This window comes from Melanerpes formicivorus, unplaced genomic scaffold (genome assembly GCF_026170545.1).
Source record: "Melanerpes formicivorus ecotype bairdi unplaced genomic scaffold, bMelFor1.0.p_v2 SCAF_9, whole genome shotgun sequence".
NCBI lineage: Eukaryota > Metazoa > Chordata > Aves > Piciformes > Picidae > Melanerpes > Melanerpes formicivorus.
In genome coordinates, this window is record NW_027142361.1 from 27,186,284 (window position 1) to 27,328,826 (window position 142,543).

Consider the following 142,543-nt stretch of genomic DNA (forward strand, 5'->3'; position numbering starts at 1 on the left):
ACAGAGTAACACAGAAATGAGAGTAACCCCCCTCGGCAGAGAGGGGGTTCCCCACCTCCTCTTTCCCCTCTCTCCCATCTTTCCCCAGATTAGGTTAGAAGAGAGAGAGAGCGAAAGAAAGAAGTTAAAAGCAGTTTTGTGTTAATTGGAAAAGCAGTTAATACAGGCCTGTATCTGGACTTCAAGGCCGAGGCCTTGGCAGAAAGCCCAGCACAGAGATAGCTGCAGAGCTGCTGCACCGTGGAAAGGCGGAAGCAAGACTGACAGAGAAGTGCTGGAAATGTCCAGTTCACTCCCAGTTCCGAAGGTGCTTCCTCCCACTCTCCCAATGAAATTAGTTTAGACTATTCCTTCCGTTTACCAACTTCCGTCCACCATATTCCCTTTCTTAAGGGGGCAACGTCAACCGGTCACAGTCCACTCCTTCTAAACAATTTCATTGGCTGTTCACACTGTCCATCCAATCCAAAACGATATTTACAGTTCGTAAGTAAAGTTTATAGTCCATTCCGGCTATGCTCAGATGTAGATGATTCAAAAGTCCAAGAAAATCAGAAAATGAGAAAAATGGAAAACAGTTCATTTCTTCGCCGACGAAGCGAAGAAAAGGGAAACAGGGAAATCTCAGGGTCTCTTAGTTGACTCAGGGCTCTCAGGGATCTCAGGGTTCGTGCACCGTAGATTCTTCATTGATTCTTCCTCTGGACGCGATGTAGTTGTACAACAGTTCGAAATTAACCTCTTTCAGCTAAAGTTAAATTTCTTTGTGGAATACACTGAATTTCACCATTCTCTTGCATTACCCAATAAGTGTGACCCGGACCTTCAGCTGAAACCACCCCTCGGACAGGTTTAGCCTCTCCTGAGGGTGAAAATACCCAAACAGTTTTACCTAACAGATTCTTTTCTCTAACAACAGGAACTCTATCACCTTCTACTTTCCGTAGCAAATCTGAATGTGCAGGTCCAGCTCGGTTCACTGAACCTCTACTATTTACCAGCCAGGCTGCTTGTGCTAAATGTTTTTCCCAGTTTTTCAAAGATCCACCTCCCATGGCTTTGAGAGTGGTCTTCAACAAACCGTTGTAGCGTTCAATCTTCCCTGAAGCTGGTGCATAGTAGGGAATGTGGAATATCCACTCAATACCGTGCTCTTTTGCCCAGTTCTTTACAAGGTTGTTCTTGAAATGAGTTCCGTTGTCTGACTCAATCCTCTCCGGAGTTCCGTGTCTCCACAGGATCTGTCTCTCCAGACCAAGAATGGTGTTGCGTGCAGTTGCATGTGGAACTGGATAAGTTTCCAACCATCCAGTGTTTGCCTCTACCATAGTAAGCACGTACTGCTTACCAGAACGAGAACGTGTTAGAGTGATGTGGTCAATCTGCCAAGCTTCACCATACTTGTACTTGGACCATCTGTCACCATACCACAAGGGCTTAAGTCGTTTTGCCTGCTTAATAGCAGCACAAATGTCACAGTCATGGATGACTTGTGTGATAGCATCCATGGAAATGTCTATGGATCTGTCACGAGCCCATTGGTATGTTGCATCTCTGCCTTGATGTCCTGACGAATCATGAGCCCACCGAGCTAAGAATATCTCACCTCGGTGTTTCCAGTCGAGATCAAGATTAGAGTCCATGTCTACTTGAGAAACTCTTGCAGCTAGATCTGCCTGATGGTTGTGTTGCTGTTCCTCAGTAGCTTTGCTCTTAGGAATGTGAGCATCGATGTGTCTCACTTTCACTGGAATTCTCTCGATTCGATCAGCAATGTCCTGCCACAGGTTGGCTGCCCAAATGGGTTTTCCTTTTCTCTGCCTACCACTCTTCTTCCAGTTCTTTAGCCAACCCCATAGAGCATTGGCTACCATCCATGAGTCGGTGTAGAGATAAAGCTTTGGCCATCTCTCACGTTCAGCCACGTCGAGAGCTAGCTGGACAGCTTTTACCTCTGCAAACTGACTGGATTCTCCTTCTCCATCTTTCGCTTCTGCAACTCGGCGTGTTGGACTCCACACTGCAGACTTCCACCTTCGCTTGTTTCCAACAAGACGACAGGAACCGTCTGTGAACAGAGCATATTTCTTTTCATCATCAGAGAGGTCATTGTAAGGAGGAGCTTCCTCAGCACGAGTTACTTTCTCCTCTGGAGGTTTAGCACAGTTGATGCCTTCAGGCCAACTTGAGATCACCTCCACTAGACCAGGCCTTTCAAGATTTCCCATTCGAGCTCTCAGAGTTATCAGAGCCATCCACTTAGACCAGTTTGAGTCTGTGGCATGATGTGGTGTGGAGCCTTTGCCTTTGAACATCCAATTCAAAACTGGTAATCTGGGAGCTAAGAGAAGTTGTGATTCAGTTCCAGGAGGGCTTTAAACTAGGTCTGAAGGGGGTGGGTGAGGCAATCAGTCCCTCTGCAGAGGTAAGAGTAGGGCGCAAGGTAGGGTCAGTTGAGAAGTCAGGAACCCAGCTGCGATGCATGTACACCAATGCACGCAGCCTGGGCAACAAGCAAGAGGAGTTGGAGGTCCTAATCCATCAGGGCGACTATGATGTAGTCGCCATCTCCGAAACTTGGTGGGACAGCACCCACGATTGGAGTGCTACAATGGGGGGTTACAGGCTCTTTAGGAGGGACAGGCGAGGGAGAAGAGGAGGAGGGGTGGCTCTGTATATTAGAGAGTCAATCTCTGCCACACAACTTGAGGTGGAAGATGAGGTAGTTGAGAGCCTGTGGGTCAAAATCAGAGGACAACCTAACAAGTCTGACATCCTGATTGGAATCTGTTACAGACCACCCAACCAGGATGAGGCGGCTGATGAGTTGTTCTACAAGCAACTGGAGGCTGTCTCAAGATCATCTGATCTTGTCCTTGTTGGTGACTTCAACCTCCCAGATATCTGCTGGGAACTTAATTCAGCAGGGAGGAGGCAGTCCAGAAGATTCCTGGAGCGAATGGAGGACTGCTTCCTGACACAGCTGTTAAGCGAGCCTACCAGGGGACAGGCTCTGCTTGACCTGCTGTTCTGCAATAGGGAAGGGCTGGTGGGAGATGTGATCGTGGGAGGCTGCCTAGGGTGCAGTGACCATGAGATAGTGAAGTTTTCATTATGCAGGGAGATTGGGAGGAGCACCAACAGAACCTCCACCTTGGACTTCCGAAGGGCGAACTTCAGCCTATTTAAAAAACTTGTCTGCAAAGTCCCCTGGGTACCAGCCCTCATGAACCAAGGGGTTCAGGAGGGTTGGACCTACTTCAAACAGGAGCTCTTGAAGGCACAGGAATTGGCGGTTCCCATGTGCCGGAAGGCAAGCCGGCGGGGAAGGCGACCAGCCTGGATGAGCAAGCAGCTCCTGGAGGATTTAAGGGGGAAGAGGAGGCTGTATCACCTTTGGAAGGAGGGGAAGGCTTCTCGAGGTATGTTCAAGGAAGCTGTTAGATTATGTAGGAATAAAATTAGGGAGGCTAAGGCCCAGCTGGAACTGAAGCTGGCCACCTCAGTCAAAGATAATAAAAAGCATTTTTATAAATATATTAACAATAAGAAGAAGGGCAGGAAGAACCTGAACTCCCTAGTGGACCTGGAGGGGAACACAGTTACTGAGGATGAGGATAAAGCTGAGGTCCTGAACACCTTCTTTACCTCAATGTTTAACAGCAAGGCAGGAGTTCAGGACGAGTGGTCTCCGGAGCTGGGCGTTGGGGTCGGGGAGCAGAGTAATACCCTGGAAATCCATGAGGAGTTAATTCGGGACCTGCTGAGCCACTTGGATATCCACAAGTCCATGGGACCAGATGGGATCCATCCTAGGGTGCTGAGAGAGCTGGCGGATGTGCTAGCTAGGCCACTCTCCATCATTTTCCTCCAGTCCTGGCTCACTGGTGAGGTCCCAGATGACTGGAAACTGGCCAACGTGGTCCCCATCCACAAGAAGGGTCGGATGGAGGAACCTGGAAACTACAGGCCAGTCAGCCTGACCTCAGTGCCAGGGAAAGTGATGGAGCAGATTATCCTGGCAGCAATAACTGCGCACCTGAAGGATGGCCAAGGGCTCAGGTCCAGCCAACATGGATTCAGGAAGGGCAGATCCTGCCTCTCCAACCTGATCTCTTTCTATGATCAGGTGACCCGCCTGGTGGATGTGGGGAGGCCTGTGGATGTGGTCTACCTAGACTTCAGCAAGGCCTTTGACACCGTCCCCCACAGCAAACTGCTGACTAAGCTGTCAGCCTGTGGATTGGACCACTACACTCTGTGCTGGGTTAGGAACTGGCTGGAGGGCCGGGCCCAGAGAGTGGTCGTGAACGGTGCCGCATCCAGCTGGAGGCCAGTCACCAGTGGTGTCCCCCAGGGATCAGTGCTGGGTCCTGTCCTCTTCAACATATTCGTTGATGATCTGGATGAAGGGGTAGAGTCAGTCATCAGCAAGTTTGCAGATGACACAAAGTTAGGGGCAGATGTTAGTCAATTAGAGGGTAGAAAGGCTCTGCAGAGGGACCTCGACCGACTGGAAGGATGGGCAGAGTCCAATGGGATGGCTTTCAACAAGTCCAAGTGCCGAGTGCTGCACTTTGGCTATGGCAATCCCATGCAGAGGTATAGGCTGGGGTCGGAGTGGCTGGAGAGCTCCCAGACAGAGAGGGACCTGGGTGTGCTGATCGACAGCCACCTGAATATGAGCCAGCAGTGTGCTCAGGTGGCCAGGAGGGCCAATAGCATTCTGGCCTGCATTAGGAATAGTGTGGCCAGCAGGAGCAGGGAGGTCATAGTGCCCCTGTACTCTGCTCTGGTTAGGCCGCACCTTGAGTACTGTGTCCAGTTCTGGGCTCCTCAGTTTAAGAAGGACATTGAGACACTTGAGCGTGTCCAGAGAAGGGCAACAAGGCTGGTGAGAGGCCTTGAACACAAGCCCTATGAGGAGAGGCTGAGGGAGCTGGGATTGTTTAGCCTGGAGAAGAGGAGGCTCAGGGGTGACCTTATTGCCCTCTACAACTACCTGAAGGGTGGTTGTAGCCAGGAGGGAGTTGGCCTCTTCTCCCAGGCAACCAGCACCAGAACAAGGGGACACAGTCTCAAGCTGCGCCAGGGGAGGTTCAGACTCGAGGTGAGGAGGAAGTTCTTCACCGAGCGAGTCATTCGGCATTGGAATGGGTTGCCCAGGGAGGTGGTTGAGTCATCGACCCTGGAGGCGTTCAAGGGGAGATTGGACGTGGCACTTGGTGCCATGGTCTAGTCATGGGGTCTGCGGTGTCAGGTTGGACTCGATGATCCTCGAGGTCCTTTCCAACCTAAGTGATACTGTGATACTGTGATACTTCTGAAGATGCTTTTACTCCTTCATAGGCAGCTAAAATTTCTTTCTCTGTTGGAGTATAATTAGCCTCTGAACCTCTGTAACCTCGACTCCAGAAACCAAGAGGTCGTCCACGTGTCTCACCTGGAGCTTTTTGCCACAAGCACCAGGTTGGACCATTGTCACTTGCAGCCGTGTACAAAATGTTCTTAATGTCTGGACCATCTCGGACAGGTCCCAGACCCATTGCTTGAACTACCTCTTGCTTTATCTGGTCAAAGGCTGCTTGTTGTTCAGGTCCCCAGTGGAAATGGTTTCTCTTTCGAGTTACATCATACAGAGGTTTCACAATCTGACTGTATCCAGGAATGTGCAGTCTCCAAAATCCCACTATCCCCAAGAAACGTAGGGTCTCTTGCTTGTTGGTGGGATTTGCCATGGTAGAGACTCTATTTACCACATCCACTGGAATGTGTCGGCGTCCATCCTGCCACCGCACTCCCAGAAACTGAATCTCTGTGGTAGGTCCTTTCACCTTGTCTCGCTTGATGGCAAAACCTGCATTCAGAAGAATGTCAATGATTTTGTTACCTTTCTCGAAGACTTCCTCAGCAGTTTTACCCCAGACGATGATATCATCGATGAACTGGATGTGTTCTGGAGCACCACCTTTCTCCAGAGCATCGTGGATCACTGCATGACAGATGCTTGAGCTGTGGATCCAGCCCATTGGCAGTCTGTTGAAAGTGTACTGGATTCCTCTCCAGGTGAAAGCAAACTGAGGCCTGCATTCCTCTGCTATGGGAATAGAGAAAAATGCATTAGCAATGTCTATGGTAGCATACCATTTGGCCTCTTTGGATTCCAGCTCATACTGGAGCTCCATCATGTCTGGCACTGCTGCACTCATAGGTGGTGTCACCTCATTCAGGGCTCGGTAGTCTACCGTCAGACGCCAGTCTCCATTCTGCTTCCGCACAGGCCACACTGGACTGTTGAAAGGTGAATGAGTTTTGCTGACGACTTTCTGACTCTCCAACTGACGAATCAGATTCTGAATGGGCAACAAAGAGTCACGGTTGGTTCTGTATTGTCTGTGATGCACAGTCTGAGAAGCAACCGGCAATTTAATGTCCTGTACCTTATGTTGTCCCACAACTGCAGATTCATCAGAAAGTTCAGGTCTGGCAGACAGCTTCAATTTTTGTCCATCAATTTCTATAGAAGCTACTCCAAAAGCCCATTTGTAACCTCTAGGGTCTTTGAAACGCCCTTCTCTCAGAAAATCAATTCCCAAAATACAAGGTGCATCAGGTCGGGTCACAACTGTATGCTTCCTCCATTGTTTACCAGTTAAACTTATATTAACCTCTACCTTACTTAACTCTTGAGATCCACCAGTGACTCCCAGAATAGTTATAGACTCTGATCCCTGATAATTTGATGGTATTATGGTGCACTGAGCTCCTGTGTCAACCAAGGCCCTGTACTTCCGAAATTGTGAAGTGCTAGGCCACTGGATGTACACATCCCAATAGATTCTATTATCTCTGTTATCCCTCTCCTCCCCCTGGCGGGAGGCAGGGCACCCCTAGTTATGGGGAACATGCGCACATGTGCATTGCACATAGTTTGCAGGGTTATAACTTTGCATGTTATAACTGGAGCCACTCTTGGAGCCATAAGAGTCGTTCTGGGGAACCGTGGAAGTAACAGCTACCCTTCTGGTATTGCTACCTCGGGTTCTGCCACTTTGCAATTCCCTCAGTCTCCTGAAAAGATTAGCAGTTGGTTGGCCATCCCAGCGGTTCATGTTCTCACCAAACTGATCACGCAGAGTTATCCAAATCGTTCTACGTGATTGCCTTGGTGGTCTGTTTTGGAACGACCTGTTTTGGAAAGTCCTGTTTTGGAATGACCTCATTGGAGGACGTGTATTCCCCACAGATGAAACTTGTACCCACTTGGAGGAAGAATTGAAATTATCCCTTTGTGCCAATTGGGATATGGAATTTCTAAATTCATCCTTTAACTCTCTCATGCAATTCTCAATTTTTCCAGACAGAGTTTCAATGGCCGAAACCAAAGAACCACGTGTCATGCTATCCTCCAATTGTCTCATTTGATCACTGAATTGGCCAACCGTAGGAGAACCTCCACCATAACTTCTTGACACAATTCTGCTTGCCAGAATGTTTGCATAATTGGAAGGAGCAAGTTTGATGATCTTCTTAGCAAGACCAATACCCACAGGGATGTCATCAGGATTCAGAGTTTCATGTTCACCATAGAGTAGCTCTCTAACAGCAAATTCTCTCAAGCGCTTAATTCCCTCATCTATGGTAGTCCAGGGTTTAGGATTCCAGGGAAGATCATCTCGGGAAGGGTATCTCTGGGCAACCGCCATTAAAAGGCGTATCCACAGATTAACCTTACTGAGAGCTTCGCCTAGATGTTTATCTATTCCATTGTCCCTTGAGAGAGTTCCTAACTGAGCTGCTGACTTGTCTCCAACTGTTAGAGCTGGAGCACCTGTATCATAACACCTACTAAGCCAAGCTAGAACTGGCTCCTTATCTGCCCTGGTGAAATCTTTACAGACATTTTGCAATTCCTCGCGGGGCGAAGAACAGTCTGTAATATCATCTTCATCTTCATCTCCCTGAATTCTTTGTCCATATAATCCTGCTCTCATTCTCCTAAGGATCTCTTTAAGCTGAGAACCACCTTTGCCAGCTGCCTTCCTAACTTCATCTCTATCCTGCTTTGATCTCACTAGGTTAGCTAGATCTTTAAAACAAACCTTCTCTTCCTCCTCAGCAGGATTTCTTAGAGTAGAGAGCCCCTCACCAGGATCAGTCTTCGGCTCTTCTTCTCCATCTTTGCCCTTTCCACCTCTAGTCTTTAAAACAGCCACCTTAACTGGAGCTGTGTTTGAATTTACAGCCACCTTAATGGAAGCTGACAGGTCCTGAGATAAATCAGCTGCTGGGGCAGTGACTTCCGGTCCCACCAAGGGAGCGGGTGGAAGTGACGTTGCTCCGTTAATGGCCGATGGAGAAGAAGAAGAAGGAGAAGGAGTGGGAGAAGGAGTAGGCGCCATGTTGATACCAGCCGATGCCCTCGGCTGCTTGCTAGAATCAGCAAAGTCATTTAGAGCTGCTTTACCAATTAACTTTTTAGCCTTCTTTTTGACTGACACGGGTTCTCCACAGTCATCGTCACTAGATGACTCTGGGACTGATCGAGAGCCACGGCGTTTTCTTTTTGATCTAGTTTTAATAACAAAACAAGCTCTGGACACCTTTCTCTCTCGCCTTAAAGAAATCAGGAGATACACGATAATTATCACCAGCAGCAGAATTATCGACACCTAATAAATCTCCTTTGGATCCCAGGCATCACCTAAAGTTACTGTCTCCTCAGGCGGAATCTTAAAACCCTTTATCTCAATTGGGAGAGTGGTGGAGGTAACATTCCTGTATCTCACTGGCCATAGGAAATTAATACATTTTCCATACCATAATCTAACTCTATACATAACCCACATATAAATTGTCCGCACCAAATATTTACCCAGGTAATCCAAAATCAAACCTAAACAATATCTGTAAACCAGAGCCCCAAAAATTGAAAAGAATAATCGCTCCACAAACCACAATACCTTCATGTTTGCTAATTCAGCTAGAAAACATTAAATCAATCAAATAATAAATTGAACTAATTATCTGCCGCGCGTTGGGTACGCCAATAAAAAAAATGTGGTGGGTTTGGAAGGGTAAGGCCGAGAAGCCTCCTCCCTTCCCCCTTGTAAGGTAAAAGGGAAAAAAAATTGAAGGGAAAGGAAAAAAAAACTCACAAGCTGAATTAGCAAAGCAGTGGAGCTATATTTACAAAGCAATGTAGGGAATGCAGGGGAATATTTACAAATTTACAATATCTACAATATATACAAAGATATACAACAGAGTAACACAGAAATGAGAGTAACCCCCCTCGGCAGAGAGGGGGTTCCCCACCTCCTCTTTCCCCTCTCTCCCCCCTTTCCCCAGATTAGGTTAGAAGAGAGAGAGAGAGCGAAAGAAAGAAGTTAAAAGCAGTTTTGTGTTAATTGGAAAAGCAGTTAATACAGGCCTGTATCTGGACTTCAAGACCGAGGCCTTGGCAGAAAGCCCAGCACAGAGATAGCTGCAGAGCTGCTGCACCGTGGAAAGGCGGAAGCAAGACTGACAGAGAAGTGCTGGAAATGTCCAGTTCACTCCCAGTTCCGAAGGTGCTTCCTCCCACTCTCCCAATGAAATTAGTTTAGACTATTCCTTCCGTTTACCAACTTCCGTCCACCATATTCCCTTTCTTAAGGGGGCAACGTCAACCGGCCACACATGGGCAGGGAGATCTTCTGTGGTGGGTTGAGAGACAAGGCCTAGCTTTCTCTCCCTCACAAAGGGAAAAAAAAAAACATAGCTAACTCAGCCGGAGAAGCGGAAGGAATGCTATATTTTACAAGCAATGTGGAAAATGCAAGATATGTACACAATATACAGTATTTACAATATATATACAGAAATATACAGCAAAGCAAAAAAAACCAAGAATACAGGAACGAAATTCCCTCCTCCGGAGAGAGGAGGGTTCACCCCCCCCGTACCCCCTTCTCTCTCCCTACCTCCTTTTTTCCCAAAGGGGGTTAGAAAGAGAGAAAAAGGCAGGAAATTAATAAAGAAGAATCTTAGTAGGCCTCATGCGAATTAGTTGCTTATCTGTTCAAGGTCGCTCTGGCTAGGAGCCCAGAAGCAGGCAAGCTGGAAGGGAGAAGGAAAGGAGTGAACTGAGAAAAAATTCCAGCTGCACTAAAACTTAAAACTGCATTCTACCAATCTACCAATGAAATTCATTTAGAATATCGATGTTTTCATTATCTTCACCAAAACATTCAGCCAGAGTGTCCCAGCACTGTCCCTTTCTTAAAGGCACAGCCTCAAACAGTCACAGTCCACCCCTTCTAAACAATTTCATCGGCTGTTCATACTGTCCATCCAATTCAAAACAATATTTACTGTTCGTAAATAAAGTTCATAGTCCATTCCGGCTATGCTCAGATGTAGATGATTCAAAAGCCCAAGAAAATCAGAAAATGAGAAAAAATGGAAAACAGTTCATTTCTTCGCGGAGGAAGCAAAGAAAAGGGAAACAGGGATTCTCAGGTTCTCTTAGTTGACTCAGGGCTCTCAGGGATCTCAGGGTTCGTGCACCATAGATTCCTCGTTGATTCTTCCTCTGGACGCGATACAACTATACAACAGTTTGAAATTAACCTCTTTCAGCTAAAGTTAAATTTCTTTGTGGAATACACTGAATTTCACCATTCTCTTGCATTACCCAGTAAGTGAGACCCGGACCTTCAGCTGAAACCACCCCTCGGACAGGTTTAGCCTCTCCTAAGGGTGAAAATACCCAAACAGTTTTACCTAACAGATTCTTTTCTCTAACAACAGGAACTCTATCACATTCTACTTTCCGTAGCAAATCTGAATGTGCAGGTCCAGCTCGGTTCACTGAACCTCTACTATTTACCAGCCAGGTTGCTTGTGCTAAATGTTTTTCCCAGTTTTTCAAAGATCCACCTCCCATGGCTTTGAGAGTGGTCTTCAACAAACCGTTATAGCATTCAATCTTCCCTGCAGCTGGTGCATAGTAGGGAATATGGAATATCCACTCAATATCGTGCTCTTTTGCCCAGTTCTTTACAAGGTTGTTCTTGAAATGAGTTCCGTTGTCTGACTCAATCCTCTCTGGAGTTCCCTGTCTCCACAGGATCTGTCTCTCAAGTCCGAGAATGGTGTTGAGTGCAGTTGCATGTGGAACTGGATAAGTTTCCAACCATCCAGTGTTTGCCTCTACCATAGTAAGCACGTACTGCTTACCAGAACGAGAACGTGGTAGAGTGATGTAGTCAATCTGCCAAGCTTCACCATACTTGTACTTGGACCATCTGACACCATACCACAAGGGCTTGAGTCGTTTTGCCTGCTTAATAGCAGCACAAATGTCACAGTCATGGATGACTTGTGTGATAGCATCCATGGAAATGTCTATGGATCTGTCACGAGCCCATTGGTATGTTGCATCTCTGCCTTGATGTCCTGACGAATCATGAGCCCACCGAGCTAAGAATATCTCACCTCGGTGTTTCCAGTCGAGATCAAGATTAGAGTCCATGTCTACTTGAGAAACTCTTGCAGCTAGATCTGCCTGATGGTTGTGTTGCTGTTCCTCAGTAGCTTTGCTCTTAGGAATGTGAGCATCGATGTGTCTCACTTTCACTGGAATTCTCTCGATTCGATCAGCAATGTCCTGCCACAGGTTGGCTGCCCAAATGGGTTTTCCTTTTCTCTGCCAACCACTTTTTTTCCAGTTCTTTAGCCAACCCCGTAGAGCATTGGCTACCATCCATGAGTCGGTGTAGAGATAAAGCTTTGGCCATCTCTCACGTTCAGCTACGTCGAGAGCTAGCTGGACAGCTTTTACCTCTGCAAACTGACTGGATTCTCCTTCGTCATGTTTTGCCTCTGCAACTCGGCGTGTTGGACTCCACACTGCAGACTTCCAACTTCTCTTGTTTCCAACAAGATGACAGGAACCGTCTGTAAACAGAGCATATTTCTTTTCATCATCAGAAAGGTCATTGTAAAGAGGAGCTTCCTCAGCACGAGTTACTTTCTCCTCTGGAGGTTTAGCACAGTTGATGCCTTCAGGCCAACTTGAGATCACCTCCACTAGACCAGGCCTTTCAAGATTTCCCATTCGAGCTCTCTGTGTTATCAGAGCCATCCACTTAGACCATGTTAAGTCTGTGGCATGATGTGGTGTGGAGCTTTTGCCTTTCAACATCCAATTCAAAACTGGAAATCTGGGAGCTAAGAGAAGTTGTGATTCAGTTCCAATTACTTCTGAAGATGCTTTTACTCCTTCATAGGCAGCTAGAATTTCTTTCTCTGTTGGAGTATAATTAGCCTCTGAACCTCTGTAACCTCGACTCCAGAAACCAAGAGGTCGTCCACGTGTCTCACCTGGAGCTTTTTGCCATAAGCACCAGGTTGGACCATTGTCACTTGCAGCCGTGTACAAAATGTTCTTAATGTCTGGACCATCTCGGACAGGTCCCAGACCCATTGCTTGAACTACCTCTTGCTTTATCTGATCAAAGGCTGCTTGTTGTTCAGGTCCCCAGTGGAAATGGTTTCTCTTTCGAGTCACATCATACAGAGGTTTCACAATCTGACTGTATCCAGGAATGTGCAGTCTCCAAAATCCCACTATCCCCAAGAAACGTAGGGTCTCTTGCTTGTTTGTGGGATTTGCCATGGTAGAGACTCTATTTATCACATCCACAGGAATGTGTCGGCGTCCATCCTGCCACCGCACTCCCAGAAACTGAATCTCTGTGGTAGGTCCTTTCACCTTGTCTCGCTTGATGGCAAAACCTGCATTCAGAAGAATGTCAATGATTTTGTTACCTTTCTCGAAGACTTCCTCAGCAGTTTTACCCCAGACGATGATATCATCGATGAACTGGATGTGTTCTGGAGCACCACCTTTCTCCAGAGCATCGTGGATCACTGCAAGACAGATGCTTGAGCTGTGGATCCAGCCCATTGGCAGCCTGTTGAAAGTGTACTGGATTCCTCTCCAGGTGAAAGCAAACTGAGGCCTGCATTCCTCTGCTATGGGAATACAGAAAAATGCATTAGCAATGTCTATGGTAGCATACCATTTGGCCTCTTTGGATTCCAGCTCATACTGGAGCTCCATCATGTCTGGCACTGCTGCACTCATAGGTGGTGTCACCTCATTCAGGGCTCGGTAGTCTACCGTCAGACGCCAGTCTCCATTCTGCTTCCGCACAGGCCACACTGGACTGTTGAAAGGTGAATGAGTTTTGCTGACGACTTTCTGACTCTCCAACTGACGAATCAGATTCTGAATGGGCAACAAAGAGTCACGGTTGGTTCTGTATTGTCTGTGATGCACAGTCTGAGAAGCAATCGGCAATTTAATGTCCTGTATCTTATGTTGTCCCACAACTGCAGATTCATCAGAAAGTTCAGGTCTAGCAGACAGCTTTAATTTTTGTCCATCAATTTCTATAGAAGCTACTCCAAAAGCCCATTTGTAACCTCTAGGGTCTTTGAAACGCCCTTCTCTCAGAAAATCAATTCCCAAAATACAAGGTGCATCAGGTCCGGTCACAACTGTATGCTTCCTCCATTGTTTACCAGTTAAACTTATATTAACCTCTACCTTACTTAACTCTTGAGATCCACCAGTGACTCCCAGAATAGTTATAGACTCTGATCCCTGATAATTTGATGGCATTATGGTGCACTGAGCTCCTGTGTCAACCAAGGCCCTGTACTTCCGAAATTGTGAAGTGCTAGGCCACTGGATGTACACATCCCAATAGATTCTATTATCTCTGTTATCCCTCTCCTCCCCCTGGCGGGAGGCAGGGCACCCCTAGTTATGGGGAACATGCGCACATGTGCATTGCACATAGTTTGCAGGGTTATAACTTTGCATGTTATAACTGGAGCTACCGTTGGAGCCACAAGAGTCGTTCTGGGGAACTGCGGAAGTAACAGCTACCCTTCTGGCATTGCTACCTTGGGTTCTGCCACTTTGCAATTCCCTCAGTCTCCTGAAAAGATTAGAAGTTGGTTGGCCATCCCAGCGGCTCATGTTCTCACCAAACTGATCACGCAGAGTTATCCAAATCGTTCTACGTGATTGCCTTGGTGGTCTGTTTTGGAATTACCTGTTTTGGAATGACCTGTTTTGGAATGACCTCCTTGGAGGACGTGTATTCCTCACAGATGAAACTTGTATCCACCTGGAGGGAGAATTGAAATTATCCCTTTGTGCCAATTGGGATATGGAATTTCTAAATTCATCCTTTAACTCTCTTATGCAATTCTGTATATCACCAGACATAGTTTTAATGGCCGAAACCAAAGAACCACGTGTCATGCTATCCTCCAATTGTCTCATTTGATCACTGAATTGGCCAACTGTAGGAGAACCTCCACCATAACTACTTGACACAATTCTGCTTGCCAGAATGTTTGCATAATTAGAAGGAGCAAGTTTGATGATCTTCTTAGCAAGACCAATACCCACAGGAATGTCATCAGGATTCAGAGTTTCATGTTCACCATAGAGTAGCTCTCTAACAGCAAATTCTCTCAAGCGCTTAATTCCCTCATCTATGGTAGTCCAGGGTTTAGGATTCCATGGAAGATCATCTCGGGAAGGGTATCTCAGGGCAACCGCCATTAAAAGGCGTATCCACAGATTAACCTTACCGAGAGCCCTGCCTAGATGTCTATCTATTCCATTGTCCCTCGAGAGAGTTCCTAACTGAGCTGCTGACTTGTCTCCAACTGTTAGAGCTGGAGCACCTGTATCATAACACCTACTAAGCCAAGCTAGAACTGGCTCCTTATCTGCCCTGGTGTAATCTTTACGGACATTTTGCAATTCCTCGTGGGGTGACAAACACTCTGAAATATCATCTTCCTCCTCGTCTCCCTGAACTTTTTGTCCATATAATCCTGCTGTTATTCTCCCAAGGATCTCTTTAAGCTGAGAACCACCTTTGCCAGCTGCTTTCCTAACTTCATCTCTATCCTGCTTTGATCTCACTAGGTTAGCTAGATCTTTAAAACAAACCTTCTCTTCCTCCTCAGCAGGATTTCTTAGAGTAGAGGGCCCCTCACCAGGATCAGTCTCCAGCTCTTCTTCTCCATCTTTGGCCTTTGCACCTCTAGTCTTTAAAACAGCCACCTTAACTGGAGCTGTGTTTGAATTTACAGCCACCTTAATGGAAGCTGACAGGTCCTGAGATAAATCAGCTGCTGGGGCATTGACTTCCGGTCCCACCAAAGGAGTGGGCGGAAGTGACGTTGCTCCGTTAATGGCCGACGGAGAAGAAGAAGGATGAGAAGGGGCAGGCGCCATGTTGATACCAGCCGATGCCCTTGGCAACTTGCCAGAATCAGCAGAAAAGTCATTTAGAGCTGATGACTCTGGGACTGATCGAGAGCCATGGCGTTTTCTTTTTGATCTAGTTTTAATAACAAAACAAGCTTTGGATATCTTTCTCTCTCGCCGCAAAGAAATCAGGAGATACACGATAATTATCACCAGCAGCAGAATTATAGACACCTAATAAATCACCTTTGGATCCCAGGCATCACCTAAAGTTACTCTCTCCTCAGGCGGAATCCTAAAGCCCTTTATCTCAATTGGGAGAGTGGTGGAGGTAACATTCCTGTATCTCACTGGCCATAGGAAATTAATACATTTTCCATACCATAATCTAACTCTATACATAACCCACATATAAATTGTCCGCACCAAATATTTACCCAGGTAATCCAAAATCAAACCCAAACAATATCTATAAACCAAAGCCCCAAAAATTGAAAAGAATAATCGCTCCACAAACCACAATACCTTCATGTTTGCTAATTCAGCTAGAAAACACTAAATCAATCAAGTAATAAATTAAACTAATTATCTGCCGCACGTTGGGTACGCCAAGAAATAAAAATGTTGTGGGGTGGAAGGGTAAGGCCAAAAAGCCTCTTCCCTCCCCCCGTAAAGTAAAGGGAAAGAAAAATTGAAGGGAAAGGGAAAAAAAACCTCACAAGCTGAATTAGCAAAGCAGTGGAGCTGTATGTTTACAAAGCAATGTAGGATATGCAGGGGAATATATACAAATTTACAATATGTACAATATATACAAAGATATACAATAGAGTACCACAGAAATGAGAGTTCCCCCCTCTGCTGAGGGGTTCCCCACCTCCGCTCTCCCCCTCTCTCCCCCTTTTCCCCAGAGCAGGTTAGGAGAGAGAGAGAAAGAGAAAGAAAGAAGTTAAAAGCAGTTTTGTGTTAATTGGAAAGCAGTTAATACAGGCCTGGTAGCTTATCGGTTTTCAAGGCCGAAGCCTTGGCAGAAAGCCCAGGAGCTGCAAGATGCTGCCCGAAGGACAAGCGGAAGCAAGACTGAAGATAGAAGTGCCGGAGTGCCCAGGATACTCCTCCTGCACTCCCAGTTCAGAAGGTGCTTCTTCCCACTTCACCAATGAAATTAGTTTAGACCATTCTTTTCATTTACCAACTTCCGTCCACCATATTCCCTTTCTTAAGGGGACAACGTCAACCGGTCACACTCTGTTATCCCTCTCCTCCCCCTGGCAGGAGGGAGGGCACCCCTAGTTATGGGGAACATGCCCACATGTGCATTGCGCACAGTGTACAGTGTTAGAACTGGGGCCACTGTTGGAGATATTATAGTTGTTCTGGGGAACTGTGGAAGTAACAGCTACCCTTCTGGTATTGCTACCTCGGGTTCTGCCACTTTGCATTCCCCTCAGTCTCCTGAAAAGATTAGAAGTTGGTTGGCCATCCCAGCGGTTCATGTTCTCACCAAACTGATCACGCAGAGTTATCCAAATAGTCTTACGTGACTGCCTTGGTGGTCTGTTTTGGTTTGGTCTTTTTTGGAATGACCTCCTTGGAGGACGTCTGTTCCTCACAGATGAAACTTGTATCCACCTGGAGGAAGAATTAGAATTATCTTTTTGTGCCATTTGGGATATGGTATTTTTAAACTCATCCTTCAGCTCTTTCATGCAATTCTCAATTTTTCCATACAGAGTTTCAATGGCTGAAACCAAAGAAACACGTGTCATGCTGTCTTCCAAATGTCTCATTTGATCACTGAATTGGCCAACCGTAGGAGGAGCTCCACCATAATTTCTTGCCACAATTCTGCTTGCCAGAATGTTTGCATAATTAGAAGGAGCAAGTTTTATGAGCTTTTTAGCAAGACAAGTTCCTACAGGAATGTCATCAGGATTCAGAGTTTCATGTTCACCATAGAGTATCTCTCTAACAGCAAATTCTCTCAGGTGCTTAATTCCCTCATCTATGGTAGTCCAGGGTTTAGGATTCCATGGAAGATTATCTTGGGAAGGGTATCTCAGGAAAACTGCAAATAAAAGGCATATCCACAGATTAACCTTACCGAGAACCCTGCCTAGATGTCTATCTATTCCACAATCCTTTGAAAGAGTTCCTAACTGAGCTGCTGCCTTGTCTCCAACTATTAGAGCTGGGGCACTTGTATCATAACATCTACTAAGCCAAGTTAGAACTGGCTCCTTATCTGCACTGATGTAATCCTTACGCATGTTACGAACCTCTTCACGAGGTGAAGAACATCCCTGAAGGTCATCTGCTTGCCCATCTATCACATCTTCCTCTACTTGTGGTCCCCATAATCCTGCTGTCACTCTCCTAAGGATCTCTTTAAGCTGAAAAGCACCACTGCTAGCTGCTGTCCTAGCTGCATCTCTATGCTGTTTTGATCTCACTAACTCAGCTATATCTTTAAAACAAACCTTCTCTTCCTCCTCAGCAGGATCTTTTCTGGCAGAAGTTCCCTCACCAGGATCAGTCTCCTGATCTTCTCCCCCATTAGCTCCTGGATCAGCTTTGGTCTTTCCACTCGTTGTTAAAACTGCCGCTTGCTTATTTGGAGCTGTGTTTGAATTTACAGCTGCCTTAACAGAAGCTGACGGGTTTTGAGACAGATCAGCTGCTGTGGAGGGGGCTTCCGGTCCTGCCGAGAAGGTGGGCGGAAATGACTTTGCCTCGTTAATGATCACTGCCAAAGATGGGGGAGCCGCCATGTTGGAAGCTGCTGCCGCCCCTGGCTGCTTGCCAGAATTAGCAACAGAACCGTTCAAGGCAGCCTTTCCAATAGAATGTTTAGCTTTAACTGACACAGATTCTCCATTCTCCTCATCACTTGATGTCTCTGGGGCTGACCCAGAAGTACGCCACCTCTTCTTTGATCTATGCTTAATAATGAAACAGGCCTTCGATACTTTTCTCTCCTGGCACAAGGAATACAACAGATACACATTAATTATTATCGATAGCAGGATTACACACATCAAATAAATCACCTTTGGATCCCAGCCATCACTTAAAATTACTCTTTCACCTACTGGAATCTTAAACTCCCTTATCGCAGTCAGGAGAGTGCTAGAGGTCACATTCCTGTATCTGGTAGGCCAGAAGAATCCCAGACAGTGATCATACAGAACCTGAATCTTATACTTGAACCATAAATGAATTTTCTGGATTAGATATTTACCTATTTGATCGAGAATTAAACCTAAACAATATTTGTAGGTCAGAACCCCAAAAACTGAGAAGAACAGACACTCCAATGTCCAAAACACCTTCATGTTTGTTTCTCCAAGTCAAGCAAGCAATAAATCAAGCTATTTTCGTGCTGCACATTGGGATGGCCAAAAAGAAATGTGGTGGGTTGAGAGAGAAGGCCTAGCTTTCTCTCCCTCGCAAAGGGAAAAAAAAAAACACAGCTAACTCAGCTGGAGAAGCGGAAGGAATGCTATATTTTACAAGTGTAATGGGTTGGGGCAGACCCCCTCCCCACCACGCGCAGAAATAACAACTCAGACAAACGGATTGCAAAAGTGATGAAAAGTTTAAATAGAACAGTGAGTGCGTGCAGAAAAACTAGAAACACAGTGACAAGAGAGAGAGAGACCCAAAAACAGACCCAGAGAAATCCCATCCCCACCTGGGGGTGCACCCAAACCCCCAGGGCTCCTCCTTCCCCCCCCCCACTGCTAGGCTAGTCTCAGCTGGCCAGATCTGAGACTGCCCATCCCCCCGTGGCCTTGGGCCTAGCCAGGCCCAAAGCCAGGAGATCTCTCCCCCATGTTACCGACTGACGGAGGAGGAAGAAAAGAGGAAGTGCCAGACCCCGCCGCGAAACTTATAGTGGTGCAAGGGATCATGGTAGGAAATAACCTAATTTCCTGTGTCCACCCACTGGGCTGGACTTCTGGACACAGGAAACACCCCTGTAGCAGAGGGCACCCAGCCCAAACTACGACAGGAGCCACCCCTTATTTCATATCATGATCCCTGCACCCAAACACATCATCAAATCAGAAAACTGATGACATGTCCGGCGAAGTCCGTGTCTTCATCTGGGCGTCCACTCAGTCTCTCAGTCATGCTCAAGTGTCTATCCATTCCAGTTCTTCCTCCTTCATCCAGTGGAACCTCCCGGCGATGCAGAGCTCATTCTCCTGCGGTGCAAGTTCTCCATGGATCCGTTGGGCATCCTGGTCACCTGGAAAAGCCTCACGACTTCTCAGCCAAGCCTCTACTTTTCACGTATAATCACTCGGCGGCATATTCTCCACCCCCGGGGCAGGCCAGTCGAAACAATCCAACCCACGACTGCCTTTTTCAATCCATCCAGGGTGCCGAAATCAACCGCTTCCAACTGCGGGCCAAACTACACGGATGCATGTCCAAGGTACTCCGCCCCCCCACTAGGCGTACCCGTACCAAGGCAAGACAGCATCCGGCTGCACACACCCCCCCCCCGGAAAGGGAGGGGCTGCACCACAGCTCACTGAGAAGAAGGGAGGTGGAGCCAGGTGCTCGGCGCCATTTTCGGAACTCGTCCGAAAAAGTTGGGGAAGAGACTAGGGCCGGCCCCGCCGCAGCCCGAGCGCACGGCCGGGTCCGCCGCCGCTGCTGCTCGCCACGCAGCAGGGCTCCGCCCACCTCTGCCACCGCGGCACAGAATCAAAATCACCTCCACCCCTCAGACACTCAAACGGCTTCTCCAGCGAAAGCCATGCATGCGTTCTCAGAGCCCTTGAAAACGGCTTTCCAGCTGGAGTCCCCGTCGGCCCCCCAGGGTGTCGGGAGCTGGCTCGCCCGCTCGCAGCGGCTGGCTCTATCCCCGCAGCGAGAACGGACCTGACTCTGATCTGCTCGCCGCTGCCCCTCCCCCACTTCACTGCCTGCCGCGGAGGAGGGGCAGGTTCCGCGTTCTTAAGCGGTACCTCGATGCCGATGGTCGAGAACCACCCCTGCCTGAAATAGCAGGAGAGGGTCCGAGCCACCGGCAGCGCACCAGTTATCCCCCCACAATCCACAAGAACTCACACGGTCGCCCTGGCAACATCACTTGAGCCCCCAACTGCCAAACCCAAACCGACGCCCAGAACTAAATTTAAACTCTCCATCCTTTGCAATCGATCTGCAGAGTGGGCACAACAGCCAGCCCCACGTTGGTGCGCCAAAATGTAATGGGTTGGGGCAGACCCCCTCCCCACCACGCGCAGAAATAACAACTCAGACAAACGGATTGCAAAAGTGATGAAAAGTTTAAATAGAACAGTGAGTGCGTGCAGAAAAACTAGAAACACAGTGACAAGAGAGAGAGAGACCCAAAAACAGACCCAGAGAAATCCCATCCCCACCTGGGGGTGCACCCAAACCCCCAGGGCTCCTCCTTCCCCCCCCCCACTGCTAGGCTAGTCTCAGCTGGCCAGATCTGAGACAGCCCATCCCCCCGTGGCCTTGGGCCTAACCAGGCCCATGGCCGGGAGATCTCTCCCCCAGTTACCGGGTGGCGAGGAGGAAGGAAAGAGGAAGTGCCAGACCCCGCCGTAAGACTTATAGTGGTGCAAGGGATCATGGTAGGAAATAACCTAATTTCCTGTGTCCACCCACTGGGCTGGACTTCTGGACACAGGAAACACCCCTGTAGCAGAGGGCACCCAGCTAAAACTACGACAACAAGCAATGTGGAAAATGCAAGATATGTACACAATATACAGTATTTACAATATATATACAGAAATATACAGCAAAGTAAAAAAAAACAGGAATACAGGAACGAAATTCCCTCCTACAGACAGAGGAGGGTTCCCCCCCCCCCGTACCCCCTTCTCTCTCCCTACCTCCTTTTTTCCCAAAGAGGTTTAGAAAGAGAGAAAAAGGCAGTTATTAATAAAGCAGAATCTTAGTAGGCCTCATGCGAATTAGTTGCTTATCTGTTCAAGGTCGCTCTGGCAAGGAACCCAGAAGCAGGCAAGCTGGAAGGGAGAAGGAAAGGAGCAAACTGAGAAAAAATTCCAGCTGCGCTGAAACTTAAAACTGCATTCTACCAATCTACCAATGAAATTCATTTAGAATATCGATGTTTTCATTATCTTCACCAAAACATTTGGCCAGAGTGTCCCAGCACTGTCCCTTTCTTAAAGGCACAGCCTCAAACGGTCACACCTTCCCACTAGATCAGCTTGCTCAAGGCTGCATCCAGCCTGGCCTTGAAGGGAGGGGGCATCCACAGCCTCTCTGGGCAACCTCTTCCAGTGTCTCACCACCCTCACTGGAAAGACTTTCTTCCTCATCCCTGCCTGAATCTGCCCTCCTAGAGCTTCAGTCCATTCCCTCTCATCCTATCACTGCAAGCCCTTGTCAGAAGTCCTTCCCCAGCTTTCTTATAGGCCCCCTTCAGATACAGGAAGGCTACTAGGTGGTCTCTCTCATGAACATTCTCTTCTCCAGGCTGAACAGCCCCAAGTCTCTCAACCTGTCCCCACAGGGGAGGTTCTCCAGCCCTCTGATCATCTTTGTGCCTCTCCTCTGGACCCACTCCAGCAGTTTCATGTCCCTCTCATGCTGGGGGCACCAGAACTGGAGACAGTTTCCCTTTCTATAAACTGAAAGCAAGTGGATCACATTTTGGATAAAAGGAAATGCTTGGGTGATGCGACAGAAACTCATAAAATGGGATGGGTTGGAAGGGACAATCAAAAGACATCTAGCCCAACCCCCAAGAAAACCTTCACAGCCCTGTTAGAAACAAACTTCAGCAAACTCAGGAGTATTTCTCTCTTCAAAAAACTACACAAAGAACCCCAAAGGCAGGAGCTATGGTAAACTATTCTTACAGAACACAGAATTAACCAGGTTGGAAAACACCTTTGAGATCATTGAGTCCAACCTATCACCCAACACCATCTAATCAATTAAACCATGGCACCAAGTGCCTCATCCAGGCTCTTCTTAAACACCTCCAGGGATGGTGACTCCACCATCTCCCTGGGCAGCACATTCCAATGGAAAATCTCTCTTTTTGGGAAGAACTTTCCCCTCACCTCCAGCCTAAACCTCCCCTGGCACAGCTTGAGACTGTGTCCTCTTGTTCTGGTGCTGGTTGCCTGAGAGAAGAGACCAACCCCCACCTGGCTACGACCTCCCTTCAGGGAGTTGGAGAGAGCAATAAGGTCTCCCCTGAGCCTCCTCTTCTCCAGGCTAAGCAACCCCAGCTCCCTCAGCCTCTCCTCACAGGGCTGTGCTCCAGACCCCTCCCCAGCTTTCTTGCCTTTCTCTGGACACCTTCCAGCATCTGAACATCTTTCCTAAACTGAGGGGCCCAGAACTGGACACAGGACACAACGTGTGGCCTAACCAGTACTGAGTACAGAAGAATCTTGTAGATTCTTTTACATTTTGTCTGGACAATGAAGTTCTGGTACCAACAGATTTGGTCTGAGAAAATAATTGGTTTTGAGCTTCTCCTTCAACCAGCCCAAGCTCAGCTTCCAGGTTGGAAGGCTCTCAGGGGGAAGCTGTTGGCAGAAGACCCCATCACAAATGGCATCAGAGACGAGGATCTACTGGAAGAAGGTCCAATGGAGAACTACAAGGATGATCAAGGGACTTGAACATCTCTCCTGTGAAGAAGGACTGAGAGAACTGGGACTATTTAGTCTTGAGAAATGAAGGCTGAGATGGGACCTTATCAATGTCCATAAATACCTGGGGGGTGGGTATCAAGATGGAGGTGCCAGGCTCTTTTTGGTGGTGCCCAGTAATAGGACAAGGAACAATGGGCACAGGCTGGAACACAGGAAGTATCGCCTCAACATGAGGAAAAAATTATTTATTATGGGGGTGACAGAGCACCAGAGCAGAGCGACTATGGACTCTCCGCCTCTGGAGACTCTACTCAGCTCTGGTGAGACCCCACCTGGAGCACTGTGTCCAGGTCTGGAGCCCCTATTACAGGAAGGATCTGGAGGTGCTGGAATGTGTCCAGAGAATGAGCAGTGGGCTGGAGCTCCACTCCTTTGGAGACAGACTGAAAGAGTTGGGACTGTTCAGACTGGAGAGGAGAAGGCTCTCAGGAGACCTAATTGTGGCCTTCCAGTATCTGAAGGGGGCTACAAGAAAGTTGGGGTGGGACTTCTGAGGGTGTCAGGGAGTGATAGGACTGGGGGGGAATGGAGCAAAACTAGAAATGGGGAGATTCAGATTGGATGTTAGGAAGAAATTCTTCCCCAGGAGGGTGGTGAGACACTGGCACAGGTTGCCCAGGGAGGTGGTGGAAGCCTCATGCCTGGAGGTATTGAAGGCCAGGCTGGATGTGGCTGTGAGCAACCTGCTGTAGTGTGAGGTGTCCCTGGCCATGGCAGGGGTGTTGGAACTGGATGATCCTTGAGGTCCCTTCCAACCCTAACAATTCTATGATTCTAGGCCCTTCTGGATGTGTTCCTGTGTGACCTGCTTTGGAAGGGGATTGGACTCAATGATCTCCAGAGGTCCCTGCCAACTCCTACTATTCTATGATTCCACAATCAGACTGTGGTCTCCCTAGGGTTTCCCATGCCCAGGGGTAGGACACACTCCCAGTCCCTGCACCCCAAGATCTGGGGTGTCTCCAGATGCATGTAGGTCAGAGTTTTCCCCATCTCTACACCACCATTTCTACCTCCTTCAGCAGACACAACCCCAGCAGCTTCCTGCTCCTCCCAGAATCACTGGATGCTGTTGTCCCTTGACCATTGGGGCTTAATCTCTCTCATTTGGATGATTTGCATCCAAAGCTCCACAATTTTGTCCTTCCCTTCTCGAGCTCATGATGTTAGCTGCTGCTAATGCAAGGGCATCAATCGCCTTCATCTTCCCCTGTTTAATGTTATTTATCCACCCTCGCAGGGGAGTGAAGTTGGCTGCAGCTCAACTTGGCAGAATGGATTGGGACCAGTTCAAGCATAATCTTGCTAAATACACAGATTTTAATTTCCCCCCAAAGTGAACCAACCAGGCTGCATCTGCAGTCCTTGTCCTTGCTGCAGAATCTGGATGCCGGTTCCAAACTCCTGCAGAAAAACCTCTGTGTGGCTGAACCTTGCTCAGTGCCCTCAGGTGCTTGACCTCCAACACTGTCACAAAGGCAGGACACAGGGACACTAGGGTTCACTCTGCCAGAGTCCCCTGATGATTCCACCCAGAAGCTGAGCCACAGGAACATTTTGTTCAGGTAGCTTCAGCCCACATTTTGCTTAAGTCTGTTGCTCTGATGCAAGGGATGCAACCACCACCAAGTTCAGTGCTTAAAGGGGGGCCTGGAGGAAAGATGGGGATAAGGGTTTTTTTTCAGCAGGGCCTGCTGTGACAGGACAAGGGGGTGATGGTTTTCAACTAAAACAGGGGAGATTTAGCCTAAAGAGAAGGAAGATTGGATTGGCCACTGGAATGTGCTGCCCAGGGAGGTGGTGGAGTCATCATCACTGGAGGTATTTAGGAAGAGACTGGATGGGGTGCTCGATGCCATACTTTAGTTGATTAGATGGTGTTGGGTGATAGGTTGGACTTGAGGATCTCAAAGGTCTTTTCCAACCTGGTTAATTCCATTCCATCTCATTCCATTCCATTCCATTCCATTCCATTCCATTCCATTCCATTCCATTCCATTCCATTCCATTCCATTCCATTCTATTTTTCATAGTGAGGGTGGTGAGGCACTTGCACAAGTTGCCCAGAGAGATGATAGGTGTCCCATCCCTGGAAACATTCCAGGTTGAGCTGGATGGGGCTCTGAGCAACCTGCTCTAGTTGCAGGTATTGGGGAATTGGGGCTATTCAGTCTGGAGAAGGGAAATCTCCCAGGAGACCTAATTGTGGCCTTCCAGTATCTGAAGGGGGCTCCAAGAAAGCTGGGGAGGGACTTTTGAGGGTGTCAGGGAGTGATAGAACTGGGGGGAATGGAACAAAACTGGAAATGGGTAGATTCAGATTGGATCTTAGGAAGATCCATGGGTTAGCTGTTTGGGTGGGTTGGATTGGTTGATGGGTTGGACGCGATGATCTTGAAGGTCTCTTCCAACCTGGTTTGGTTTATTCTAAATATATTCTAAATAAAGTTCTTCCCCATGAGGGGGGTGAGACACTGGCACAGGTTGCCCAGGGAGGTGGCGGAAACTTCATGCCTGGAGGTTTTTGCAGCCAGGCTGGATGTGGCTGTGAGCAACCTGCTGTAGTGTGAGGTGTCCCTGCCTGTGGCAGAGGGGTTGGAACTGGCTGATCCTTGAGGTCCCTTCCAACCCTGACAGTTCTATGATTCTGTGTCTCTGCTCACCGTAGGGACATTGAGTAGCTGACTTTAAAGATCCCTTCCAAGCAAAACCATTCTGTGGGACATTCTATGAAGTTACCTCATGCTTGCCATGGGCCACAACTAGTCCCATGGCCTCTGTTCAATGGTTGGATTTGATGACTCTTAAAGGTCTCATCCAAGCCAAATAATTTAATGATTCTGTGGACACTTACCAGAACTGAGCTGGCACGTGGGGCCTTGCTGGGATCAGCTTTGCTGCTGAGCCACAACAGTAAAGGCTCAACATGAGCCCAGAGAAAACTCTTGGACCTTGCAGATTTGAATCCTTCTCCCTTTGGGAGAGCCATGCCATTTTGGGAGGAACATACCATTTTGGGGGAGGCATCCCATTTTGAGGGGAAACATCCCATTTTGTGGGAGGCATCCCATTTTTGGGGGGGGGGGGGGGGATCATCTCATTTTGGGGAATCAACCTTTTGGCCACAGCAATAAAACTGAGTTCCAGCTACACAACATTGGCACTGGATGACCAACCCCTATCATAGAATCATAGAATTGTTAGGGCTGGAAGGGTCATCAAGGACCATCTAGTTCCAACCCCTCTGCCATGGCCAGGGACACCTCACACTACAGCAGGTTGCTCACAGCCACATCCAGCCTGGCCTGAAAAACCTCCAGGCATGAGGCTTCCATCACCTCCCTGGGCAACCTGTGCCAGTCTCTCACCACCCTCATGGGGAAGAACTTCTTCCTAACATCCAATCTGAATCTACCCACTTCTAGTTTTGCTCCCTTCCCCCTAGTCCTATCACCACCCAACACCATCAGAAGTCCCTCCCCAGCTTTCTTGTATCCCCCTTCAGATACTGGAAGGCCACAATTAGGTCACCTTGGAGCCTTCTCTTCTCCAGACTGAACAACCCCAACTCTCTCAGTCTGTCTCTATAAGAGAGGAGCTCCAGCCCTCTGCTCATCCTCATGGCCCTTCTCTGGGCACATTCCAGCACATCCAGATCCTTCTTGCCCTGTTGCATTTGGCATCCCCCAAAGCTGAAGCCCTTAGAGGTCCACAGTGGCCCAGGGCAGCGCCCTTCTCCTGTTGCTATCTGGGATCTGTCAGGATCACCCAGCCCCAGACCAGCTGCAATCCCTCCTTTGGAACAACAGGATACTCCAACTCCTTCCAGGACCTGGAGAGAGGGCAGCATTTCAGTTCAACAGCACAGCTCGGGTACGATTCCATACCCCTGTCGCTGTTAATTGCTGGAGTATCAGACAGGCTGATACCCTGATTATTTGTGGACATTTACACCATCCCAGGCCCTGTTTTTATCTTTTCTTTTTTTCTTTTTTTATAACTTTATTTCATTTTCTGCTGTTTACCCCAAGCACCTTTATCATGGCATGCTGATAGTCTGATCTTTATTGCCCCGGGGTTGATTGCAAGGGAGCCTGAGCAGAGTGCAATAACACACATATATATAAATATTTGAACAGGAGAAGAAAGTCTGTCTGATTCGAGCTGTGGAGGGAATAAATTAAAACAAATAATGCCACTAGAGGGACCTTCACTCTGAACGAGGTCACACAGCCTGAGGTGGAAGTCCCACAGCAAACCCCCACCAAGAACTACCCTCGGTCCCCTTCCCCCCCTCCCAGCAACAAGCGATGCGCCACTCTGGGCTCATTAGAAACCACGACCATAGCAACCCCACATATGTTTGCAGGACTTGGTGTTTGCTGAGGATCACCCAAATAATTCCACTTGAGCACAAGAAACAAGTTTTGGTTTTGCAGTTAAAGACTGGAGTAGTTTTAATTAGTTTACTCTGAAGGTCTTTCACCTTCACGTCCCCACACAGCCTTGTGGGTTCAAAGAGCCTTTCTGTGTGTTTTCCCTTTTTTTCTCCTCTGTGTTTTTCCCCTTTTTCTTCTCTGTGTGGGTTTGGTGGGGGTTCCCCCCCTCCCCTATTTTCTTCTCTATTTTTCTCTGCCCCACTCTCTCTCTCTTTCTTACTTTATTTTGTTTTGTTTTGTTTTAATGCAGCGTGTGAATGGTCAAAGGCAGGAACGAAAGACGCCGGACTTAGAAAGTAAAATCTCCAGGAAGGGAAAAATAGAGGCAAACACAGGAGCTAATTTAGGCAGGCATAGCTGGTGGTGTTTGTGGTTGTCCCTGACAGCACTGCCGACTCCAAAGCACCTGTGTTTGCTCACTAGCTTTCCCCAATCTGCTCAAAAATGGCCCAAGCATGTCACATGGCAGATAGTCCCAGGGCCATGAGAATCAAAAAGCCAGAGCTTTTAGCGGAGTTAATCATTAATGAGCCTTTTCTTTGTCCCATTCAGGAGTGCTGACAAGCTCTTTGATATTTCATATTTGCCATCAGGTCAGCAGCAGCAGCTCCTAGCCAGGTACTAATGAGCAGCCTGGCTCGCGCCTTCCCGTTTCACCGCCCGCCCACGGAGTTCCCTTCGCCTGCCCTCCACTCCCCCTGCCTGTACCTAGAGACAGTAGGCAGAGACCCCAAAGGCTGAGAGAGGGCAGAGATTTGCGTGCAGCAGCCCTGGTGATTGTAACCAACCCTTTTTCTAAACACCCCTGCACCTATATGTAACTCCTTCTCCAGCTGACTCGGGCTCCCAACCGCTCCAAACCCATGCAGAAGAGTTCTCCTGCTTTTACATCGGCATCCTCCCCTCCAGTCTCAGACCTCCATCCATCTTTTGGGGATAAAACCCAGGGTGATTGAGACACCAACCAGCCCATATGCCCCATATTGCTCATCTGAAGCCAGCACTTTGTATTCCTTCACAGCTGTCAGTTTGTGAGAGAGCTGGGGGACTGAGCAAATAATCCCCTGGCGAATAATGTATGCCCGAGGCAGAATGCCGACTGCCTCGCTCCGCTCCTCTCCCTCTCCTCCCCCCACTCCATGTCACCAAGGGCCACGTTTCTGCCTTGCATTTCTCTTTTCCCAGCACCTGTTTCTCCCAAGTGTTGAGGAGGTTTAGGACCTGCACCTTTCCAGGGCACTGATTTAGGAGGAGAGGGAACGGTCTCCCTTCATGAGCACTCATGGTTCGTCTCTGCTTTCCTCTGACTTAGCAAATAAACTGCATTTATTTGTGCCCATTTTGAACAGAAACCCCCATTCCATAGCCTAAAGGACAGGTAGGTCCCCAGGCCCCCATAAAGCTGATATGTGGCAGCTTAAACGAGAAGCACAGTCAAACTTCAAGGTGCTTGAACTTTTCCCTTGACCCCGTCAAACCCTGACAGCCTGCTTTGCTTAGCCACCCTTCAAGCTGAGCCTGCCAAAACCACTTTGAGATAGAGGGAGAACCACACTGAGGGGCTCCCCAGTGCTTTGTCACAGGCTCACAGGATGTTAGGGGTTGGAAGGGACCTCTGGAGGTCGAGTCCAACCCCCCCCTGCCAGAGCAGGAGCATAGAATCCAGCACAGGTCACACAGGAACACATCCAGATGGGGCTTGAAAGTCTACAGAGAAGGAGACTCCACAACCTCTCTGGGCAGCCTGTTCCAGTGCTCTGGGACCCTCACAGTGAAGAAGTTCCTCCTCATGTTGAGGTGGAACCTCCTGTGCTGTAGTTTCTACCCATTGCCCCTTGACCTATCCCAGGGTGCAACTGAGCAGAGCCTGTCCTCTTGACCCCCAGCCCTCAGATATTTATAAACATTTACTAAATCCCCTCTCAATCTTCTCCAGACAAACCAGCCCCAGATCTCTCAGCCTCAGCTCCAGTCCCTTCAGCATCCTGGTGGCTCTCCATTGGACTTTCTTCAGCAGATCCCTGTCCCTCCTGAACTGGGGAGCCCAAAACTGGACACAATATTCCAGGTGAGGTCTCACCAGGGCAGAGTAGAGGGGGAGGAGAACCTCTCTCGATCTGCTGGACACACTCTAGTCCCTCCATTCTTACCCCCCAGCTGAACCCTACCATTCAGAGTACAGGTCAGTGTCCTCCTCCCTCTCCAGTTATTCCCAGGTTCAGACACTCAAGTGCATTCAAGGACTTCATGCAAGTGAAGTTTTCCTCCAGCAGGTGGAAAAGGTATCAAAGGCCAAGTCCAACAACAATTAAATGACTCCTGAGCTTGTTTTTCTCCTACTCGCATCCCTTTCTGGTCTCAGAAGGCTGCCTGTGGAGGCTGGATGGAGCACATGAGGAAAATAGGGTAGGTTCCTCCATTTGCCCCATGAATTTCCATGCTGCTCACCCTGGGATGTCTACAGCAGATGTTTTGTAAAGGCAGCCCAGGCTTGCAGACCATTCTGCTAGGAAGAGGATGACACAGGAGCTGCACTCATGAGCTGCAAAGCAGCCAAGAAGTTTCTCCTCAAACTGTTTTCGTCCCAGAGAGCCCTGCCACCATGATCCTCGTGAACCTGGCATGCCCCAAAGGCACCAGAGGAATGTGAGGCTGGGCCACCAGCTCCCCTCCCTCTTCTCTTCTCTTTGCTTCTCTTCCCTCTCCTCTCCTCTCCTCTCCTCTCCTCTCCTCTCCTCTCCTCTCCTCTCCTCTCCTCTCCTCTCCTCTCCTCTCCTCTCCTCTCCTCTCCTCTCCTCTCCTCTCCTCTCCTCTCCTCTCCTCTCCTCTCCTCTCCTCTCCTCTCCTCTCCTCTCCTCTCCTCTCCTCTCCTCTCCTCTCCTCTCCTCTCCTCTCCTCTCCTCTCCTCTCCTCTCCTCTCCTCTCCTCTCCTCTCCTCTCCTCTCCTCTCCTCTCCTCTCCTCTCCTCTCCTCTCCTCTCCTCTCCTCTCCTCTCCTCTCCTCTCCTCTCCTCTCCTCTCCTCTCCTCTCCTCTCCTCTCCTCTCCCTCCAGATCAAGGAGGGAACTCCTTTAAGTGCCATAGATTTGCAAAAGGCCAGCTAATGGTGACTCACAGAGATAAAGTTCTCAAAGGCATTGAAGGAGCCTGGGAGCCTTGATAGCACAGAATTCTTATAGAACCAAGTTGTATCCAGAGAAGTTGCCAAGGTCACCAACATTCAGAGAGCACTCCATCACTGGCTTAGGTCACCAGTACCTCATGGAATGAAGCACTTCATGTGGTAATTTCAGCCTGGAGAAAGGAAGGCTTTGGGGAGACTTTAGAGCAGACTTCCACTACCTGAAAGGGGCCTACAAGAAAGCTGGAGAGGGACTTTTTACATTGGTTTGTAGTGATAGGATGAGAGGGAATGGATTGAAGCTTGAGGAAGGCAGATTTAGAATGGAGATTAGGAAGAAATTCTTGACACTCAGGGTGGTGAGACACTGGAACAGGTTGCCCACAAAGGTTGTAGATGCTCCTTTCCTGGAGGTGTTTAAGGCCAAGCTGGATGAGAGCTTGAGCAAACTGGGCTAGTGGAAGGTCTCCCTACCCATGGCAGGGGAGTTGGAACTAGATGATCTTTAAGATCCTTTCCAACCCAAACCATTCTCTGAATCTGCACCATTAATTCTACAGATGATGGAGGTATTGGAGGTACCACTGGGCTTAGAGTGGGACTTGTGGGCTTAGGTGAAGGAAGAACATGTGGAAGAGCATAAGCATGACCCAGTTTGGTCAGACCAAATGTGACCGTTTGAGGCGGTGCCTTTAACAAAGGGATACTATGGCCGAATGTTTGTAAATGAAAGACGGATCTAAACCTGCATTTCCTAAACTGCTTTGTAAATATACAGCACCCACTCCTTTGCTAATCCGGCTGTGCGTTTTTTTTTTCCTTCAATTTTCTTCCCTCTACTCACGGGGGGGGAAAGGGCCTAGCCTTTCCCCCAACCCTACGACACCAAAGGAGCAAATATTTCATGCTTGGCCAATAACAGATATCTAAAGAATGTTAGATGGACAGGATGCATGCAGTGATCTTTTCCCTGAGTGTTTATCCTCACACTTACAGACTCCAAAGGCTGGGAGAGGGCAGAGAATTGCATGCAACAGCCCTTTCTAGGCACCTGTACTATAGCATCAACAGCTCTAGTGTCCTGCACACAAATCTGTAGCATCTCACACAGATACTTCAGCCTGAGGAACTCTGATCTGAGAGCCCCCAGGCCATGACTTGTGCCAGACACATGGGAACAGGTCCTGAGTTCAGGGCAAGTCCAGGGCAGCACCAGGGTGCACAGCCAGATTTCCCAAAGCCCAAGTAAACATTGCAGCCCCAAGGCTATCAAGAGCTTTGATCTCCACCTGGCCTTTGGAAACCTCCAAGTGGGGGCAGCTATTTCACAACAAGGGCCTAGCAGAGCAGCAATAGCAAAAGAATGCAACTTAAAACCCTCCTGCAAAGCTAAGAGCCAGCTTGGGTTCCTTGGAGGCACTGAAACCACTCATGAGGCCACATCTCAGAGGGTTCTTCTCTCCTTGAGAAATGCCTGCATGCTCACGTCACCACCAAGGGCTCACTGGCAACAAGGAAGGAGTTTAACACACTCAAAGCCACAGTTCCTTCACCCCCAGCTTGTACACACAGCTAGGTCAGGGTTGGTCCCTTGAGTCACTTGTGCCTATTTACTGCTTCCAAAGCAGCCAAATAAACATGAGGGATTTAAAGCCAGACCATGAGAAGCACCCAGGCTAGGGAGGACAGCCCTGCCACAGGGAACAAAACCAGAACCCCGCTCTTGCTACTACTCACAGTCAAATCTCCCCACCTTGGAGCCACCACACAGTTACCAACTGCTGCATCCCAGGTGGGTGAAGATGGGTGAGCCCTCTTTGTAGGGTGGGGCTCTCCAGCATTGCCCAAGAGAAGGGTGGTGCAAAAGCTCCAGCACTGTGCAGGTGGGGAGCGACCCTCTGGACCACTACACTTGCTCCTACTCAAAAGATGAAAGTGCCCTTGAGGTGCTGCAGCTTGCTCTGCTCTGGGTTAAAGCTCTCAGAGATCAAGAAGAAATATCTCTGTGGCTTTCTGTAGGCTTCCAGAGCTGGCTCCATCTTCCAGCTGCTGATGTAGAGCTGGGCTCTCCTGTAGGGTTGAACCAGGAGGTTAAGGCAAGGCTGGAACAAGGAGCCAATGAGTTTTGCAGCCAGGGACCTGGGCTCTCCACCAAGCTGCTGAGAAACACTGAGAAATGAGTTGACTGTGGTGGAGGACCAGCCACCTGGGGAGAAAATCCAGGGTGATAAAAGGCTTTTTAAATCTGCTGGGGAGAAGACAAATGGGAACCAGTCAACCAGACCTGCTCCCAGCCGTCCCCACACTGGAAAGCAGAGCAGAGCCCTTCCAGTTGCACAAGTGATTAATGAGCACAGCAGACTAATTATGGTCCTCTCTGGCCACAAAGGTCTAATCTAAGGAGGGTTCTTAATGAACTCCTGAGGCTGTGATTTGGTCTGGGAGGGTAAATCACTTAGATTTTGAAGGCGGCCCTAGGAAGCTGCCCTCAGAGTCAGCAGCCAGAGCTCATTCATAATTGCTTGGTTAAATATTTTCCCTTCTTGCCTGCTGCAGTCCATTTGCTGCCTGCATCCTCTGCAGAGGGTGCAGCCAGCCAAAAAGGAAGCCTTCCTGGAAGGGAAACAACAGCACTTTCAGCCACAGAAATCCCCCATCTCGAATCCAAACAGGGAAGCCTCTGTCCCTTGCCAGCGTGGGCAGGGTTTCCGCCTGCCTGCTGCCTGCTGCCTGCCTGCCTGATGTTGGGACGTAGCTGGGGCGGCAGAGAAGGGGCTGCTTCTCCCGCTGCAGAGGGTGAAAATCCCTGCCTTTCAAGGTGCTTCTTTCCAGGCTCGAGCCTAGCATCATTATCATTAATCCCTCTATTTCATTGCAAGGGTGGAGGAGAGCGGAAGGCGTCGCAAAGAGCTGGGCAGAACGCCTGGTGGTGGCAGGAGGCATGGAAAAGCCATCTCAGCTCCAGGAACCAAGGCAGGGACGAAAAGCCTGACTCCTGAAGTGGAGGCTTGGGTGCAATCCTTCAGCGGGTATAAGCATGGTTATTTCCTGACATTTTGGGCTGCAAAGGGAAGAGGTGTGAGGAGGTTTAAGTTGGATATTAGGTTTGGGATGGATATTAAGTTTAGGTTGGATGTTAGGTTTAGGTTGGATGTTAGGTTTAGGTTGGATATTAGGTTTTGGTTGGATATTAAATTTAGGTTGGATATTAGGTTTGGGTTAGATATTAAGTTTAGGTTGGATATTAGGTTTAGGTTGGATATTACATTTAGGTTGAATAGTAAGTTTAGGTTGGATATTAGGTTTGGGTTGGAAGTTAGATTCAGGTTGAATGTTAAGTTTGGGTTGAATGTTAGGTTTGGGTTGAATATTGGGGAAAAATTCTTCAGTACAAGAGGGATCAGGCACTGGAACAAGCTGCCCAGGTAGATGGTGCAGTTGCCATCCTTGGAGGAGTTCAAGGACAGTGTGGCCATGGCTCTTTGAGACATGGTTTAACTGCTGTAGTGGTGTGAGGTCAATGGTTGGACTCAATGATCGTAGAGGTCTTGTCCAACACAAACGACTCTGTGGTTCTATCATTCTGGGTTGTAATAGAAGGAGAGGAAATAGATTGAAGCTTGAGGAGGGCAGATTTAGACTGGAGATTAGAAAGAGATTCTTGAAAGGGAGGGTAGAGAGACACTGGAACAGGTTGCCCACAGAGGTCATGGATGCCCCCTCCCATGATTTCATAGAATCAATAAGGTTGGAAAAGACCTCAAAGATCATCAAGTCCAACCTGTCACCCAAGACCTCATGACCACTAAAGCATGGCACCAAGTGCCACGTCCAATCCCCTCTTGAACACCTACAGGGATACTGACTCCACCACCTCCCTGAGCAGCACATTCTAATGGCAAACAACTCCCTCTGTGAAGAACGTTCTCCTCACCTCGAGCCTAAACCTCCCGGGCACAGCTTGAGACTGTATCCTCTTGTTCTGGTGCTGGTTGCCTGGGAGAAGAGACCAACTCCCACCTGGCTACAACCTCCCTTCAGGTAGTGATAGAGAGCAATAAGGTCTCCCCTGAGCCTCTTCTTCTCCAGGCTAAACAACCTGTGGCATGATGTGGTGTGGAGCCTTTGCCTTTGAACATCCAATTCAAAACTGGTAGTCTGGGAGCTAAGAGAAGTTGTGATTCAGTTCCAATTACTTCTGAAGATGCTTTTACTCCTTCATAGGCAGCTAAAATTTCTTTCTCTGTTGGAGTATAATTAGACTCTGAACCTCTGTAACCTCGACTCCAGAAACCAAGAGGTCGTCCACATGTCTCACCTGGAGCTTTTTGCCACAAGCACCAGGTTGGACCATTGCCACTTGCAGCCGTGTACAGAATGTTCTTAATGTCTGCACCATCTCGGACAGGTCCCAGACCCATTGCTTGAATCACCTCTTGCTTTATCTGGTCAAAGGCTGCTTGTTGTTCAGGTCCCCAGTGGAAATGGTTTCTCTTTCGAGTCACATCATACAGAGGTTTCACAATTTGACTGTATCCAGGAATGTGCAGTCTCCAAAATCCCACTATCCCCAAGAAACGTAGGGTCTCTTGCTTGTTTGTGGGATTTGCCATGGTAGAGACTCTATTTACCACATCCAATGGAATGTGTCGGCGTCCATCCTGCCACCGCACTCCCAGAAACTGAATCTCTGTGGTAGGTCCTTTCACCTTGTCTCGCTTGATGGCAAAACCTGCATTCAGAAGAATGTCAATGATTTTGTTACCTTTCTCGAAGACTTCCTCAGCAGTTTTACCCCAGACGATGATATCATCGATGAACTGGATGTGTTCTGGAGCACCGCCTTTCTCCAGAGCATCGTGGATCACCGCATGACAGATGCTTGAGCTGTGGATCCAGCCCATTGGCAGTCTGTTGAAGGTGTACTGGATTCCTCTCCAGGTGAAAGCAAACTGAGGCCTGCATTCCTCTGCTATGGGAATAGAGAAAAATGCATTAGCAATGTCTATGGTAGCATACCATTTGGCCTCTTTGGATTCCAGCTCATACTGTAGCTCCATCATGTCTGGTACTGCTGCACTCACAGGTGGTGTTACTTCATTCAGGGCTCGGTAGTCTACTGTCAGACGCCAGTCTCCATTCTGCTTCCTCACAGGCCACACTGGACTGCTGAAAGGTGAATGAGTTTTGCTGATGACTTTCTGGCTCTCCAACTGACGAATCAGATTCTGAATGGGCAACAAAGAGTCACGGTTGGTTCTGTATTGTCTGTGATGCACAGTCTGAGAAGCAACTGGCAATTTAATGTCCTGTATCTTATGTTGTCCCACAACTGCAGATTCATCAAAAAGCTCGGGTCTAGCAGACAGCTTCAATTTTTGTCCATCAATTTCTATAGAAGCTACTTCAAAAGCCCATTTGTAACCTCTAGGGTCTTTGAAAGGCCCTTCTCTCAGAAAATCAATTCCCAAAATACAAGGTGCGTCAGGTCCGGTCACAACTGTATGCTTTCTCCATTGTTTACCAGTTAAACTTATATTAACCTCTACCTTACTTAACTCTTGAGATCCACCAGTGACTCCCAGAATAGTTATAGACTCCGATCCCTGATAATTTGATGGTATTATGGTGCACTGAGCTCCTGTGTCAACCAAGGCCCTGTACTTCCGAAATTGTGAAGTGCCAGGCCACTGGATGTACACATCCCAATAGATTCTATTATCTCTGTTATCCCTCTCCTCCCCCTGGCGGGAGGCAGGGCACCCCTAGTTATGGGGAACATGTGCACATGTGCATTGCACACAGTTTGCAGGGTTATAACTTTCCATGTTTTAACTAGAGCCACTGTTGGAGCTACTAGAGTTGTTCTGGGGAACTGTGGAAGTAACAGCTACCCTTCCGGTATTGCTACCTTGGGTTCTGCCACTTTGCAATTCCCTCAGTCTCCTGAAAAGATTAGAAGTTGGTTGGCCATCCCAGCGGTTCATGTTCTCACCAAACTGATCGCGCAGAGTTATCCAAATCGTTCTACGTGATTGCCTTGGTGGTCTGTTTTGGAATGACCTGTTTTGGAATGACCTCCTTGGAGGACGTGTATTCCTCACAGATGAAACTTGTATCCACCTGGAGGAAGAATTGAAATTATCCTTCTGTGCCAATTGGTGTATGGAATCTTTCAGATCCCTCATGCAGCTCTCAATTTTTCCATACAGAGTTTCAATGGCTGAAACCAAAGAACCACGTGTCATGCTATCCTCCAATTGTCTCATTTGATCACTGAATTGGCCAACCGTAGGAGAAGCTCCACCATAATTTCTTGACACAATTCTGCTTGCCAGAATGTTTGCATAATTAGAAGGAGCAAGTTTGATGATCTTCTTAGCAAGACCAATACCCACAGGAATGTCATCAGGATTCAGAGTTTCATGTTCACCATAGAGTAGCTCTCTAACAGCAAATTCTCTCAAGCGCTTAATTCCCTCATCTATGGTAGTCCAGGGTTTAGGATTCCATGGAAGATCATCTCGGGAAGGGTATCTCAGGGCAACCGCCATTAAAAGGCGTATCCACAGATTAACCTTACTGAGAACCCTGCCTAGATGTCTATCTATTCCATTATCCCTTGAGAGAGTTCCTAACTGAGCTGCTGACTTGTCTCCAACTGTTAGAGCTGAAGCACCTGTTTCATAACACCTACTAAGCCAAGCTAGAACTGGCTCCTTATCTGCCCTGGTGAAATCTTTACGGACATTTCGCAATTCCTGACGTGGTGTCGAACACTCTAAAATATCATCTTCCTCCTCTTCTCCCTGAACTTTTTGTCCTAATAATCCTGCTGTCATTTTCTCAAGGATCTCTTTAAGCTGAGAACCACCTTTGCCAGCTGCTTTCCTAACTTCATCTCTATCCTGCTTTGATCTCACTAGGTTAGCTAGATCTTTAAAACAAACCTTCTCTTCCTCCTCAGCAGGATTTCTTAGAGTAGAGGGCCCCTCACCAGGATCAGTCTCCTGCTCTTCTTCTCCATCTTTGGCCTTTGCACCTCTAGTCTTTAAAACAGCCACCTTAACTGGAGCTGTGTTTGAATTTACAGCCACCTTAATGGAAGCTGACAGGTCCTGAGATAAATCAGCTGCTGGGGCAGTGACTTCCGGTCCCACCGAGGGAGTGGGCGGAAATGACGTTGCTCCGTTAATGGCTGACGGAGAAGAAGAAGGAGGAGAAGGAGGAGACGCCATGTTGATACCAGCCACCGCCCTTGGCAGCTTGCCAGAATCAGCAGCAAAGTCATTTAGAGCTTCTTTACCAATTAACTTTTTAGCCCTCTTTTTAACTGACAGAGATTCTGCACATTCCTCGTCACTAGATGACTCTGGGACAGATCCAGGGCCACGGCGTTTTCTTTTTGATCTAGTTTTAATAACAAAACAAGCTTTGGATATCTTTCTCTCTCGCCGCAAAGAGAACAGTAAATATGCAATTACCATCACCAGCAACAGATTTATACACATCACATAAATCACCTTCGGATCCCAGCCATCACCTAAAGTTACTCTCTCCTCCGGCAGAATCTTAAAACCCTTTATCTCAATTGGGAGAGTGGTGGAGGTAAGATTCCTGTATCTCGCTGGCCATAAGAAAGGGTGATCCTCCCCCTCTACTCAGCCCTGGTGAGACTCCACCTGGAGTACTGTGTCCAGTTCTGGAGCCCCTATTGCAAGAGGGTTATGGAGGTGCTGGAACGTGTCCAGAGAAGGGCCACAAGGATGATCAGAGGGCTGGAGCACCTCTCCTATGAGGACAGACTGAAGGAGTTGGGGCTGTTCAGTCTGCAGAAGAGAAGGCTCCGAGGTGACCTAATTGTGGCCTTCCAGTATCTGAAGGGGGCCTACAGGAAGGCTGGGGAGGGACTTCTCAGGATCTCAGGTAGTGATAGGACTAGGGGGAATGGAATGAAGCTGGAAGTGGGGAGATTCAGGCTAGATGTGAGGAGGAGGTTCTTCACCATGAGAGTGGTGAAACCCTGGAATGGGTTGTCCAGGGAGGTGGTCGAGGCCCTGTCCCTGGAGGTGTTTAAGACCAGGCTGTACGAGGCTCTGTCCAGCCTGATCTAGTGTGGGGTGTCCCTGCCCATGGCAGGGGGGTTGGTACTAGATGATCCTTGTGGTCCCTTCCAACCCTGAATGATACTATGATACTATGATACGGGGTATGGAGCAAAACTAGAATGGATAGATTCAGACTGGATGTTAGGAAGAAGTTCTTCCCCATGAGGGTGGTGAGAGACTGGCACAGGTTGCCCAGGGAGATGGTAGAGGCCCCATCCCTGGAGTTTTTTAAGGCCAGGCTGGATGGGGCTCTGAGTTGGAACTGGATGATGCTTGAGGTCCCTTCCAGCTCTGACAATTCTCTGGTTCTATGATTCAAAGTCAGTCCACCACTAAACCATGTCCCTCAGAACCACATCTACATGGCTTTTCAATCCCTTCAGAGATGGGGACACCACTGCTGCCTTGGGCAGCCTGCTCCACAGCTTGATAAGAAATTGTTCCTAATGTCCAATCTTAATCTCCCCTGCTGCAATTTGAGGCTGTTTCCTCTTCTCCTGTCACTATGAAAGCACCTCAACACCACTGGGTCTGGGATGAAAGGGACTTGCCTTGCTTTCATGGAGGTATTGGTTGTCTTCAGGAGCAGCACCAATATTTGGATGGCAGACCCCATTCAGAAAGGATGTTTCACAGGCTTAGGAGGATGCAGAACTGGTGTGTGAAGGCTGGGGTTGTTCAGCCTGGAGAAAAGGAGGCTCAGGGGAGACTTTCTTGATTTCTACAACTACCAGAAAGGACTGGGGTTTGGTGTCTTCTCCCAAGGAACAAGCAATAGGACAAGAGGAAATGATCTCAAGCTGTGCCGGGGGCTTCAGGTTGGGCTTGAGGAACAACTTCTTCCCTAAAAGGGTTGTCAAGCCCTCGAACAGGCTGCCCAGGGGAGTAGTGGAATCACCATCCCTGGAGGCATTGAAAGGCTGCATAGATGTGGTGCTGAGGGACATGGGTCCAGTTCTGGAGCCCCTATTACAGGAAGGATCTGGAGGTGTTGGAAGGTGTCCAGAGAAGAGCCACGAGGATGATCAAGGAGCTGGAGCTCCTCTGCTATGAGGATAGACTGAGGGAGTTGGGGCTATTGAGTCTGGTAAAAAGAAGCCTCCAAGGAGATCTAATTGTGGCCTTCCAGTATCTGAAGGAAAGCTGGGGAGGGACTTTTGAGGGTGTCAGGGAGTGATAGGGCTGGGGGGAATGGAGCAAAACTAGAAATGGGTAGATTCAGATTGGATGTTAGGAAGAAGTTCTTCCCCATGTGGGTAGTCAGACACTGGCACAGGTTGCCCAGGGAGGTGGTGGAAGCCTCATGCCTAGAGGTATTGAAGGCCAGGCTGGATGTGGCTGTGAGCAACCTGCTGTAGTGTGAGGTGTCCCTGGCCATGGCAAGGGGGTTGGAACTGGGTGATCCTTGAAGTCCCTTCCAACCTTAACAATTCTGTGATTCTGTGGGTTTGTGGTGACCTAGCAGTGCTGTGTTAATGGTTGGATTTGATGATCTTAAAGGTCTCTTCTCACCCAAATGATTCTGTGACTCTCTAAGGCTGGGGTGTCTCTACCTGAAGCCTGTGACCTGCCACCCCTCTGTTGTGAGAACTGGGCAGCACAAACAAACCAGGTTTTGAAATCACACAGTGCTTGGGTGAACCTCAAGGCCACGAGATATGGCTGTGCTCGGAGTCATGAATGACCTTCTGCAGCACTTGCAACAACTGCAGTCACCGAGAGCAGGTCTCTCAAAGGGACTTTGCTAAGCACCAGGAGACACCAGCAGCTTCTTTGAATGGCTTATAGCAGCACATCAAATAGTTTAGAGACTTAGTGGGCATGGAAGAGCTGCAGTTGAGGGGCTGAGGTGGGTGCTGGCCATCCCCCCTCCCAGCTGGGCAGGCTGGCTCCATGCTGCACAAACACAGGCAGGTGAGATAAGGTCTGTGTGCACAGCACTCAGTCAGGAATTCGGGACCTGGCCCCCCGCCACAGCCACCTTCCCAGCAGCCACTTTTGCCTGCCTGGCCCCCCACCACCCTCCCATGCAGCAGGACTGATTTCATAGAAGCATAGAATTGTTAGGGTTGAAAGGGACTTCAAGGACCATCCAGTTCCAAGCCCCCTGCCATGGGCAGGGACACCTCACACTCCAGCAGGTTGCTCACAGCCACATCCAGCCTGGCTGCAAAAACCTCAAGGCATGAGGCTTCCACCACCTCCCCAGGCAACCTGTGCCAATGTCTCACCACCCTCATGGGGAAGAACATCTTCCTAACATCCAATCTGAATCTACCCATTTCTAGTTTTGTTCCATTGCCCCCAGTCCTATCATCAAGCTGAACCAGGGTTTAGGCTGGATGTTAGGAAGAAGTTCTTCACAGAAAGAGAGATTGGCCATTGGAATGTGCTGCCCAGGGAGGTGGTGGAGTCACCATCACTGGAGGTGTTTAGAAAGAGCCTGGATGGGGTGCTTGGTGCCATGGTTTAGTTGATTAGATGGTGTTGGGTGATAGGTTGGACTCAATGATCTCAAAGGTCTTTTCTAACCTGGTTAATTCTATGCTATGCTATGCTATGCTATGCTATGCTATGCTATGCTATACTATACTATTGGGATGCTCAGAGATGCTCCTGCTGCAGCCACCTCAGCCTCGGGATAGGCATTGTCAATGGACAAAGATGGTCCTGCTGCAGCATCCTGTCCTGAATGGACAAAAAAGCCTCAGAATTACTCTGAATCAGATAATGAGGCAGAAGTTAGTAGATCTGGTTCTTTAGGCTTGTCTGAACATGTTTCAGAGCCAAAATGAGCCAGGTGGGCGTGCTTTTGGCCACATTTGGAAAGAAGGCTTTCTATAGGTTGCAATACCAGGGTTTTAGCCCTAGATCTGTGTTGCTACTGGCCATTATTGCCTCAGGAAATCTATAAGTATCAGCCCAAAGAGCCAGAGCGTCGTCTTGCAATTGTCCACACTCTGGAAGGAACCACAAGCTTCGCTTGGAAGCTGAACTGTGTTTCAATTTACCCAGACAAGACAGCAAGGACCCCTCGCTATTTTCAGCGTTGTAAAGCCCAGAGGACAGACACATGTCTTGCCGGGCTGAGAGGCGAAACACCAGAGGAGCTGAGTCCCCGGGGCCGTTTTGTTTGACTGGAGAAAGGAGCGAGCGCTGCTACAAAAGGATTACAGCTGAGAAACCTCCTCTCTACAAAGCTTTCAGCTACAAACCTTTTGGGAACAAATCCTGCCTCAGTAATAAGCTGCAGACACCAACAGAAAGTGAAACGGTGCTCCTGCAGCTTCCACGTGGTCGACACCATTTTGATTTGTCTAGATCTTAATGTGTGCCACGAGGTATCAGGATCAGTGAGTAATTACAATATCTGATTTTATAAGAATCTATTGAAGGTCTGTTGCCTTAGGGAATTCTAGAGTTCCCCCCCCTCGTTGGGGGCAATCGCCGGCTTCATTGCCGAGGTTGCTTTTCTTTACAGTTTAAAGTGCTGTTTGTTGTTTCTAGATTTTTGTACATATTGTTTAAATTGTTACTTGTTCCTGCTGGTGCTGCTGTAAGTAGGTTTTGATTAGTGCTTTTTGCGGGATTTTTGTGATTAATAAAATTATTAATTTTTTTTTTATTAATCGCTCCGCTTATTGAACATTAATATATCCTTTTATAGACCACAACACATCCCTGCCACAAGCTGTCACAGAATCATAGAATGTTAGGGGTGCTGCACTTTGCCCATGGCAACCCCATGCAGAGCTACAGGCTGGGGTCAGAGTGGCTGGAGAGCTGCCAAACGGAGAGGGACCTGGGGATGCTGATCGACAGCCACCTAAACATGAGCCAGCAGTGTGCCCAGGTGGCCAAGAAGGCCAATGGCATCCTGGACTGTATTAGGAATAGCGTGGCCAGCAGGAGCAGGGAGGTCATTGTGCCCCTGTACTCTGCACTGGTTAGGCCGCACCTTGAGTACTGTGTCCAGTTCTGGGCTCCTCAGTTTAAGAAGGACATTGAGACACTTGAACGCATCCAGAGAAGGGCAACAAGGCTGGTGAGAGGCCTTGAGCACAAGCCCTATGAGGAGAGGCTGAGGGAGCTGGGATTGTTTAGCCTGGAAAAGAGGAGGCTCAGGGGTGACCTCATTGCCCTCTACAACTACCTGAAAGGTGGTTGCAGCCAGGAAGGGGTTGGTCTCTTCTCCCAGGTAACCAGCACCCGAACAAGGGGACACAGACTCAAGCTGCACCAGGGGAGGTTTAGGCTCGAAGTGAGGAGAAAGTTCTTCACTGAGAGAGTCATTAGTCATTGGAATTGGCTGCCCGAGGAGGTGGTTGAGTCACCATCCCTCGAGGTGTTCAAGAGGAGATTGGATGTGGTACTTGGTGCCATGGTCTAGTCATGGGTCTGTGGTGACAGGCTGGACTCGATGATCCTCGAGGTCTCTTCCAACCTTGGCGATACTGTGATACTGTGATACTGTGGGTTGGAAAGGACCTCTGAACATCTTTGAGTCCAACACCCCCTGCCAGAGCAGGATCACCTAAAGCACATCACATAGAAACCCATCCAAGTAGGCCTTGAAAGTCTCCAGAGATGGAGACTCCACCACCTCTCTGGGCAGCCTGCTCCAGTGCTCTGCCACCCTGAAAGTAAAGAATTTCCTTCTCATGTTTAGATGGAACTTCCTACGTTCACTACCTCTTCTCCTATCACTGGGGTCCACTGAGAAGTTCTGGCCCTATTTTCTTGATACCCCCTCTGCCCCTTATATATTTGCATGCATTAATAAGATCCCCCCTCATGGGCCTGCGGTGTGCCCGGGTGGCCGGGAGGGCTGGTGGCATCCTGGCCTGCGTTAGGAGCGGTGTGGCCGGCGGGAGCGGGGGGGTCATTCTGCCCCTGTGCACTGCACTGGTTGGGCCACACCTCAAATGCTGTGTCCAGTTCTGGGCCCCTCAGTTTGGGAGGGATGTTGACTTGCTGGAGCGAGTCCGGAGAAGGGCAGCAAAGTTGGTGGGGGGCTTGGAACACAAGCCCTGTGAGGGGAGACTGAGGGAGCTGGGGCTGCTTGGCCTGGAGGGGAGGAGACTCAGGGGTGACCTTATTGCTCTCTACAACTACCTGAAGGGGGGTTGTAAACAGGCAGAGGTTGGTCTCTTCTCCCAGGCAGCCAGCACCAGAACAAGAGGACACAGTCTCAGGCTGCGCCGGGGGAGGTTCGGGCTGGAGGTCAGGAGGAAGTTTTGCACAGAGAGAGTGATTGCCCATTGGAATGGACTGCCCGGGGAGGTGGTGGAGTCGCCGTCGCTGGAGGTGTTCAGGAGGAGACTTGACAGGGTGCTTGGTTACATGGGTTAGTTGATTAGGCGGTGTTGGGTGATGGGTTGGATGCGATGATCTTGAAGGTCTCTTCCAACCTGGTTTATTCTATTCTATTCTATTCTATTCTATTCTATTCTATTCTATTCTATTCTCCAATCTAAACATCCCCAGCTCTCTCAGCCTTTCCACATAAGAGAGATGTTCCTGTCATGCTGAGGTGATGCAGGTGATGACATGGGATGTGCATCCTCCCAAGAGAAAGCTGATGAGAACATGAGCATCCATGGGTAGAGTCAGGATTTGCCATGATGGGTTTGAGTGTGGGGGGGACATGAGTCTGTTGGATGATCAGAGGACTGGAGCACCTCTCCTATGCAGACAAGTTGAGAGAGTTGGGGCTGTTCAGCCTGGAGAAGAGAAGGCTCCAGGAAGACCTTTCAGTACCTGAAGGGAGCCTATGTGAAAGCCAGAAAGGGACTTTTGGCAAGGGCTTGTGGTGACAGGCCAAGAGGGAATGGATTGAAGCCTGAGGAAGGTAGATTTAGACTGGAGATTAGAAAGGAGTTCTTTCCAGTGAGGGTGGTGAGACACTGGAACAGGTTGCCCAGGGAGCTTGTGGATGCCCCTGCCTGAGTGGTGTTCAAGGCCAGGCTGGGTGAGAGCTTGAGCAACCTGGGCTAGGGGAAGGTGTCCCTGCTCACGGCAGGGGAGTTTGAACTACATGAGAAAGAACTTCTTCACTGTAAGGGTCACAGGGTACTGGAGCAGGCTGCCCAGAGAGGTTGTAGAGTCTCTTTCTCTGGACACTTTCTAGCCCCATCTGGATGTGTTCCTGTGTGACCTGTGCTGGATTCTCTGGTCCTACTCTGGCAGGGGGGTTGGACTCAAAGATCTCCAGAGGTCTTTTCCAGCATCCTGTGATCTTCAAGGTCTCTTCCAACCCAAACACCTTCTAGGAATCTCTGAATCTCTGAGTCATTCTGGCAAGCAGGCAAAACACAGAGCCTGGCTTTCCCCCACAGAGGCAGCCCCAGAACTGCCTCCTCACCCTCCTGCCACCCCACCCGAGGAGTGGGAATAATAAAAGGTTGGGCTTTCAAATTAATAAAGTGATTCCCCAGGAGATTAATCTCCCTGATAAGCAGACAGCAGCGTGGCTGGCTAGGCCCCGTGGCTCAGACAAAGGTTTTTGTGGAGCAGGATCAGGTAAAAGACGGATGGTTTGTTAAACATTGCCAGCATACTTTGCTGGTGCCATTCCTCGGTCACAGCTAATGGCAGCCAGGGCATCGTGAGGCAGATGCAGCTGCTCGTTTCAGCCAGCTCCAAGGCCCTTCCTTATCTTTGTTGCTCTTGAAGGGGGTTTCAGGGGTTTTGAAGGCTCTCCACTCCTGCATGGAAAACATTCCTGACACTCTTGAGATGGGAAAAAAAAACAAAACCCCAACAAATCCCCAGCCAGAGAGAAGCTGAGTTTGCTGGCCCAGCTTTCACGGCAGCAGCAATGGGGAGGGGGAGATGATGAGCCCCTGCTTTGCCTTCCCCCTCCTAAACACGTTAGGCAAGGTCCAAGGAGTGCCCCAAAAGGTGTTGAGCAACGTGGACTTTGCCCCAGCCTCTCGATAAGGCTGCTTGTCACAGAATCACACAGAATGTCAGGGGCTGGAAGAGGACCTCGAAAGATCATCTAGTCCAACCCCCTGCCAGAGCAGGATCACCTACCTTCTACTCCAGAGGCCCAAGCAGCTCTCCCTAAAAGCTGAGAGGGGGGAAAACACAAATCTACAGGATCAAAATTGGCTCTGCAAACAAAAATCTCTGCAGAACCTCTTTTGTACTTCCCCTGCAGAACCTCTTCTTTTGTACTTCCCCAGCAAGGCAAAGCTCTTTGCTGCTTTTGTGTCCAGGGAGGCTTGGGCAGCAAAAGCACAGTTGATCACATCGACTTCTCCACTTCTTCATTAGCTTCTCCATTTCATTATCTTCTCCACTTTTTCATCAGCTTCTCCACTTTTTCATCAACTCCTCTACTTTTTTTTAATCATAGAATCATAGAACTGCTAGGGTTGGAAGGGACCTCAAGGATCATCCTGTTCCAACCCCCCTGCCATTGGCAGGGACACCTTACACTACATCAGGATGCTCCCCACCTGGCTACAACCTCCCTTCAGGTAGTTGTAGAGAGCAATAAGATCTTTTGTCAACTTCTCTGTTTCTTCTGGAGAAGAGAAGGCTCTGAGGAGACCTTTTTGTGGCCTTCCAATATCTGAAGGGGGCTACAAGAAAGCTGGGGAGGGACTTTTGAGGGTGTCAGGGAGTGATAGGACTGGGGGGGAATGGAGCAAAACTAGAAATAGGGAGATTCAGATTAGATGTTAGGAAGAAGTTGTTCCCCAGGAGGGTGGTGAGAGACTGGCACAGGTTGCCCAGGGAGGTGGTGGAAGCCTCATGCCTGGAGGTGTTTGCAGTTAGGATGGATGTGGCTGTGAGCAACCTGCTGTAGTGTGAGGTGTCCCTGGCCATGGCAGGGGGGTTGGAACTGGATGCTCCTTGAGGTCCCTTCCAGCCCTGACAATTCTATATTTCATTTGCTGCTTCTTAAACTTCTCTGCTTCCTCCTCAGCTTTGCCACTTCTTCACCAGCTCCGCTGCTTCTTCATCACCTTTCCTGCTTCTTCCTTCCTCATGTGGCCCACCTAGAAATGAAAACACTAAAGAATGGCATTTCAGGGCCACCCTGGTGCTCTTCAGCATCAATTATCATTACACCAGAGGTCTCAGTGGCTCGTTCTGCTGTAAGAGCCCCCTCTATTTTGATTTCCACCCAGACGGGCTCTCCAGTGTCGCCCTGTCTGCGCGTCACTCCCCTCCTAACCCTTGAACTCCTTGGCTCGTTTCAATCACATTGGGCAAGACAATAGCCGTCTGGAAGCTCATTAAGTCCTTAGCAAGGTTTATGGACACAGGCATCTGTGTGCAGGCAAGAGGCTGGGGGATGGCTTTAGGGTTAAATCCCCCTGTATGGGATCCCTCTTTCCCCCCTAGGAGTGCCGGAGTCCATTGCCTCACAACCTGAGATGCTTCCCAGGTTTTTCTTTTTCATTTTGGGGTAGAATTTTCCACCTCCTTTGAATCCCTCTCAATGTTTTTTTTTTTTTTGTTTTTTTTGCTTGCAATATCCTCTCTCTCTTTTTTTTTTTGGTCTTTTCTTTCTGTAGCAGAGCAGCCAGGATATTTAAGGGGAGGGGGGGATAACTAATGGCATTACAACACTTTTTATTACTTTCTTAGGCATCTTAACAATGCTGAGTCACACCAGGGGATCAGGACAGCTCCAAGGATATGAGGCTCTGGGCAACCTGATCTAGTTGAGGATGCCCCTGCTGACTGCAGAGGGGGTTGGACTAGATGACCTTTGGAGGTCCTTTCCAACCCAGACCATTCCATGACTCCATGAAATCTTTCACAGAGGTGGCTCTGCCAAAGGCAGCAGGAACATTTCTGGAGGCTAGGATGGGGCCAGGAGCCAGAGGTGTCTTGTGTGATACCTACCTGCCAGGCAGGACCTATTTCAGATAACACAAGTCCAGCTACACAGAGTATGGATATTTCCTGCCTTGCCCAGTGATGCATTGCACAGAGGAGATGGGTGACAAATATTTTCCCTTCACCTCCCAACACTTCAGGTCAGATCCAGGGTGATTAAGCTTCACACAAGCCTGGCTCAGGCACTTTGGATGCCTGGAGGGAACCAGTAATTAAATGTAGGATGTCCAAAAATACCCAAGAGAAAGACTTCTCTTTTTTCCCCTCAGATGGTTTATTGACATCATCATCATCATCATCATGATTATGTTCTTAGAATCAGAGACTTGTTTTGGTTGAAAAAGACCTCTAAGATCATTGAGTCCAACCATTGACCTAACATCACCAGGGCCATTCAACCCTGTCCCCAAGTGCCATATCCACACATTTCTCAGATGCCTCCAGGGATGGAGACTCCAGCACCTCCCTGGGCAGCCTGTCCCCAATGCCTGACCACTCCTTCCAGAGAGAAATTTTCCCCTAATACCCAATCTAGACCTCCCCTGGCACCATTTCAGGCCATTTCCTCTCATTCTATCACCTGATACTGGGGAGAAGAGACCAACTCCTGCCTCGCTCCAAACTGCAACGAGGTCTCCCCTCAGCTTCTTCTTCTCCAAACTGAACAATCACAATTGTTGTTACTATTAGTACCAGTATTATCCTTCTTTTGGAGCAGAACCACACCTTGAGTACTGTGTCCAGTTCTGGGCCCCTCAGTTTAGGAAGGATGTTGACTTGCTGGAACGAGTCCAGAGAAGGGCAATGAAGTTAGTGAGGGGCTTGGAACACAAGCCCTATGAGGAGAGGCTGAGGGAGCTGGGGCTGCTTAGCCTGGAGGGGAGGAGACTCAGGGGTGACCTTATTGCTCTCTACAACTACCTGAAGGGGGGTTGTAAACAGGCAGAGGTTGGCCTCTTCTCCCAGGCAGCCAGCACCAGAACAAGAGGACACAGTCTCAGGCTGCGCCAGGGGAAGTTCAGGCTGGAGGTCAGGAGGAAGTTTTACACAGAGAGAGTGATTGCCCATTGGAATGGACTGCCCGGGGAGGTGGTGGAGTCGCCATCACTGGAGGTGTTCAGGAGGAGACTTGACAGGGTGCTTGGTTACATGGGTTAGTTGATTAGGTGGTGTTGGGTGATAGGTTGGACGCGATGATCTTGAAGGTCTCTTCCAACCTGGTTTATTCTATTCTATTCTATTTTATTCATTGAGGACCCAAATCTGATCTGGTTTTGCCAGGGGGATTGTTATCAATGTGGTTGGTATCTGTGGCCATCAGCTCCTGGGATGTGAAGGGCTGGGTGGTGAGGAATAGGATAGGATAGGATAGGATAGGATAGGATAGGATAGGATAGGATAGGATAGGATAGGATAGGATAGGATAGGACCAGGTTGAAAGAGACCCAGCTCTGACCCAGCTCAGCAAGGCTATTTTGAAGCTTCAATTTACAGAAGGGATGTTGTAAGGGACCTCTGGAGGTCATCTAATCCAATCCCCCTGCAGTAAGCAGGGACATCCTCAGCACATCCTCTTCATCACACAGAATCATAAGATTATAAAATACTTTTGGTTGGAAAAGGCCATCAAGTCCAACCATATTCCTGCACTACCAGGTCATCACCAAACCATGGCCCCCAGCACCACATCCAGACAGCTCTTCAATCCCTCCAGGGGTGCTGACTCCACTACTGCCCATGGAAGCCTGTTCTAGGGCTCGATAACCCTTTTGGAGAAGAAATTGTTCCTCATGCCCAAACTAAATCTACCCTGGCAAAATTTGAGGCCATTCCCTCTTGTCACAGAATCATAGAATTGTTAGGGTTGGAAGGGACCTCAAGGAGCATCCAGTTCCAAGACCCCTGCCATGGCCAGGGACACCTCACACTACAGCAGGTTGCTCACAGCCACATCCAGCCTGGCCTAAAAAGCCTCCAGGCATGAGGCTTCCACCACCTCCCTGGGTGACCTGTGCCAGTCTCTCACCACTCTCATGGGGAACAACTTCTTCCTAAAATCCAATCTGAATATACCCACTTCTTGTTTTGCTCCATTCCCCCCCAGTCCTATCACTCCCTGACACCCTCAAAAGTCCCTCCCCAGCTTTCTTGTAGCCTCCTTCAGATACAGGAAGGACACAATTAGGTCTCCTGGGAGCCTTCTCTTCTCCAGACTGAACAGCCCCAACTCCCTCAGTCTGTCTCCATAGGAGAGGAGATCCAGCCCTCTATTCTATTGTTTGTTCCTTAGGAGCAGATAGAATAGAATAGAATAGAATAGAATAGAATCTAATAGAATCGAATAGAATTAACCAGGTTGGAAAACACCTGTGAGATTGTTGAGTCCAACCTATCACCCAGCACCGTCTAAGCAACTAAACCATGGCACCAAGTGCCTCATCCAGGCTCCTCTTAAACACTTCCAATGATGGTGACTCCACCACCTCCCTGGGCAGCACATTCCAATGGCCAATCTCTCTTTCTGGGAAGAACTTCTTCCTAACCTCCAGCCTAAACCTCCCCTGGCACAGTTTGAGACTGTGTCCTCTTCTTCTGGTGCTGGTTGCCTGGGAGAAGAGACCAACCCCCACCTGGCTACAACCTCCCTTCAGGGAGTTGGAGAGAGCAAGAAGGTTTCCCCTGAGCCTCCTCTTCTCCAGGCTATGCAACCCCAGCTCCCTCAGCCTCTCCTCACAGGGCTGTGCTCCAGACCCCTCCCCAGCTTTCTTGCCCTTCTCTGGACACCTTCCTGCAACTCAACATCTTTCCTAACCTGAGGAGCCCAGAACTGGACACAGGACTCAAGGTGTGGCCTAACCAGTGCTGAGCACAGGGCAGAATGACTTCCCTGCTCCTGCTGGCCACACTCTTCTTGATGCAGTCCAGGATGCCATTGGCCTTTTTGGCCACCTGGGCAAGATACCAACTTTCACCTCACTACAACCTCCTTTCAGGCTTGCTTCTTCCACTGGTTCCTCACAATTTCATTTGAAGGTGCTGCTGGAGCCCCAGTGACAAACCCTTCAGGAGCAAGATGACCTGAAGGAAGGAGCATTGTGCCCCAGCACAGCTGTGCCTGAGCTCAGTGAAGCCTGTCCCCAGCCTTGGCTGAGGGGTACACAATGGGACAGGTCCCAGTAGCTCAACCTAGGATTCAGCCACCTCCAGTTGGTGGTTGAGTGCGCCCAGGCAGTGATGGAGATGGTTCCTCACACCAAGGTACTTTATCTGGTGGCAGAGAAGCCTGCAGTAGAAACATGCTGGCAGCATGCTCCTGCCAGGGGTGTTATATTTACTTGGAATAAAAGGCAGCAGACTTCAATGGGCAAAGATATTGTTCTGGTAACCCTAATAGAAATGACTCTGGGTCCTGCCAGGTTACAAAGCTCCTGTGAAGCAGCTCCTGCTGGTGCACTTAATGCCTATTGTTAGTGCAGAGCTCCTGTGCAGGATCACCCTGCTTTGAAGTAGGTGAGGCAGGCTCCAGGCTTTCTTCTTCCTCTTCTCTTTTTCTTTTTTCTTTTCTCTTCTCTTTTCTTTTCTTCTCTTTTTCTTTCTTCTTTTCTCTTCTCTTTTTCTCTTTTCTTTTCTTTTCTTTTCTTTTCTTTTCTTTTCTTTTCTTTTCTTTTCTTTTCTTTTCTTTTCTTTTCTTTTCTTTTCCTTTCCTTTCCTTTCCTTTCTTTTCTTTTCTTTTCTTTTCTTTTCTTTTCTTTTCTTTTCTTTTCTTTTCTTTTCTTTTCTTTTCTTTTCTTTTCTTTTCTTTTCTTTTCTTTTCTTTTCTTTTCTTTTCTTTTCTTTTCTTTTCTTTTCTTTTCTTTTCTTTTCTTTTCTTTTCTCTTATTTTATTTTTTCTTTTCTTTTCTTTTCTTTCTTATTTTCTCTTTTCTTCTCTTTTTGCTTTTCTTTTTCCCTTCCCTTCCCTTCCCTTCCCTTCCCTTCCCTTCCCTTCCCTTCCCTTCCCTTCCCTTCCCTTCCCTTCCCTTCCCTTCCCTTCCCTTCCTATCTCTTTCCCCACCCCCCCCATGTCTATGATATAGGCTGGAAACAGAACTTTGAATGTGTAGGGAGACAGCAACAGGCCCCCTCCCTAAAAAAATTGTGCTGTACAGGCATTAGGGAGAGATGAGGAGTGTTGACTCTGGTTAGAGAACCTCTGGAGCTGGTTTGTTTGCTTTATGGACAGGGCCAGGGAGTGCCTATGGTGCCTCGTAATGTCAGTGCAATGGCTGGTCAGCAAGCTGCTGAATTTCAGAGCAGGGGGTCAAGCCATGCTGGGAGGTCTTCATGGGAATGCTTTCCCCACCTCTTCTCCAGGTGAGGAGGTCTCCCGTGCCAGGCGTCGGGTTTCCAATCACTACCCTGCAGCGGATGCCCTCCTTCGAGCCCAGAACTCCCTCCCGCACCCGGACCACCTCTCAACACCCCAGAGCACCCTTTGCTCTTCATCCCTCAGGAAGGAGCTGGGGGCAGAGCTGCTCCGCACCTCCCTCTCACGCTTACTCCCTTCTCACCGCCTCCCGATTTTTTTTTCCCCTTTTATCCAATTTAAATGGCAAGGATTTAAAATGCCACCTGAGTTAAAAGGACCTGATTAAAACCCTAGCCTCATCACGGTCCTTCCACACGCAGTTCCATCGCTGTATTTACATTAGTGTCAACTTTAATTTAAATTCTGCATAACTATATTTGCTCCCCCGCTAAATTCATTCACCGGGAGCACAGCGCAAATTACTCTGCGCTTAACTGCACTTTTCTCTTTGTCTACGGCGGAGTGGTTTGGAAATTAGCGCCGTTAAGTGAGTGGTGGGAAGTGTAATTCCACCTCTTTAACGTCTCATTAATTAACCAGTCTGGGCTGCGGAAGCAGCTTGATGCCCTGGGGAGGGCCAGAAGCCGTCCTACTCCGTGAGCTGCCGAGATTGCTTTGCTCCGGCTGAGCCTCCGGGGGGGGGATTTGGCTCAGTTCAGGCACATTTGGCGTGGTGGGGATACTTCCGGAGTATTGTGTCCAGTTCTGGGCACTCCAGTTCAAGAGGAACGGGGATATAGAATATAGAATACAGAATAAACCAGGTTGGAAGAGACCTTCAAGCTCATCACATCCAACCCTTCAACCAATCCAACCCACCTAAACAAATAACCCATGGCACCAAGCACCCCATCAAGTCTCCTCCTGAAAACCTCCAATGACGGCAACTCCACCACCTCCCCAGGCAGCCCATTCCAATGGGCAATCACTCTCTCTGTATAGAACTTCTTCCTAACATCCAACCTAAACCTCCCCTGGTGCAGCCTGAGACAGTGTCCTCTTGTTCTGGTACTGGCTGCCTGGGAGAAGAGACCATCATCCACCTGTCTACTGTAGACGACGGAGATAGGAATCAATACGTCTGACCGATGTGATCGAGTATTGTTCCTTTATTGTTCCAGTGTTGCAGGTCGATGGTGCAGGCCTGAGGTGCAGGCCTGTTGTGCAAGTATAGCACTGTAAAGTGTAGAAGAAACAGGAGACAGGAAAGGCAGAAGTGTGTAGCAAGGCAACTGCTACAACTTATATAAACTCGGAGTGCCCTGTTGTCATAGCTCCATTGGTTCCCTCTGAGTGACCACACATTGCACTACTACAGATTATTGGTCCAACTACTAATGACACAACGAGGTTGTTGATGCAGGTGCATGTCCTGTTGTCCCAAGATAACTGTCCATGTTTATAGCTACCAGTGTCTTGTTTTAGTTACATGCTGCAGGCACAGCACTGTTTTGCTCCACTGCTAGCTGGCTCTGCATTTATGCTGAGCATGGCCTACCACCATGTCAGGCTCTAGGCCTGCACTGCCAGATTGCTCACACTGCTCGTCGCTGGCATTGCCACAGTCTACAACCTCCCTTCAGGTAGTTGTAAAGAGTGATAAGGTCACCCCTGAGTCTCCTCTTCTCCAGGCTAAGCAATCCCAGCTCCCTCATTCTTTCCTCATAGGGCTTGTGTTCCAAACCCCTCACCAACTTTGTTGCCCTTCTCTGGACTCGTTCCAACAAGTCAACATCCTTCCTAAACTGAGGGGCCCAGAACTGGACACAGGACTTGAGGTGTGGTCCAACCAGTGCAGTGTACAGGGGCAGAATGACCTCCCTGCTCCTGCTGGCCACACTGTTCCTGATGCAGGCCAGGATGCCATTGGCCCTCCTGGCTGCCTGGCACACTGCAGGCTCAGGTTCAGCCTACTATCAACCAGTACCCACAGGTCCCTCTCTACCTGGCCGCTCTCCAGCCACTCTGACCCTAGCCTGTAGCTCTGCATGGGGTTGTTGTGGCCAATGTGCAGAACCCGGCACTTGGATGTGTTAAATCTCATGCCGTTGGACTCTGCCCATCTGTCCAGCCTGTCGAGGTCTCTCTGCAAAGCCTCTCTACCCTCCAGCAGATCAACTCCTGCCCCCAGCTTGGTGTCGTCAGCAAATTTACTGATGATGGACTCAATGCCCTCATCCAGATCACCAGTAAAGATGATAAAGAGCATGGGACCCAGCACTGATCCTTGGGGCACACCACTACTGACTGGCCACCAGCTGGATGAGGAACCATTCACCACCACTCTCTGGGCTTTGCCAACCAGCCAGTTCCTAACCCAATGCAGTGTGCTCCCATCCAAGCCATAGGCTGACAGCTTGGCCAGCAGTTTGCTATGGGGGACGGTGTCAAAGGCCTTGCTGAGGTCCAGGTAGACCACATCCACCAGGCGGGTCACCTGATCGTAGAAGGAGATCAGGTTGGTCAGGCAGGACCTGCCCTTCCTAAATCCATGCTGGCTAGGCCTGATCCCTTGGCCATCCTATAAGTGCTGTGTGATTGCACTCAGGATGACCTGTTCCATGATCTTGCCTGGCACTGAGGCCAGGCTGACAGGCCTATAATTCCCTGGATCATCCAACCGGCCCTTCTTGTGGATGGGCACAACGTTGGCCAGCTTCCAGTCTTCTGGGACCTCTCCAGTGAGCCAGGACTGCTGGAAAATGATGGAGAGTGGCTTGGCCAGCTCCTCTGCCAGCTCTCTCAGCACCCTAGGATGGATCCCATCTGGTCCCATGGACTTGTGGGGATCCAAGCTGCTAAGGAGAGTTCCAACCACCTCCTCATGGAACATAGGGAAACTGTGCAGCTCCCTGGCTCCTTCTGACAGCTCTGCAGGCCAGCTGTCTGGAAGACATTCTGTCCTGCTAGTAAAATTGAGGCAAAGAAGGTGTTGAGTACCTGTGCCATTTCCTCATCCTTTGATACAACATTTCCCTCCTTGTCAACCAAGTAGTGGAGGTTGTCCTTTCCCTTCCTCTTGCTATTAATATATTTATAGAAGGACTTTTTTTGTCCTTCACAGCAGAGGCCAGTTTAAGCTCCAAATATGCTTTTGCCTCCCTAATTTTCTTCCTGCATGATTTGGCAACATCCTTAAACATTCCGTGGGTTGCCTCCCCTTTCTTCCAAAGATGATACACCCTCTTTTTTTCCCTTAGTTCTATTAAAAGTTCATTAACCATCCAGGCTGGCCGTCTGCCCTGGTGGCTCATCTTCCCGCACATTGGCACAGCCTGTCCTTGTGCCTTTAACAATTCTTCCTTGAAGCAGGTCCAGCCCTCCTGGACCCCTTTGTTTTTAAGGGCTTTATCCCAAGGAACCCTCTGAATTAGTTCCTTGAGTAACCTGAAGTCTTGCCCTCCGGAAATCCAGAGTGGAGGTCTTCTTGCTACCCCTCTTAGCTTCACCGAATACTGAGAATTCAATTATCTCGTTGTCACTAGACCCTAAACACCCTCCAACCACCACATCACCCACCAGCCCTTCCCTGTTGGTGAAGAGTAGGTCAAGCATAGCCTTGCCCCTGGTGGGCTCACGCAGCACCTGGGATAAGAAGCTGTCCTCCATGCACTCTAAGAACCTCCTAGACTGTCTCCTCTCTGCTGTGTTGAGATCCCAGCAGATGTCAGGCAGGTTGAAGTCGCCCATGAGAACAAGGTCCAGAGATCTTGAGACAGCCTTAAGCTGCCTATAGATTGCTTCATCAACATCCTCCTCCTGGTTGGGTGGTCTATAACAGACTCCAACCAGGGTGTCTGCCCTGCCGGTCTTCCCTCTAATTCTTACCCACAAGCACTCAACCCGATCGTCCCTAATCTCCGTCTCAATGGCATCTAGTGCCTTCCTGATGTACAGGGCCACCCCTCCACCCCTTCTTCCTCGCCTGTCTTTCCTGAAGAGCCTGTGCCCGTCAATTGCAGCACTCCAGTCATGTGAGTCATCCCACCACGTCTCTGTGATGGCAACTACATCATAACTTTCCTGCTGCAGCAAGGCTTCCAGCTCCTCTTGTTTGTTACCCATGCTTCGTGCATTGGTGTACATACACTGCAGCTGGGCTGCTGGTTTCACCTCTGACTCTAGCTTATCGCCCCCAGACTCTTGCCTGAGGGGACTAGTTTCAGCCCCTTCCCCCTTCAAAACTAGTTTAAAGCCCTGTCGATGAGACCTGCCAATTCCCTACCCAGGATCTTTTTACCTTTGGGGGACAGGCCATTCTCATATACGGTGACCTTTCCCCTTCTCTGGGACAGATGTACTCCATCTGTTGCCAGCTGGCCTGGTGCAGTAGAAAGTTCTCCAAGATCAAAAAAAACAAAATTCTTTTGGCTGCACCAGCCTCTAAGCCACTTGTTAACTATAGCTGCTGACCTGTTTCTTACGGTATTCCCTCCTGCAACTAAGGGTATTGATGAAAAAATTATTTGTGCCCCTGACCCCTCAACCAGGTCTCCCAGGGCCCTGAAGTCATTTTTGATAGCCCTGGGAGTTCTGGTTGCAACATCATCATTCTCTAACTGCATAACTAGTAAAGGGTAGTAGTCAGAGGGCTGCACCAGGCTAGGCAGCCTACTGGTAACATCATTAACTTGGGCTCCTGGCAGACAACAGAGTTCCCTATTGTAGTGGTTTGAGCCTTAACTGAGAGTTAAAAGCTCAAATGGGGTAAAGGCTGAGAATCTCTTCCCCACTCCCCCCCACCTCCTCCCTCCAAACAGGGAGAGAAGGAAAAAAAAAAGGGTAAGGAGCAAATCCACTAAGCAACAATCTGGAGTCAGCTTGGAAGTAGAGAGGCAAATAATTTTTTTCTTCAAATTATATATATAACAATAACAGGAAAAAAAACAAAGGTTCACAAGGGCAAGGAACAAGAAGGAGGGGGACAGAAAAAAATAATACAAAACCAGTCTTTCTCTGAGGAGGTGCAGAGGCAGCAGGGAAAAGGATCAGGTCCGGCCACGTGGCTGAGGAGCAGGAGGGCAGCTGCAGTAGCTCTCATCCAGCAGAGACAAGAGCCAAAAAGGAGATCCAACAGCTATGATGTCCTGCTTCTTATACCCTAGCTGGGCAGGGAGGGGGGAGTGGAACAGACTCAGCTTTCCCGGGGGGGGAAACGCCCTTCAGGGAGTGTAAAGTACCTGCAAGCCCTCCACCCTGCTTCTTTTGTTTTCAGAAAAAGGCATTAACCCACCACAATCCACCCCTCTGTTCCACTTCATCTCTCCTGCTACAGCCCCTTCATGTGATTTTCACATGTGGTATTTGAATCCTTGGTGCAAGTCTCTTGCTATCCTGGCTTGCTCTCTCCCAGGGCAGTCTCTCTCTCTCTCTGGTGATGGTCACTGTAGGTGGTGCTTGAACTGGGCAGGCATGTGGAGCAGAATCAGGAATCAGTCTGTCTTTGAAAGGGAAAGAAAAAAAATCAGGAACAGTCTGTTGCTGTAGGGACATCAGGAACGGGTACAGGTGAGATGATGCTCTTTGGGTTGGTGTGCAGTGGGTACGTTGGGTCCTGGATGCTGGGCTGGTATTAAACTAGGATGGAGAAACTTAGAACAACTTATTCACATAATTACATTGATGAGTGTTGCCTCCTCTGAGTTCATCTTCTCTCAGCCAGAGTCACATTCTGCTGTGGGATACACTGAATGTCCCCAGTTTCTAACATAACCCAGTACGTGTGACCAGGACCCTCAGCTGAGACCACCCCTCGGGTTGGTTTGCCCCCACCAGCAGCAGGGAAAACCCACACTGACTTCCCCAGCAGGTTCTTCTCAGCAATCACAGGAACTCCATCTCCATCCACTGTTTGCAGCAGGTCGGACTGGGCAGGACCAGCTCGGGTCACAGATCCTCTGCTGTTCACTAACCAAGTGGCTTGAGCTAGGTGCTTTTCCCAGTTCCTGAAGGTTCCACCCCCCATGGCTTTTAGGGTGGTCTTTAGCAAGCCATTGTAGCGCTCGACCTTCCCTGCAGCTGGTGCATGGTATGGGATGTGGTAAATCCACTCAATCCCATGTTCCTTTGCCCAGTCCCTTATGAGATGGTTCCTGAAGTGGGTTCCGTTGTCTGATTCAATCCTCCCGGGGGTGCCGTGTCTCCACAGGATATGTCTCTCTAGGCCCAGGATGGTGTTGCGAGCAGTGGCATGAGGAACTGGATAGGTCTCCAGCCACCCTGTACTTGCCTCCACCATGGTCAGTACGTACTGCTTGCCACTGTGAGACCGAGGAAGGGTGATGTAGTCTATCTGCCAGGCCTCTCCATATTTGTATTTCGACCATCTCCCCCCATACCACAGACGCTTCATGCACTTGGCCTGCTTGATGGCAGCACAGGTGTCACACTCATGGATGACCTGTGAGATGGCCTCCATAGAGATGTCCACGGATCTGTCCCGAGCCCACCGGTATGTGGCATCTCTCCCTTGGTGGCCAGAAGTGTCATGGGCCCAGCGAGCTAAGAACAGCTCACCCTTGTGTTCCCAGTCCAAGTCTATTTGGGAGATTTTAGCAGCCAGGTCTGCTTGGTGGTTGTGCTTGTGCTCCTCTGTGGCTCTGCTCTTGGGGATGTGTGCATCGATGTGCCGTACCTTGGTTGGCAGCCTGTCCAGGCGGGCGGCGATGTCTTGCCACAGGTCAGCGGCCCAAACAGGCTTCCCTTTTCTCTGCCACCCGTTCCTCCTCCATTCCTTCAACCACCCCCACAAGGCGTTGGCTACCATCCAGGAGTCAGTGTAGCGGTACAGCACTGGCCAGTTCTCTCGTTCTGCTATATCCAGGGCCAGCTGGACAGCTTTTACCTCTGTGTACTGACTGGATTCACCTTCTCCATCCCTTGCTTCTGCCACTTGCCTTGTTGGGCTCCAGACAGCTGCCTTCCATCTCCGCTTGCTTCCTACAAGCCGGCAGGACCCATCTGTAAATAGAGCATAGCCCTTCTCGTTGTCAGGGAGATCGTTATATGGGGGAGCCTCCTCAGCACGGGTCACTGTCTGCTCTGGTGGCATTCCAAAGTCAGCACCCTCTGGCCAGTTGGTGATCACTTCCACTATGCCAGGGTGTTCGAAGTTCCCCATCCGAGCTCGCTGAGTTATCAGGGCCATCCACTTACTCCAGGTAGCATCTGTGGCATGATGTGGGGTTGAGCCTCTCCCTTTGAACATCCAGGTCAGGACTGGAAGTCTCGGAGCTAGAAATAGAGGTGACTCAGTCCCAATTACCTCAGAGGCAGCCCGGACGCCCTCATAGGCAGCTAGGATTTCCTTCTCTGTCACGGTGTAGTTGGCCTTGGAGCCTTTGTACCCCTTACTCCAGAAACCTAGGGGCCTGCCCCTGGTTTCACCAGGAGCCTTCTGCCACAAGCTCCATGTAGGACCATTCTCACCAGCCGCAGTGTACAGCACATTCTTGATCTCTGGCCCAGTTCGAACAGGTCCCAAAGCCATAGCATGGACCACCTCTCGTTTGATCTGGTCAAACGCCACCTGCTGCTCAGGTCCCCACACAAAATCATTTTTCTTCCTTGTTACATGGAAGAGAGGCTTCACAATTTGACTGTACCCGGGAATGTGCATTTTCCAGAAGCCCAAAGCCCCAAAAACGACTGTGTCTCTTTCTTGTTTGTGGGCTGCACCATAGTGGGTACCCTGTTCACCACCTCCTGAGGGATGTGGCGACAACCATCCTGCCATTGAACACCCAGGAACTGGATCTCCCTGGCAGGCCCTTTCACCTTGCTTCTCTTGATGGCAATGCCAGCCTCCAGCAGGATGTCGATTATCCTCTTACCCTTCTGGTAAACTTCCTCCGCAGTCTCACCCCATACAATGATGTCATCGATAAACTGCAGATGCTCAGGAGCTCCACCTTTCTCCAAGGCAGTCTGGATCACCTCATGGCAGATGGTTGAGCTATGGACCCAGCCCTGAGGTAACCAATTCCATTGATACTGTACTCCCCTCCAGGTGAAAGCAAACTGTGGCCGGCATTCTTCTGCAATGGGAATGGAGAAAAAGGCATTAGCAATGTCAATTGTGGCATACCACTTGGCCGCCTTCGATTCCAGCTCGTACTGGAGCTCCAGCATGTCCGGCACCGCAGCGCTGATTGGAGGAGTCACTTCATTCAGGCCACGGTAGTCCACAGTCAGTCTCCATTCCCCATTTGCCTTCCGCACTGGCCATATCGGGCTGTTGAAGGGGGAGTGAGCCTTGCTGATCACCCTCTGGCTCTCCAGTCATCGAATCAGTTGGTGTATGGGGTGCAGAGAGTCTCTGTTGGTCCTGTATTGCCTGCGATGTACTATGCGAGAGGCAATAGATAACTTCAAATCCTGCACCTTATGGCTGCCCACTACGGAGGGGTCATCCGAAAGCTTGGGCATGGTGGACAGCTGTTCTTTGCCTGCAGTCTCCACAGCTGCCACCCCAAATGCCCACTTGTGCCCCCTAGGGTCTTTGAAGCATCCCTCCCGCAGAAAGTCAATGCCAAGAATGCAAGGTGCATCTGGACCAGTCACTATGTCGTGCTTTCCCCATTCATTCCCGGTCAAGCTTATCTCAGCTTGCAGTACAGTCAAGTCTTGTGAGCCTCCTGTGACTCCTTGAATGCTTATGGACTCAGCCCCTTTGTACCCCGATGGTATCAGGGTGCATTGGGCCCCTGTGTCCACCAGAGCTCGGTACTTCAGGGCTTCTGAAGTGCCAGGCCATTTCACGTACACATCCCAGTATACTCTGTTATCCCTGGCCTCCACCTGGCTGGAGGTAGGGCACCTCTAATGCTGGCGGCAATGTCCACACTTGTCACACGGTCCTGTGTTACTAGGGGAAGGGTCTCTTGAGCGAGAGGGACCACTCCAGGAAACTGGGGCAGCTCTTCTCCTGGATGAGTTATCCCCGTGGTGCCCACCTTGCAGTTCCCGCACCCTGTTCCAGAGGGCAGAGGTGGGTTGGCCATGCCAGGTGTCCATGTCTTCTCCATGGTCACAGAGGAACCTCCACAGAGACCCCCTTGACATTCCCCGATTGGCTTGGGGTGATCTCCTAGGGGAAGGTCGCCTGTTCCTGATTGCCGAAACCTGGACCCATTCTGAAGGAGAAGGGGGAAAGGAGGCATCGCTCCCCTTTTTCAGTTCAGACATGGAGGTCTTGATCTCCTTGACAATGTCTTTAGACATAGTTTCTATGGCTGAGATCAGGGGTTTCTGATTTACGCTGTCCTCATATTCCCTCAAATCATTGGCAAACTCACAGACAGTTTTAGGACTTCCATCCTGTCCAGTCAAGAGTATCCCTCCTAATGTGTGAGCATATTTCTGAGGAGCACCCTGGGTGAGTTTCTTTACGAAGGGCCGTCTCATGGGCACCTCATCTGGGTCCAAAGGGAGCTGGCCATCCCCATAAATTATTTCCATCACGGCCATCTGCCTCAGATACCGAATGCCCTGTTCCATAGTTGTCCATCTAACTGGGGCCCAGGGCAGGTCATCTCTTGAGCGGCACCGGCTCTTGATGGCGTTCAGAATCCAGGCCCAGAGAGTGTGTATTCCATCAAGTTTGGCTAACTCTTTGTCCAGACCAGCATCACGAGCCTAAAAGCTTCGCCTCCCTCTTATCCAGGTCTACTGTGTCCACCCCCTCGTCCCAGCATCTCAGGGCCCAGCTTAGTATTGGCTCACCCTCTTTCCTTGCGTAGTCCAGACGAGTTTGCCTTAGTTCCTTTCTGGGCAGCGATGTAACAGTTATTTCCTGGTCTGAATCATCTTCATCCACCGATGGGTTCTGTGAGGTGCTGGGGCCTGCTGAGATTCCTTCCTCACCATCCGTGCTTGGCGATGATTTTTGATTTCTTTTCCTGCGTGTGGTGACCGGTGCTAGAGAGACTGCATTGGCAGGAGCATCAGGGGTCAACTGTGGAACTGCTGGTGGTGGGGCAAACCCTTGTGCCTGGGGCTCAGGCTGAGAGCTGGCACAGTCATTACAACCCGACCCCTCTCTCTTTGTGTCTACAGAGTGCTTACAATGCCCACAGCAGACACGCCTCCAGTCATTAAAGAGCACAAAGGAGTGTGTTATCACCCTCCAAACAGCTCTTAATGGGTTAGCTAGTCCTCCACCCAACAAGGTCCCAGCAAATGCCACTATAAGGATTACATATAGGCAGATGGAGCATATTGCAACGTAGAGCAATTTTCCATCACAGGCACTTTTATCTACACCATTGGTTTCATAACTTGCTTCAGGAAAGTTTCCTATGTTAGAAAAGTTACCACTGACAGTGAAATTCATTGAATTCAAGAGATACATGCCTAACTTAATTGGTAAAGTTTTTATCCACTTGATCAGCATCTCTATCATTAACCACACCACATGGTAAGTTATTAATTTGTAGATGTGGGTCCAAAAGATCCAGCCAAAAGCCCATGCAAAGGCTTGGACCATCAGGTTCTTTAAAATTGCCATTTCTACTTCTAGCTCCTTTTTCAGAAAAAAAGTATTGCTTTCCCAATACAAGATTAATTTCCAAGCCCCACGTTGGAGGCGCCAAAAATTGTAGTGGTTTGAGCCTTAACTGAGAGTTAAAAGCTCAAATGGGGAAAAGGCTGAGAATCTCTTCCCCACTCCCCCCCACCTCCTCCCTCCAAACAGGGAGAGGAGGAAAAAAAAAAGGGTAAGGAGCAAATCCACTAAGCAACAATCTGGAGTCAGCTTGGAAGTAGAGAGGCAAATAATTTTTTTCTTCAAATTATATATATAACAATAACAGGAAAAAAAAAAAAAAAAAGGTTCACAAGGGCAAGGAACAAGAAGGAGGGGGACAGAAAAAAATAATACAAAACCAGTCTTTCTCTGAGGAGGTGCAGAGGCAGCAGGGAAAAGGATCAGGTCCGGCCACGTGGCTGAGGAGCAGGAGGGCAGCTGCAGTAGCTCTCATCCAGCAGAGACAAGAGCCAAAAAGGAGATCCAACAGCTATGATGTCCTGCTTCTTATACCCTAGCTGGGCAGGGAGAGGGGAGTGGAACAGACTCAGCTTTCCCGGGGGGGGAAACGCCCTTCAGGGAGTGTAAAGTACCTGCAAGCCCTCCACCCTGTTTTCTTCTTTTGTTTTCAGAAAAAGGCGTTAACCCACCACACCTATGAGATGGGTCTGGCCAACATATGGGGCCCTCCGTTCCCCTCAGAAGGGAATCACCAATAACAATTACCCTCCTCTTTTTTTTGAAGGAGCAGGTCCTGATGCCAGGGGAAGGCTGTTTAACCTTAGGCTGCTTTGCCTTAGGCTGTTTAACCTCAGGGAGAACCCCAGATGGTGTGTCCTCCAGCATCAGGATCACCTCACCCTCGATCTCCAGTGCCCCATACCTGTTTTCCAAGAGCAGCGGGGAAGGTGAGGGGAGGCAAGGAGGTTTTACTTTGTGTCTTTTGAGAGGAACCTGCGTCCATTCCCCTCTGCTTTTTGGATAACCAGCCTCTGCTGGGGGAGCCTGCAGAGCCTGCTTACTCTGATTCAACTCTTTCCTCCTCTGGTTCATCTCTTTCCTACATTCCCTTACATTTCTAAGGCTAGCAACCTCATCCTTCAGTCTGGCCACCAGATTAAGCAGATAGTTGATCTGCTCACACCTTATGCGAGAGTTGCCCCCACTACCCTGAATCTCATGAACCAGGCTCCAGCACTCTCTACAGCCAGATACCTGGACAGCTACCTGCTTGTGTTCTACCTCAGTCTGGGTCGACACTGATTTTTTTAGGGAGATTTTGCTGCGAGTTACAACCATGCCTGTCCCTTGCCACAGCAAGAAAAAGTGCGGTGGCGCGTGAGAGCATGAGAGAGTACAAGAGAATACGGGCTGCCCGACGAACAGAGTCCCCGCGAGCCGCAGCAGAGCCTTTTAAAATAAGCCACTCCCCCCGCTGGGATCACAAGTCTGAGCCACGTGAAAAGACGGCTTCTCCCAGCCTCGCGGCAGCAGGAAACTCTGCAGTGCCGGCAATTCCCGCAGCCCGAAAAGGAGAGCAGCGGCTGGTCCCCGGCGGCTCCTGGTCCCGGTGCTGTCCAGAGATGGCTTCCCGACGAACTAGGGAGTGCTAGGGTGTGTCCAATGGAGGCTATGAGGATGGGGAAGGGACTGGAAGATCTATCTAAATGACTTGGGACTGTTCAGCCTGGAAAAGCGAAGGCTGAGAGGAGATCTTATTATTGTTTATAAATATCTAAATGTGGCTGTCAAGAACCATAGAATAATAGAACCATAGAACCATAAAACCATAGAACCATACAATCACGGAATCATAGAATCAATAAGGTTGGAAAAGACCTCAAAGATTATCAAGAAGGGGCCAGGCTCTTTTCAGTGGTGTCCTGTGATAGGACAAGGGGCAAGGGATACAAAGTGGAAGTTCCACCTCAATATGAGGAGAAACTTTACTGTAAGGGTGATGGAGCCCTGGAGCAGGCTGCCCAGAGAGATGTTGTGGAGTCTCCATCTCTACAGACTTTCAAGACCTATCTGGGTGCATTCCTCTGTGATCTGCCCCAGGTGATCCTGCTTTGGCAATGGGACTGAACCCAATGATCTTTAGAGTTCCCTTCCAACTCCTACCATACTATGATTCTATGGTTCCACAATTCTTTGATCCTCTTTGGAGGACTTTAATACCTGCCCTGTAGATGCCAGGTGTGAAGGGTCAAGCTGCTGCTGGAAGAGCAAAGCTTGGATGTCCTAAAATGGACACCAGAATTGTTTCTTCCTTAGTGTTGTGCTAGAGAATGTCAGCCCCAATTTGTGAGCCTCCAGACACATTCCTCACCCTTTCAGGTGGCAAACTGGGCTGAGTTTGGGCAGATTTACTCCATTGTACCCAAGGATGTGGTTGAGGCCCCATCCCTAGAGGCATTCAAGATCAGATTTTATGTGGTCCAGGGAAGCCTGATCTAGTTGGAGGTGCCCTTGATGACTGCAGGGGGGTTGGACAAAGAGGCCTTTGAAGATCCCTTCCAACCCAATGGAATCTGTGAATTTGGGGAACTTTAAGAGCCTCTCCATAGCTGTCAGGTGTGAGGGTCAAGCTCTGGATGAAACAGTGCCCGAATGTCCTGAGATGACCACCAGCATCAGCTTTTCTTTAGCCTTGTACCTTCAAAGTGGCAGTTACATTGGACTTGATGGTCCTCATGAGCCCCTTTCCAGCTTGAAGATATTCCCTGACATACAAATGCAATTAAAGAAAACAGAGTATCCCAACTGTGAAGAGCGATTTGACTGTTTGGGGGCAAGAATAGCACCACTGTGAAGTCACAAAAGCTCTTTTCATGAGGGATTTCATAGCCAGACACCTCTATACCATGATTGTTTGCTCATGGTAGGTTCATCCCCTTGCTGCAGCATCCCCTGGGTGTGGAGCATGGCCAGGTGCTCAGCGACTTTGGGGACATGTGGGGTCAGCTCTTAAAGCAGGGCAGAGACAATAGGAGCCCTCCTGATTTTCAGCCTGTCCTCCTGACCACCCACCAGGGAAGAAGGGGGAAAGGGAGGAGATAAAAACCAACCCAAACCCCCTGCCAAAAAAACCCCCAAAAACCAACAACAACAAAAAAAAGGGTTCTCAGATTTTTGTGGCTGTGTTTTGAAGTCAGTGTTTCCTGCAGGTGCTCTGGGTGCCTGCAAACGCCAAGCATCAGCTCCTCCAGGCAGGCGTTTTCCCGAGTCCTCGGCATTTTGCCTTTTCACCTCATAAAAAGCCCTTTCAAGCTAAACAAACCTGATGACAACAGCAGCCTGGCTCCCAAAACCAGCAGCCTAGGGGAGGACAAAGAGTAAAAATAGCAAAGCGTCCCCCTCAGCGGCAGGGCTGAGCTCCAAGGGTGAACCCAGGCCACGCCAGAGCGGCCGACCTTGATACCTATTTATTTTTAATTACAGCCTTTTCCTGCCTGCCTGCTCAGCGGTGACACCGGCAAGGAAGTGGCCCCGGGTGGTTTAAAAGAGGGAGAGTGATCTTCAGGGAGGGAAAGGGAATGGAGGTGGCTGCCTGAACACAGCAGGACCTGCCCCTGCAAGGGTATTGCCCCTGACGCTTGTGTCCGGGTCACAGGAGATGTGATCCCACCACCACACTGCAAGGACAGTGAGTGTTGAGGCTAATAAAGCCCTGCAGGCTGGTTGGGACTTGTAGAAATATGCAATGTGGTGGGGTTGCAGCTCTGTCTCCAGCCCCGTGATGGCAAAGCCCTTTGCCTTTTTGCAGCTCCGCAGCTCCAACCCACGAGGTGAAAGCCCTCTGAATTTTTGCAGCCCCGGCCCCAGCCCTTGAGGACAACGTCCTCTGCATTTCTGCAGCTCTGTGTCCCCAGTCCACAAGGGCAATGTCCTTTTATCTTTCAGAGCATGGCACTTCTGCAGCTAGGGCAGCATGCTCCGAGGGAGGAAGTGGAGGTATGCAGAGGGATGTGGAAAGGGATGGATGGGGGGACACAGAATCATAGAAGTGTTTAGGGTTGGAAAGGACCTCAACGATCATCTAGTTCCAACCCCCCTGCCATGGACAGGGACAGCTCTCACTAGATCAAGTTGCTCAGAGCCACATCCACCCTGGCCTTAGTGTACCACTGGTGCCTTGGTTTCCTTGCCTGCTGAGGCAACTCAGTAGGACACTCAAGCAGAGGACAAGGAGATCGTAGTGGCACTAGCAGGTATCCCAAAAAAGGTTTTCCAGACGTCCCCAGCAAGCAAAATCAAGCTGCAGGAGGCAGCTTGCCCCCAGGCATTAGTGAATGGCCCCGGGGGTGAATCCAGCATCCAGTAGAGTGAGGAGGGGATTTCACAGGGAGGACATACAGTAGAGGCAAGGCGAGATTTGGGTGGGTAAGTCAAAGGCCTGCCTTAGCTGCAGCTGTGCTCTTATCTGGCTGGAGGAAGAGGCTGAACAACAAAAGAAGCTAAGAATCCTGGTTGATGCATGGGAAAGCCATTGGCCGAGCATTGTGACTGCCCTTCTGCTGAGCAAATAGTTCAAACTGTTCATTCCCATCTCCCATTCTCTCCCTGGTACATTGTTTGTGTCCTTGCATTTCATTCTGTGAGGAAGATTGCTCTCTGGGCCTATAAGCAAACAGTCCAGAAAAGAGCCAACTATCCTCTCCTTTTCCCTGGAGAACTAGCATTTTTATTTCAGCTCCAAGCTGTCAGAGCTGGAGAGTTTATGTCAGTATCCTGAATTAATTGCTTTAAGCTGGAGCAGCCTCCACCAGCCACCAAATGTCCAGAAGATGTATATTAATAATGTTTCCTCTAGGTGTTTTTTGTTGGTTTTTAGTGTTTGGTGGGGTGGGTTTTTTTTGGCTGGGGTTTTATGGTGGTTTGGATTTGTTGTGGGGTTTTTGTTTTGTGAGGGGGTGTGTGGGTGGGGGTGTGTGTGTGTGTGTGTGTGTGTGTTCCAAGCTGTCCTCTCCTGTACAGTGCCCTCTGCTCAACATCGGGCAAAAGCTGATGAAATGAAGGCTTGCTTATAGGGAATGAATAAAAAGCTCCTGAGGTACTGCCAGCCCAGCAGGCTGGGACTTTTGGGGACAACGTTGTGTGGGAAGGGAGGGGGTGCAAGAAGAGGAAGATAAATTGCTGGAGGGATGGAGAGAAGGAGCAAGCCCTTGTTTAAACACAAATATCTTGGGAAATTAACAAAAGTGGCGAGGAAATTACTGATGGAAGGAGGGGGGGCAACAACAAAACCCCAGAAACAAAACCACAACGTGGAAGGTAAATGGTCCTGTGTTTAAAGATTATCTGTTTTAAAGTGTTCCCCCCCACACCATCCCTGCAGTGTGAGAGTCCCTGTTTAAGGGAATGAAGTAATAAACCAATTTATATACCAATAGAAAGTCGAGATCCTGAGTGCCTTTGTGTAAATTTTTCCACTTGACTTTTCATTATCTACCTGAAGAAAAAATCAATCTATATGTATGGGATCAACATGCAATATGAGAGATAAAAAAAAAAGAAGACAAAATAAATGTGCTCTGCATATCCTGCAGATAAAATGCCACACGTGGGGGGCTCCAGGGAGCTGCCTCCTTCCTCAGGCAGATGCATGCAGGAAAAGAATAATAATATATATATATATATATATATATATAAATCTTTTTGCAAAAGGGAAGGGGGGCTGGGAAGGGTGGGGGGAAATAAAAAAGAGCAAAGCAAAGTGGTGCTTCTTAAGTGTTTACTCCCTCGCTTGAAATATCGATCCTGTCAAATGAGCAGTGGTTAATAAGTAACTCGAGGAAAAATATGCAGGCGCTCTCTTTGCTCCCTGCTGAAGCACGGAGCTGTCTCTCATCCATCTCCAGGCTTCTGGGCAGAAGAGCTGGGATGAGGCAGGACCTTCCCTGACACAGCCCAAAGCCTGGCACATCCCAAGCCTCTTGCTCCTTCCTCGGGGCCTCTCGCTTGCAAATGGAGAGAGCGTCCCAAGGCATTGTCTGCCTGCACGCCACCTTGGCTCCCCCTCACCTTGCCCCAGCAGGAGCCAGTCCTGACCCCAAATCTCACATATCACCTGAGAGAGGAGTGCTGTTATTAGTGGAACAGGACCACTTCTGCTAACTTAGCTGAACTCCATAATGTTTCTGGGGCATTGGAGAAGAGAATCATAGAATCATAGAGTCATAGAATCATAGAACCATAGAGTCACAGAATCATAGAGTCACAGAATCAAAGAATCATAGGATTGTTATGGTTGGTAGGGACCCTAAGGATCACTTAGTTCCAACCCCCCCGCCCAGGACAGGGACATCTCACACTAGAATGCAGCTCAACAGAAGGAAAATGCTGCCAGTTGTGAGAACACAGCTCCTCAAGTACAGATTTTGCTCAAGCAGCCCCAGCACCCCCAACGAAACCAGCAGTTGCTGTTGTTGTTAACACCACCTAAAATACCCTTACAATCCAGAGCCTAAGTGAGCCTGGAGTTTGGGTGCTTTCCCCCTACAGCCCCCACTCCTCCTCCCCTCTCCCAAGGACCTGGCTGGTGCTTGACTTTTTGCTATGACAAGGCCTGCCGTGCTTCATGGATCCCTACATCTTGCAGAGCTGGGTAATAGCATCTTCTCTTCTTCCTTTCTTCCCCCCCCCCCCCTTTTATGCTCAGGTGAAGAGGCAGGAACTCCTCATGTGGGTTTTTTTGTTGGTGTTCCTTCCCCCCCCCCCCCTTTAGTAACAGGATACAGAAAAGGTTAAGAGGCACTTCATCAGCTCCAACCCCCTCCCTGGATGGGGGTTCTGCTCTCTGCAGAAAGCCCATACCTGTCTCTGCAGCAGCAGAGCCTGTCACCCTGCTTGATGTATTCCTCCTCTTAGCATCCTTGTGCCAGGGGAAAGCAGCCCTGCTCAAGCCAGCGGGCAGGGAAGCACCTGCCTCCTGCTGATTTTATTGCTTTGAGGGTCCCTATACGTCTCCAGGCTCTGGCAGCCCTACAGCAGGATTGGATGTGGTCATGAGATTTTTACCTTTCCCTCTGCAAAAGGCCCTTTCCAGCCTTTCTCCTTCTTCTTTCCTTAAAAATTCAGGCAGGAGGGAAGCGGGGGAGGGGTGGGGGGAGAAGGCAGAAAAGGAGACAAAACAGAGAGAAGCAGGGGTGAGATGTTGACTTTCCAAACCAGAGTTTGTCAGGATGCTCTGCCATGGTCTCAACATCTGCAGCTACTTTATTAGTTTGCTAACGATGCCTCAGATTGGACCCAGGGGTGACAGAAAGTCCTGGCAACCCTTTTTGAAACCAGCTTCAACTTCTGTCCCCTGTCCAGCTGCCTGGTTGGTTTCATGCCCTGCCATCTCCCAGCTATCAGCTTAGGAACGATGCAGAGTCCCAGGCAGGGCTCTGAGGCAGCTCTTCCTGAAGAAAATGGGCTTCACTCATCCCCACATCTGCCCCTTCCCATGGGAAAACTTCTTTTCTTGTCACTAGGGATAGAAATAGCCACAGTGGTGGTGAAGGAGGAAGCAGACAGAGCCCCAAAGCCAGGAATGGTAGGAATGCTGAGGCATAGGAAGAGGTTTAGTCATCATTTCAGGGTTTTCGGTTGCTGGCATTTGTTCTCCTCCCCAAAGCCCTTCCTGAGCTCACTGTTAGCATAGCACCAAGGTGCATCCCTCCAAAGGGCTCCACAAACTAATTCACTCCTCAGCTTTCTCAAGAGTGCTGTTATGAGGTGGTGTTTGTTGAGTTTGGGGTGGATTTTTTTTCCCCCCTCACCTGAATCCCAAACCACCCCGGGCAAAGTCCCTTCTTCTGCTTCCTCCAGGCCAGGATCATGCTCCTGCCCATTCCTGTTGGGAACTGCTGGAGTGTGAGACAGGTATCACACACCAGGACAGACACAAAGAGATGGGAATCTGTGCCTTTAATAGGGGATTGTGTACACGGCAGCAGCACACACAAGCCCAGGAGTTTGCCCCAGCCACCCCTGCCACTGATTCCTTCTGCCATTAAAACAAAATACAGGAGAGCAAAAGGAGGGGGGTTGGGATGCAGGAGGTGACAAACAAAGCGTTTCAGTGTTTCCAAAATCCTCCAATATTGATGGTTTCACTACAGGTATGGGAAGTAAAACCACCTCAGCTCACACTCTTCTGTGCTGTTGGTAACTCTTTTCCATCTGTGGAGAGATGAGGCTCATTCTTTTTGCTGCTTATTGAGGTAAAACCCTGTAGAAAGCCAGTTCCTCCCTAGCCAGGGGTGAACATCTTGCTCTGGCCTTATTGATGTGTGGCCTGGACAGGTAGATGTGGACAGATCTCCCAGCAACAAGGACCTGACAGCGGGAATCTGCTTTTCTTCCCCCCATGGTTTATAAAGCTTCATACCCTGGGAGGTGGAGCACAGCAGGAGGGTCGTGCTGCTGTGGTCCTCACCACAGTGCCCATCCCCATAGCAGCGAGGCTGCCCATGACCTCAGATGGCTGCTCTGAGCTGAGCCCTGGGAAAGGGGCTTATGTGCCCATAGTCCTGAGCCCCAGGAAAAGGGATCTGTGGGTGGAGGGATTTGCAGAAGATGGAGTGGGAATTGGGAGGGCTGTAAGGGAGAGGCGAAGTGTTGGCACTGTGGGGAGGAAGGGGGAAGGAAAAGTGGGGTAAGGAAAGAGGTGAAAAGGAAAGGGGGGAAAAAAAGACGGAAAGACAGAAAAGAAAGAGAGAGAGAGAGAGAGAGAAAGAGATAGAGAAAGAGAGAGAGAAAGGAAAGAGAAAGAGAAAGAGAAAGAGAAAGGAGAGAAAGAGAAAGAGAAAGAGAAGAGAAAGAGAAAGAGAAAAGAAAGAGAGAAAGAGAGAGAGAGAGAAAGAAAGAGAGAAAGAAAGAGAGAAAGAGAGAGAAAGAAAGAGGGAAAGAAAGAGAGAAAGAGAGAGAAAGAAAGAGAAAGAAAGAGAGAAGAGAGAGAAAAGAAAGAGAAAGAAAGAGAGAAAGAAAAGAAAGAGGAGAAAGAAAGAGAGAAAGAAAGAAAGAGAGAAAGAAAGAAAGAAAGAAAGAAAGAAAGAGAAGAAAGAAAGAAAGAAAGAAAGAAAGAAAGAAAGAAAGAAAGAAAAAGAAAGAAAGAAAGAAGAAAGAAAGAAAGAAAGAAAGAAAGAAAGAAAGAAAGAAAGAAAGAAAGAAAAGAAAGAAGGAAAGAAAGAAGGAAAGAAGGAAAAGAAAGAAGGGAAAGAAGGAAAGAAAGAAGGAAAGAAGGAAAGAAGGAAAGAAAGAAAGAAGGAAAGAAAGAAAGAAGAAAGAAAGAAAGAAGAAAGAAAGAAAGAAAGAAAAGAAAGAAAGAAAGAAAGAAAGAAAGAAAGAAGAAAGAAAGAAAGAAAGAAAGAAAGAAAGAAAGAAAGAAAGAAAGAAAGAAAGAAAGAAAGAAAGAAAGAAAGAAAGAAAGAAAGAAAGAAAGAAAGAAAGAAAGAAAGAAAGAAAGAAAGAAAGAAAGAAAGAAAGAAGAAAGAAAAGAAAGAAAGAAAGAAGAAAACAGGAAAGAAACTGGGGGGAAGGTTAAAGAATGGGAAAGAAAGAAAGAAAATGAGAAGAGGGAAAAGGGGGGAAATCGGAAAAAATGAAAAAGGAATGGAAAAAATGAAAAAGAATTGGAAAAAAATGAAAATGGGGAAAATGAAAAGGGAAAGAAAAGTGGGGAAAAGAAAAAGAGAAAAAGGAAATTAAAGGGGGGAAAGGGGAAAAAAGGAAAAGGAAAGGAAAGAAGGGAGGAAAAGGGGGGGAAAGGGGAGGAGGAGGAAAAGGGGGGGAAAGGGAGGAGAAAGAAAAGGGGAAAGGGGAGAACGAAAAGAAAGAAGGGAATAGGAAACAACAGGGAGAAGGGTAGAGAAAGATGGAAAAGGAAAGAATGGTGGGAAACCGAAAGAAAGCAAGAAAACTGAAATAATTGGGAAAAGAGGGTAATTAAAAAGAGGAAAAAAAGAGGGGAAAGGAAAAGAAAGGAGGAAAAGGGAAGAAAGAAGGAATGGGAAAGAAAGGGGAAAAGAAAACGTATATTTAAAAGGAGAAAAAGCTATTTTAAACAAGGAAACCGGGAAAACGGAAATGGGAGAATGAAAGCATGGGAAGGAATTGGGACAAAAGAAAGTAAAGGGAAAAAAAGAAGGGGAAGGGAAAAGGTAAAAACGGAAAGTAACCTGAAACGGGAGTAAGAAAATAAGGAAAAGAAGGAAGAAAATGAAAGAACATGAAAGAAGGGAAACGAAAGAGGGGGGGAAAAGTGAAAGAAATTGAAAGAAGGCAAAAGAAAGAAAAAGAAATGGAGAAAATGGGGGAAAGGGAAAAGAAAATGAATGGAAATTAAAGCAAATATAAATAAAAGCAAGGGGAATATAAGGACAGAAGATAAAAGCCCGGGAAGGAGATGAGTCCGTGGCGAAAGGAGCATTTTCCTTCGCGGACACAGCTCCGCACAGCCCCCGCAAGGAACCCTGCTGCGGCCAGGTGGGGTTGGAGCCGGCACCACCCTCAGACACCCCCGGCCACGCCTCCCCCCAGGATTCGCCTTTGCCTCATTTGCGTTTTTTAACAACTTTTACTCTTTTTCTTTTTCCATGCAATTTCACGTCCGGCTGCCCCTGCAAACATAACGTGCACCTCCGCCCCGCCCTTCCTACCCACCCCTTCCCCCGGACCCCCCCCCCCCCCCCGCGCCTCTTGTCGCCTTCCCGGTCCGTTCGAGGCGCTTCCCGTTAGCCCGGTGCTGCTGCCGGGCTCGCCACGCCGAGCTACACGGCCTGGGGCGGGGGACCGCGGGCCCTGCGTGCGGCAGCGGCTAAAGGAATCGCTCCATCCATCCCTCACCAAAACAACATCCATCCATCCCTTCTTCTGTCCATATATCCATCCCTTTCTCTGTCAGTCCATCCAATCACTAATCCCTACGTCGACCCTTGCATGCATCCCTCCATCAAACCAACCACCCTCCATTTATCCATCCATGCCTTCTGCTCTTCATCTATCCAACCATCCATCAATCCCTCCATCGTTCTCTGCTTGCATCCCTCCATCTCTGCATCCATCCCTCCATCCCTGTTTCTATCTCTCCATCCCTATTTCTATCCCTCCACCCCTATTTCTATCCCTCCGTCCATTTTCTCTATCCCTGCATCCATCCCTCCATCCCTGTATCCTTTTCTCAGTCCCTCCTTTCATCTCTTCAGCCACCCCTCCAGGGATCCCTGTATCCTTCCTTCCATCTCTCCATCCTTTTACCCTCCCAAACCCAACATCCCCCTGCGGCTTTTTTTCGTCCTCATCGACCCCAATCCGCAACTCGGGGCTCTATCCGGTCCACCTTCTCCCCGGCCGGGTTGGCTCCGTGGGCCCCCCCTCGGTGCCCTTGACCGCTCAGGTATGCAGCAGGACGGCGAGTCGAGCCGCTTCGACCGCCAAAAAAACCTCCTCTGTGTTGTTCGGAGCCGGGCCCCGGTTTTTATAGGGGGGGTCCGGCAGCCCCGAGGCTCGGGGGACAGCCCGAAGCAAGGGAGACAAGTGACGCTTGAAAAATAATTGGGGGGAAAAGCCTTGATTTTGGTGCCCGGCCGCCACTGCGAGAGAATTTGGGGTTTGGTTTAATTTGTTTTCACTTTTTTTTCCCCCTTCATTTTATTTGTTTCATCTGGGTTTGGGTTTGGTTTTTATTTTATTTTTCTTTCTCTCCTTTTTTTTTTCCCCTCCTTTTTTTTGCTTAATAAAAATAAACCTAACCAAATAATTGCCTTCGGCTCACTTCGGGCGAGGAGAAATTTTTTCGCTCGCCACCGTGAAAGCCTGAGCCTGAAAAACAACCTACAGCCAGAGAACGAGAGAAAACAACCCCAAAAAACCTCCTCCCGAGACCCACCGGGTTTAGCGACGAAGCCTCCCCATAAACCAGGAGCCGGCAGACCTCTCCATCACCCTTTCATATTTACTATCTGAAGGTCAGGGAGGGGAGGGAACAAATTTGGAACGATTATTTTTTTTTACTGTGGTTTGGGTTTGTTGGCTTTTTGGGATTTTTTTTGGGGGGGTGTCTTCCTCCACTTTTCCAGCCTTTTCCCCACCTGATTTTATGCGGTTTCTGGATTTAATCTAGCGCCGAAGCGGGACCTTCCTTCCTTCCTCAACCGAAATATAGGATTAGGACTATTTCTAGAAGAAAGAGGAGAGTGTGAACTGCCTTTTGGTCTAAAGAGAATCACAGCTTGGAAAATAGGGCTCCATCAGTTGCCCAGGAGACGAGTTAAGCCCTACTTGGGTGTTCCAGCTCTTTTTAGACCCAGCAATTAATTAGACTCACTCACCCCCGAGCTGTCCCGTCTTGGGTTTGGTTTCAAAATCATCAATAAACTCTACTTTCCTCCCCATAATCCTGGGTGCGAGCAGGGCAGGCAGGACAGGGACCTGCCCGTCTCGCTGCTCTCCCAGGGAAGGCGGCAGGGTCGGGGTGGGGGTGGCGGGGAGTGAAGTACGGGGGGAGGTTTAGGGGCCAGGGCAGAGAGCCCTGGTTGCCCAGCGTGGCTAGCGCGGAGCTTCCTTATCGAACTGCTTGGCCGTGCCATCTTCTTTGTGCTTTGATGTCTTTTGAGCCATCGCTGCATGTCATTAGGGGCCCGGAGAATTAAAAAGAAGTGACTTCCCCCCCCCCCCCCCCCCCCCCCGCACCCCCTACCCTCCCACCTCAGGAAAAAAAGAAGAAAAGCGTAGCATATATAACTGGGAAGTCCCGGAGCGGATAATTAAATAAATAACTGGGAAGTCAAGGGGGAGTGGAAAATAAGTACGTAAATAACTGGAAAGTCGGGTTAAAAATAAAACTCAATGAAGGCAAAGTGAGTGGCTCGATTTGGGCCGATTTGGGGCGGCGCGGGGGCGAGCAAATCGTGCTCGCCCCTCCTTGTGCCCGATCCGGCTCAATCGGTGCCATGGGATGTCCCTTGGTTTTTCCTCGGAAAAACAAACTTGAAATGAAAATGAACGGGGGAAACGGAGCCCAGATCTCTGTCTCTGAGCGGAGGGAGCTTAAGTAAGGCTGCGGATGCTCGGCTGCAGAAATTGGGGGGGAAAGGTAGTGCTCCCCCGCGCCATGAACACACCCCGGGTGCATCGGACATCGCGGGGCTTAACCGCTCTGTCCCCGGTCAGGCTGGGGTAGCGCGGTTCCCCCTCCACCCTCACCCCGTGGAGGGACGCCCCTGGATGCTGCGGGAGTGGACCTGGCTCCTTCCCACTCGCGTCCTCCTCCCCGCGCGGGTGACAGGCGTTTAATGATAAGTAATTAGCGAGCGCGTAGCGCTGCATTACGAGCGAGATGGGCTGTTATGAATTATTGAGAGCCCATTAACGACCCGGCTCTTGCAGGCGAGATATCACTTGTCACCGCACCGCGGGGACGGGGACACCCGCACCCACCCGCTCCCTCCACCACCAGCACGGGGCTCGGACACAGCAGCCGGAGCAGGGACACGGCCCCGCGGCCGTGTTCCCTTCCTAATCTGAGGCTATATCCCATTCCCAGACCCTCCACCCCACCGTGGGAGGCATCCCGGGACCCGTTATCGCGGTGTGGGCGATGTCACTCGTGTCCGTGCCTGGTGCCCAGTCGGGCGACCCCCAGTGAGGGCCACTGGCCCCGCCGAAACTCACTCTTTCCCCTTTACCAAGGGCAAAAAAAACAAAACCCAAAACAAAACAACCAAAAAGAGGGGGAAATTATATCCCCCGCTCCCCCCCAAATTGTTTTGCACAGGCGGCTGCAAGCAATGGGGCGGGGGTCCTGCCGGCAGTGGCACCAGCTGCACGACCGGTACCGGCTGCGGGCAGCGGGTACGGGCAGGGAGGCATTCCTGGCGTCATAGACACGGGAGAAATGTCCCTTCCTTGAGGTACAAAGCTGCCAGCCCGGAACAAAAGATGCCACGGAGCAGGGGCGGGGAGAGGGGGGAAGAACGTTACGGGGGATAACATAAAATGATTAAAAATAATATAAAGTGAAAAACAACAAGGAAGGAACAGGAGAAGGACGTCCCCGTCCCTCTCCTATCCTCTTCCGACCGGGCCACAACGACTCGCAACCTCAGCAAAGGGGTTTGGGGGCAGAAACGGGCAGAAACGGCGCTGGCAGCCAGCCCGGCCCCGTCCGCACCCCGCTCCTGCGCGGGCTGCCCCCCGCCCCCTCAAATAAGAACCTTTCCCTCCCTCTTCCCCTGCTAGGCATCGAGGATTTTCCCTGCTTAAAACGACTCCTAGATTGGGAGGGGTGACAGTAAGGTCAGGCTTCGCCCCCTTCAATATCCCTCTCCCCGAAACCCAGCTAGGAGCATCCATCCCCCACCCCGCGCCCCCCGTTCCCCGCCGGCGAGCTGAGAAGGAGGAGGAGGGAGGGAGGGAGAGAAGGAGGGAGGGAGGGAGGGGGGGATGGAGGAGAAGGTGAAGGTGGGAGTGAAAAGCGGAGGAGAAGGAGGAGAAGGAGCGGCGGGTGTTACCTACCTGCACCCCGGCCCGCCGCGCCCCGGCTCTGCGGGAGCTGCCTGGGAGCATCCCGGCATTTATTGGAGCTGGAACCGGGCTGCTGTTGACTTTAGCACAAAGCAAAGATTTCGCTTCCCGCTAGTTTAAAAATGAATATTTTACCAAGATATCGATCAGCTTTATAAAATTCAGTTAAGCACAATGGCTAAAAGGGGGGGGGGGAGGCGGGAAGCAGGGGGGTGGGGGGGGTAGGAAAGGGTCGCAATATAATATCTGTGTAAATTTGCTGAAGTATGACGTGGTGTTGAAAGTTTACCCCTCCTGGAATTTGGATCTAGATCCCCCCCCCCCTTCCCTTCCCTCCCCTCTTCTCCTCTTCTCTCCTCCCCCCCCCTTTTTTTTTTTGTTTTGTTTTGTTTTGTTTTGTTTTGTTTACTGACTTTGTTTATTCACAGATCGCGGTTGCGGGAGCAAAATGCGCTTTGCAGCAAGGGCCGGGGGCGGGAGAGTTGTGTGAGGAGTCGGGGGGGGGGGGGGGGGGAGGCCAAAAATAAAAAATTAAATGCTGGGGGAATGCAAGGAAAAAGCAATAACGCCGAGAGCGTGGGGATTTCTTTCCCTTCCCCCCTCCTCTCCCCGTCCCCCCCCGTCCAAAGTCTCCATCCTTCCACTTCAGCATGAGGAAGGGGAAAAGAAAAATAGAGGGGTAGATGTAGGGATGGGGGCTTAGAGACTTGCTGCTAGAGGCAGCATCCCAACGGCTCCGTGTACCGGGGCCCGAGCAGCGCGGAGCAGCAGCCCAGGGTAGGTGCAATTGGAAGAAGGGAAGAAGCGGGGAGGTCACCCCCAAACCATGGGCACCCCCTCGCCCGTGCTCCTTCCCTGCGGGAGCCTTTTATGTGCTAATGAAACACATTTCATGCCTCGGGTTCACAACGTGTGTGTCCTTGCCCGACAGATTTCTGGCTGGATCCGTGTTTTGTTTTTTTTTGGGAAGGGGGGGGTTGGTGTTTCACACCCCCCACACCTACACCCCCCTTTCTCCCCTTTTCTCTTCCCGCGGACAATGCGGCATTTTAAGAAGGATTTGGATGTTGTTTCGCAAGAGCAACATCTCTGACCGCGCCGTAAACGCGTGTGAAAACAACAAGTGGTTGGGAAAACGGAGCGGGGTATTTACGAGGTGGAGATGGGGGGGGGGGGGGGGGGGCGACGGGAGGAGGGGAGGCGGGGGGGACAAATAAATGCGAATCAACCCGATCGGGCTGGCCGAGGGTGTCAGTGGAGCGACGGGAGGGTTCCGTGAGGATCCTAGAGGACGGGATGTTTTTAATGGCAATATAAAAAGCTCTCCGGTTATTTTTTTTCCACCGTCGGTTTATCCCCCGCGGGATGTGCTCCGTTTCCGAGCCCATTCCCCACCACTCCCCCGCCAGTTAACACTGCCTGGTAATTTCGGGGAGAGGGGAAGCGATGCCCTTTGTGCCATCCGGCCTTGGAGAAAAAGGGGATCCTCGCTCTATCCCCAGGCTTTACCGGGGAGGCCCACGGGCCGCCTCTCTCCTACCCATCCCGAGGAAACCGTCGGGGCAGCCCAGACCGGGATAGAGGGGGGTCCCGGCGGTGGGGATCCCGGGACGAGATGGACGGGAATCCCTGTGGCGGAGGTCCAGGGAGAGGATGGAGAAGATCCCGGTGCCAGGGATCCCGGGAGGGGATGGAGAAGGTCCCCGTGGCGGGGATCCGGGGACGAGATGCAAAGGATCCCGGGAAAGGTTCCGGCCAGGGATGGAGGGGATCCGGCGGCGGTGGCAGCGGAGGAGACTGGCGAGTCCCGGCGGAACAGAGATGAAGGAAAAAGAAAACGGCCAATAACACTTTAATATAGTTCTGTGAAAATCTGGCTAGTCGCTACCAGAATACACATTTATCAGCCATAAATAAAGCGTACAGAAACGATAAATTAATCAGATCCAAGTAGTTTTACTCTCCCAGTAACATCAAGCATTTGTTTCAATTACAACAATCTACCCTGACTATTTTTTTTTGTCCTTTTTAATATATTTTTTTTTCACAGTTTTTTTTTCCTTCTTTTATTTTTTCCTCTTTTTCCCCCCCTTTTTTTTAAATTGTTTGGTTTTGTTTCCCTTTCTTCCCCCCCTCCTCTTTTTTTTTTTTTTTTTCTGTTTTACAACGTTAAGAGACTTTTGGTCCTTGGCTTCAAACCCTAGGGTGGGTTTTCACGATGAAGGACAAGGGTTCATTATGTTTATGGGTTGGGGGGTTGTTTGTTTTGTGTTTGTTTTTCTCCTTCTCACTGCCACACAAAAAAATAGATATATTTATACCCTCTGGTGATGACAACAACGAAAAAAAATAATAACAAAAAATATAAGCCCCCCCCCCCCAAACCAACAAAAACCAACCCCAACCCCTTTTCCCCCCCATTCCCTTTTCCCCCCATCCCCTTTTTCCCCCCCAACCTGCCCTTTCCCTACCAAAACAAACCACCCCATGAGGGAATCGCAGCCCCTTCCCCGGACACAGGTGGAGTTGGGGGACATAGGGGGGTGCTGAGAAATCCCCCTGCCCTTGGTGTGGGGTCGGGATGCTTGTGAGACACAGGGCAGCTGTTTCCTGGAGGGATGCAAACACCTGGAGCCGATGGGAAAGAAAAAGAAACCCAAAAAATAGATATAGAGATATATGGATAGGTACCGTGCTCGACAGCGTTCATAGTCCATCGCTCTGCTAAAGGGACTGCCCAGGAAAAGGGGGGAGGGGGGGGGGTTGGGGGGTCAGGGAGGCTTTTTTTCCACACACCTCCCTCACCGTGGGGGGGGAAGATTTCCCCTTGCCCCCTTTTAGGAGGAGTTCATGATGGGCCGGGAATACACACCTTGGGTAGTAAGAAGTCTCTCCGGCTAAAGGGGAGGACTCTAAGCCATTTTTGTTCGTTACGGGCCCCATGGCCAGGCTACCGGGCATGGGCGAGGCGTAGCCTGAGTAGTGCATCACCTGCTCGTAGGCCTTCAGGTCCATTTTGTGGTGGTGGTGGTGGTGAGGGTGGTGGTGCTGCTGCTCAGAAGAGGACATCAGGTTGTTGATGGAGAAAGGGTGGTTGAAAGCGTAGTGGTGCTCAGGCTTAAGGTGGGAGTCATGGGGCAAGCCAGCATGGGGGGAGGGGCCAGGAGGTGCTGGGCCGGTGGAGGCTGAGGGTTCCCCTGGGCTCAGTCCCGGCGTGCCCTTCAAGTCAGCCAGGGCACGCTTGTGGTCCTGGCACGGCGAGGAGCTGGCCGGGGACTCAGCGCTGGCCGAGCCCTCGGAACCCCCTGAGGAGCTGCCTTCTCCCAAGGGTCTGGCTGGGGGGCTGCCCAGGCCCCCTTCTTGCCCCCACCACCCGCCCTGCCTTCCGCCCCCGCTGCCCTCCTTGGCAGCCAGCTGCTTCTCACACTTGAACCGTTTCTGGCGGCGCAGGTAGCAGCCGTTCTCGAACATGTTGCCCGAGTCAGGGTGCAGAGTCCAGAAGGAGCCTTTGCCCTGGTTTGTCCGGGGAGCGGGGCACCTTGAGGAAGCAATCGTTGAAGGAGAGCGAGTGGCGGATGCTGTTCTGCCAGCGCTGCTGGTTCTGGCGGGTAGAAGGGGAAGAGGTCCATGATCCACTGATAGATTTCACTCAGGGTCAGCATCTTGTTGGGCGACTGCTGGATGGCCATGGTGATGAGGGAGATGTAGGAGTAGGGTGGCTTGGCGTGGGTGTAGCTCCGCCGGTAGGTCTTGGGGTCCCCGCGAGCGGTTGAGGTTGGATTGCCCATAGATGGGGCTCATGGAGTTCATGTTGGTGTAGGGGGCGAGGGCGTTCATCGAGCCTGCTTGGCCACCCATGGGGCTCATGCTGGGGCTCAGGTGGGCGCCCCATCCCTGCCACACCGGCCGAGCCCATGCTGGGCATGGCCCCTGCGCCCGAAGACATGCCAGTGAGAGAAGGGCTCATGCCTGTGTTGGCATAGGACATGTTCATGGAGGTGGCAGCTGTCATGTTGGCTGTGGTGCTCATGGCTGACATAGTCATGTATGTGTTCATGCTGTTCATGCCCAGCCCTGCGTTCATGTTGCTCACCGAGGAGTAGCTCTGCAGGGACAAGTGAGAGAGAAGAGGGAGATTGAGGAGGGGGAAGGGGAGTAGGTAGGTAGGTGGCTGGCTGGCCCCGTCGGGGACAAGGGGTAGCCCAGAGAGCAGGCAGTGTGTGTGTGGCCGCTACTAGCCCAGCCCGGATCGCCGCCAGCCCCAGTGCTTAGCGCCCGGCGGGGTGGGGAGGGTTAAATCCCGGGGCGGGGGTGAGGAGGGATGGTGGTGTTTTCCTTGTTAATGAAAAACAAATATATAGGTGTATATATATGTATATATGAGGGGGGGGGAAGGGAAAAAATAAAAAACAACATAAAAAAACAGAGACGGGATGGCAACAGGATCCGCGGCTCCAGGAGTTGGAGGGAGGGGGAAGGAAGGGTAGTCACAAAAATACCTGGAGAGAGGAAGGAAAAAAAAACCGCGAACGGCCGTTCGACAGCACCCCCCCGCCTGGCACCCCCCCGCCCTGGGACCCCGCACCCTGGCCGCAGCGAGCGCTGCCGAAAACCCCCGGCTCGGGGCTTGATGCCAAAGTTAACCTCATCCCCGGGGGAATGGCAGAGCGAAGGGGACCCCGGTGAGAAACCGGGGAAGGTTCTGGGGTGGGGCGGGTGTCGGAGCTCCGGTTGCTTTTTTTGCCTTACCTCGGGTTCCCCGTAGTAGTTGCTCCAGTCCGTGTGCTCATGGCCTTCCATTTTCACCGCTCCCAGCATACTGGAAGTGGAGTGCATGGCAGTTTAAAATTTAACAGCCACAACAAACGACGACAGAGAGCAAACACCCCCCCCCCCCCCCAAAAAAAAAAAAAAAAAGAAAAAAAAAAAAAAAAAAAAAAAAAAAAGGGAAAAAAATCCCCGTCCCCAGCCCTCCCTCCTCTCCGCCGGAGCCTCTGGAGGAGGAGGAAGATGAGGGAGGGAGGAAGAGGCGGGAGGGGGGTGTGTGGAATCGAGCGGTGGTGGGGTTGGGTGTGGTGGTGGGTGGTTTTTTTTTTGCTGCCTGCTCCTTGGGTGGGTTTTTTCGCAGCACTTCCACGGCGAAGAGTTGCCCGGAGGCTATGGAGGAGCCGGAGGAGGAGGAGGAGGGAGGAGGGAGGAATAGGACAAGTGCTGCAGTGACGTGGGTGCCCAAGTGATATAGCACGGAGCGGCCGGGCGAGCCTCCAATCCCCCAGGTCCTCGGCTGCCCATTTGAATAATCAGCTCACACCTAGGCGGGAGCTGCTCCTTCGCGGCCCCCCGCGCACCTACCCGCACCCCGACGCCGTGCACGGGGAGACCGGCGGCACCCCTCGCTCTGACACTGCGGGGGAATCCTGAGGGAGACCATTTCCCTGACCCCTCCCCGCGGTGCAGCCCCGACAGGAGCCAACTTCCCCACCACAGCATCCTGACGGGAGTTGCCTTCCAGACCCCACAACGGAGAGCAGCTTCCACCTCCCCTCTAGCACCCCCATGGGAGGCAGCTGCTAGCTCCCCACTACGCGCTATGAAACCTGCCAGCCCCCCCTGGCACCCCCATGAGAACCATTTTCCACCCACCCCCCACTCTAGCACCCCCGGTGGCATCTGCCTTCCGCATCCCTGGTGGGATCTGCCAGCCCCCTCCAGCACCCAGGACGGGAGTTGGTTCCCTCCCCCAGCCCCCGCACCGGGACTTGTCCCCCTCCTGCCCAGCATCCCCCCCGAAGGGAGCTGTTTTCTTCCCGCCCCCCCCTCCCCCCTCCAGTACTACAGAGAGGAGCTGTTTGCCCCCTCTCAGCACCCACTCGACGATATGCAGCCCTCTCCTCCCCCCCAGTCCTACTCACCTGTCCTCCCCCGCGGTGCTCGGAGGAGCCCCCGGCCCCCGGAGCTCACCCCGCCGCCCTCCTCCGGCGTGATCCGGCTCTGCTCCATCGAAGGCCGGTACCCGACGCTCTGGCTCTTCCCCAGGCGCCGGCTCAGGTACCTACAACAAAATCGCAACTAAAACAAACAGCGGAGGAGCGGATGTGGGGGCCGACGGGAGAACCGCTGTCGGGTGGGCCCCAGGGGCTCTTTCGGCGCCGGCCTGGGGTCCCCGGTGGACGCCGTCGGGGGCAACGTTGCTTCTCTCCCAGGCAGCGAGGGGGAGGGGAAGGAAAGGAAGGAAGGAAGGACAGACGGGCGACAAAAAAATCACCCGGCTCCACACCCCCACCAGCTCCGCCGCCCGCCCCATCGGGCGCGTCGGCTCCTGGCGCGGTCTGGCCGGTGGAGGAGGGGACGGAGTGGGGCTTCCCCCTCCCTCCCTCCCCGGGATGGGGCTAACCTCACCGGGCACCATCCCGGAGTGACCCCGCTCCCTGGAGAGCGGCTCCCTTGCCCCGCACCGCGCCTGCTTTCCTTCCTTCCTCCTTCCTTCCTCTTCCTTCCTTCCTTCCTTCCTTCCTTCCTTCCTTCCTTCCTTCCTTCCTTCCTTCCTTCCTTCCTTCCTTCCTTCCTTCCTTCTTCCTTCCTTCCTTCCTTCCTTCCTTCCTTCCTTTCCTTCCTTCCTCTTTCTTCTTCTTTCTCTCTTTCTTTCTCTCTTTCTTTCTCTTCTCTTCTCTTCTCTCTTTCTCTTTTCTTTCTCTCTTTCTCTCTCTCTTCTCTCTCTTCTCTTTCTTTCTCTCTTCTCTCTCTCTTTCTCTCTCTCTCTCTCTTTTCTCTCTCTTCTCTCTCTCTTCTCTTCTCTCTTTCTTCTCTTCTCTCTTCTTCTTCTTTCTTTCTTTCTTTCTTCTTTCTTTCTCTTCTCTTTCTTTCTCTTTCTCTCTCTCTCTTTCTCTCTCTCTTTCTCTTTCTCTCTCTTTCTCTTTCTTTTCTTTCTTTCTTTCTTTCTTTCTTTCTTTCTTTCTTTCTTTCTTTCTTTCTTTCTTTCTTTCTTCTTTCTCTTTCTCTCTCTCTTTCTCTCTCTCTTTCTCTTTCTCTCTCTTTCTCTTTCTTCTTTCTTTCTCTCTCTTTCTCTTGCTCTCTTTCTCTCTTTCTTCCTCTCTCTCTTCCTCTCTCTCTTTCTCTTTCTTTCTCTCTTTCCCTCTTTTCCCATCTTTCTTACCCTCTTCCCTTCTTTCCTTCCCTTTTACCTTCTGTGATTCTTTCACTCTTCCCTTCTTTCCTTTCTTTTCCCACTTTTTTTATTTCTTCTCCTCTTTCCTTCTGTCTTTCTTACCCTCTTGCCAACTCTTTTTCCTCCCATGATACTTTACTTCGTTATACTTAATTTTATTCTACTTTTTAGAAAAACACGTGTTAATTAATTAATTAATTGATTTTCTCCCGAGAGAGGGGGAATCCTTCCCCCCTTTTTCCTCCCCCCCCCCCTCCCCCCAGTCAGAGCAGGCTGGAGATGGATTTTAAAATAAAAATTAACCCCAAACTCCCCAGAGAAGAGGACTTCACTCCACCGTCACCCTCAGCAGGTCCCTCTCAAACGCCAACCACTACACCACCCGCGGGATGGGCACGCTCCTATCACGATAGTCGCTGCGACAGCGGCATCCCGCCTCCGTCCCTCCCACCCCAGCCCTTGTTTAGGGGATCTGAAGGTGGGCTGGGCTATGACCTGAGCTGGGGGGGTACCCCCAAAGCAGGGGAGTTCCCTGCTGTCCCCCCGCCGGGACGAGTTCGACGGTTAAACACGGTGGTGGGGCGCCCCCTGTCGCCTGCTGTAGGTCCTCAGGGCTGGGGGGTGAAGGGGTGAGGTAGAGGGAGGGGACTCCCCTGGGGATCCCTTGGTGGTTGCTGCATCCCCAGGGTGGTGCAGTGTCTTACCTGAGGTGGGGCAGGCACTCACCAGAGACACCTCGTTGGACAGCTGAGCTGAGCAAGACCTGGGTGTACTGGAGGACAGCAAGCTGCCCCTGAGCCAGCAATGTGCTCTTTTGGTCAAGAAGGCCAAAGGTCTCCTGAGGTGCATCAAGGAGGGTTCTCCTCCCCTTCTACTCTGCCCTGGTGAGGCCACATCTGGAATACTGGGTCCAAGTATGGGCTTCAAGAGGGACAAAGAACTACAGGGAGGAGTCCATCAGAGGCTACAAAGATCATGAGGGAACTGGAGCCGCTCTCTAAAACGCCTGGGGTTGTTTAGGCTGGAGAAGAGCAGACTGACAGTGAATCTTCTCAATGCTTATCAGTATCTGAAGGGTGGGGATCAAGAGGATGGGGCCAGGCCCTTTTCTGTGGTGCCCAGGAAGCAGACAAGGGACAATGGGCACCAGCTGGAACCCAGGAGGTTCCATATGACCTAAGGAAGTTCCCAAGGAAGAACTTTTTTCCCCATGAGGGTGCTGGAGGGAACAGATTGCTCAGAGAGGTTGTGGAGTCTCCTTCTATGGAGAGATTTCAAACCCACCTGGATGCAGTCCTGGGCAACTTGCTCTGGGTGCTATAGCAGAGGATTTGAACTAGATGATCTCCAGAGGTCACTCCCAGCCTCCACCATGCTGACACTCTTGGATTCTGTGAAATCACTCACGCTGGGCTAGATGCATCCCAAGTCTGACCTGGCATAGCCTGAGCCAGGGCTCTTTAACCTCATGCATCTCCACAGAACTTTTTGCTCCTTCAGAGCAAAGACTCAGGAAGGGACAAATTGGGAAGAATTCAGTAAAATGAGCATTGTTGCTGCTGGGCATGATGGATTTCACCCATCCAATGACCCTGTCCACTCCTCAGCTGACTTCAGACATTTTGGGTGAGGTGTGGTCAGGGTCAGCATCGGCAATAAGACAGCAGGAAACAGCCTCAGGTTGTGCCAGGGGAGGTTTAGGTTGGATGTGAGGAACAATTTCTTCCCCAAAAGGCTTCTCGATCCCTTGGAACAGGCTGCTCAGGGAAGTGAGGGAGTCACCATTCCTGGAGAGACTGAAAAGCTGTGCAGATGTGATGCTGAGGGACATGGGTTAGTGGTGACCTGGCAGTGCTGCCTTAAAGCCTTTTACCAACCAAACAATTCCATGATACTTTTTCCCCCCTCTGCACAAGAGGTGAAGATTGAAGCTTCCATCATAGCTGCAGCTGGTACAGAAGGTCCTGGTGAACTCCACAGGAGAAGAGAGGCCATGATGACCATTTCCTTGTGCAATAAACTCACCCACCTTCAGGCCTTCTTCCTGCCACAGCACAGGTGATGGTGTGCTTCCAGACATGTCTGGCACCTTGGCACCTCCGTGGAAAAAGGCTCAGTGTGGCATAGCCAGAGCTCCACGGGCCCCAGTCTCACACCACTTTCTGAAGTGCTGTTTCCTCCTTAGGTCAGCAGGACTTCTTTTTTTTGCCACCAGGATGAGGTTTTTCTACCTCTCATCAGCCCTTCATGTGTTCAATGGAAGCTGTGGAGCAGCAAAGGCTTTTACAAGAGTCATGCTCACCTGGGCTTTGACCCAAAATGTTTACTTGAGGCCACTCCTCAGCTACAGAGGATGTTTCTGCTCTTGCTGCTCCAGCTTAAGCCTTCTTGCATCCTTCACTTCTTGCTTAAATCCAGCTTTGCCTTCTTGCATCCTTCACTGCCTGTCCCATGATCCAAACCTCTCGCCCTACCTGGGACATGAGAGACTTTCTACACAGCATGTGTGGAATGAGGAGAGCTCTTCACTCCCTGTGAAGGATCCTGTCGTGGGGTTGGAAGGGTAAGGCCAAGAAGCCTCCTCCCTTCCCCCTTGTAAGGTAAAGGGAAAGAAAATTGAAGGGAAAGGGAAAAAAAACTCACAAACTGAATTAGCAAAGCAGTGGAGCTTTATATTTACAAAGCAATGTAGGGTATGCAGGGGAATATATACAAATTTACAATATCTACAATATCTACAAAGATATACAATAAAGTAACACAGAAATGAGAGTAACCCCCCTTGCTGAGGGGTTCCCCACCTCCGCTCTCCCCTCTCTCCCCCCCTTTCCCCAGAGTAGGTCAGAAAAGAGAGAAAGAGAAAGAAAGAAGTTAAAAGCAGTTTTGTGTTAATTGGAAGCAGTTAATACAGGCCTTATCAGGTTTGTCAGTTTGAAGGCTGGAGCCTTGGCAGAAAGCCCAGAACAGAAAGCTGCTGCCTGAAGAAGAGGCGGAAGCAAGACTAAAGATAGAAGTGCCGGAGTGCCCAGGATACCTCCTGCACTCCCAGTTCAGAAGGTGCTTCCTCCCACTTTACCAATGAAATTAGTTTAGATTATTCTTTCCGTTTACCAACTTCCGTCCACCATATTCCCTTTCTTAAGGGGACAGCGTCAACCGGTCACAGTCCACCCCTTCTAAACAATTTCATTGGCCGTTCATACTGTCCATCCAATCCAAAACGATATTTACAGTTCGTGAGTAAAGTTCATAGTCCATTCTGGCTATGCTCAGATGTAGATGATTCAAAAGTCCAAGAAAATCAGAAAATGAGAAAAATGGAAAACAGTTCATTTCTTCACCGACGAAGCGAAGAAAAGGGAAACAGGGAAATCTCAGGGTCTCTTAGTTGACTCAGGGCTCTCAGGGATCTCAGGGTTCGTGCACCGTAGATTCCTCGTTGATTCTTCCTCTGGACGCGGTGTAGCTGTACAATGGTTTGAAATTAACCTCTTTCAGCTAAAGTTAAATTTCTTTGTGGAATACACTGAATTTCACCATTCTCTCGCATTACCCAATAAGTGTGACCTGGACCTTCAGCTGAAACCACCCCTCGGACAGGTTTAGCCTCTCTTGAGGGTGAAAATACCCAAACAGTTTTACCTAACAGATTCTTTTCTCTAACAACAGGAACTCTATCACCTTCTACTTTCCGTAGCAAATCTGAATGTGCAGGTCCAGCTCGGTTCACTGAACCTCTACTATTTACCAGCCAGGTTGCTTGTGCTAAATGTTTTTCCCAGTTTTTCAAAGATCCACCCCCCATGGCTTTAAGAGTGGTCTTCAACAAACCGTTGTAGCGTTCAATCTTCCCTGAAGCTGGTGCATAGTAGGGAATATGGAATATCCACTCGATACCGTGCTCTTTTGCCCAGTTCTTTACAAGGTTGTTCTTGAAATGAGTTCCGTTGTCTGACTCAATCCTCTCTGGAGTTCCCTGTCTCCACAGGATCTGTCTCTCCAGACTGAGAATGGTGTTGCGTGCAGTTGCATGTGGAACTGGATAAGTTTCCAACCATCCAGTGTTTGCCTCTACCATAGTAAGCACGTATTGCTTACCAGAATGAGAACGTGGTAGAGTGATGTAGTCAATCTGCCAAGCTTCACCATACTTGTACTTGGACCATCTGTCACCATACCACAAGGGCTTAAGTCGTTTTGCCTGCTTAATAGCAGCACAAATGTCACAGTCATGGATGACTTGCATGATAGCATCCATGGAAATGTCTATGGATCTGTCACGAGCCCATTGGTATGTTGCATCTCTGCCTTGATGTCCTGACGAATCATGAGCCCACCGAGCTAAGAATATCTCACCTCGGTGTTTCCAGTCGAGATCAAGATTAGAGTCCATGTCTACTTGAGAAACTTTTGCAGCTAGATCTGCCTGATGGTTGTGTTGCTGTTCCTCAGTAGCTTTGCTCTTAGGAATGTGAGCATCGATGTGTCTCACTTTCACTGGAATTCTCTCGATTCAATCAGCAATGTCCTGCCATAGGTTGGCTGCCCAAATGGGTTTTCCTTTTCTCTGCCAACCACTCTTCTTCCAGTTCTTTAGCCAACCCCATAGAGCATTGGCTACCATCCACGAGTCGGTGTAGAGATAAAGCTTTGGCCATCTCTCACGTTCAGCCACGTCGAGAGCTAGCTGGACAGCTTTTACCTCTGCGAACTGACTGGATTCTCCTTCTCCATCTTTTGCCTCTGCAACTCGGCGTGTTGGACTCCACACAGCAGACTTCCACCTTCGCTTGTTTCCAACAAGATGACAGGAACCGTCTGTGAACAAAGCATATTTCTTTTCATCATCAGAGAGGTCATTGTAAGGAGGAGCTTCCTCAGCACGAGTTACTTTCTCCTCTGGAGGTTTAGCACAGTTGATGCCTTCAGGCCAACTTGAGATCACCTCCACTAGACCAGGTCTTTCAAGATTTCCCATTCGAGCTCTTTGTGTTATCAGAGCCATCCACTTAGACCATGTTGAGTCTGTGGCATGATGTGGTGTGGAGCCTTTGCCTTTGAACATCCAATTCAAAACTGGTAATCTGGGAGCTAAGAGAAGTTGTGATTCAGTTCCAATTACTTCAGAAGATGCTTTTACTCCTTCATAGGCAGCGAGAATTTCTTTCTCTGTTGGAGTATAATTAGCCTCTGAACCTCTGTAACCTTGACTCCAGAAACCAAGAGGTCGTCCACGTGTCTCACCTGGAGCTTTTTGCCACAAGCACCAGGTTGGACCATTGTCACTTGCAGCCGTGTACAAAATGTTCTTAATGTCTGGACCCTTTCTTAAGGGGACAACGTCAACCGGTCACAGATCCATCCCATGAAGGAGGTGATGGATGAGGAAAGCTTCTCCTTCCTCCCTGTAGGTGATCCATCCTACAAGGGATGAGCTGGATGATGAGAACTTCCTCTCTTTCCTTGTGAGGGATCCATCCAAAGAGGGATGTGTTGGATGACAAAAGCTTCTCCTTATCCAACACAGCCCCTAAATCCCTCCCCACCCAGAGTACTGCTGGTATCACAGTACATAAGAGGTTGGGATGGACCTCAAGAGATCATCCAGTCCAACCCCCCTGGCCAAAGCAGCATCACCCAGGGGAGTCTGCACAGGAATGCATTCAGGTGGATCTGGAAAGTCTCCAGAGAAGGAGACTCCACAACGTCTCTGGGCAGCCTGCTCCAGGGCTCTGTCACCCTCATAATATAGTTTCTCCTCATGTTGAGGTGAAACCTTCTATGTTCACGCTTGAACCTGTTGTTCCTTATTACTGTGCACCACCAAAAAGAGCTTTGTCCCCTCCACTTGCCCCCCACCTCTCAGCTATTGATAGATATTGGTCAGATCCCCTCTCAGCCTTCTCTCCTCCAGACTAAACAGTCCCAGGGCTCTCAGTCTCTCTTTGTAGGGGAGATGCTCAAGTTCCCTAATCACCCATTGGATTCTCCATTGGATTCTCACCAGCAGGTCTCTGTATCTCTTGAACTTCTTGGAGACACAGCACTGAAGCTGAACTGGAGTAGCCATGTCCTCAAAGGCTGTCGTGGGTTTGGGAGGAAGGCCTAGCCTTCTCCCCACCACAAAGAGAGGAAAAAAAAATTGACCACAGCTAGCCAGCTGGAGGAGCAAAGGAATGTTGTATTTACAAGCAGTATTAGAGAATGCAGGGTATATATACACAATTTACAGTATTTACAATATATACACAGAAATATACAGCAAAGTAATACAGGAACGAAATTCCCCCCCCTTCTGGAGGAGGGTTCCCCCCCTGTACCCTCTTCTCTCCCCTTTTTCCCCAAAGAGGGTTAGAAAGAGAAGAAAGGAGCAGTTGTTAATTAAAAGCAGTTATAAATTAGAGCAAAATGTTAGTAGGTTTGTAGGCCTCACGCTTATCAGTCCAAGGTCAGTCTGGCAGAGAGCCTAGAAGCGAAAAAGGAGGAGGGAAAGTGAACTGAGGAAAGTCTCAGCTGGACTTAAACCCTTAAGTTGCACTCTACCAATCCACCAATGAAATCTGTTTAGACCTGTCCTTTGTTTATAAAACATTCAGCCATAGTGTCCCTTTCTTAAAGGCACAGCCTCAAACGGTCACAAAGGCTTTCATCTCCAACACAAGGACATGCATCTTGGGGTCTCTCCAAGCATTTGTGTTCATCACTGCAGGGCCTGCAGCAGTGGTGGCATCTCTGAAGGTGGCCCTTCAGGCAGCACTGGGGACCACTTCTCCACCACCTGCTTCTCCCTCCTCTCACAAGGACAGAGCCCTCCATGCCTGAGGAACCCTGAGGAGATTAATGTCTCTGAAGGGTGCAGACAAAGAAGCAGGGACACAGATGCAAGACACATTGTCAGAAATACCTCAAATGATAAGCAAGAGCAGCTAGGGGCAGAGGCGCCACCTCTGCCTTGCCAGGAGTGGGAGGCCACTGGCAGGAGTCAGGACACTTTCTGGTCGTCCCCAGCACTCCCAGCAGGGATGGTGGCAGCAAGTACCCTCCACTTGCTCTTAGAATCATGGAACCATAGAATCAATAAGGTTGGAAGAGACCTTAAAAATCATCAAGTGCAACCTGTCACCCAAAACCTCCTGACAGCTAAACCATGGCACCAAGTGCCACGTCCAATCCCCTCTTGAACACCTCCAGGGATGGTGACTCCACCACCTCCCTGGGCAGCACATTCCAATGGCCAACCTCTCTGTCTGGGAAGAACTTCTTCCTCACCTCCAGCCTAAACCTCCCCTGGCACAGCTTGAGACTGTGTCCTCTTGTTCTGGTGCTGGGTGCCTAGGAGAAGAGACCAACCCCCACCTGTTTACAACCTCCCTTCAGGGAGTTGTAGAGAGCAAGAAGGTGTCCCCTGAGCCTCCTCTTCTCCAGGCTAAGCAACCCCAGCTCCCTCAGCCTCTCCTCACAGGGCTGTGCTCCAGACCCCTCCCCAGCTTTCTTGCCCTTCTCTGGACACCTTCCAGCAACTCAACATCTTTCCTAAACTGAGGGGCCCAGAACTGGACACAGGACTCAAGGTGTGGCCTTGTCCCAGGGGTGGCTAGTGGTGTGCACCTGCTGAATGCCAGCATGCTAGGGGTTGGAAAAGACCGCTGAGGATCATAGAATCCAAGAATCACAGAATGCCAGGGGCTGGAAGGGACCTTGAAAGACAGTCATAGAATCATAGAATTGTTAGGGTTGAAAGGGACCTCAAGGATCAGCCAGTTCTAACCCCCCTGCCATGGCCAGGGACACCTCACACTACAGCAGGTTGCTCACAGCCACATCCAGCCTGGCTGCAAAAACCTCCAGGCATGAGGCTTCCATCACCTCCCTGGGCAACCTGTGCCAGTGTCTCACCACCCTCATGGGGAACAACTTCTTTCTAACATCCAAGCTGAATCTCCCCACTTCTAGTTTTGCTCCATTCCCCCCAGTCCTATCACTCCCTGATACCTTAAGAAGTCCCTCCCCAGCTTTCTTATAGCCCCCTTCAGATACTGGAAGGCCACAATAAGGTCTTCTTGGAGCCTTCTCTTCTTCAGACTGAATAGCCCCAACTCCCTCAGTCTGTCCTCATAGCAGAGCACCTCCAGCCCTCTGCTCATCCTCATCCAAACCCTCTTGATAAAGCAGGCCCACCACAGGCCCACATCCAGTCACATTTAGAACATCTCCAGAGGAGGAGACTCCACAGCCTCTCTGGGTAGCCTTTTCTTCAGGACCCTCACAGGAAAGGAGTTCTTCCTCAAGCTCAGATGGAACCTCCTGGGTTTCATTGCCCATTGCCCCTTGTCCTGTTGCTGGGTGCCACTGAGAAGAGCCTGACCCCATACGCTTCCCCCCACCACTCTTTAGCTCTTCCTTGCCAATGGATGTCCTGAGGTGGGAGGAGTTGGAGCTGCAGTGCTGGTGTTCACCTCCTCTGTGTCCCCTCCCACCTGATTGCCAGGCTGGTCTGTGCAAAAGGAAATAATAATTAAAACAAACACACACACAAAAAGGAGAGCCTCTTACCTCCTTCTTGACAACAAACAGGGTAATTATCTCCCTCCTGCTGATAATTATCATAATTAATCCAATATAATGAACTGTCCCCATTGCACTATTGTCTCACTACAAATGTGGAGGCTTTTCTCTTGGCCTGTAATTGAGGAAGAGGTTCTCCTGTGGGACAAAAGCAGGCCTTGCCCTCCTGAAGAGAGGTGCCAGATCTTGTCTGAGACAAGAGGCAGGAAAGGAGATATCCTGGCATGCTGGGATGATGCCACCAGGATTGACATCAGAACTTATCACACGGAATGGAATGGAATGGAATGGAATGGAATGGAATGGAATGGAATAGAATAGAATAGAATAGAATAGAATAGAGTTGAATTGAATTGAATTGAATTGAATTGAATTGAATTGAATTGAATTGAATTGAATTGATCAGGTTGGGAAAGACCTTCGAGATCAAGTCCAACCTCTCACCTAACACCATCCCATCAAGTAAACCATGGCAACAGGTGCCTCATCCAGGCTCTTCTTAAACACCTCCAGGGATGGTGACTCCACCACCTCCCTGGGCAGCACATTCCAATGGTCAATCTCTCTTTCTGGGAAGAATTTCTTCCTCACCTCCAGCCTAAACCTCCCCTGGCACAGCTTGAGACTGTGTCCTCTTGTTCTGGTGCTGGTTGCCTGGGAGAAGAGACCAACCCCCACCTGGCTACAACCTCCCTTCAGGGAGTTGGAGAGAGCAAGAAGGTCTCCCCTGAGCCTCCTCTTCTCCAGGCTAAGCAACCCCAGCTCCCTCAGCCTCTCCTCACAGGGCTGTGCTCCAGACCCCTCCCCAGCTTTGTTGCCCTTCTCTGGACATGCTCCAGCAACTCAACATCCTTCCTAAACTGAGGGGCCCAGAATCAACAGACGTAGTTCCTGGAGGAAGAAAATGATTTGGTCTGAGCCAAGGAGAGCAAAGGGTGAAGGTGAAACATTCCCATTCCTCAGCCAAGGATTTAAGTGGGAAGCGCTGGAACAAGTGACATTCTGTGGTGGGGAGAGCTCTGTCCTCAGCTGTGGCACTGCTGGGGAATTACCACAATTACACAGTGTGATATTGACTTAACTAGTCAAAGAACTCCACAGCCAAGCCTCTCCTAGCTAGCTTCAACATCTCATGGATCTTCTTCAATCAGGAAAACATTTTCCAAGGCTTTTCAACAAGTTTAACAATGGAAGAACCAGAATCAAGAACCTCTCCTTCATGCTGGGATGGTACTTTCTCACTCCAGCTTCTCAGGGATTCCATCTCAGGCCAACTTGCTTCATCCACAAACATGGTGGAGCACCAGGCCTGTCAGGACATAGCTGATGTGGTTATTTTGGGGGGGATTCAGGTTCTATTTTGATGTTCCTCCCCACTCTGTAACTATTCAATGTGCCAGTGAAGGTAAGGAGTTGCTGGAATCAGTGGTTGGCACCACAAGGTAAAATAAACCCTGGAAGTGCCTGAAGAGTGGTGGGTTGGGGGAAATAAAGTCAAATTATTGTCCTCTGTGGAGATAGAGGAGGTCCTCCTGGCTCACCAGCATCCCCAGGATGGCAATAACAGCCTCCTGAGAGGCAACTGGAAAACCTGGGAGCATTTGCTGATGCTTTGTTGCTGGGTGCAACGAGAACTCAAGGTAGGGACCTTGCTGGTCCACAGCACCCAGGGATGGGTGATGGTTGGTGGGTGGTGGAGAGACCAAATTAGGGACCTTAGAATTGAATCATAGAATCACAGAATTGCCAGGGTTGGAAGGGACCTCAAGGATCATCCAGTTCCAACCCCCCTGCCACGGCCAGGGATATCTCACACTACAGCAGGTTGCTCACAGCCACATCCAGCCTGGCCTTCATAACCTCCAGGCATAAGGCTTCCACCACCTCCCTGGGCAACCTGTGCCAGTGTCTCACCACCCTCATGGGGAACAACTTCTTCCTAACATCCAATCTGAATCTACCCATTTCTAGTTTTGCTCCATTCCCCCCAGTTCTATCACTCTCTGACACCCTCAAAAGTCCCTCCCCAGCTTTCTTGGAGCCCCCTTCAGATATTGGAAGGCCACAATTAGGTCTCCTCGAAACCTTCTCTTCTTCAGACTGAACAGCTCCAACTCCCTCAGTCTGTCCTCATAGCAGAGTAGCTCCAGCCCTCTGTTCATCCTCGTGGCCCTTCTCTGGACACCTTCCAGCACCTCCAGATCCTTCCTGGAACAGAGGCTCCAGAACTGGATGCAGTACTCACCAGAGCAGACCAGAAGGGGAGAAACCTTGCTGGGCAGACACCTGATGTCCAGGAGCCAACCTTTGGTGTGAAAACCCTGGACCTCATCATGGTGCTTGGGTCTTGTTCTCCTGCTTTCACATGGCAGAGAGAGAAGGAGGTGCTGAGGGAGGTACTCAGCAATGTTGGCTTTCCAAACAAGAAGTGAAGGAAGCCTTCCTCATCCCTGCCACGGACATTGTCATCAGCCCAGCCCCCAAAGGTCCTGGCAGGTAGAAGAAGTTTTACCTGGCTGACCAAAATATTCAGGTTTTGGGTTCATTCAGGGGAGATATTCTATTTTTTTTTTTTTCAGTGTGTAATGATCAGTTTCTGAAAACTGCAATGGCTTTGGTTTTACAATAAGAAAACAAACAGGCAAAATGGGATATGGAGACTACTCCCAAAACCTGTTTTCAAAACCCTCTGTCATTTCCTAACAGGCACACTCCTTTCTGCTGGAAGCCTTCCAGTCTGGCCCAGTTTGAAGGTGCTTCTGTTCCCTCAGGGGCTGAGCAAGGAGGAATGCATCAGCTTACATTAGCCACTGCAGTCCAAGCTGGTTCAGTGCATCACCCAAGGTCCAGTGCATCACCCAAGGCTCAGTGTATCACCCAAAGGGGCTCAGTGTATCACCCAATGGGGTCCAGTGTATCACCCAAGGCTCAATGTATCACCCAAAGGGGCTCAGTGTATCACCCCAAGGGCTCCAGTGCATCACCCAAGGCTCAGTGTATCACCCAAGTCTCAGTGTATCACCCAATGGGGCCCAGTGTATCACCCAAAGGGCTCCAGTGTATCACCCAATGGGGCCCAGTGTATCACCCAAAGGGCTCCAGTGTATCACCCAAGGCTCAGTGTATCACCCAAAGGGGCTCAGTGTATCTCCCAAGGCTCAGTGTATCACCCAATGGGGTCCAGTGTATCACCCAAGGCTCAATGTATCACCCAAAGGGGCTCGGTGTATCACCCCAAGGGCTCCAGTGCATCACCCAAGGCTCAGTGTATCACCCAATGGGGCCCAGTGTATCACCCAAAGGGCTCCAGGGCTCCAGTGTATCACCCAAGGCTCAGTGTATCACCCAAAGGGGCTCAGTGTATCACCCAAAGTTCAGCACCTCATCCAAAGTCAAATGCATCACCCAAAAGGGTCCAGCACATCCCCAAAGTCCAGGGCACCACCCTGGGTAGAGCCCTGGTGGTTCAGCATCTTACCCAGGGTGGTCCAGCACATCACCCAAGGCTCAGCACATCATCCCCATCCCTTTCCATGGGGATGCAGTTACAAAAGACTTGGCACATCCCATCAGGCTGAAGAGATGAGACCATCCAAACCAGTCACTGGCGTATCCCTCTGGGCTTCAGCCCACCAGGGGCTTGTGCTGCTCAGCCCATGGCAGTGATGTGGCTGCACAGACCCTAACTGGAGGACAGAGATGGGAGGACCACAGGGTCCAGACCCACACAGAGCCCAAGACAACAGGGGAGGAACCACATCTATGAACCCTGAGGACATGTGCCAGATGAAGCGTCAGACTGGATGATCTCGGAGGTCTCTTCCAACCTGGTTGATTCTATGAGTCTATGAAAAGAAGTGTGGCCAGAAGGTGAAGAGAGGTGATTCTGCCACTCTGCTGTGTGCTGGTGAGACCTCACCTGGAGTGCTGTGTCCACCTATGGGACCCCCAACACAAGAGGGACATAGACCTGCTGGAGTGGGTCCAGACAAGAGCCACAAAGACAGTCAGAGGGATGGAGAACCTCTCCTGTGAGGACAGGTGGAAAGAATTTGGGCTGATCAGTCTAGAGAAGACTCCAGAGAGACCTGGAGGGGACCTACAGGAAGGCTGGGGAAGGACTGGTTTGAAGGGCTTGGAGTGATAGGACGAGGGGCAATGGTTTGAAACTGGAGCAGGGAGGGGTTAGGTTGGACATGAGGAGGAAGTTCTTTACCATGAGAGTGGTGAAATACTGAAATAGGTTGCCCAGGGATGTGGTTGAGGCCCTGTCCCTGGAGACATTCAAGATGAGCCTGGATGTGTCCCTGGGCAGTCTGATGCAGTTGGAGGTGTCCCTGCTGTCCGCAGTGGGGTTGGACAAGACGACCTTTGAGGGTCCCTCCCAGTCCAATGCAACCTCTCAATCTGTGAATCTGCAAATCTCTGAACCCTGAGGAGAGGAATGAAGAGAGGCTGAAGGGTGCTGGTGGTGGGGTGGGTGTCAGGGCAGGGGGGCTCTGCCTGCTCTTTCACACCGCTGCTTGCTGAGGGGATCAATCCCCGACAGCTTCCCTGAGGCTTCTGACAGACATTTATAGCCCTCTGAGTCATTACCGGCCTTGTTTAAACCAGTTATACCTGGCCAAGACCTTTAAAATAGCTTCATTTATACTGAAAGGCTCCTCTGGAGCTTGCTGGGTATAAATAGCAGAGCGAACCTCTTGCTCAGCACCACGGCTCCACCAAGCACTGTGCTCGCAGCCCTTGCCTCACCCTCCTCTGTGGCACCCCTCCCACCTCGGGGTGGTGTGTGGGGGAGGGGGGAGGTGCAGGGGGAGCCTGATGCTCCCAGAGGACCCCCATCTCCCCAGGTGACCCATCTGGAGCCTTCTTGGGTACGAAGTGTCCCTGGCAAAACCACCCGGCGAAAACAGCCGGAGCGGAGATTTCTGCCCCAAAAGAATAACACAGGAGCTTGCCTGGGACTCAGACCCTGTCTGTGAGTCTGCGGTTCCCTGACCACTAATAACAGACCAGGATCACCCAATAAATCTGCTCAGGCACACACAAGCCCATCCCTGTGCCCTGAGTGCAAGCAGGACACGCAGTGTGTCCCAGGGCGAGGGGGTTGGTGCCACCCTAAAGGGGTGCCCAGGGTCTGCTGGGGCAGCCAGAGCCCTCCCCTGCCACCTTCAGCTGTGCACTACCAGGTGTGTCATGTTTTGTGTGGTTGGCACCACCCCCACCACCCTCCCCCTGCCCCAGGGCACCCACCTCTGTCATGGGCCAGCGACACCCAAGTGCTAGAGGCTACCTGTAACAATGTTTTCATTCCACCCAGCTCATTTCCAGGCTCAAAGCAATTTCATCTCAGCCTGGGCTGTTAGGATCTGGGATAGCTCTAACTGCACAATTGGCTTAGCTTCTGCCAATCAAACCTCCCCCTGGCTCAGTAATCCTTTGTTTCTGCTCAAAACCCCCTTTCTGATGAAAAAAACCCACCCACATCTGGACTTGAGGACAAGCATTCAGCACCTGCTCTTGGCCCCAAACCTGAAGCTGGGGGCAGTTCGAAGGAAACTCCCAGTCTTTAGGAAGCCCAAGAGCTGCTTGGCCCAGGTGGGATGTGCTGACCAAGCTGCAATGTTCACCAGCACAGCTCATCCCGCCCAGGCTTTCTCCCTGCACACTGCTGAGCTCCTTTCCCCTCCTAAAACTGAGCCAAGTGTGTCCCTGCAACTAAAAGTGATGTTACTCAGGGATTCATAGAATGGTTTGGACAGGAAACAACCTTAAAGAGATCATCCAGTTCCAACCCTCCTGCCCTGCACAGGGACACCTCCCACCAACCCAGGTTGCTCAAGGCCTCATCCAGCCTGGTCTTGAACACCTCCAGGGAGGAGGCAGCCACGACATCCCTGGGCAACCTGTTCCAGTGTCTCACCACCCTCACTGAAAATAATTTCTTCCTAATCACCAGTCTAAATCTGCCCTGCTCAAGCTTCAATCCATTTCCTCTCAACCTGTCACTACAAACCCTTGTCCAAAGTCCTTTCCTGGCTTTCTTGCAGGCTCCCTTTAGGTGCTGGCAGCCTGCTCTAAGGTCTCCCTGGAGCCTTCTCTTCTCCAGGCTGAACAGCCCCAACTCTCTCAGCCTGTCCCCACAGGGGTGGTTCTCCTCTGATCATCTTCGTGGCCCTCCTCAGGAACTGCTCCTGCAGCCTGGAGGGGGGAAAAAAGGCATCAGGAGCATCCCCATCAGGGACCAGCCTTTCAACCAAGCCTGCGGTAGCCGCTGGTGTTTTACCCCCTGCGAGGGGAGCACGTTGCAGGCAGCAAGGCTGCTAAATAGAGTGGTTTTATGCTGCTAAACCAAGTGCTTTTCAGGCTGCTAAATAAAGAGCATTTTTCAAGGCAGAGCCCTTCTGCAGTCGGGATGGAAAAGCTCTGCTGAAGGTGGCGGTTCTGGCTCTCTCCAAACATTTCTCTCTTCCCCCCCCCCCCCGCCTCAACCCTCCTCCACCCCCTCCAAATCCTTCACTCTGATCTCTTTCTTCTTCCTTTTTTTTTCCCCCTTCTCTCTGAGAGGAAACCTTGCCCAAACCAACACATGATTTTACACGGGTCAGACAGGCACTTTTCTGCTGGAAGGCCCTTTCCAATCAGCTGCATTCAGAGCCCCAGGGTTTATTTTTCCTGGGTTTCTGAAGTACATTTTGTTTTGTTGCCAGAGTAAAGACCTGGAGGGACATATTTCAGCCCAACCTGTAACACCATCACCGTCACTGGGTTTCAATGAGGGTTTGATGTACATTTCCCAGCCTGGGAAGCAAGCTGGGACATCCCCCCCCCCACCCCTCAAAGAGACACAGGAGCCTGCTTCTCCTGGAATGTGATGCTTGGGTGGGCAGGCAGGCTGGGGGGTGGGGTGGCTGGGGGGGTGGGGGTGGGATTTGAACATCCTGGGCAGACTGGTGGAAGCCATCAGCTCCCCTCCGAGAAGCCGCTTGGGGTGTTTTGCAGCCCCGCTGTAGATGGGGAAAAGAACAGGCAGGGTGGAACAAACTTAACCAGAGCTTTTTAAAGCTCTCCCACCTTCTCCTCCTCTCTTCCTTTCAGGTAGGTGTCCCGGCAGTGGCAGAACAAGACGGCTACAGAGGGCTGCTGGAAGCCTCCAGAGTGAAATACACTGGGAGGCCTTTTTTTTTTTAACATCTTTTTTTTTTTTTTTTTTGCTTTTTGGGCTTGGAAAATATTTCCTCGGCCTTAGGCTGCGGTGACAGCAAACATTCCTACCCAGGGCTGGCATGGCACGGCTGGGGCCAGCTCTGGGGCTGCCAGCACTCATCCGCTCTTCGCCGGGGTGCAGCCAGCAGCCAACAACTTCCCAACCCCCTGCCCCCCCCAACCCGGCCCCAAGCGCTGGCTGCTTCTCCCGGGGGTGCAGCGACCACTGCAGGCAAAGGTCCTTTGTGCTCAAGGGAAGATTTGGGGTTGTTTTTCAAAGGGAGGATGAGAGCAGCTTGTCTGCATTACCAGCATGGAGGGTAAAGCCCTCCCTGCTCCCCCCCCCCCCCAGCTCCCCAATTTGAGGAGCTAATGGGTTGCAAGCCAGGGTGGGGGGGGTGTGGGGAGTGGGGGGGGGGGGGGGAGGGGGGGGGTAAAAAAGAAAAGAAGGAGACTTGTTAAAAAACCAACACAACCACCCAACACCCGAATCTGGAGGTGTCAGGAAGCAAACCCACCCTGTTAAAGCCAGGGCTGTGGTTGCAAATCAACAGAGCTGCTGCTATTTCCATCTCCCCCTCCCTATCTCCACCCCAGGTGTGTGCTGGGGGGGGGGGGGAGAGGTGGAGGAAAGGATTTTGGCAGCCAGCGGGCCAGCAGCACATGGCACACACGTGGCCAGCCAAGGGGCAGCTCCATACAAGGTCTGGGAGTTTCTGTGGGCAACAACAGCAGCCCTGTGGAGGTGAAACCATGGGTCTGGATCTCAGGGCTGCTCCTCCTGATGGCACCTGAGCAACCCGGAGTTGTTCTTAATTTGCCTCTTTTTTTTCCCCTTTTAAAATGAATTACAAAATGGTTATTTACAAGAAGGACCTGGAGGTGCTGGAAGGTGTCCAGAGAAGGGCCACGAGGATGAGCAGCGGGCTGGAGCTGCTTTGCTGTGAGGACAGACTGAGAGAGTTGGGGTTGTTCAGTCTGAAGAAGAGAAGGCTCCAGGGAGACCTTATTGTGGCCTTCCAGTATCTGAAGGGTGTGGCAATGCCAGCAACAAGCAGTGTGAGCAATCTGGCAGTGCAGGCCTGGAGCCTGACATAGTGGTAGGCCATGCTCAGCATAAATGCAGAGTCAGCTAGCAGTGTAGCAAAACAGTGCTGTGCCTGCAGCATGTAACTAAAACAAGACACTGGTAGCTATAAACATGGACAGTTATCTTGGGACAACAGGACATGCACCTGCATCAACAACCTTGTTGTGTCATTAGTAGTTGGACCAATAATCTGTAGTAGTGCAATTTGTGGTCACTCAGAGGGAACCAATGGAGCTATGCCAACAAGGCACTCCGAGTTTATATAAGTTGTAGCAGTTGCCTTGCTACGCACTTCTGCCTTTCCTGTCTCTTCTTCTTCTACACTTTACAGTGCTATATTTGCACTACAGGCCTTCTCCATAGGCCTGCACCTCAGGCCTGCACCACTGGAACAATAAAGGAACAATACTCGATCATATTGGTCAGCCGTATTGATTCCTATCTCTGTCATCCGATAGAAGGGTGCTCCAAGAAAGCTGGGGAGGGACTTGTGAGGGTGTCAGGGAGTGATAGGACTGGGGGTGTGTGACCGTTTGAGGCTGTCCCCTTAAGAAAGGGAATATTGTAGTCGGATGTTTGTAAATGAAAAGACGGATCTAAACTAATTTCATTGGTAGATTGGGAGGAAGCACCTTCTGAACTGGGAGTGCAGCAGAGTATCCTGGGCATTCCTGCACTTTTTCTAGTCAGTCTGTCTTCCCCTTCCTTCGGTGGCATGCAGCTCGCTATTTCTGGGCTTTCGGCCAGACTCGGCCTTGGGAAGAGACAAGAACTTTCTAACACGTAATGGCCTAACTGCTTCTAATTAATCACTGCTCCTTTTTTCTCTTTTCTCTCTTTCTAACCCTCTCTGGGGAAAGGGGGAGAGAAGGGGGAGCAGAGGTGGGGAACCCCCTCAGCAGAGGGGGGGGGGACGACTCTCATTTCTGTGCTACTTTATTGTATAGTTTTGTATATATTGTAAATATTGTAAATTCTGTATATTCCCCTGCATATCCTATATTGCTTTGTAAATATACAACACCCACTGCTTTGCTAATTCAGCTGTGAGTTTTTTTTTTCCTTTCACTTTTCCGGGGGGGGGAGGCCTTTCCCTTCCAACCCTACGACAGGGGGGATGGAGCAAAACTAGAAGTGGGGAGATTCAGATTGGATGTTAGGAAGATGTTGTTCCCCATGAGGGTGGTGAGAGACTAGCACAGGTTGCCCAGGGAGGTGGTGGAAGCCTCATGCCTGGAGGTTTTTGCAGCCAGGCTGGATGTGGCTGTGAGCAACCTGCTGTAGTGTGAGGTGTCCCTGGCCATGGCAGGGGGGGTTGGAACTGGCTGATCCTTGAGGTCCCTTCCAACCCTGACAATTCTATGATTCTATGATGACAGTTTGGGAAAGAGATATAGAAAAGAAAAAGTAAAAAAAAAAAAAGGTTAAAAAATAAAGGAAAATAAAGATGACATCTGAGGCAGGCAGTTGTGAATATTTTTCCTCCAAATATTTGCAGATGCAAAGCTGCAGGAGTGAGAGGGAACTTCTGAAGCACCTTGACCGACCATTTGGAAGAGAGCCAGAGCCAAGGAGCTGGGCTGGTGATGGTCTGAAGGGCTCAGCTGGATGGGCTCAGTCCTAGCAGCTCAGCAGGAACACTCAGTCTTGGCTGGATGTGCTCTGTTTGAGGGGCTTGGAGTGATGGTCAAGGCTGGGCATGCTCAGTCCAAGGGGCTGGAACATCTCTCTAAGGAGGAAAGGCTGAGAGACCTGGGGCTGTTTAGCAAGGAGAAGACAGAGAAGAGATCTTATTAGAATAAACCTTTATTAGAATAAACCAAACCAGGTTGGAAGAGACCTTCAAGGTCATCGCGTCCAACCCATCAACCAATCCAACCCACCCAAACAGCTAACCCATGGCACCAAGCACCCCATCAAGTCTCCTCCTGAACACCTTCAATGACGGCGACTCCACCACCTCCCCGGGCAACCCATTCCATAGCGCAATCACTCTTTCTGTATAGAACTTCTTCCTAACATCCAACCTGAACCTCCCCTGGTGCAGCCTGAGACTGTGTCCACTTGTTCTGGTACTGGGTGCCTGGGAGAAGAGACCATCATCCGCCTGTCTACAACCGCCCTTCAGGTAGTTGTAGAGAGTGATAAGGTCACCCCTGAGTCTCCTCTTCTCCAGGCTGAGCAACCCCAGCTCCCTCAGCCTCTCCTCATAGGGCTTGTGTTCCAAACCCCTCACCAACTTTGTTGCTCTTCTCTGGACTCGTTCCAGCAAGTCAACATCCTTCCTAAACTGAGAGGCCCAGAACTGGACACAGTACTCGAGGTGTGGCCTAACCAGTGCAGTGTACAGGGGCAGAATGACCTCCCTGCTCCTGCTGGCCACACTGTTCTTGATGCAGGCCAGGATGCCTTTGGCCCTCTTGGCTGCCTGGGCACACTGCAGGCTCATGTTCAGCCTACCATCAACCAGCACCCCCAGGTCCCTCTCTGCCTGGCTGCTCTCCAGCCACTCTGACCCCAGCCTGTAGCACTGCATGGGGTTGTTGTGGTTATAAATATCTGAAGGGTTGGTGTGATGAAGAAGGGGCCAGGCTCTTTTAATTGTTGTCCTGTGATAGGACAAGGGGCAATGGACACAAACTGGAGCACAGAAGTTCCACCTCAGTGTGAGGAAAAACTTCTTTGGTGTGAGGGTGATGGATCCTTGGAGCAGGTTGCCCAGAGGGGTTGTGGAGTCTCCCTCTCTGGAGACAATCAAGACCCATCTGGATGTGTTCCTGTGTGACCTGCCCTAGGTGATCCTGGATTGGCAGGGAAGTTGGACTTGATGATCCTCAGAGGTCCCTTCTAACCTCTACCATTCTATGCTTCTGTGATTCTCTAAAGACACTCAGCTGGATTTGCTTGGTTTGAGCTTGGCTGGATGGCTTGGGCAGAGGGGCTCAGCTGGACAGGCTCAGTCTGAGGACCTTGGCTGGACAGGCTCAGTCTGAAGTCCTCGACTGGACAGGCTTGCATACAACAGGAGGGAGCCAGCCAGCAAAGGGGTTGGTTTCCCTTCTCTTTCCAAGCTATTGACTCATTCCCTGGGGCCATACAATGATCCAGCCCCACCCAACCCTCATCCCAGGCTGGGAAGTGAAGGCACCACTTATCTCCAGGAGCAGCCTCCCTGTCTCCACATCCTGGCCCTTTCCTTCTGTCTGCAGCCCCATGGCTCAACTAATTCAATCTCTGTGCAGGAGACAGAGCTCCTCAAAGTTCTGCCACAAGGAAGGAAATCTACTCTTGTGGACACACAGGAGCACTACACACCTCATCAGACATGGCTCCACATGCTAAAGCAAGGCTTGCCCTTATCTCTGCAGATAGCCATCTGTAGCTGTGCCTCCTGGACAGCCTTATCCACCAGCATTCACTAGATGAAGTACACAGCTTAGGGTTTATAGATCAGGCTTTAAACTGTGGGGACATCCTTATACATCAGGAACAAGTGTCTGGGCATGCCACTCACCTATTTTAATACCAAAAGATGCCCTGGGGAATGACTGTGCTCTTTAGGCAGAGAACAAAGGTCAGAGGGGGGAGTGATGGGGCCAGCAACAAAAACATACAAAAAGACCAGACCAGAAAAAGCTCAAAAAGATAAAAAGGAAAGCAAGAGGCATGGTTTCCCCTTTGCTCCTGCATTTGGGATCTCTCTGGTGCCTGCTGGGGAAGAGAGAGGAGAGAGCCTATGGACCCTCCTGGGGCAAGACACCTTCCCACCAGCACCTGGCACTGCCAAGGGCTGGTTGTGCTGGTCCCAGTGAGGCCCTTGCAGGTGGCTGCACTCTGGTCCCTGTCCCCATCTTGGCCTGCTCTCAGCAATGGGCTCTGCTTTCAGAGGTGTTCCTTTCCCATCAGCAAAGCTCTTGTCCATGTTTGCACTGCCACCACTGCTGATAGGAACCAAACCACCCTCCTTTGCCCTCCCAGGCCCCATTCCCCCATAACTCAGGTGGGTTTGAGCCATGCCAGATGTGGGCAGTTGGCCAAAGCCCATTGGCAGCTCCCACCTATGGCTACCCCATCAACCTGATCAGTCCCTGCCCTGCAGGGAGGCTTTGGCCAGCCCCAAACCTCCACTACCTTTCTGCCCATGAGGGTACTCAAGCACAGCATCAGAGAATAATTGTTGCTGGAAGAAGCCTTTAAGATCCTTGAGTCCAGCTGTTAACTGAGCACTGCCAGGTCACCACCAAACCATGTCCCTCAGCACCACATCTACACATCCTTTAGCCCCCTCCTGGGTTGGTGACTCCACCACTGCCCTGGGCAGCCTATCCAGGGTTTGACAACCCTTCTGGGGAAGAAATTGTTCCTCATGTCCAAAATAAACCTCTCTTGGCACAACTTGAAGCTGTTTCCTCCCTCTTGTCCTATCACTTGTTTCCTGGGAGAAGAGACTGAGCCCCACCTAGCTCCAATCTCCTTTCAGGGAGTTGCAGAGAGCAAGAAGGTCGCCCCTCAGCCCCTTTTTCTCTAGGCTGAACAATCCCAGCTCCTTCAGCCACTCCTCACAGGAGCTGTGCTGCAGACCCTTCCCCAGCTCCCTTGCCCTTCTTTGGGACACACTCCAGCAGCACAACTTTCACCGCAGCACACAACTTTCACTAACCCCCCCCATTTTCCATCACAAAAGACCCACTTACAGGACAGCTTTCCCAATCCACAGAGCCTTTCCCAGCCCCAGCATCCAAGCCCTCCTCGGACTGCCATCCCGCTCTATCCCTTGCCTCCGGACACAGCCGAGTCGCCCCCCACCCCCCCCCTGCCCTGCACCGGTTCGGAGGCTGAAAAGCCGGCAGCAATCCTCTCATTAACACCTCATCAGCACCCCGGGGTTCCCGGCAAACACAACCTGCCCTGCCGAGGAAATACCCGCAGCCTTGTGATGCAGAGCTTCCGTGGTGGGAGGAAGGGGAGGATGAGGAGGAAGAAGATGCTTCCTGGCCCGGAGTGGCACAGCTGCCTCCTGAGCCCCAGCTTCTCGGGTGGGCAAACAGCACCTGGGAGGGCAAGGATGTGGATTCAGGAAGCCTCCCACCCCCCACTGCACCCCGCTGCTCCCCATCACACACATAGAAATGCTAATGGGCTCCCCCCCCATCCCCTCGCTTCACAAGGGGATGCTTCCCCTCTTCTCCCAGCCGTGGGATTAAGCACAGGGAGCATCCCCACTGCCAGGAACCCGACAGCCTTGGGAGGAAGGTTCCCCGCTGCTGGTGGTGATGGGGCAGGGACAGGATTTATTCTTGGCTGGCAGCTCGCAACCATGAACGAGGAGGTGAAAAACGACCCAGGCTTTGTTGGGGATGCTGCAAGGAGCAGCCTTCTGTGGCTGAGGAGAAGAAGTGCTGGCATTGCAGCAGAGGTCAGGGCTGGAGATTTAGCATGCTGCTACCTCCTCTGCTTCATGGGGCCAGCAAAGGCAAACAGGCACTGGGAGGGAACAGGAGAAGCTTCAGGAATCACACGGCTGCTGCTCAGGCAGGAACGTCAGCCAGGGGCTGGAGAAAAGAGAAAGGCCCCCCCCAGCCCTCCCTGCAGCACTTTGTGCTGCTCCTCCAAGCCCCTCTGTTCCCTTCAGACCCCCTCTGACTTGCCTACACGTGGTCCTGAGCCACCTCTGCCCACCCAGAGGTTATGGAGAATTTACAGACTGTCAAGACCCATCTGGATGTGTTCCTGTGTGACCTGCCCTAGGTGATCCTGCTTTGGCAGTGGGGGTTGGACTTGATGATCTTCAGAGGTCACTTCCAACCCCTCTGGTCCCTTCCAACCCCTCTGCCTTGCCTACACATGTCCTAAGCCACTTCTGGCCACCTCTATGGCTGCCCAGAGAAGGCTAAGAGGGAACCATATTGTGACCGTTTGAGGCTGTGCCTTTAAGGAAGGGACAGTGCTGGGACACTATGGCTGAATATTTTGTAAACAAAGACAGGTCTAAACGAATTTCATTGGTAGATTGGTAGAATGCAGTTTTAAGTTTTAGTGCAGCTGGAATTTTTCTCAGTTTGTTTGTTTGTTCGTTTGTTCCTTTCCCTCTCCCTTCCAGCTTGCCTGCTTCTGGGCACCTAGCCAGAGCGACCTTGGATAAAGATAAGCACTAATCCTGCAATTAATTTGCATGAGGCCTACTAAAATAATTTTTCCTTAATAACTACCTTTTTCTCTCTCTAACCCTTTTTGGGAAAAAAGGGAGGTAGGAGGGAGAGCGGGGTACAGGGGGGGAACCCTCCTCTGTCCGGAGGAGGGAATTTCATTCCTGTATTCTTTTTTTCCTTGCTGTATATTTCTGTATATATATTGTAAATACTGTATATATTGTGTATATAAATAACCTGCATTTTTCACATTGCTTGTAAGTATAGCATCCCTTCTGCTTCTCCAACTGAGTTAGCTGTGTTGTTTTTTTTTCCTCTTTGTGGGGGAGAGAAAGCTAGGCCTTCTCTCTCAACCCACTACACATATTAATGTTTATAAACATCCAAGGGGTGGGTATCAAGAAGAAGAGGCCAGGCTCTTTCCAGTGGTGTCCTGTGATAGAGCAAGGGGCAATGGACACAAACTGGAGCACAGGAAGTTCCCTCTCAACATGAGGCAAAACTTCTTTGGTGTGAGGGTAATGGATCCTTGGAGCAGGTTGCCCAGAGAGGTTGTGGGGTCTCCTTCTCTGGAGACTTTCAGGACTCACCTGGATGTGTTCCTGTGTGACCTGCCCTAGGTGATCCTGGCTTGGCAGGGAAGTTGGACTCGATCCTCAGAGGTCGGTCCCTTCCAACCTCTACCATTCTCTGCTGCTGTGATTCTCCAAAGAGACTCAACTGGATTTGCTTGGTTTGAGCTTGAATGGATGGGCTTGGGCTGAGGGGCTGGATCCTTGGAGCAGTCTGCCCAGAGAGGTTGTGAAGTCTCCCTCTCTGGAGAATTTCAGGACCCATCTGGCAACAGATAGAGTACATCTGTCCCAGAGAAGGGGAAAGATCACTGTATATGAGAACGGACTGTCCCCCAAAGATAAAAAGATCCTGGGTAGGGAATTGGCGGGTCTCATCGACAGGGCTTTAAACTAGTTTCGAAGGGGGAAGGAGCTGAAAATAGTCCTCTCAGACAAGAGTCTGGGGGCGACAAGCTAGAGTCGGAGGTGAAACCAGCAGCCCAGCTGAAGTGCATGTACACTAATGCACGAAGCATGGGTAACAAACAGAAGGAGCTGGAAGCCTTGATGCAGCAGGAAAATTATGATGTAGTTGCCATCACAGAGACGTGGTGGGACGACTCACATGACTGGAGCGCTGCAATTGACGGTTACAAGCTCTTCAGGAGAGACAGGCAAGGAAGAAGGGGTGGAGGGGTGGCCCTTTACATCAGGAAGGCACTAGATGCCATTGAGATGGAGATTAGGGACGATCAGGTTGAATGCTTGTGGGTAAGAATTAGAGGGAAGACCAGCAGGGCAGACACCCTGGTTGGAGTCTGTTATAGACCACCCAACCAGGAGGAAGATGTTGATTAGTCATTCTATAGGCAGCTTAGGGCTGTGTCAAGATCTCCGGACCTTGTTCTCATGGGCGACTTCAACCTGCCTGACATCTGCTGGGATCTCAACACGGCAGAGAGGAGACAGTCTAGAAGGTTCTTAGAATGCATGGAGGACAGCTTCTTATCCCAGGTGCTGCGAGAGCCTACCAGGGGCAAGGCTATGCTTGACCTCCTCTTCACCAACAGGGAAGGACTGGTGGGCGATGTGGTGGTTGGAGGGTGTTTGGGGTCCAGTGACCACGAGATAATTGAATTCTTGGTTTTTGGTCAAGCCAAGAGGGGCGGCAAGAAGACCTCCACTCTGGACTTCTGGAGGGCAGACTTCAGGTTACTCAAGGAACTAGTTCAGAGGGTTCCTTGGGATAAAGCCCTTAAAAACAAAGGGGTCCAGGAGAGCTGGACCTACTTCAATGAAGAATTGTTGAAGGCTCAGGGACAGGCTGTGCCAATGTGCCGGAAGATGAGCCGCCGGGGCAGACGGCCAGCCTGGATGATTCATGAACTTTTAATGGAACTGAGGGGAAAAAAAGAGGGTATATCACCTTTGGAAGAGAGGGGAGGCAACCCACAGAATGTTTAAGGATGTTGCTAGGTCTTGTAGGAAGAGAATTAGGGAGGCAAAAGCACACTTGGAGCTTAAACTGGCCTCTACTGTGAAGGACAACAAAAAGTCCTTCTATAAATACATTAATAGTAAGAGGAAGGGGAAGGACAACCTCCACTCCTTGGTGGATACGGAGGGGAACATTGTAACAAAGGATGAGGAAAAGGCAGAGATACCTAACACCTTCTTTGCCTCAATTTTTACTAGAAGGGCAGAACGTCTTCCTGTCAGCTGGCCTGCAGAGCTGGCAGAAGGAGCCAGGGAGCTGCACAGTTTCCCTACGTTCCATGAGGAGGTGGTTGGAACTCTCCTTAGCAGCTTGGATCCCCACAAGTCCATGGGACCAGATGGGATTCATCCTAGGGTGCTGAGAGAGCTGGCAGATGAGCTGGCCAAGCCACTCTCCATCATTTTCCAGCAGTCCTGGCTCACTGGAGAGGTCCCAGAGGACTGGAAGCTGGCCAACGTGGTGCCCATCCATAAGAAGGGCCGGTTGGATGAGCCAGGGAATTACAGGCCTGTCAGCCTGACCTCAGTGCCACGCAAGATCATGGAACAGGTCATCCTGAGTGCAATAACACAACACTTAGAGGATGGCCAAGGGATCAGGCCTAGCCAGCATGGATTTAGGAAGGGCAGGTCCTGCCTGACCAACCTGATCTCCTTCTACGATCAGGTGACCCGCCTGGTGGATGTGGGGAGGCCTGTTGATGTAGTCTAGCTGGACCTCAGCAAGGCCTTTGACACCGTCCCCCATAGCAAACTGCTGGCCAAGTTGTCAGCCCATGGCTTGGACGGGAGCACACTGCGATGGGTTAGGAACTGGCTGGATGGCCGAGCCCAGAGAGTGGTGGTGAATGGTGCCACATCCAGCTGGCAGCCAGTCACTAGTGGTGTGCCCCAAGGATCAGTGCTGTGCCCTGTGCTCTTTAACATCTTTATTGATGATCTGGATGAGGGCATTGAGTCCATCATCAGTAAATTTGCTGACGACACCAAGCTGGGGGCAAGAGTTGATCTGCTGGAGGGTAAAGAGGCTCTGCAGAGGGACCTCGACAGGCTGGACAGATGGGCAGAATCCAACGGCATGAGATTTAACACATCCAAGTGCCGGGTTCTGCACATTGGCCACAACAACCCCATGCAGTGCTACAGGCTGGGGTCAGAGTGGCTGGAGAGCAGCCAGGCAGAGAGGGACCTGGGGGTACTGGTTGATGGTAGGCTGAACATGAGCCTGCAGTGTGCCCAGGCAGCCAAGAGGGCCAATGGCATCCTGGCCTGCATCAAGAACAGCGTGGCCAGCAGAAGCAGGGAGGTCATTCTGCCCCTGTACACTGCACTGGTTAGGCCACACCTCGAGTACTGTGTCCAGTTCTGGGCCCCTCAGTTTAGGAAGGATGTTGACTTGCTGGAATGAGTCCAGAGAAGAGCAACAAAGTTGGTGAGGGGTTTGGAACACAAGCCCTATGAGGAGAGGCTGAGGGAGCTGGGGTTGCTCAGCCTGGAGAAGAGGAGACTCAGGGGTGACCTTATCACTCTCTACAACTACCTGAAGGGAGGTTGTAGACAGGCGGATGATGGTCTCTTCTCCCAGGCACCCAGTACCAGAACGAGAGGACACAGTCTCAGGCTGTGCCAGGGGAGGTTCAGGTTGGATGTTAGGAAGAAGTTCTATACAGAAAGAGTGATTGCGCTATGGAATGGGTTGCCCGGGGAGGTGGTGGAGTCGCCGTCATTGAAGGTGTTCAGAAGGAGACTTGATGGGGTGCTTGGTGCCATGGGTTAGCTGTTTGGGTGGGTTGGATTGGTTGATGGGTTGGACACGATGATCTTGAAGGTCTCTTCCAACCTGGTTTGGTTTATTCTAATAAAGGTTTATTCTAATAAAGGATGTGTTCCTGTGTGACCTGCCCTGTGTGACCCTGCTCTGGCAGGGTGGTTGGACTGGCAGATCTTCAGAGGTCCCTCCCCAACCCCTTCCATTTGATGATTCTCTGATGGCTTTAGATTGATTTCTGGGAAGGGTCTTGATGCCTGCACACACTTGAGACTAGAGACTTTCAAGACCCACCTGGATGTGTTCCTGTGTGAACTGCCCTAGGTGATGCCGCTTTGGCAGGGGATGTTGGTTTCAATGAGCTTCCCTTCCAACCCCTATCCTTCCATGGTTCTGTGATTCAGACTCTCTAGAGGTGACTTGGAACAGCTGACAGTGGTGACGTGATGCAATGTGCCTATGGAAACTCTTTCTCCCAGAATTTGGAGTAAAGAAAGGTTTGTGGCCTTTACAAAAAGCAAACCCTAGGCCAGCTGGGGTGTTGGGAATACTGGATCTCCTCGCTGGAGCCCTGGGAGCTGGTGGTCATCCCCCCTCTTCCCAGGGATGTGATTATTATTCCTGTTGCTCCCTGGGGAAGGTGGAAAGCAGTGTGCTCTTCAGGAACAGCAGGTCAAGGGAGGTGATTCTCTCCCTCTACTCTGCTCTGGTGAGACCTCTGGTGAGGTCTCGTGAGACCACACCTGGAGTTCTGTGTCCAGGTCTGGAGCCTCTATTACAGGAAGGATCTGGAGGTGCTGGAAGGGCCATGAGGATGAGCAGAGGGCTGGAGCTGCTTTGCTATGAGGACAGACTGACAGAGTTGGGGTTGGTCAGTCTGAAGAAGAGAAGGCTCCAGGGAGACCTTATTGTGGCCTTCCAGGATATGAAGGGGGCTCCAAGAAAGCTGGGGAGGGACTTTTGAGGGTATCAGGGAGTGATAGGACTGGGGGGAATGGAGCAAAACTAGAAATGGGTAGATTCAGATTGGATGTTAGGAAGAAGTTGTTCCCCATGAGGGTGGTGAGACACTGGCACAGGTTGCCCAGGGAGGTGGTGGAAGCCTTATGCCTGGAGGTTATGAAGGCCAGGCTGGATGTGGCTGTGAGCAACCTGCTGTAGTGTGAGATGTCCCTGGCCATGGCAGGGGGGTTGGAACTAGATGCTCCTTGAGGTCCCTTCCAGCCCTGACAATCCTCTGATTCTAATAAAGAGAGGCTGGCTCACCATCTGAACTTGCCAAGAGGGACAGGTGGCAGGATCAGAAAGAGGGGGGGAGGATAAAAATCAACACATTTGGAAGCAAAGTGGGTGAGCAATCCTGCACTGATCTGCAAGTCAGGAGCTCTGCTTCACCGGGTGCCAGCTGATCGCATCTCTAAGGTGATATAAGGCACAGAGCTCTCCGCCACGGCTTTGGCTGAGTGATGCAATCAGAAACAATCCCCAGCTCTGGGCAGATAAAACATTTTCTTGTCCCTCAGAGGGCTGAAACCCACCCCTGCTGCCGGTGCCTGCCCAATACTGCAACGCTTGGCCTTTGGCAGGGCTGAGGGGGCTGCCTCCAAAGCCTGACGCTGAGAGCTGGGGGACCTGCTTGGGGAAGAGCCCCAGATGGAGCTCCTGTACCACAGAGAGAGGCTGGAGCCTGTGGGATCACAGGGCTGGGAGCCCATCAGGGATCAGCGTCTGCTCCAGAATCTTTGCCATCTCCCTCCTTAAGGTGTTGCTTAAATCAAGGCACTGACCTTGTCAGAAGGGCTTTTGCCATGCTCCGAAGGCAAACCTCTCCACCCTGTGTGGAACCAGGGGGCTCTGGTCCCAGAGGCACCTTGGCTACCTGCAGCATGTGTTGGGGTGATTCATAGAATGGTTTGGGTTGGAAGGGACTTTAAAGATCATCTAGTTCCAACCCCTATGCCATGGGCAGGGACACCTTCCACTAGCCCAGGTTGCTCCAGGCCTCATCTAGCGGGGGGGGGGGTGGGGGTGGGGGGGTGGGGGTGTTGGGCTAGATGGCCTCCAGAGACCCTTTTCCACCCCTCACAAAGCTGTGCCTGGGGCAGTGTGGGATTCACCAGTGGCACTGTGGTGCCAAAAGGCAGCAGAGGTGTTGTGCAGCAGGCAGTGGCAGCAGGCAGTGGCAGCAGGCAGCTCCCCCAGGCAGGCAGCAGCAGTGGGTGAGAGCTGCTGGCAAGCCTTGTTTGACTGAAATAATTTTATTTGAATGCACTATTTCAACAGTTTTAAGTTGCATGGGGCTATTTAAGATGGATTCAGTTTTAATCAGTTTAATGGGATTTTATGTTTTTAGATAAAGCCCCTTCCAAATGGGGCTGATTAACTTTTCAGAATCAATACACTTAAGAGCAAAGCATACAATTACACAGGCAAATGATCTCCTCCCTGCCTCCTGCCTGAGCAATCACCCAGCTCCAGCTAGGATGATGGGCGGGGTGGGGGGAGGAACCAGATCAGACCCCTGTACCCCCCTCTGCTGGTTTACAGCCCTGAGGATGAGGGCCTCTGGGGTGACACAGCAGATGGGATGCTCAGGAAACTCATAAGCCAGTTGGTTTTGCTTTCACACACCAGTGTTTGCCTACAACACCTTAAAGACCCAAAGCATCCCTAGAAAATCCAGGCTGGGATGGACCTACTGCAGGGTCAACTCAGTAAGAGCAGCCCAGGAGGCACCTCACCTCAAGCCTAAACTTTCCCTGGCACAGCTTGAGACTGTGTCCTCTTGTTCTGGTGCTGGTGGCCTGGGAGAAGAGACCAACCCCTACCTGTCTACAATCTCCTTTCTGGTAGTTGTAGAGAGCAATAAGGTCTCCCCTGAGCCTCCTCTTCATTTCATGTTATGAAATGAACAGCAGAGTTGAGTCAGTTCATTAAATGAGTGATATCCTAAGAGGTGATGCTCAGAAGACCTCATCTCCCCAGGCATGTGGTCCTCTGAGGGTCAACACAGTAAGAGCATCCCATGTCAGAGAAGCTGGTGAGCAGCAGTGGTCCACCTTCAGTTCCTGCATCTTCCTGATCAGAAGGAACAAGATGTCTGAAATAGCCTCACTGAAATTAAATGTCAATTAAAACAATGAAATCCAAACACAGGTTCTGGGCTTCTGGGTTCAGAATCATAGAATCATAGAACGGTAGGGGTTGGAAGGGACCTTTAAAGACCATTGAGTCCAAAGCCCCTACCAAAGCAGGATCACCTAGGGCAGGTCACACAGGAATGCATCCAGAAGGGTCTTGAGAGTCTCCAGGGAAGGAGACTCCACAACCTCTCTGGGCAGCCTGCTCCAGGGCTCTGGCACCCTCACAGTGAAGATGGTTTTCCTCCTGTTGATGTGGAGCATCCTGTGCTCCAGTTTGTATCCACTGCTTCTTGTCCTATCATTGGACACCACTGAGAAGAGCCTGGCCCCTTCTTCTTGACCTCCCCCCACTCCCCCCCTTCAGGTATTTATAGACATTAATCAGATCTCCTCCAAGTCTTCTCCTTGCTAAACAGCCTTTCCTCATAAAAGAGATGCTCCAGTCCCTTAGATGTTCTCATAGACTTTTGTTGAACTCTCTCCAGCAGTTCCTTGTCCCTCTTAAACTGGGGAGCCCAGAACTGGACACAATACTCCTGGTGTGGTCTCCCCAGGGCAGAGTATAGGTGAAGGAGAACCCCCTTCAACCTGCTGGGTACACTCTTCTTAATGCACTCCAGTTCAGCACTGGTTAGGCTACACCTTGAGTCCTGTGTCCAGTTCTGGGCCCCTCAGTTTGGGAAAGATGTTGAGATGCTGGAAGGTGTCCAGAGAAGGGCAAGAAAGCTGGGGAGGGGTTTGGAGGACAGCCCTGTGAGGAGAGGCTGAGGGAGCTGGGGTTGCTTAGCCTGGAGAAGAGGAGGCTCAGGGGACACCTTCTTGCTGTCTACAACTCCCTGAAGGGAGATTGTAAACAGGTGGGGGTTGGTCTCTTCTCCCAGGCAACCAGCACCAGAACAAGAGGACACAGTCTCAAGCTGCACCAGGGGAGGTTTAGGCTGGAGGTTAGGAAGAAATTCTTCCCAGCAAGAGAGATAATAATAATAATAATAATAAACAACCAGGTTGGAAGAGACCTTCAAGATCATCGTGTCCAGCCCATCAACCAATCCAACCCACCCAAGCAACTAAACCATGGCACCAAGCACCCCATCAAGTCTCCTCCTGAACACCTCCAATGATGGCGACTCCACCACCTCCCCAGGCAGCCCATTCCAATGGGCAACCACTCTCTCTGTATAGAACTTCTTCCTAACATCCAATCTAAACCTCCCCTGGTGCAGCCTGAGACTGTGTCCTCTTGTTCTGGTACTGGCTGCCAGGGAGAAGAGACCATCATCCGCCTGTCTACAACCTCCCTTCAGGTAGTTGTAGAAAGTGATAAGGTCACCCCTGAGTCTCCTCTTCTCCAGGCTAAGCAACCCCAGCTCCCTCAGCCTCTCCTCATAGGGCTTGTGTTCCAAACCCCTCACTAACTTCGTTGCCCTTCTCTGGACACGCCCCAGCAAGTCAACATCCTTCCTAAACTGAGGGGCCCAGAACTGGACACAGTACTCGAGGTGAGGCCTAACCAGTGCAGTGTACAGGGGCAGAATGACTTCCCTTTTCCTGCTGGCTACACTGTTTCTGATGCAGGCCAGGATGCCATTGGCCCTCCTGGCCGCCTGAGCACACTGCAGGCTCATGTTCAGCCTACCATCGACCAGTACCCCCAGGTCCCTCTCTGCCTGGCTGCTCTCCAGCCACTCTGACCCCAGCCTGTAGCTCTGCATGGGGTTGTTGTGGCCAATGTGCAGAGCCCGGCATTTGGATTCTGCCCATCTGTCCAGCCTGTCGAGGTCCCTCTGCAGAGCCTCTCTACCCTCCAGCAGATCAGCTCCTGCCCCCACCTTGGTGTCATCAGCAAATTTACTGATGATGGACTCAATGCTGTCATCCAGATCATCAATAAAGATGTTAAAGAGCACAGGGCCCAGCACTGATCCTTGGGGCACACCACTAGTGACTGGCCGCCAGCTGGATGTGGCACCATTCACCACCACTCTCTGGGCTCGGCCCTCCAGACAGTTCCTAACCCATCGCAGTGTGCTCCCGTCCAAGCCATGGGCTGACAGCTTTGCCAGGAGTTTGCTATGGGGGACGGTGCTGTGGTGAAGAGGTTATTAAATTTATGAATATGAAATATGAATTATGAAAATATTATTTTTTATTAATTATCAAACTATTAATAACCGATAAATCACCAACTTATATACATGTTCTAGTGCACGTTCGTGAAATAGATTCCACAACTGGCTTAGTGTTATGATTATAACTTAATTGAACTAGTTACAAACTATCTCTCTATATTTATATAACGAAGGGTGCAGTTCCGCCGCTTGGCCACTAGATGGAGACTCGGCGGGACGCGGGCGGCTTCTGGCTATACACAGCAATATTACAATCTTTCTATGCGTCAGCTCTTACTCTACTGGACGCAGATACTTTGAACTGAGTGCTAGTGGATGGAAAGCACGTGGAAGATATTCAATCCCCTTCAGACAACAGGGATTGATCCTGGTCGGGGTTGGCCATGGCTCGAACGGCAGGGCGGGACGACGGTGGCCGGTAGGCGGGCTTGGACAATGCGTGGCAGCAGGCACAGCTACGGGGGTCGGCCCGATCACGGCGGTTCTCGGGGCTGATGCAAACAGCCTCGGGGAGAGAATGCGGCTGCGTTAGGCGGCGGATTCTCGTTTACTGATCTTAAAGGAGCAGCAGGACTCTCGTAGTGGTCCCGGGTTCGGCGCAGTATAGGCACGAACAATGCTTTGGTTTTCCCTGAGATTCACAGGGCTCAGAGCGGCACTCGGCGGCTCCTCAGAGCGGCACTCGGCGGCTCCTCTCCCGCTATGGTGGGGCTAGGCATACGTGGACTCGAATATTGATCAAGTCCCTTCTCCCCGGCAACTGGGCAGATCTTACCCTCGGGGGGTCGGTCCAGTCCTCCGGTGGCACGGTGGGCTCTCCCGGTCGGTACTGGCTGTGGCGACGCTGAGCTCCTCAGAAACAGCGAAGGTCCTCCCTCTGAGCTTCTCACCATTCACGGGCTTTCAGTATGCATGCATGTATAACCGAAGCTAACAACAATAAGCTCAATGGCAAAAGCTGCAGCTCGAGAGTTACTCTCTCGAGCAAGCACAGAGAAAAAGTGAATGAGGGGGGCAACTTGTTTACCAACTGGGGTAATACTTATAGATTCCTCGAGGCTGGGCTTGACCAATGGGCACTCTCATAAACAACTGGCTTCAGCCTATAGAAAGCGTGAAGCAAGAATTATGCCCGTACTTGCTGTCAGCACAAGCGCTGCATGCGCTGGGTGCATGCAAGCCTGGCTAATGCCTTGGCTTTTGTCTTCCTCCTAAAGGAGGGGCAACTTGCCCACATGCTGGGACAAGATTCAGTATCGGGGCATAATGTGCCTTCACCACATTACCACCCCCCTTGCCCATGGGCATGTATAAGCCTCGAGTATGGATTACCCTTAACAAGGTTTATCCCATATAGGTTAAACTATATCATACCTGTTTGGTAGAATACATTTTCAAACATAGTGACTTACAATACCTTAGCACCACCCCCTTGACTGAGTGATGGGGTTTGATTCCCATATGACACTGAAGCTATCAAAGTGTCTATGGAGTTTGCCAATTTCCCACCCCCTTAATAGGATGGGCTCTGTCACTATGACAGGACTTCCTCAGTGTTGAGATGAGGAATAATCTCTTTCCTCTGCTTCTTTTATCAGTTTAGTGAGTACCCTTTTCGCTACTTTCTTTCTCATCCTTGGTTCCAAGCCAAATACAACTTCCTCGGGACATTCCATTTTGAGGAGTATCCAACACCATGGATCTAGTGAGTCAGGTGAATCTCGTGAATTAGAGCGTTCCCTGTCACTCTGCATGTTTTCATTCCCTCTACTGGGGTTGCAGGAGCCTCGTGAGTGTTGTCTTCCAGTGCAGTATTCATGTCTGCCTGGGTTGGTGGAAGGGGATGCTTGAGAGCGTTGCTCTTCCCTTCTCTGACCATGCAGTATTGCTTTACGGCTGGCGATATATACCCTTTGCCGGTGTCCCTCCTTGCTGGGTCTGTGGTCCCTTCTGGAACTCTCCCTTTCAGAGGTCTTTTCCTGGAACTTTGCTTTCAGGATGCTGCGGGGTTCAGCCTTATTGGCTTCTATAGCAGCTTGGCTCTTCCGCAGTTTGCGGTGATGCTGTGGGCTAGACTCACATCCAGAATCTGAGTCTGATGTGGTGCTCGGTGTGTCTCTGGGATCGCAGTAAGCTCTCTTGCTAGGATGCTGTGCAAGCTGTTGTCGAGTCAGCTTGGCTACCTTATTGCAGGAGCTTCTATTTCCCTGGTTATCCCTTGGTCTGCCATGCTGTGGAAAACTCGGTCCGCTGCTGGCTTTGGAGTCATCTAGCGATGCTAAGTTGAATCTCACCTTCTTCTTGGGGATTCGTTGCTGGTTGAAGCTGGTGGCTTCATTGTCATCATCCGGTGATGTGGAGCCTGGCTTGGCTTGCTGCACCGGTGCTGTAGCTGCTGACCTGTCTGGTGTGGGTGAGCTAACATTGCTCATGTGCTGATGCTGAGACAAAGTGAATGAGTGGGGCAACTTGTTTACCAACTGGGGTAATACTTATAGATTCCTCGAGGCTGGGCTTGACCAATGGGCACTCTCATAAACAACTGGCTTCAGCCTATAAAAAGCGTGAAGCAAGAATTATGCCCATACTTGGTGTCAGCACAAGCGCTGCATGCGCTGGGTGCGTGCAAGCCTGGCTAATGCCTTGGCTTTTGTCTTCCTCCTAAAGGAGGGGCAACTTGCCCACATGCTGGGACAAGATTCAGTATCGGGGCATAATGTGCCTTCACCACAGGTGTCAAAGGCCTTGCTGAGGTCCAGGTAGACTACATCCACAGGCCTCCCCACATCCACCAGGCAGGTCACCTGATCGTAGAAGGAGATCAGGTTGGTCAGGCAGGACCTGCCCTTCCTAAATCCATGCTGGCTGAGCCTGATCCCTTGGCCATCCTCTAAGTGCTGTGTGATTGCACTCAGGATGACCTGTTCCATGATCTTGCCTGGCACTGAGGTCAGGCTGACAGGCCTATAATTCCCTGGCTCATCCAACCAGCCCTTCTGTAGATGGGCACCATGTTGGCCAGCTTCCAGTCCTCTGGGACCTCTCCAGTGATCCAGGACTGCTGGAAAATGATGGAGAGTGGCTTGGCCAGCTCATCTGCCAGCTCTCTCAGCACCCTAGAATGGATCCCATCTGGTCCCATGGACTTGTGGAGATCCAAGCGGCTGAGGAGAGCTCCAACTATCTGCTCCTGGAATATCGGGAAACTATGCAGCTCCCTGGCTCCTTCTGCCAGCTCTGCAGGCCAGCTGTCTGGAAGACATTCTGTCCTGCAAGTAAAAATTGAGGCAAAGAAGGTGTTGAGTACCTCTGCCTTTTCCTCATCCTTTGATACAGCGTTTCCCTCCATGTCCACCAAGGAATGGAGGTTGTCCTTGCCACTGGAATGTGCTGCCCAGGGAGGTGGTGGAGTCACCATCACTGGAGGTGTTTAAGAAGAGCCTGGATGAGGCACTTGGTGCTATGGTTATTTGATCAGATGGTGTTGGGTGATAGGTTGGGCTTGATGATCTCGAAGGTCTTTTCCAACCTATTCTATTCTATTCTATTCTATTCTATTCTATTCTATTCTATTCTATTCTATTCTATTCTATTCTATTCTATTCTATCCCATCCCATCCCATCCCATCCCATCCCATCCCATCCACTAAGCCCCAGCAAACAGCCGCAGGTGGCCTACTGCTGGCCCAGAGGAGTAGCTCCAAGCCATCCCCTTCCCTCTTTATTCCTCCCTTTCCCCCTCGGTGTAGGCACAGGAGCTGGCTGAGCTCCCAGCATCATCGCCCTTCCCCAGGGCACAGGTCACGGCCTGCCTCCAGCTCCCAATTTATTCCACCAGTCTCTCACCTTCCCCCCCCCCCTTCCCCCCCTTCCTCCTCCTTGATCTTGTCAAGTTGCATAATTTGTGAACTTACATACTTGAAGAATTCTTGTAGAAATGTCAAGGTGACTGGCGTATTAAACCTGAGCCCGAGCAAACACCAGTGACATTATTTTAATTCTTTCAGTGCCAGGTCATCTCCTCTGCAATAACACAGCTCAGGCACCAACCTCCTGCCCCCTTTGCAGCACCCCTCCCCCCCCCCCCCCCTTGTTTGTACAGCATCACAGAATTAACCAGCTTGGAAACGACCTCAGAGATCAGCGAGGCCAATCTCACACCCAGCTCTGTCTAAGCAACTAAACCCTGGCACCAAGGGCCTCATCCAGGCTCCTCTTGAACAGCTAAGAAGTTCCTCATCCAGTCTTATTTTTAACACGTCCAGGGATGGTGACTCCACCATCTCCCTGGGCAGCACATTCCAATGGGCAATCCCTCTCTCCATGAAGAAATTCTTCCTCCCATCCAGCCTAAACCTCCCCTGGCAGAGTATCACAGTATCACTAAAGTTGGAAGAGACCTCGAGGATCATTGAGTCCAACTTGTCACCACAGACCACATGACTAGACCATGGCGCCAAGTGCCACGTCCAATCTCCTCTTGAACACCTCCAGGGATGGGGACTCCACCACCTCCTTGGGCAGCACATTCCAATGACGAATGACTCTCTCAGTGAAGAACTTTGTCCTCACCTCGAGCCTAAACTTCCCCTGGTGCAGCTTGAGACTGTGTCCTCTTGTTCTGGTGCTGGTTGCCTGGGAGAAGAGACCAACCCCCACCTAGCTACAACCTCTCTTCAGGGGAAGTTTAGGCTGAAGGTGAGGAGAAAGTTCTTCATTGAGAGAGTCTGTAGGATGACGGAGATTGGGAATCAATACGGCTGACCAATGTGATCGAGTATTGTTCCTTTATTGTTCCAGTGTTGCAGGCCGATGGTGCAGGCCTGAGGTGCAGGCCTATGGAGAAGGCCTGTAGTGCAAGTATAGCACTGTAAAGTGTAGAAGAAACAGGAGACAGGAAAGGCAGAAGTGCGTAGCAAGGCAACTGCTACAACTTATATAAGCTCGGAGTGCCCTGTTGGCATAGCTCCATTGGTTCCCTAGGAGTGACCACACATTGCACTATTACAGATTATTGGTCCAACTACTAATGACACAACGAGGTTGTTGATGCAGGTGCATGTCCTGTTGTCCCAAGATAACTGTCCATGTTTATAGCTACTAGTGTCTTGTTTTAGTTACATGCTGCAGGCACAGCACTGTTTTGCTCCACTGCTAGCTAACTCTGCATTTATGCTGAGCATGGCCTACCACCATGTCAGGCTCTAGGCCTGCACTGCCAGATTGCTCACACTGCTCGTCGCTGGCATTGCCACAAGAGTCGTTCACCATTGGGATGTGCTGCCCAGGGAGGTGGTGGAGTCCCCATCCCTGGAGGTGTTCAAGAGGGGATTGGATGTGGCACTTGGTGCCATGGTTTAGTCATGAGGTCTGTGGTGACAGGTTGGACTTGATGATCTTTGAGGTCTCTTCCAACCTTGGTGATTCTGTGATTCTGTCATTCAGGTAGTTGTAGACAGCAAGAAGGTGTCCCCTGAGCCTCCTCTTCTCCAGGCTAAGCAACCCCAGCTCCCTCAGCATCTCCTCACAGGGCTGTGCTCCAGACTCCTCCCCAGCTTTGTTGCCCTTCTCTGGACACGCCCCAGCAGCTCAACATCTTTCCTAAACTGAGGAGCCCAGAACTGGACACAGGACTCAAGGCGTACCCTAACCAATGCTGAGTACAGGGCACAATGACCTCCCTGCTCCTGCTGGCCACACTGTTCCTGATGCAGGGGGAATGGAATGAAGCTGGAGGTGGGGAGATTCAGGCTAGATGTGAGGAGGAGGTTCTTCACCATGAGAGTGGTGAAACCCTGGAATGTGTTGTCCAGGGAGGTGGTCGAGGCCCCGTCCCTGGGGGTGTTTAAGAGCAGGCTGGATGAGGCTCTGTCCAGCCTGATCTAGTGTGGGGTGTCCCTGCCCATGGCAGGGGGGTTGGAACTAGATGATCCTTGTGGTCCCTTCCAACCCTGAATGAAACTATGAAACTATGAAACTATGCCATTGGCCTTCTTGGCCACCTGGGCACACTGCAGGCTCATGTTCAGCCTGCTATCAACCAGTACCCCCAGATGATGCTTTTTATGTAGTTCATTCATTCATTGCCTAGGCAAAATCAAGAGGAAGAAAAGCCACCTGAGCTATGGAGAACACTTCTTTGAGATTTTTTTGGGGGGGATTGGGATTTCAGAGATTTGTTTCCCAAATCCCACTGAGATTTGGCAGGGTTTGGGCAAATTCTAACTCTCTCCAAGGTTTGGACCTAAGGCAGCAAGATCCCATGGTTTTCTTTAGTGTATGCCTGGTTTCACTGAATCATAGAATGGTCCAGGCTAAAAGGGACCTCCAGAAGTCATCCAGTCTGACCTCCCTGCACTCAGCAGGGACATCCCCAACTAGACCAGGTTGCCCAGAGCCCTGTCCAGCCTCACCTTGAATATCTCCAGGGATGGAGCCTCAACCACCTCCCGGGGCAACCTGTTCCAGTGTTCCACTGTCCTCATGGTGCAGAACTTGTTCCTCACATCTAATCTAATTCTGCTTTTCTCTACTTTGAAGCCATTGCCCCTGGTCCTGTCCCTACAGGCCTTTGTAAACAGTCTCTCTGCATCCTTCTTGTTGCCCTCTTCAGGTACTGGCAGGCTGCTATTAGGTCTCCCCAGAGCCTCCTCCTTTCCAGGCTGAACACCCCCAGCTCCCTCAGCCTCTCCTCAGAGCAGAGCAGCTCCAACCCCCTGATCATTTTCATGGCCCTCCTCTGGACCCTCTCCATCAGGTCCATGTCCTTCCTATACTGAGGGCTCCAGACCTGCACACAGTACTCCAGGTGAGGTCTCAGCAGAGCAGAGCAGAGCAAAGTGTCAGAATCACCTCTCTGGCTCTGCCAGCAATGCTGCTTTGGATGCAGCCCAGGCTGTGATTGGCCTTAGTATCATAGTATCATAGTATCATTCTGGGTTGGAAGGGACCACAAGGATCATCTAGTTCCAACCCCCCTGCCATGGGCAGGGACACCCCACACTAGATCAGGCTGGACAGAGCCTCATCCAGCCTGGTCTTAAACACCCCCAGGGACGGGGCCTCGACCACTTCCCTGGACAACCCATTCCAGGGCTTCACCACTCTCATGGTGAAGAACCTCCTCCTTACATCTAGCCTGAATCTCCCCACCTCCAGCTTCATTCCATTCCCCCTAGTCCTATCACTACCTGAGATCCTGAGAAGTCCTTCCCCAGCCTTCCTGTAGGCCCCCTTCAGATACTGGAAGGCCACAATTAGGTCACCTCGGAGCCTTCTCTTCTGCAGACTGAACAGCCCCAACTCCCTCAGTCTGTCCTCATAGGAGAGGTGCTCCAGCCCTCTGATCATCCTTGTGGCCCTTCTCTGGACACGTTCCAGCACCTCCACATCCCTCTTGTAATAGGGGCTCCGGAACTGGACACAGTACTCCAGGTGGGGTCTCACCAGGGCTGAGTAGAGGGGGAGGATCACCTCCCTCAACCTGCTAGCCACACTTCTCCTGATGCAGCCCAGGATCTGATTGGCTTTGCGGGCTGCAAGTGCACATTGAGAGCTCATGTTGAGCTTTTTGTCCACCAGCACCCCCAAGTCTCTCTCCTCAGGGCTACCCTCCAGCCAGTCACTGCCCAGCCTGGATTTGTTCCTGGGATTGCCTCGACCCAGATGCAGGACCCTGCACTTGCTCTTATTGAACTTCATGAGGTTGGCTTGTGCCCACCTTGTGCCTTCTGTGCTGCAAGATCACACTGCCTGCTCCTGTCCAGCTTCTCATCCATCAGCAGCCCCAAGTCCTTTTCCACAGGGCTTCTTTCTAAGATAGATTCATAGAATGGTTTGGGTTGGAAGGGACCTGGAAGATCATCCAGTTCCAACTCCCCTGCCATGGACAGGGACACCTTCCACTAGCCCGGGCTGCTCAAGACCTCATCCAACCTGGCCTTGAACACCTCCAGGGAAGGAGTCTCCATTACCTCCCTGGGCAACTGTGACCGTTTGAGGTGGTGCCTTTAACAAAGGGGCACCATGGCCGAATGTTTTATAAACAAGACAGGTCGAAACTAATTTCATTGGTGGAGAAACAGAAGCACTGCCTGTGACCGTTTGAGGCTGTACCCTTAAGAAAGGGAATATGGTGGATGGAAGTTGGTAAACGGAAGCAATAATCTAAACTAATTTCATTGGAAAAGTGGGAGGAAGCACCTTCTGAACTGGGAGTGTAGGAAAGATATCCTGGGCACTCCGGCACTTTATCTTCAGTCTTGCTTCCGCCTCTTCTTTGGGTAGCAGCTCTTTCTCTGCTGGGCTTTCTGCCAAGGCTTCGGCCTTGAAGCCGATAAGATACCAGGCCTGTATTAACTCCTTTCCAATTAACACAAACTGCTTTTAACTTTTTTTCCTCTCTTTTCTTTCTCTTTCTATCCCACTCTGGGGAAAGGGGGGGAGAGAGGGGAGAGCGGAGGTGGGGAACCCCCTCTGCCGAGGGGGGTTACTCTCATTTCTGTGTTACTCCATTGTATATCTTTGTATATATTGTAAATATTGTAAATTTGTAAATATTCCCCTGCAAATCCTACACTGCTTTGTAAATATAGCTCCACTGCTTTGCTAATTCAGCTTGTGAGTTTTTTTTTCCTTTCCCTTCAATTTTTTTTCCCTTTTACCTTACAAGGGGGAAGGGAGGAGGCTTCTTGGCCTTACCCTTCCACCCCACCACACTGCCTTAAGTTTTGATTCCCAGTGAGACTAGTCTCAGTCTTGCACTTTCTCCTTTTGCAGCTCACAGCTTCTGGGCTTTTGGCCAGACTGACCTTGAACAGATAAGGCCTCTGCTAACACATTTGCTCTAACCATATTCTGCTTTTATTTAACAAATTATTCCTTTTTCTCTCTTTCTAACCCTCTTTGGGGAAAAAGGGGAGAGAAGGGGGTACAGGGGGAAACCCTTCCTCCTGGCGGGGGAGGGGAATCTCATTCCTGTGTTACTTTGTTGTATATTTCTGTATATATTGTAAATACTGTAAATTGTGTACACATATATATATATCCTGCAGCCCCGCTTGTAAATATAGCACATTCCCTTGCTAATCCGGCTGTGTTTTTTTTTTCCTTTCAATCTTCTTCCCTTCACTTTACGGGGGGGGAGAAGGCCTGGCCTTCCCCTCAACCCTCGACAGCAACCTGTTCCATTTTACTTCAGGGAAGTCTCTAGAGTTACAGCAGACCATGTAATAATCTCTAGCAGCAATACCCAGCCTGTTCCCAGCTGGTTGGGGGATGACAGGACCAAGGCATGGAGGAAAATCAGATTCAGGACCAACTGATGCCCAAAATTCACAGATTCAGAGAGCACACTGGGTTGGAAGGGAGCCTCAAAGGTCATCTTGTCCAACCCCCCTGCAGGCAGCAGGGACACCCTCAATTAGATCAGGCTGGCAAGGGCCACATCAAATCTGATCTTGAATGCTTCCAGGGATGGGCATCCTGTTGCAGTGTTCTATCACTCTCAGTCTTCCCTTTCCATTGGGCTCTGCTGCTCCTGGAGGTGGCCAGCAAAAATGCACACCAATATCACTTTGCCCATGCTGCCCTTCCCCTGGGGCTATAAACACCTTCCCACCTTTCTAATTAATGCACCACAGAGGGTAAATAGCCCTGGGAGGCCTCAAGGCACAGCCAGAGCCATGTGGTTAAGAGAAATCAAACCACAATACATCACATCTCCTTCAGTTCAGGAGCACCAAGCCCCGCAGCAGCCTGAGGCTGGGCAGAGGGGGATGCTCCTGGCTTGCTTTTAGCATAGAATAGAATAGAATAGAACTACAGGCCAGTCAGTCTCACCTCTGTGCCTGGAAAGATCATGGAACAGATCCTCCTGGAGTCACTACTCACTCAAAAGAATAGTGAAGAGGTGATTTGGAACAGTCAGCATGGCTTTGCCAAGGGCAAATCCTGCCTGACCAACCTGGTTGCCTTCTATGAGCAGGTGACAAAATTAATAGATGAGGGGCGAGCAACTGATGTCGTTTACCTGGACCTGAGCAAAGCCTTCGACACTGTCCCACACCACATCCTGGTCTCCAAACTGGTGACACATGGGTTTGATTGGTGGACCACTAGATGGATAAGGAACTGGCTTGATGGCCGCACCCAAAGAGTGGCTGTCAATGGCTCCATGTCCCAGTGGAGGCCAGTGACAAGCGGAGTCCCTCAGGGATCAGTCCTGGGACCTGTCTTATTCAACATCTTTGTGGGGGACATGGACAGTGGCATTGAGTGCACCCTCAGCAAGTTTGCTGATGACACCAAGCTGTGTGGTGCAGCAGACACGCTGGAGGGAAGGGAGGCCATCCAGAGGGACCTTGACAGGCTGGAGAGGTGGGCACAGGCCAACCTCATGAAGTTCAATAAGAGCAAGTGCAGGGTCCTGCATCTGGGTCGAGGCAATCCCAGGCACAAATACAGGCTGGGCAGTGACTGGCTGGAGGGTAGCCCTGAGGAGAGAGACTTGGGGGTGCTGGTGGACAAAAAGCTCAACATGAGCTCTCAATGTGCACTTGCAGCCCGCAAAGCCAATCAGATCCTGGGCTGCATCAGGAGAAGTGTGGCTAGCAGGTTGAGGGAGGTGATCCTCCCCCTCTACTCAGCCCTGGTGAGACCCCACCTGGAGTACTGTGTCCAGTTCCGGAGCCCCTATTACAAGAGGGATGTGGAGGTGCTGGAACGTGTCCAGAGAAGGGCCACAAGGATGATCAGAGGGCTAGAGCACCTCTCCTATGAGGACAGACTGAAGGAGTTGGGGCTGTACAGTCTGCGGAAGAGAAGGCTCCGAGGAGACCTAATTGTCGCCTTCCAGTATCTGAAGGGGGCCTACAGGAAGGCTGGGGAAGGACTTCTCAGGATCTCAGGTAGTGATAGGACTAGGGGGAATGGAATGAAGCTGGAGGTGGGGAGATTCAGGCTGGATGTGAGGAGGAGGTTCTTCACCATGAGAGTGGTGAAACCCTGGAATGGGTTGTCCAGGGAGGTGGTCGAGGCCCCGTCCCTGGGGGTGTTTAAGAGCAGGCTGGATGAGGCTCTGTCCAGCCTGATCTAGTGTGGGGTGTCCCTGCCCATGGCAGGGGGGTTGGAACTAGATGATCCTTGTGGTCCCTTCAACCCTGAATGAAACTATGAAACTATGAAACTAACCAGGTTGAAAGAGACCTTTGAGAACATCAAGTCCAACCTATCACCCAACACCATCTAATCAACTAAACCATGGCACCAAGTGCCTCATCCAGGCTCTTCCTAAACACCTCCAGTGATGGTGACTCCACCACCTCCCTGGTGTGACCGTTTGAGGTGGTGCCTTTAATAAAGGGACACTGTGGCTGAATGTTTTATAAACAAAATACAGGTCTAAACTAATTTCATTGGTGGATTGGTAGAGTGCAAGTTTAAGTTTTGAATGCGACTGAGATTTTCCTCAGTGTGCACTTTTCCCTCCTCCCTTCTCGCAGCTTGTGGCTTCTAGGCTCTCTGCCAGACTGACCTTGGACTGATAAGCGTGAGGCCTGCAAACCTACTAACATTTTGCTCTAATTTATAACTGCTTTTAATTAGCAACTGCTCCTTTCTTCTTTTTCTAACCCTCTCTGGGGAAAAAGGGGAGAGAAGGGGGTACAGGGGGGGAACCCTCCTCCTGCAGGGGGAGGGGAATCTCATTCCTGTGTTACTTTGCTGTATATTTCTGTGTATATGTTGTAAATACTGTAAATTGTGTATATATACCCTGCAGCCCCTAAAACCGCTTGTAAATACAGCGTTCCTTTGCTCATCTGGCTGTGGTTAGCTGTGGTAATTTTTCTTTCCTTCACTTTGTGGGGGGAGAAGGCTGGGCCTTTATCCCGAACCCACGACATTTCTTGGCAGCCCAACTCGGGGCTTGAGGATAATTAGCTTGATTTATTGCTTTATTGCTTTATTGCTTTATTGCTTCCTCTAGCCGGACTAGCAAACATGAAGGTACTGTGGATTTTGGAGCGTATGTTTTTTTCAATTTTTGGGGTTCTGGTCTACAAGTATTGTCTGGTCCTCCTTATAGATCATCTGGGTAAATATTTGACGAAGAAAATTTATTTGTGGTTTATGTACAGGGTCAGGCTTCTGTATGGTCACTGTGTGAATTTTTTCTAGCCAGCGAGATACAGGAATGTTGCCTCTAGCACTCTCCCAATTGAGATAAAAGAGTTTAAGATCCCAGTAGGGGAAAGAGTAACTTTTAGTGATGGCTGGGATCCAAAGGTGATTTATTTTATGTGTGTAATCCTGCTGCTGGTGATAACTAATGTGTACTCCCTGTATTCTTGGCGTCGGGAGAAAAGGGTGTCCAGAGCATGTTTTGTTATTAAGCCTAGAACAAAGAAAAGGCGGGTTACCTACGGGTCAGTCCCAGAGACGTCCAGTGATGAGGAGTGTGGAGAATCTGTGTCGGTTAAAAAGAAAGCTAAAAAGTCTATTAGAAAAGCTGCTTTGAACAGTTTTGCCGCTGATTCTGGCAAGCTGCCAAGGGTAGCGGCAGCTGCCAACATGGCGGCTCCTCCTTCTCCTTCTCCTCCTCCTTCTTCTTCTTTGGCCATTAACGGGGCAAGGTCATTTCTGCCTTCTTGCATGGCGGGACCGGAAGCCACTCCCACAGCAACTGATTTGTCTCAAAACCTGTAAGCTTGTGTTAAGGTGGCTGTAAATTCAAACACCGCTCCAGTTAAGCAAATAGCAGTTTTAAAGACTAGAAGTGGAAAGACCAAAGATAATCCAGGAGCTAATGGAGGAGAAGAGCAGGAGACTGATCCTGGTGAGGGACCCTCTACTAGAAAAGATCCTGCTGAGGAGGAAGAGAAGGTTTGTTTTAAATATCTAGCTGAATTAGTGAGATCAACACCAGAAAGAGATGCAGCTAGAACAGCAGCTAAGGGTGCTTCTCAGCTTAGAGAGATCCTTAGGAGAGTGACAGCAGGATTATGGGGACAACATGTTCAGGAAGATGAGGTAGATGGAGAAGGTGATGACCTTTCTGGATGTCATTCGCCTCGCGAAGAGATTAGAAATGTCCGTAAAGATTACACCAGAGCAGATAAGGAGCCAGTTCTAGCTTGGCTTAGTAGGTGTTATGATACAGGTACTCCAACTGTAATGGTTGGAGACAAGTCAGCAGCTCAGCTAGGAAATCTCTCGAAGGATGAGGAAACACTGAGGAAGGGCCGACAGATCAATTCACGGCTCAGGGGCTGGTGCCATCGACAGGGCTTTGGGTTCCACAATCATGGATTGGTTTTCAAGGCACCTGAGCTGAAAACAACTTATGGGACACACTTGTCCCAGAGGGGGGTAAGAATCCTGGGGCAGGAATTGGCAGGGCTCATTGATAGGGCTTTAAACTAGATTTGAAGGGGGAAGGGGTTAATAGTCTCCTGCTGGCTGGTGACAAACAGAGAGGCAGCTCACCAGCAGTAGAGAGAAGGAGAGCTGGTAAGGGCTCTCAACTTGCTGCCCTGAGGCAAGCCACGAATGATCCACCAGGACATTCTGTGGAAACCGAGGGGATTTGGCACAAGAGGAGGACAGGGCCAGCCCAGCTGAAGTGCTTCTATGCGAATGCGCGCAGCTTGGGCAACAAACAGGATGAGTTAAGGGTTGCTGTGCTGCTGGGATGCCATGACATAGTGGCTGTTACTGAAACTTGGTGGGATGAATCCCATGACTGGGATGTAGGCATAGATGGGTATAAACTCTTTAGGGAGGATAGGCAGGGAAGGAGAGGAGGAGGTGTTGCCCTCTATGTCAATAGCCAGTTGGAATCAGTGGAGCTCCACCTGGGGAGGGATGATGAGCTAGTTGAGAGCATATGGGTTAAAATTAAAGGCAGGACAGGGGAAGGAGATATTACTGTGGGGGTCTCCTACAGGCCACCTGACCAGCAGATCCAAGCAGATGAGGCCCTCCATAGGCAAATAGAAGCGGCTTCCAGGTCACAAGCCCTGGTCCTCATGGGTGATTTCAACCACCTGGACATCTGCTGGAGGGACAACACAGCAAGGCACCAGCAATCCAGGATGTTCCTGGACTGCATAGAAGACAACTTCCTCCTCCAAATGGTAGAGGAACCAACAAGAAATGGTGCTATGCTGGACCTTGTTCTCACCAACAGGGAAGGGCTGGTAAACAATGTGAGGCTCAGAGACGGCCTTGGCTGCAGTGACCATGAAGCAGTTGAATTTAATATCCTCAGGGCAATCAGGAGGAAGTATTCCAAGCTTACGACCCTAGACTTCAGGCGTGCAGATTTTGATGGCTTCAGGGATCTGATAGCCAAAGTGTCGTGGGACAAAGCCCTGGAGGGAAGAGGGACCCAGGTCAGTATTCAAGGACCACCTCCTCTGTGTCCAGGAGCTCTGTATGCCAACAAAGAGAAAAGCTGGTAAGAATGCTAGGAGGCCTGCCTGGATGGGCAAGGAGCTACTGGACACACTATTACTTAAAAGGAAACTCTACAGGAAGTGGAGAGAAGGACAGGTAGAACAGGGGGAATATAAGGAAGCTGCCCGAGCAGCAAGAGTCCTAGTTAGGAAAGCCAAAGCAGAGTTTGAATTGAATCTAGCCAGGGAGATTAAAGGGAACACTAAGAACTTTTACAGGTATATTAATGGGAAGAAGAAGACTAGGGAAGGTGTGGGCCCCCTCAGAAAGGAAGATGGTGACATGGTCACAAGTGATGAGGAAAAGGCTGAGGTACTTAATAACTTCTTTACCTCAGTCTTCACTGCAAGGGCCTCTAGCCACACTCCTGATGTTATGGAAGACAATGCCAGGGACGGGGAGGAAGAACTGCCCATTGTAAGTGCAGATCAGGTTCGTGATCACCTGAAGAACCTGAAAGTGTTCAAGTCCATGGAACCCGACGGGATACACCCACGGGTACTGAGAGAACTGGCAGATGAGGTTGCTAAACCCCTCTCTATTATATTTCAAAAGTCATGGCAATCTGGTGAAGTCCCCACAGACTGGAAAAGGGGAAACATTGCCCCCATCTTCAAAAAGGGTAAGAAGGAGGAACCAGGGAACTACAGGCCAGTCAGTCTCACCTCTGTGCCTGGAAAGATCATGGAGCAGATCCTCCTGGAGTCACTACTCGCTCAAAAGAATAGTGAAGAGGTGATTGGAAACAGTCAGCATGGCTTTGCCAAGGGCAAATCCTGCCTGACCAACCTGGTTGCCTTCTATGAGCAGGTGACAAAATTAATAGATGAGGGGCGAGCAACTGATGTCATTTACCTGGACCTGAGCAAAGCCTTTGACACTGTCCTGCACCACATCCTGGTCTCCAAACTGGTGACACATGGGTTTGATGGGTGGACCACTAGATGGATAAGGAACTGGCTTGATGGCTGCACCCAAAGAGTGGCTGTCAATGGCTCCATGTCCCAGTGGAGGCCAGTGACAAGTGGAGTCCCTCAGGGATCAGTCCTGGGACCTGTCTTGTTCAACATCTTCGTGGGTGCCATGGACAGTGGCATTGAGTGCACCCTCAGCAAGTTTGCTGATGACACCAAGCTGTGTGGTGCAGCAGACACGCTGGAGGGAAGGGAGGCCATCCAGAGGGACCTTGACAGGCTGGAGAGGTGGGCACAAGCCAACCTCATGAAGTTCAATAAGAGCAAGTGCAGGGTCCTGCATCTGGGTCAAGGCAATCCCAGGCACAAATCCAGGCTGGGCAGTGACTGGCTGGAGGGTAGCCCTGAGGAGAGAGACTTGGGGGTGCTGGTGGACAAGAAGCTCAACATGAGCTCTCAGTGTGCACTTGCAGCCCGCAAAGCCAATCAGATCCTGGGCTGCATCAGGAGAAGTGTGGCTAGCAGGTCGAGGGAGGTGATCCTCCCCCTCTACTCAGCCCTGGTGAGACCCCACCTGGAGTACTGTGTCCAGTTCTGGAGCCCCTATTACAAGAGGGATGTGGAGGTGCTGGAACGTGTCCAGAGAAGGGCCACGAGGATGATCAGAGGGCTGGAGCACCTCTCCTATGAGGACAGACTGAAGGACTTGGGGCTGTTCAGTCTGCAGAAGAGAAGGCTCCGAGGTGACCTAATTGTGGCCTTCCAGTATCTGAAGGGGGCCTACAGGAAGGCTGGGGAAGGACTTCTCAGGATCTCAGGTAGTGATAGGACTAGGGGGAATGGAATGAAACTGGAGGTGGGGAGATTCAGGCTAGATGTGAGGAGGAGGTTCTTCACCATGAGAGTGGTGAAGCCCTGGAATGGGTTGTCCAGGGTGGTGGTCGAGGCCCCATCCCTGGGGGTGTTTATGAGCAGGCTGGTTGAGGCTCTGGCCAGCCTGATCTAGTGTGGGGTGTCCCTGCCCATGGCAGGGGGGTTGGAACTAGATGATCCTTGTGTTCCCTTCCAACCCTGAATGATACTATGATACTATGATACTATGATACTGCCATACCAGGCAGTCTTCTGGTAACATCTCCAATCCAAGCTCCTGGAAGGCAACAAACCTCCCTGTGAGTAGGGTCTGGCCGACATATGGGGCCCTCTGTTCCCCTCAGGAGGGAATTGCCAATAACAATTACCCTCCTCTTTTTTTTAAGGGAGCAAGTCCTGATGCCGGGGGAAGGCTGTTTAACCTTAGGCTGTTTAAACTTTAGGCTGTTTAACCTTAGGCTGTTTTGCCACAGGGAAAACCCCAGATGGTGTGTCCTCTGATATCAGAATCACCTCACCCTCAACCTCCAATGCCCCGTACTTGTTTTCCAAGGGCAGTGGGGGGGGGGGGTGAGCGGAGGGAAGGAGGTTTAACCTTGCGTCTTTTGAGAGGAACCTGCGTCCATTCCCCTCTGCTTTTTGGATAACCAGCCTCTGCTGGGGGGGCCTGCAGAACCTGGTTACTCAGGTTCGTCACCCTTCTGCAATTGCTTACATCTCTAAGTCTAGCAACCTCGTCCTTCAGTCTGGCCACCAGGCTAAGCAGATAGTTGATCTGCTCATACCTAATGCAGGAGTTGTGTCCACTACCCTGCATCTCAAGTGCCAGGCTCCAGCATCGTCTGCAGCTAGATTTCTGGACACCTACCTCTTGCTTATGACACCTACCTACCTGCTTATATTACCCCTCAGTCTGAGTTGAGACTGACTTTTTAAAGGAGTTATTGCGGCGAGTTACCACCATGGCTAGCCCTGCCCACGGGACCTACTGGAGAAAGTTTTAGAAGATGATTGAAGGTGTATTGGGAACCTTGCCATGTGAAAGCGAACTGTGGTTTATCCTCCTCACGTAGAGGGATCATAAAGTACATGTCCTTAATGTCCAGTGAAGCCATCCAAGTATGTGACGCAGCTTGGATTGCTGTCACGATGGATGTCAGGCTTGGGACTGCAGCGGTGAGAGGGGGCGTGTTGCTATTGAGCCTCCTGTAGTCAATGGTGAGTCTCCATCGTCCATCAGGTTTATGCACTGGCCACACTGGTGAGTTATAGGGTGAGTGTGTCCTGGTAATGATTTGTCTCTTTTCCAGGTCTGCAATCACCTCAGTGATGCCTTGTCTGGCTGCTGCTGGTAGGGAATACTGTGCAACACATGTGATACTCGATTTGGGTAAGGGTGGAGCAATTTGTAGAGTGCCTACCTGAGTGGTTTTGGTCCCTTTTGCTCCTACTCCATAGGAGCCAAAGCACCACAGGGTACCGTTAGGGAGATGCCACCATTTGCCAGCTAAAACATCAAATCCAAGGATGTTCTCTGGGTACGGACTCAGGGCAACTTCCACCAGGGTACTCCGCTTGTCACCAGGAAGCCACAACCTTGTTTTGGCTAAATGGCACGTATGAGGCATTCCTGTAACACCCTGTATCTTTATCCTTTTCCGGGATGGCAGGATCTTCAAGTGTTTGGCTTGTTGCACATTCAAAACACTGATTTGCGCCCCAGTGTCAATAAGGAATTTTACAGCAGTTCGAGTAGGTCCAGTGGGAATCAAAATGAAAGGCTCTGGATCCTCAGACCATTGACAGGTATTAATAAAGCGATGAGTGAGGCCTGGAACAGTCACTGCTGTGTCTAGTTTTTTGGCTTTTTATCTGGGCTCTGGCGGCGAGGTATGAAGGGGTTAGTGTCCTTGCTGGGTGAAACAGTTTTAGGACTGCTGCTTCCAGCTTCATTCTTCCCCTTGCCGCGGCAGTCACTTCGGTAGTTGTCCTCTTCCCAGCTGCCGGATTTATTTTGTATGCTCAACACTATGCCTTTTAACAGTCTCGTTGATAATGGCGCTATTATAAATTCAGGTACATTCAAAGACAGTGCTAGTCAATACCATTTCTCTCTGGGTGAAAATGATCTATTAGAAGTACGCCGTTTATCTCTCCAGCGGTCGGAATTTCTCCCTCTGGGACTTCCCTAGTGACGGTGATCTGACTCCGGGCTGCTGCTTGAACCTGCAGAAGTCACAGTAGGGGATGTCTTAGTGTGGCGCACTTCCTGCTTTTTCCCCCGCGGTGTCGCCGCGTGGTTGCCTTTGAAACCAGTATGGCGTCTGTCGCTGGGAGTCTTGGCCATGAGCACATGATCAGAGTAGCCCAAGTCTCGGCCCTTGTGGGATAATGCCATCAGAAGCTCTTCCCAAGTTAATTGGTGTTCCTGGGAATTAGTAGAGGCATTATTCCTTTCGACTACTCATTCAATTTCCTCCTTTTTGGCATCACATACATTTTTTAGACCCGGCGGCAGACCACGGATTAGAATTTTGAGTTGCACTGGGTTAATTGGGGCATCTAGTGGGGAAGAATATGCCCCGCGATCGTACATTGCTTGAACGCATGCCAACTTTTTAATCGCGGCGGTGAGTTCGGCCGAACTTGTAACCCTCACTTCTGTTGGTTCGTCTCTATCTATAGGATCTAAACTTCCAGCCCAGTGAGCGATACGGGAAGTTAACGAGTGGTATCCCTCTGGACTCATGCCCAAAAATACTTCATGACCCCATGAACAGCTTTTTGCTTCATTACGGTCCAAAATAATTGTATCCCCACCCAATTCCATAACGCGATACAAAAAGTCTGTTACCGACTTGTCCGGTTCTCGTGTAAACGTCTCCTGCAGGTCCCGAAGCTTTGCTCCGCTATACGGGCGAACAGAGGTAGTTGTTGTCCCTCGGCCACAGTGGCTGTCCGTGTATTGCTCTTTAAGAACGGGATGTAAATGCATGGCTTTCCTCCGTATGGGTTCATCTTCCGAACTGTAATCCGTATCGTCCCGGTCAGATGGGTTTCTCTCCGTTCGGTAGCTATGGGATTTTTTCTGGGCTTCGCTTCTCGGAGCACTATTGTCAGGCAAATTTAATTCACGCGCTGCTGCTGACATGCTGGGCTGAGCGGGTGAATCGGGACTTGCTGTTTGCAGTGTTTGGAGTCTCAGCTGGTCCAAGGGGACCATGGGTCTAAAGTCTTGCGCTATGGTGGGATTCGCTACCTTTCTGTCCTTTCCGCGAGACTGTGGTGGGGGTAATTCGTAAAAGGAGTGTACGGGAGACCTGGCTCCGGGCACGACATCGTGGTTGCGGGGCTGCTCGGGGCTAGGCGGTTGGGAGATCCCAGGAAGGCTTGAAACAGAGTCTCTGTCTGATCCCCCTAATACCTTCATAGTAGCGTTGCTTTCTTTATTTTGCAATGTTAACAAGTCATGAAGTTTATCATTTTGTGTCTCAGACTTTCCTAACTCTCTTTCCAGGAAGTTATTTTTTTCCTCAAGTTTTTTAATCTTTTCCTCTAATGCTGTAAATTCGTCTTGTGCTCGCATTATGCAAGCCCCGATCGCAGTAACTCTCTCCTCGGTTATTGCGGTTGGATCAGCGCATAGCTCGACCACGTATTCGGATAATTTCGTAGTGATTTGGTCCGGATTTGTCAGATTTTCTATAGCCCATTGCATATCGGATCGTTTTATTACGTATGCCATTCTGTAGAGATAGTCACTTATCGGATAACCCTTGCACAGCGCCATTAATGTAGTGGATATGCCCTCAGAAATGCACGGCAGATCCATCAATGAAAATATAAGTTTATTTTTATTTATATGTACAAACTCTGTAACGGGGTATTTACAGTCACCCTTCACAGGTATCAATATTTGGTTAGTGAAACTATCTTTACAGAATGTTATGTATGGGCATTTAAATCAAAATGATTCACAAAATTTATAATCTAAACTGAGTCAGAGAGTGGCGGGGGAGGGGTTGGCCAGTGACCGGCAACCCTCCACCCGGAGCAATATAAACGCTATCCTAACTGAAGCTCTGTAAAGAAGGGCTTGGCTTACTCACAAGCTGAGAACTTCGTGGAGTCTTTCCTTAATAATGCTTATAGTCCAGACAACGTGGCACAGATGTGCCGTAATAAGGAGACAGGAAATGGCGCCAGCCGTGTGGCCGCACCGCGTGGCTCTGCTGTTCTCTCCCAGGATACAAAAGTTCCTCACTCGGAGGGGGGGCAGTGGCAGGTCAGCAACGCTGGTTCACACAGTCTACCAGGTCTTCTCCTACAGTGATGGATCACGCAGCGGTTGATCCCACGGAGTGCTGTCCACGGCACCGCATGCAGCTGGGTGACGGTGGCTAAAGGACCACGAGGCCTCCCGAAGCACTGGCTGGCACGCACGCACACACACAGGCTCCAACACCGAGGTGGGGGGGGCTCATTTACCAAACGACCCCTATTTACCATTTGCCCCAGTGAATACTAGTCCAATAAGCATCTGTTGCTAACGCAAACATTAACCAATGAACTACCACCTACCAAATATGGCCTGAGTATATGCTATACCCAGGGAAACAAACATATAGCCTGCCTCTTGTACTACAGGGGTGAGACCACGCCCAGGTAGGCTGTTTACCTGGACTCAGTGGCGCCAGGATCCCCCCTGCTGCCTCCAGAAAGGAGGGGGAACAAAGGAGGGTTAACACACAGAGAAATATATCCTACCCAAATGTTTGGGGCACAATCCTGATCATCCTTCACTGCACCACTGAAATGGAATCGCCTGCGAGCTGCCGCAGGCTTTTAAACTGCCACGGCACGCCAGGACCCAAACGATCCCGAGCATGTGGAGACACGGCAAGAGCCGATTCTAGCCGAACGTAGAGATTCCGCACGGGTCCCTCAGGTTGAAAAGGCAGCAGTTCATGCTTTTCCGAGGCTCCTGGTCTCAGTGTGTTCCTGGTGGAGGTTACCGCTGAAAACAGACCACCAAGGCAGTCACGTAGGACTATTTGGATAACTCTGCTGTAGTGAACAATGCTTATGGTCAGGATTGTGCCCCAAACATTTGTAGGATATATTTCTCTGTGTGCTAACCCTCCTTTGTTCCCCCCTCCTTTCTAGATGTGTCAGGGGGGGATCCTGGCACCACTGAGTCCAGGTAAACAGCCTACCTGGGCGTGGTCTCACCCCTGTAGTACACAAGAGGCAGGCCATATTTGGTAGGTGTCAGTTCATTGGTTAATCTTTGCGTTAGCAACAGATGATTATTGGACCAGTATTCACTGGGGCAAATGGTAAATAGGGGTCGTTTGGCAAATGAGCCCCCCCACCTTGGAGTTGGAACCTGTGTGTGTGCGTGCCAGTGCTTCAAGAGTGCCTCGTGGTCCTTTACCACCGTCACCCAGCTCCGTGCGGTGCTGTGGACAGTACTCCGTGGGATCAACCGCTTCCTGATCCATCACTGCAGGAGAAAACCTGGTAGCCCGTGTGAACCAGCGTTGCTGACCTGCCACAGCCCCCGCTAGCAGGGAAACTTTGTGTCATGGGAGAAGCAGCAGCCACGCGGTGCGGCCACGCGGCCGGTGCCATTTCCTATCTCCTTATTACGGCACATCCGTGCCGCGTTCTCTGGACTATAAACATTAAGGAAAGACTTCACAAAGTTCTCAGCTTGTGAGTAAGCCAAGCCTTTTCTTTATAGAGCTTCAGTTAGGGTAGCGTTTAAATTGCTCCGGGTGGAGGGTTGCCGGTCACTGACCACCCCCTCCCCCGCCACTCTCTGACTAAGTTTTGAATATAAGTTCTCTGAAGCATTTGATTTAAGTGCCCATACATAACATTCTGTAAAGATAGTTCCACTACCAGAATATTGATACCTGTGAAGGGTGACTGTAAATACCCCGCTACAGAGTTTGTATACATATATAAAAATTGATACATCTGCGGCTCATTTCTGAGGGCAGATCCACTACATCTGTGTGATCAGTTTGGTGAGAACATGAACAGGTGGATGGCCAACCAACTTCTAATCTTTTCAGGAGACTGAGGGAATTGCAAAGTGGCAGAACCCGAGGTAGCAATACCAGAAGGGTAGCTGTTACTTCCACAGTTCCCCAGAACAACTCTAGTAGCTCCAACAGTGGCTCCAGTTCTAACACTGCACACTGTGCTCAATGCACATGTGGGCATGTTCCCCATAACTAGGGGTGCCCTGCCTCCCGCCAGGGGGAGGAGAGGGATAACAGAGATAATAGAATCTATTGGGATGTGTACATCCAGTGGCCTGGCACTCCAAAATTTCGGAAGTACAGGGCCTTGGTTGACACAGGAGCTCAGTGCACCATAATACCATCAAATTATCAGGGATCAGAGTCTATAACTATTCTGGGAGTCACTGGTGGATCTCAAGAGTTAAGTAAGGTGGAGGTTAATATAAGTTTAACTGGTAAACAATGGAGGAAGCAAACAGTTGTGACCGGACCTGACGCACCTTGTATTTTGGGAATTGATTTTCTGAGAGAAGGGCGTTTCAAAGACCCTAGAGGTTACAAATGGGCTTTTGGAGTAGCTTCTATAGAAATTGATGGACAAAAATTGAAGCTGTCTGCTAGACCCGAGCTTTCTGATGAATCTGCAGTTGTGGGAAAACATAAGATATAGGACATTAAATTGCCGGTAGCTTCTCAGACTGTGCATCACAGACAATACAGAACCAACCGTGACTCTTTGTTGCCCATTCAGAATCTGATTCGTCAGTTGGAGAGTCAGAAAGTCGTCAGCAAAACTCATTCACCTTTCAACAGTCCATTGTGGCCTGTGCGAAAGCAGACTGGAGACTGGCGTCTGACAGTAGACTACCGAGCCCTAAATGAAGTAACACCACCTATGAGTGCAGCAGTACCAGACATGATGGAGCTACAGTATGAGCTGGAATCCAAAGAGGCCAAATGGTATGCTACCATAGACATTGCTAATGCATTTTTCTCTATTCCCATAGCAGAGGAATGCAGGCCTCAGTTTGCTTTCACCTGGAGAGGAATCCAGTAAACTTTCAACAGACTGCCAGTGGGCTGGATCCACAGCTCCAGCATCTGTCATGCAGTAATCCATGATGCTCTGGAGAAAGGTGGTGCTCCAGAACACATCCAGTTCATCGATGATATCATCGTCTGGGGTAAAACTGCTGAAGAAGTCTTCGAGAAAGGTAACAAAATCATTGACATTCTTCTGGAAGCAGGTTTTGCCATCAAACGAGACAAGGTGAAAGGACCTACCACAGAAATTCAGTTTCTGGGAGTTCGGTGGCAGAATGGATGCCGACACATTCCAGTGGATGTGGTAAATAGAGTCTCTACCATGACAAATCCCACAAACAAGCAAGAGACCTTACTTTTCTTGGGGATAGTGGGATTTTGGAGACTGCACATTCCTGGATACAGTCAGATTGTGAAACCTCTGTATGATGTGACTCGAAAGAGAAACAGTTTCCACTGGGGACCTGAACAACAAGCAGCCTTTGACCAGTTAAAGCAAGAGGTAGTTCAAGCAATGGGTCTGGGATCTGTCCGAGATGGTCCAGACATTAAGAACATTTTGTACACGGCTGCAAGTGACAATGGTCCAACCTGGTGATTGTGGCAAAAAGCTCCAGGTGAGACACATGGACGGCCTCTTGGTTTCTGGAGTCAAGGTTACAGAGGTTCAGAGGCTAATTATACTCCAACAGAGAAAGAAATTTTAGCTGCCTATGAAGGAGTAAAAGCATCTTCAGAAGTAATTGGAATTGAATCACAACTTCTCTTAGCTCCCAGATTACCAGTTTTGAATTGGATGTTCAAAGGCAAAGGTTCCACACCACATCATGCCTCAGACATGAACATGGTCTGAGTGGATGGCTCTGATAACACAGAGAGCTCAAATGGGAAATCTTGAAAGACCTGGTCTAGTGGAGGTGATCTCAAGTTGGCCTGAAGGTATCAACTGTGCTAAACCTCCAGAGGAGAAAGTAACTCGTGCTGAGGAAGCTCCTCCTTACAATGACCTCTCTGATGATGAAAAGAAATATGCTTTGTTCACAGACAGTTCCTGTCGTCTTGTTGGAAACAAGCAAAGGTGGAAGTCTGCAGTGTGGAGTCCAACACGCCGAGTTGCAGAGGCGTAGGATGGAGAAGGAGAATCCAGTCAGTTCGCAGAGGTAAAAGCTGTCCAGCTAGCTCTCGACGTTACTGAACGTGAGAGATGGCCAAAGCTTTATCTCTACACCGACTCATAGATGGTAGCCAATGCTCTATGGGGTTGGCTAAAGAACTGGAAGAAGAGTGGTTGGCAGAGAAAAGGAAAACCCATTTGGGCAGCCAACCTGTGGCAGGACATTGCTGATCGAATCGAGAGAATTCCAGTGAAAGTGAGACACATCGATGCTCACATTCCAAAGAGCAAAGCTACTGAGGAACAGCAGCACAACCATCAGGCAGATCTAGCTTCAAGAGTTTCTCAAGTAGACATGGACTCTAATCTTGATCTCGACTGGAAACACCGAGGTGAGATATTCTTAGCTCAGTGGGCTCATGATTCGTCAGGACATCAAGGCAGAGATGCAACGTACCAATGGGCCAGTGACAGATCCATAGACATTTCCATGGATGCCATCACACAAGTCATGCATGACTGTGACATTTGTGCTGCTATTAAGCTGGCAAAACGACTTAAGCCCTTGTGGTATGGTGACAGATGGTCCAAGTACAAGTATGGTGAAGCTTGGCAGATTGACTACATCACTCTACCACGTTCTCATTCTGGTAAGCAATACGTGCTTACTATGGTAGAGGCAAACACTGGATGGTTGGAAACTTATCCAGTTCCACATGCAACTGAACGCAACACCATTCTCGGTCTGGAGAGACAGATCCTGTGGAGACAGGGAACTCCGGAAAGGATTGAGTCAGACAACGGAACTCATTTCAAGAACAACCTTGTAAAGAGCTGGGCAAAAGAGCATGCTATTGAGTGGATTTTTCATATTCCTTACTATGCACCAGCTTCAGGGAAGATTGAACGCTACAACGGTTTGTTGAAGACCACTCTTAAAGCCATGGGGGGTGGATCTTTGAAAAACTGGGAAAAACATTTAGCACAAGCAACCTGGCTGGTAAATAGTAGAGGTTCAGTGAACCGAGCTGGACCTGCACATTCAGATTTGCTACAGAAAGTAGAAGGTGATAGAGTTCCTGTTGTTAGAGAAAAGAATCTGTTAGGTAAAACTGTTTGGGTATTTTCACCCTCAGGAGAGGCTAAACCTGTCCGAGGGGTGGTTTCAGCTGAAGGTCCAGGTCACACTTATTGGGTAATGCAAGAGAATGGTGAAATTCAGTGTATTCCACAAAGAAATTTGACTTTAGCTGAAAGAGTTTAATTTCAAACTGTTGTGCAGCTACATCGCGTCCAAAGGAAGAATCTACAAGGAATGTATGCTGCACGAACCCTGAGATCCCTGAGAGCCCTGAGGCAACTAAGAGACCCTGAGAATCCCTGTTTCCCTTTTCTTCGCTTCGTCGGCGAAGAGATAAACTGTTTTCCATTTTTCTCATTTCCTGATTTTCATGGACTTTTGAATCATCTGCATCTGAGTATAGCCGGAATGGACTATGAACTTTACTTATGAACTGTAAATATTGTCTTGGATTGGATGGACAGTATGAACAGCCAATGAAATTGTTTAGAAGGGGTGGTCTGTGACTGTTTGAGGCGGTGCGTTTAAGAACGGGACACTGTGGTTGAATGTTTTATAAACAAAAGACAGGTCTAAACTAATTTCATTGGTGGATTGGTAGAGTGCTAGTTTTAGTTTTGAATGCGACTGAGATTTTCCTCAGTGTGCACTTTTCCCTCCTCCCTTCTCGCAGCTTGTGGCTTCTAGGCTCTCTGCCAGACTGACCTTGGACTGATAAGCGTGAGGCCTGCAAACCTACTAACATTTTGCTCTAATTTATAACTGCTTTTAATTAGCAACTGCTCCTTTCTTCTCTTTCTAACCCTCTCTGGGGAAAAAGGGGAGAGAAGGGGGTACAGGGGGGGAACCCTCCTCCTGCA

General features: G+C 50.3%; 2 protein-coding genes across 2 annotated transcripts; both read right to left on the reverse strand.

The window, feature by feature from the left end:
* Positions 1-56,632: 56,632 nt before the first annotated feature.
* Positions 56,633-76,905, reverse strand: LOC137443482 (uncharacterized). Its single transcript, XM_068143247.1, has 2 exons — positions 76,888-76,905; positions 56,633-59,893 (listed from the first exon to the last, which is right to left on the reverse strand). Exon 2 carries the CDS (start codon positions 59,590-59,592, stop codon positions 57,502-57,504), a length of 2,091 nt encoding a protein of 696 aa, XP_067999348.1. The 5' UTR covers positions 59,593-59,893; positions 76,888-76,905; the 3' UTR covers positions 56,633-57,501.
* Positions 76,906-79,656: 2,751 nt separating this feature from the next.
* On the reverse strand, positions 79,657-81,763 carry FOXA2 (forkhead box A2). Its single transcript, XM_068143248.1, is given in 7 exon segments — positions 79,657-79,772; positions 79,774-80,409; positions 80,411-80,503; positions 80,505-80,654; positions 80,656-80,784; positions 80,786-81,001; positions 81,646-81,763. Coding segments are annotated over 7 exon segments (1,350 nt in total). The 5' UTR covers positions 81,733-81,763; the 3' UTR covers positions 79,657-79,733.
* Positions 81,764-142,543: the final 60,780 nt, after the last annotated feature.

What these genes read in the sequence shown, in the direction of transcription:
- LOC137443482 (XM_068143247.1), bottom strand. Translation starts at nt 59,592, where the DNA reads ATGGCAGGATGGTTGTCGCCACATCCCTCAGGAGGTGGTGAACAGGGT.